The sequence below is a fragment of the Meriones unguiculatus genome, chromosome 3 (assembly GCF_030254825.1).
Source record: "Meriones unguiculatus strain TT.TT164.6M chromosome 3, Bangor_MerUng_6.1, whole genome shotgun sequence".
Taxonomy (NCBI): Eukaryota; Metazoa; Chordata; class Mammalia; order Rodentia; family Muridae; genus Meriones; species Meriones unguiculatus.
In genome coordinates this window covers 18,733,986-18,855,881 of record NC_083351.1, presented here as the reverse complement: position 1 = coordinate 18,855,881, position 121,896 = coordinate 18,733,986, and the positions used below count along the sequence as shown (strand labels likewise).

The 121,896-nt window shown below is 51.3% G+C and overlaps 2 protein-coding genes, 1 long non-coding RNA gene and 1 other non-coding gene across 9 annotated transcripts; 3 read left to right on the top strand and 1 right to left on the bottom strand.

Annotated features, from left to right (window-relative positions):
* Positions 1–4,940: 4,940 nt before the first annotated feature.
* Fam76a (family with sequence similarity 76 member A) lies at positions 4,941–30,426 on the bottom strand. Of its 2 annotated transcripts, XM_021643974.2 has the most exons (9): positions 30,254–30,425; positions 28,931–28,995; positions 25,642–25,696; positions 24,602–24,754; positions 21,000–21,157; positions 18,009–18,095; positions 11,599–11,734; positions 7,686–7,787; positions 4,941–6,994 (listed from the first exon to the last, which is right to left on the bottom strand). In XM_021643974.2, the coding sequence occupies exons 1-9, from the start codon at positions 30,332–30,334 to the stop codon at positions 6,908–6,910; spliced, it is 924 nt and encodes a 307-aa protein (XP_021499649.1). In that variant the 5' UTR covers positions 30,335–30,425; the 3' UTR covers positions 4,941–6,907. The 2 variants fall into 2 exon arrangements, with proteins under 2 accessions (XP_021499649.1, XP_021499657.1); XM_021643982.2 differs by lacking the exon at positions 18,009–18,095 and having other exon boundaries at positions 30,254–30,426.
* LOC132653289 (U6 spliceosomal RNA) lies at positions 15,442–15,544 on the top strand. The gene has a single exon (XR_009591065.1). It is a non-coding gene; the product is annotated as a U6 spliceosomal RNA (small nuclear RNA).
* A 15,776-nt stretch (positions 30,427–46,202) lies between the features above and the next one.
* Positions 46,203–58,845, top strand: LOC132652983 (uncharacterized). 3 transcript variants are annotated; one of them, XR_009590576.1, is made up of 6 exons: positions 46,203–46,290; positions 55,421–55,593; positions 56,466–56,655; positions 56,876–57,009; positions 57,780–57,974; positions 58,671–58,845. It is a non-coding gene; the product is annotated as an uncharacterized LOC132652983 (long non-coding RNA). The 3 variants fall into 3 exon arrangements; XR_009590575.1 differs by lacking the exon at positions 46,203–46,290 and adding an exon at positions 53,604–55,128; XR_009590577.1 differs by lacking the exon at positions 46,203–46,290 and adding an exon at positions 55,192–55,277.
* A 17,725-nt stretch (positions 58,846–76,570) lies between these two features.
* On the top strand, positions 76,571–100,890 carry Fgr (FGR proto-oncogene, Src family tyrosine kinase). 3 transcript variants are annotated; one of them, XM_021643942.2, is made up of 13 exons: positions 76,571–76,721; positions 85,726–85,788; positions 86,848–87,050; positions 87,627–87,729; positions 89,238–89,336; positions 95,084–95,187; positions 95,339–95,488; positions 96,820–96,975; positions 97,067–97,246; positions 97,580–97,656; positions 97,950–98,103; positions 98,928–99,059; positions 99,187–100,890. In XM_021643942.2, the coding sequence occupies exons 3-13, from the start codon at positions 86,861–86,863 to the stop codon at positions 99,393–99,395; spliced, it is 1,554 nt and encodes a 517-aa protein (XP_021499617.1). In that variant the 5' UTR covers positions 76,571–76,721; positions 85,726–85,788; positions 86,848–86,860; the 3' UTR covers positions 99,396–100,890. The 3 variants fall into 3 exon arrangements, with proteins under 3 accessions (XP_021499617.1, XP_021499637.1, XP_021499627.1); XM_021643952.2 differs by lacking the exon at positions 76,571–76,721 and adding an exon at positions 84,886–85,017; XM_021643962.2 differs by lacking the exon at positions 85,726–85,788 and having other exon boundaries at positions 76,583–76,721.
* Positions 100,891–121,896: the final 21,006 nt, after the last annotated feature.

Here is a 121,896-nt window from a genome sequence, read left to right as displayed (position 1 = left end):
TCTGAGATGCCAGGCACTTGCCCGGTGTCCTACTGCTGTTCCAACAGCAGCAGCCAGGATTCACACATACCCTGTAGCCCGGGATTACCAGTTCCATCCGAATCATGTGCATCTGGAGGCTGGAGAGATGGCTCAGCAGTCCTGAGTTCAATTCCCAGCACCCACATGGTGGCTCATGGCCATCTATAATGAGATCTGAGGTCCTCTTCTGGCAAGCAGGTGTAGATGCAGATAGAGCACTCACATACATAAAATAAATAAATCTTAAAAGGATGTTCACACACATACACACACACACACACACGTTTGTAAACCAGTTGTGTCTCACAGCAGCATCTTCTCGGACTGAACGGTATTTCTCTAAACTTTATTGAGTTAGAACTGCTTTGCTATGAGATGCAGTAGGAATTATTTAGTTCAGTGTGTTGGTATTTGTTCACTCCCACAAGTAGCAGACAAACCGAGAGACAATCTTCATCACCCCAGAAAGTCTTAGCTAGCGCTCCTTGAAATCAATTACCCTTACCCTCCAGATGTCATGTTCTGATTTTTTTTAAGATTTAATTATTTATTATTTATACAGTATTTTGCCTGCATGTGAGCAGGAAGTCAGAAGAGGGCTTATAGATGGGTATGAGCTACCATGTAATTGCTGGGAATTGAACTCAGGACCTTTGGAAGAACAGCCAGTGCTCTTAACCTCTGAGCCATCTCTCCAGCCCATGTTCTGATTTTTTTTTTTTTTAAGCTTCATGTTGTCATTATTGTAATCCATCTGGTGGCTCACTCCAAGCAATTTTTTCTCCTGTTTTGACATTTTTGGTTTTTTTTTGTTTTTGTTTTTGAGACAGGGTGTCCCTATGCAGATGAGGCTCAAGAATGGCTCCCAACTCACAGAGATCTGCAAGCTTCTACCTCCAGGGTTGGGAGTGCCGCCACAACCCGCTCAGTTTTGACAATCTTTCATGGTTGTTTGTTGAGGAAAACCACGTGTGAGTTTATATTTGACTTGGTGAGTATCAGTTAAACTATAATAGTAACCAGAGCTAGAAGAGAGCTCAGTGGTAAAGCACGGGAGGAAGAGGAAGGGAGAGAAAGCAAGGAAGAGAGCAAACTTTTGGGAAAGATTAACTATAACGTCTTGGAGAAGAAAAACTATAAGGCTGAACGTGGTGGCACACTTAAATCCCAGCACTCATGAGGCAGAGGCAGGCGGGTCTCTGTGAGTCTGCGGCCAGCCTGGTCTTCGTAGCGGGTTCCAGGATAATCACGGTGATACAGAGAGATCTTGTCTCAATAAAGAGAGAGAGGATATACAATAGTTTTCATATGAGGGTTTTTAACACAGTTGGGTCTCCAACTGGTCCAAGGTAAAACAATTGCAATTAGTCATTTGGAAAGTTAATTGGCTCTAAAGGATTAGCTAAGTAGCTGGGTTCGGTGGTGTGCTCCTGTAATCCCAGCACTCTGGGAGGCAGAGGCAGGCAGATCTCGGTGGATCTCTGTAGGCCAGCCTGGTCTACAAAGGGAGTCCAGAACAGCCAAGATCACAGAGAATCCCTGTCTAGGAAAAAAAAAAAAGACAAAAAAAGCTTTTTTTTAAACAGTAGAACCGAACCTAGTGGTGGAAGCATGAATGAACCAGCCCCAAAAGAGACCTGGCCCCCAAATTCGTCTGCCTTGCTGTGGGCAAGGAGGAGATGCCGTCCCTGTCCCCCTGGTCTCTCACCACCTACAGAAGTTGGGAGAACTGGTCCTGTCCCTCACCAGCTTTGAGAGTGGGCGCAGCACCTTAACTGCCGCAGCGCTCGGGAGAGTAGGCCCTGTACCTTGCCTGAGCAGCAAAGTAGAGCTGGCCCAAATTGCTGGGGTTCTGGCTGAGCCAGCCCTGAGGACATGAAAGAGGGAGAGCTGGCTCTGTCCCTTGCTGGCTGCAGCATTAGGATCAGGCAGGCCTGGAGAGCTCACCCCCAGGACAGCTGGCAAGCTGACCAGCTCAGGTACCTCTCAGGCCCAGATCCAGGGCCTGAGTTGGACCATGCCAACGTCTACCCCATTGATGAACTGTTAGAGTATGTAAAGGGACGGTATTCAGGGAGAGGGGGAGAAGTGGGGAGAGGAGAAAGGAAGGGAAAGGATAAGGATCATCCTAGTTTGTCTTTTGCGCACTGTTCTGATGCTGGCCCTCAAGATCTGGTTGCTGCCTGGATACACCTATCCTTGTTGTGTAAACCTGCCTAAGACATTATACCTGATTGGTTGATTAAGCAGCCTATACCTGGGCAGGGCAGAATGGGGTAGGTGCGGCTAAGGGTCCTGGGCTTTAGGGGACAAGAGAATCATGGGAGAGAGACGGAGGGAAAGGGAGGAGGAGGACAACACCAGGATGGGTTAGCATAAAGAAACCACATGGGCCAGGAGGAAGGGCTCCAACAGTGATGTAAAAAGGCCCAGATGAAGAATACAAGCAAGCATCTTGGAATTACGGACGGAAGGCAGCCCGGATGGAAATGGTTAAGGCGGATGGCATTGGAAGGGGAGCTAGGAGGTGGATGGTGAGGTTATTGAGTTAGCCTAGGTAGAAATATCTGCCCGGCCCAAGGTAAAGAGGCAATTATAAAATCTAACAGGTGTCTGTGCCTTATTATTTGTGACGGCAGGTTAGATGATACCACTGTGATAATCATAGGGTAAATAAGAAATAACATTATATAGCCCAACTCTCAGGTTTATTTACAACATCTGTCTATCATCTTCCCTCTCAAGTAACAAAAAGAGGTGGGAGTGGAGGGCTATCTCAACTGTTAGGACCACTGGCTGCTCTTCCAGAGGACCTAGGCCCTGAGACTCAGCACCTGGGGCCTGTACCTCCAATTCTGGGGGATCTGATGCTCTCTTCTGGCCTCTGTGGCACCACACATGTGGTGCACAGATATACATGCAGGCAAAACATTCAATACACATGAAAAAGGTATCTTTAAAAAAGAAACAAGATGGGGTACAGTGTAATGGCACACCCCTTTAATTCAGTACTTGTTAAGCAGAGGTGGGGGATCTCTGGGTTGCAGAAGAGCCAGGGGTACACAGTGGGACCCTGACCGGAAAATGTCGAATCTGTAGAAGCACGAATGCTTACAGCTCAGACAACTGGACACTGTGTAGGGCATGGTCCCGAGGTTCCTGTGTGTTATTTCATCCTCTCTACAATCCTAAGACAGAGACAAGATGGAAACCCAGGCACTGTGACTTCATAGCACAGCACAATCTTAGTTTTAGTGTTGGTGGTAGTGGTGGTGTCTTTTTGAGACTAGGTCTCTGTAGCCCAGGCTGGCCTTCAACTCATGATCCTCCTCCCTTAGTGTCCTGAGGGCTGGTCTTACAAACATATGCCAAGATCAGTGTGGGAGCCAGCCATAAGGTGGACACCAGCAGTTCTCCTTTTAAATATGTGTGCGTGCCTGGGTGTTATGTGTATCATGTGTGGGCAGGAGACTGCAGAAGTCCAAAGAGGGTGTCAGATCACCCTCAGTATTCAGTTATCTGCATTCTGCCACGTCGGTGCTGGGAACTCAGCCCAGGTCCTCTGAAAGAGAATTAATTATTTTTTATTATTTTATCTTGTGCACGGCTGTTTTGCTTGCATATGTATCTGTGTACCACATGCACCGGTGTCCTCAAAGGCCAGGTGAGGCGGGCAGATCCCTTGGAACTGGAGTCACAGATGACTATGAACTACCATGTGGGTGCTGGGAACGGAACCTGGGTCCCCTGGAAGAGCCGTCAGTGCTCCTAACCAGCTCTCCAGCTCTCCAGCCACAACCTGATTCTTGCAGGAACTCGTAGGTCCCCTCTTCTCATGCTGAATAGTGTTGGTAATTTTGTCTCTGCAACCAATAGGCTATTGGAGAAGTCAGGAAAAATGTCTTGTCTGAAGAACAGGACATTGCAGCTGCTGCCGTGTCTTGGATCTGTTTTGGTTCCAGAAGGTAGTGTGGCAGACCTGATTTTCTGATCGTGTAATAGCTTCTATCCCACAAACACTTCTACCTTATCATTAAACTATCAGGAGAAACGATATGACCTCTCCCGGAGTGTGTGAGTTTCTGACTGCTTTACCAGTGAGTATATCGTATACCATAGCCATGAGGACACGTGACCTCAGAAGCATATAAGGTGGAACACAGTTAGTGCTCCATCCACTATAACACGGCAGCCTGGAGCCTTTAGGTGCTAAGTCTGGTTACCTCGAGGCCACCATGCCAGGGAAGGCTACACTGTAAAGAAGGGATGTTCCATTTCCTCCTCGGCCAGCTCGTGAGCATTTAAATTCCAGCCCCATAGACTTTCAATTTTCCTAGCTGAAAATCTAGATATGGAACAGAAAACAACTCTTGTTCTTGCTCTGCTGAAATTATCCAATATATATTAGTGGCACAAGCCTTTGATCCCAGCACTCAGGAAGCAGAGGCAGGCCGATCTCTGTGAATTCAAGACCAGCCTGGTGTACAAAGTCCAGGACATCTAAGGATACACAGAGAAACCCTGTCCTGAAACACCAAACAATAAAATAAAAAAGAAATTATCCAACAGGGTCTGTAGGCATATTAAAATTGTTTCAAGTTATTTAAATTTGAGGGTCATTTGTCTTACAGTAACTAGAACCCTTTGATAGTACTGACAGGTTTTAAATTCTGGATTAGTCCACAAACAGGATAAACTATTTTTAAGGTGCCAGCAAACAGTAGGATATGTTTATAGAGAATCAGCAAGAAAAACACATGAGGCTTGCACAGATCAGTGGTTCAATGTTTACCCAGCCTGAGCAAGGCCCTGGGTTCCACCCCAAGCACAGAAAACAAAACAGGAAGGGGAGATGGGAAGCGAAAGCAAGGGAGAGGAGACAAAGGAGAAAAACAGAACCCAGCAACTGAATCAATACATTCATGAGTCAATATGAATTTTTATTAACACACATATGTCAAAGTCTGTACAAACCAAAACATTCCTATGTTTTAAAATGTCCATTATTACAAACATACAAAGAAACGGAAGGTGTTACCAAAAGTTACTCAATTTCATGGTAAAATGCTGTCATGATTTTTTTAAAAACCAACATCTCAGGACTGAGGTTTCCTCTTTATCTTTCAGGAGCTCATGGTAGTTTAGAAAATGCATGGGTTTGCTGAATATTAAATGCTAAGACCTTAAAAAAGGTGTAGTATAAAACTAAATAAGCGTTTGTATATTGTCACACGTCACATCCACAATTTCTCAGTCTTACTTTTTGTTTAAGAAACCATGACTGTCGTTCTTTTTCTACTCTTTTCCCCACAACCAACACAAATGTATCTGAAAAATACTGTATCATCACTTATCTTTACCTAAAAGTTTCTCACTGGAAAAGTTACAAAGTGATTTAGCGAGGCATTTTTCCTGCTTAGAAGGGAAAACTGTATTCCCTACGACAGTCATACAGAGACATGGTCCTTCGCATCTTGTCAGAAAGAGCCACTCACGTCCGTGTCTCTGTCTCTTCAGAGAACGCCATCACAAACCACAGAGCAAATGAATGAGTGAACGTGACTGCTCCAATGCTGGTGGACTGTGGTGCTAATGTCACCTGCCGTCATGGTCAGCTCTAACTCCACACTTCAACAAAGGCTGAAGAGTGCGGCTCCGCATACAAATCTATCCCTTCCAACATCATGCTGGGTCAGGGTGGGAGAAGGGCACTCGGCAGGAGCACTTGTTTCCTAAACATTCCCATTAAAAAGAGGGAGCACACAGGATGGGCTGAGAGAAGGGAGGGAAGAAAAGTGAGATTTCTCCCCTTCATACAGCCCGCACCTAACCAACCCTCACCCACCCTCAAAAAACACACCAGTTCAAATCTTATCCCACTTGAATCTGTTCATGTTGAAAAACAAAAACGTATTCTAATGACAACCTGGTATGACAGCTGACATAAGCAAGAAACAGGTATGTTTTTAAAAAAGAAGTGGCAGTGTGGGGATTTAAAATCATGTAAAAGAAGGAGGGGTAGATAGAGTGGGGAAGTGTCCAGTACAACCTGGACAACCATTCCTTCTGCCCTTACTTAAAGACAGACTGGTCAAGTCTCTGCAACCGTCCTTAAGTATCTCCTCAAATGCTCTTCCACGGGATCCTCCAAAAGGCACTTAGCTCCATACTTATGCCTCCAACATTTACCTTAGCATTAAGACTCTAAGGTAACAGGAAAGAAAAGATTGGATTCTTTTAGTAAAAGCTAGCAGGACTGGAATTTTTTTTTTTCTTTTTTCAAGGAGGCATCGCTTTTACAAGAAGAACTAGCTATGCTACCATCATTCCTTTATCAAGAAAAGGTTTCCTTTTTAAAAAATAAATAAAACTCTGTCTATACATAGTACAAAGGTCATACATAATATACCTGGAAAAACCCAAGAGTATACCCTGAAGCAAAAGGTTTATTGGCGAGAGAAAGCATCTCTCACTGCGCAAAGTCTCAAGGTGGCAGTTTTCAAGGTCCCGAGGGTGGCAGTGACGCGCAGCTGATGACAGACTGCTTGCCCATGGGGACGGCAGGTGTGGGGTGGACGGAAACTCTGCACACAACACTGAGTAGTGACCACTACGGAAACAGAGTACTAAAACAGAGAGGGCGAGCACGAAGGGGGGGAGTGGAAGGAGGAGGAGGAGGAGCGGGTCTGAAACCCAAACACTCAGCATGCAGCCATAGCTCGGCACAAACCAGCTGTTTCCATTCAGCCCATGACATTCGCACAAAGAAGGGTAACGGTGAGGACACAGAGATTTTGTAAGAAAGCACAATTCCCAGAGAACAGCCAGGTTGCCAACCCTGACCCCAGAGCATGGGCTGTCGTCGCTGGGAGCCTTCTCGGGGTCTTTACGGAGACGTTATGGTGCCTGACTTCTCAGACTTCTTGCTCTTGGACAAAGCAGCTGCTTGTTTCAGAAGCTCTCGGTTTTTGGCCTAAAAATTAAAAATAAAAAAACATAAAGTCAGCACAAGGACAGGTTCCACAGAATAGTGTGTGTTTCCTTGCAGAATAAGTTTAGTGAGTTATAAGAATGGCAGCGGGTGGTGGCGCACACCTTTAATCCCAACACCCAGGCAGAGGCAGGCAGATCTCTGCGTTTGAGGCCAGCCTGGTCTCGAGTTCCAGGACAGCCAGGGCTACACAGAGAAACCCTGTATAGAAAAACAACACAACACAACAAAAAATAACACTAAGAGCTAAGAGCAGCTGTCTGTGTAGATGTAACCGGAGGAAAATGGAGAGGAGAACTAGTCCTGAGAAGGGACCAACAGGAAGTTCTGTGACTTGAAAGAAGGGTCTGGCAGAGGTCCACTTGGGGAGCCTTGATCTCTTTGGGACTACTGTTACGAAAAGATAATGTACCCAACACGGTCAAACCACAAAGTCTTAATGGGCACGACAAGCAGATCTACAATTGAGACATCTGGACGCACATCTGGTGTATTAAAGCAAAGAACACATCTGTCAAATCCAGTTTTTGAGAGAAAAAGACGAAAACACACCCAACTTAAATAAAACAATGAAAGATGTCTTAAGGAGGTTCATGTGCTCTATTTGGAAAAAAGAAATCTAAGGATGGTTATCAAACACAATTGCAAGCACACCAGGTCACCACACACTCACCTGCAGTTGCTCTGTGACCTCCTTATGGGTTTTCTCCATTTGGTTCATTTTGGCCCGCGTCTGAGACTCCTGGTACTGAAAATCAGCCTTTAGCTCTGTAATCTGGAGAAAAGTATCATAATGACTTGAAGGAACTCCTTGATAATGGTAAGGTGTCGTGGTTTCAGATCTAAATAGTCGGTCTTAAAATTCAGTGGAACCAGGGCCCTCCTGCCATCCACACTTCATCAAAGCCACACAGCACTCTTTTTCCATAAAGCTTTTCTGAAGGTTCATTAACTCCTGAGCTCACCACCTTTCTTCCTTTTTCCTTCCCTCTTTCTTCACTTCTCCCCTTCAATACCTCCTTCTTTCTTTCTTTTTTGGGTTTCATTACCCAGGCTCTTTGATCAGCTCCCCTGAAGGGGGAGCAGCCTTACCAGTCCACAGAGGAAGACAATGCAGCCAGTTCTGATGAGACATGACAGACCAGGGTCAGATGGAAGGGGAAGAGGACCTCTCCTATCGGTGGACTGGGGGAGGGGCATAGGAGAAGAAGAGGGAGAGAGGGTGGGGTTGGGAGGGGATGGGGAAGGGGGCTACAGCTGGGATACAAAGTGAATAAACTGTAATTAATAAAAATAAAATTAAGGTAAAAATATTTCCAATTCATTGTACAAAAATGTTAAGTGTACTAAATGTCATGAAACTGTGGGAACGAGAAATTGTGAAAGTAATAAATTTTATTATACAGAAAACAAACAAACAAAAGAAAGCAGAAAGGGAGAGAATCATGGGAAGGCACCCACATTCCTCCACGTTACAGCTGCACACCAGCTCCCCAACTCTGAGTAAACATTTCAGCCAGGGTCAGGATGGTGGTGAACAGGTGCAATCTAAACACTCAAGAGACCCCAGTTGGAGGGCTACCTTGAGTTCAAGGCCAGTGTAGGCGATACAGCGAGGCACTGTCAAAAACAAACACACCCAAAGCAACAAACTTTCCATACAGCAAAAAACTTTCCATACTGAAACTACCAATACCTTTAAGATTTGACAGTACCACCAACCCCTAATGCTCACTCACAAGTTGACTGGGTTTGAGGAGTTTTGAGAGTAATCACTGCTATCAGTTCCAAAAGGCTGTTTTTGTTTATTTTTTATTTAAATTTTTTTATTATTTATTACAATTTATTCACTTTGTATCCCAGCTGTAGCCCTCTCCCTCCTCTCCTCCTAATCCCTCCCTGTGTCTTCTCCCCCTAAGCTCTTTCCCTTGTCCACTGATAGGGAAGGTCCTCCTCCCCTCCTAACTGACCCTGGCTTATCAAAAGGCTGGTGTTATTACTTCATTCAATTTTCATTTATTACTTTATACAATTTTTCCTATTATTATTTGTGTATCAAATGTTTGGGCCCACAAGTAGCACAACACATACCTGGAGGTCAGAGAATAGCTAAATGGAGCTGATTCTCTCCTTTTGCCTTTATATGAGTTTCAGAAATCCAATTCTGGTTGCCAGGCTTTCAAAGCCAGCACCTTACCAACTGAGCCACCCTAGTCACCTATCACTTTATTATAAACATTTGCTAAGTTACATTTGCTTATCTACTTAGATGTGGGAGTGAGAGCAACGGTGAGCATGCAGACGGCAGAGGAGAACTCAAGAAGTCAGCTCTCTCTACCACGCACATCCTCGACATAAAACCCAGGTTGCTGGGTTTGGTGGCAAGCACCTACACCTGTTCAGCCATCTTGCTGGCATTATTATTTTTATAAATTAACTTGTACTCTGTCCAATCTTTACAATAGCCTGAGGTGTAAGAGGTTACACCACGAGGACCACAGTGTTAATACTGAGCTGACTTCCAACGTTAAACTCAAGAGAGGGAGAACCATGCAGACAGTGATTGGTGAACTGAGGGGAGATATAATAGCAACAGGCATGGAGGGGGGAAGAGAAGGGCATCCAATAAAGGGATGGACAGTATGGACAGAGTCACACAGATACGCTGCCAAGGGCTGTTATTTCAATGGCTGATGACCTCACAGCAGCCACAGATGGGGCTACAGACAGGCAGGCACAGTGCGGCAAAAATGGAGTCCTAACTGGGCAATGTGCTCTTGGTCCTGAAAGCCACGGGACATAAGCGCTATCTGCTTTTTTTCCAAGTTTTTAGTTCTTCACAGAGGACGCAAGCACTCCCTACTGTGGAGAAGTCCACCTGTGCCATTCACATTTGGTCCAAGAAATGTGGGTGACTGTCACCTGTCAGTCACACAGCAGACTGGAAAGACAGACAGGTTCTGGGGACGCAAAGTGGTTACACGCTTGCCTAACACACCCAAGGCCTTGGTTTCAGTCTCTAGGATGCCCTGAAAACTGCACGAGAGCATGGGAACTTCTACACAATTTACACCAGGCGTGGCAGTACATGCCTGTAACCCCAGAACTAGAGAAACAGAAGATCAGAAGTTCAAAGTCATCCTGAGCTGATATGAATTCAAAGCCAGCCTGATCCATATGCAGTTCTAGCATGTACTTCTAGTCCCAGCACTTGGGAGGAAAAGCAGAAGGACTGCCACAGTGCAAGACTAGCCAGGTCTACACGGCAAGTTCCAGGAAGTGAGGGCTGTACTGCAAGAACAGTACCTCAAAAAGTAGAGCAAGGGTCAGGGAAGTGGTTCAGTGGGTACAGAGGACTGCCAGGCATCTAAGCCAGGCATCGATGGCTCATGCTTTTAATCCCAGTGCCAGGGAGGAAGAGATAGGCAGATCTCTAAATTCAAGGCCAGTCTGGTCTACAGAGGGAGTTCCAGGATAGTTAGGGAAAAAAAAAAAAAATCTAAAAATAGTCAACAAGAAGGGTACTCCAAGCCAGGCATGGTGGCATATGCCTTTAATCCCAGCACTTGGGAGGCAGAGGAATCACTGTGAGTTATAGGATATCCTGGTCTACAAAGAGAGTCAAGGGTACACAGAGAAACCCTGTCTCGAAAACAAACAAACAAACAAAAGCACACTCCAGGGAGAGGTGAGACTTGGTCATCAGGTTCTTTGAGCCTGAGGGTATTAAACATTTCCATTACAACAGGATTTTCATATCCCAATTCTGTACTCACTCAGCACCTTTTCCCCTTTTCCTTCTTCTTTTTTTTTTTTTTTTTTGAGACAGGGTTTTTCAGTATATCTTTTGCTATCCTGGACTCCCTATGTAGACCAGGCTAGCCTCGAACGCACAGAGGAACTCACAGAGATTCGCCTGCTCTGCATCAGCCTCCCTGATTGCTGGGAAGAAAGGCATATGCCACCACACCTGGCTTTTCTTCTTTCTTAGACAGGGTCCAGGTAGGTCTAGAACTCATTATCTTCTGGCATAGGCTCCTAACTGCTGGGATCATAGGTTTGTGCCAGCATGCCTGGCACACAGTTAATGGAATTTCTCTACCTTGAGATGGCAACTTTCTATGACGGCTCATACGAAACAGTATGTTAGCTAGGACTGTAGTTCAGTGATACAGCATTTCCTATCACACACAAGACCCTGGGTTAATCCCCAATAACCTGGCCCCTCCTGGACACACACACGGACACCTGTTATATGCTCTCTGCTGGAGACTGAACCCTCAGCCTGACCTGGTTTTTATAATACCATGCTCGTTGGCTTCGTTAAATAATGAGAAGTGGGAGCTCCCTGGAAATGCTGAAACCCAGCTCTCTGAACCCCTAGGCTGAGGCGGACTGACCAACAGAGCGCCGTCCCATAAGTCACCTCGGCAAACAGGCACCTCTTCCCAGGGAAGCCCCACCTGACTACAGGCTTTCTTTTAAGCCACCAATGGAAGTACCCAACAGAGGGTAAGAGTCACACCCCATTCTCCAGATCTTACTCTTGTGAACGTCCGGCCTGAAGGGCATTAATGAACTCATACCTTCTTCTCTTTCTCTAAGATCATCTGATCCTTCTGATGCAACATCTTCTTCAGAGTGGCCACCTCTTCCTTCAGCTGGGCAATGATGACAAAGTGGTCGGTGCCTGGTGAATCCAGAGCTAGGTCTGGGGAAAAGCTGGATAGAGAACGAGAGGGAAATTTCATAAATTGATTGGAAAAAAACTTTTCTCTACTTAAGGTCCCAGTCCTTTACTCCAGGTCACTTGATGGTAAACTCAGGGGCTTCAGTATCAATCTGAATTGCTGCCATCAGGCACATCGCTTCATCCACATCACACTCTCTATCTGTTGGACCTGAACTGCATAGGAAAGGTGGTCAGCAGAAAATGATGCCAACCCAAACAATACACCCACCACTTCTCATGTGGGACCAAAACAGACACGGCACCCCAAGCCAAGGGAACTGCTGCCGGCTCACTACACCTCCCCAGCACATCACTGCTGACACAGCCTGTCTGTGATTACACCTGCCCAGAACCCTGGAGAGACCAGCGAGTTTAAGCACATGCTCAGCTCTAATGTCCTGTGAGAGATTCTAATGCTCCTAAGAAAATGTGGTGCCCACCCTGGAAGCCGCCAGTCTCCCCTAAGAAGATGGGGTGCAAAGGATGGAGACCGCCTCCCGTGCTGCAATGGTAGCCAGTAATCTCAATATTCAACATGCTGAGGCAGGAGGACCACCGTGAGTCTGAGGCCAGCCTGGGCTATATGGTCAGTTTCAGGACAGTCTGAGCTACAGTTGAGACCTTGTCTCCAACAACAACAAAAAGAATTCTGTGATGCTTAGTGGAGGAGACGGAGGTGGCAGATTCCAGCTACACTGCATGCTTTCTACAGCTGCATTTCATCAGAGTACTGGTGACTCCCGTGTCCTTTTAGCAGACCCTCCTAATTTCTCCCATTTCAGGGACTCTGCAAGGCTCCGAAGTTATATGCAGAATCTTTTCTGAGTCTACAATAGGAAGTTTCCTGGGTGAGGATCCAAAATTTCCAATGGTGTCAAAGGTGCTTCTGACTAAACAAGGAATCACTGCCAAATGTTGCTTCCTGTCTTCCTCCAGGGAATCCCAGGGAAGTTTTCTTTGTTTACTTCTCTCAACAGGCCTTTTTTTTTTTTCCTTCTGGTTTTTCAAGACAGGGTTTCTCTGTGTTAACAGCCCTGGCTGTCCCTGTACTTTTGCTTTGTACACCAGCCTGGCTTTGAACTCACAGAGATCCACCTGCCTCTGCCTCTCCTGCATGCTGGGATTAAAGGCCTGCACGCAGTTTCTCTCAACAATCTTTAAAGCAATACACAAAACTGGATCCTGTTGTTTGTCAACAGAACAACAGCACACAGCCCCTTGACATTTGAGCTTTCCTTAATCTCACGTGGCAGCTAGTGTGCAGCATTTCTCTAAGGAGGAAACTGCCCACAGCAAGCCTCTCACTGCACACGCTGCACAGTTAACAAGGCAAACTCTCTGGCTGGGGCTGGGGGACAACACTGCTAACAGCACGGCCCCGTCCACGAGAAGCACCTGGAATGAAGCATCCGAGAAAGACTAGACTCATGGTCTAAGTGAGGCACACGCATAAGTGCAGAATGAGCCAATGCTCTTGGAACGATAAGACCAGCATCAGGATAAGGACCATCCGTCTCCTCCAGGTTCAGAGCTACAAGTTTCCTTGTATTTGTTTCAATACCCTCCAGAACATGTCTTCCCCAACCCAACAGAGTCTATTTAAACTCCTAGCTATAGCAAGCAAGGGCACAGGGTACTTGGCTAATCTCCTGTAACTTTTCATTGTCTCCAAAGCACCAAATGCTCTGCTCTACCTGTTCCTTAGGAGAGTATTTCTGTTACTGCTGCTATTGGCAGTACTGAGGAGTGAACCTAGGGCCTCATCCACAAGAGGCAGACGCCCTTACACTGAGCTTCAGCATCAGCCATAGGAATTACTCTTGCAGAACTGACTGTTGAAAAATCCAGCCCAGTCTACTCTGTATCAGGGCCTGATCCCTCTGACTCTGGATCCTAGCTCAGTCAGTACTTGAAATGAAAAGTAACAACTGATTAGCAAGGTAGAAAGCTTGTCTTTCCAACTGCTTCCACACACAAGGATCTTATTGCTTCTCCAAGACATTTCCTGTCTTTTCTGAAAGCTTTCAATAAAAGAACAAGTTCTGTGCTAAGAGGCTGAAGCGAAGAGGCTGGAAATTCAAGGCCAGCTTGTGCTATGCAGCAAGACCTGCTCTCAAGACAGCTATTTTCCCTGGGTGAATCAAAACAGGATGCAGTGACATAGCACACTGGTCCCGAGGCCATCATCAAAGTCCGCAAAGAAGCCCAATACTGCAGGCACAGCTCAAGGGCAGAGGGAAAAAAACGAGGTTTAAAAGGTCCTTCGGAAATGACAAACTGTAGGTACCTGGCTACCCCCCACTGAGTTGGCTTTTCGACTGCCCTTAGCACTTAGCAGTCGATGAAGAGTGGCTGGTGCACTGTCTCAAGGAAGAAATACTGTCTGACTCACACTCCTCAAAACGGGACACTTTACCCAGTGAATCAGGGAGTACTGAGCAGGGGTACTGAAAGAAAAACACCGTGTAGCCAGTTGCGGTGCTGCACACCTGTAATCCCAGCACTCTGGGAAGCAAGTGGATTGCTGTGAGTTTGAGGCCAGCATGGTCTATAAAGTGAGTCCGGGCTACATAGAGAAACCCTGTCTCAAAAAAACCAAAAAAAACACCGTGTAAGTATCAAAGCATCAGAGAAAGCTAAGATAATGTGTCCTATCCACCACATGGGAAGCTACAGGACGGTGAGCAAGAGGGGAGGCTGGGCACTGTGCTACTCTTCACTGATTCTGTCACCTGGGAGGCACAGATGGAGGCAGGCAGATCCCTGAGGTCCAAGCCTGCGTCTCCACAGAAAGTTCAGGACTGCTTCTTAACTTTTTGCTTATCAATTTACTACCAGCCTGGAAATCCTGTCTCAAATGAGAAAGAGAAAAAAAGAGAATAAAATATGTCTCCATATTAAATAAGAGAATGTAGCAGTATAAAACTGACATAAAACTGTCATGAAGCAACATGAGGAAGACACAAGAAATTAAAGAGTAAAACCATAAATTAAAAAAAAAAAATTAGTCAGAGCTGGAGGGATGGCTCAGCAGGTAAGAAGGCTGGCTCCTCTTCCAGAGGACCCAGGTTCAAGTCTCAGCACCCACATGGTTGTGTATAACTCCAGTTCTAGGAATCTGACATCCCCACACAGACAAAGCACCAATGCACATGAAAATAAATAAACCATTAGCTGGTTGGGGTAGCGCGTGCCTTTGATTCCAGCACTGGGAGGTAGAGGAAGGTAGATAGATGGCTGTGAGTTCAAGGCCAACCTGGTTTAAAAAGCGAGTTCAGGACAGCCAAGGCTACACCGAGAAACCCTGTCTCAAAAAACCCAACCAACCAAAAAAACAAAAAAAGAAAATTAGTGTTGGAGACTGAAACTAAGGGCCCTCCACCTACTCAGGAAGCAAGCACTCCCTGTTAGTCTGCAGCTGCTCCCACCCCTAAAAATATGTGCGTATTTTTAGGGCTTGGAAAGCACCTTAGCTGACAGAGTGCTTGCCTAGCACACACAAGGCCCTGGGCTGGATCCTAGTACCACATAAGCCTGGCAGCGTGGCTCATGCTTGTAATTCCAAAACTCAGGAGGGAGAGATGGGACAATCATCCTGGGAAACATGAGGTCCCCTCTACATGCCTCCCCCTCCCCCCATTACACTTACACACACACACACACACACACACACACACACACACACACACTATATTAAGTGCTTCCTTTGGCAACACACACATTAAAACTTGAACAATACACAGATTAGCATGGCCCTGTCCAAGAAGGACATGCAAATTTCTGAGTCATTCCGTATTTATAAATAAAATTTTGTTTGAATATTAAAAATGAATATAAAATAAAGAAATGCCTCTTTTGTTGTTGTTTTTTTGAAACAGTGTCTCATGATCTCCTGATTTCAATTCCATATGTGCTTAGGATGACACTGAACTCTTGATCCTCCTGCCTCCACTCCTGAGTGCTGGCTGGGATTATAGGTGTGTACCTCCAGCCTGGCTTCAGAATGCTTTAAAAGTAAAGTAAAAGAGCAGGACAAACCCCACAAAAACTAAGGCCAGCAAAATGTACTTTTTGTTGTTATGAATATTTCAAAGAAATGCAAGTAAACAGACTAGGTAATTAAAAGCACTAATAACAAGGGAACATTCCAAGGGAATGTGTTTACAGATGAACACTTCTCTGGCAGCAGAAAAAAATTATCTAAAGACTCAGATTATAAGATAAACATGGTGGCATAGCCTGTACTTAGTGACCTGCCTCAAGCTTGGGGTCAGCCTGGGCTACACACCAAGCTCCAGAACCAAAAGCACACAGCGAGACTCTATCTCTAACCCCCACACACTTAGTGTGAGGCTGGAGACACAGCCTGGCGGCAGAGCACTTTCCCATCACACACACACAAAACCAGCACGGGGGGAAAATGACCTTTTGCTGTCCTCTCTGGAGGATGTAATAAAAGACCACGCAGCTGCCAGGCGCGGTGCTGCACCTGTAATCCCAGCACCTGGGAGGCAGAGGCAAGCCCATCTCTGTGAGTTCAAGGCCAGCCTGATCTACAAAGTGAGTCCAGGCCAGCCAAGGCTACATAGAGAAACCCTGTCTCAAAAAAAAAAAAAAAAAAAAAAAGAGAAGAAGAAAAAAAGGCCAAGTAGCTAAGGAAAGGACCAGCATCCCACTGAGAAAAGCCATCCTTACTTGTGGCTGGATGTGATTCAAGAATCTACACAGAGAGCCTGAGGGTTTAGCTTAGTGCATCCAAGGCAACAGTAAGACTAATGGCAACACCGAAAGAATAAATAGGCTGGGAAGAGGCAAAGCTACTGAAGACTGGGCTGGCTGAACCGGAGCTTATGAATGCGCTCTCCCAGACCACTGACACAGTCTGGGTGTAAGCAAGTGACGGACCTGAGAGCACAGGTCTGGGCTTTAGTGGCCTGATTTCTAGGGCTTCAAAAAGTTTGTTCCTTGAAGCAGTTTTGACAGGATCATCAAAGAAGATGGACACATGTGTTTTCTTCAGAACATTAAGACCAGCTGCTCAAAAGAAGAGAGGAAGGGACCAGAACATTGGTCTGCATAGTTCTTTCCCACATACAATCTGAAAAAGGTAAGCATTTCCAGAGGATTCAAGAAGTTGAAAACCAATTAAACTAGTGTCAACAAACACTACCTTGGTAGGACCTGAAATCAAGTAAATAAAGAATACGACAGGGAAGAGTAGCCTCCAGACTTTACGTTCTATGAGAGAAAGCAGCAGCCAGCCCTGCAAAGACCCTCTTGGCCACACTGGTTGGGAGGGAGTGCTGTGAAGGCCAGTTTTCAGAGTGGAGAAGAGTCCAAGGCCTTTGGGGAAGTGTGAGGTGGTCTCACTTCAGGATGCCTGGGCCTGGAGGAACAGGAGAATGGATGGCTCCAAGACTCTGCTGGAAAGCGGCCCACTGCACCACACAGATGGACTCTGAGTATTAGGACAAAGCAGCGCATGAGAGGAAGCACAGCTGAGGAGGACAGAGGAAACCCGGAAGGAAAACATGAATTTAGGCCAAAATGAAACAAAAACACCGAACGGTATCTCATCCTTGCCTGTCCCAGCATCAGTAGGAAAAGGTCCAAAGAAGCGTGGAACATTCTGACAGACATGCAGCCCTGCCTTCACCCTGCCTCTGTTCTGTCTCTAAACCAACTCTTCCCAGAGGAGGCTACAGGTACAGACCACACAGAACGTTTCAGCACCTCACTTCTTAGACTTCCTTAGTGGACTGAAGAATTTAACTGCAGTTAATGCAGTTGCTAGTTGTAAATATATGCTTTTTTTCGGAAGAGGGTCTCACTATGTAGCCCTGGCTGGCTTTGAACTCACACAGATCTATCTGCCTCTGCCTCCCTAGTGCTGGATTAAAGGAGTGTGCCATCACACTCAAATACCTTATTTATGTTTTTTTTTGAGGCAGAGCCTCAATCTCTAGTCCAGGGTGGCCTGGGACTATTTATTTACATCAGTCTGGCCTTGAACTCAAGGCTTCCCACCTGCCTCAACCTCCCAAGTTTTGAGATTACAGGCATGAGCCACCATGACACCTAAATTCTTATATCAATTGATAACCAGCTCTCAGTATCAATTCTCTCTCAACTATAAGGTGACTAGCACAGCACTTCTACCTGGCCGCTCAGGACCCTGGCTAGCTGCACGGTGCACTCTCCAGTGTGCTCAAGACCTGTGTGTGCATTCCAAATGTGCGGGCACTCACACTTCAACTGGCTCACCTGTCTCCGTTAGTTGTGATTGACTCAAACTTGGATTTTTTCTTTGGGATTTCATTTTGAATTGAAGATGTAGAAAGTGTTTTCTGGCTTTTGATGGCAAAAAGAGAGAGAGACACATTAGAAATCAAAGATTAATAAAACACTCCAAGGAAAGTCTGTCAAATGGACCAACAATTTGTTCTGTCCAACAGCTCATTATTTTTGATTAATAAAATCTACTGAGGTGGTTTGTTTGTTTTGGTTTTTGGTTTTTTTGAGATAGGGTTTCTCTGTGTAGCTAGCCCTGGCTGTCCTGGACTCACTTTGTAGACCAGGCTTGCCTTGAACTCACAGAGATCCACATGCCTCTGCCTCCCAAGTGCTGGGATTAAAGGTGTAAGCCACCATACCTGGCCTAAAAGTGAGTTTATAGGTTTGGATGCTTGGACGCACAGGTTGCCAGTTTCCCCTGGATTAAAAATCACAGGACCTCAGCCACCCTGTAGGTGCTGAGAAATGAACCCAGGACCTCTGGAAGTGCTCTTAACTGCTGGGCCACCTCCTCAGCTACTTACACTTCTTCCCTGACTCTTCAGCATGGGATCCCAGTGGCTACTCTATCATTCTTGGAACTTTTGATCACTCAGATATCCTATTTTGAGGATGGCTGCTTCCTGCTTCTAAAATACTGAATGCTTCAACATCTGTTCTCAGTTTTTGCTCTTAAGTTATACATCAAACAGCATGGTTTTTACAGGGAAGGGAAACGCTGCTTCCTGGGCTCACCTCCACTAGAATCCTGAAACCCTGGGGCCACACGCAGACTCCAGACACCCTACTGAATGAAACTTAGTGAGGCCGCACAGCTCTTGATATAAAATCATCTCCACGCCTAGTGAGGTTTTCTTTTCTTTCTTTCTCTGAGACAGGGTTTCTCTGTGTAGCCTTGTAGCCTTGGCTGTCCTGGAATTCACTCTATAGACCAGGCTGGCCTCAAACTCACAGAGATCCACCTGCCTTTGCCTCCTGAGTGCTGGCATTAAAAGCACTGTACTGCCATTGCTGGATTCTAAGTGATTTTCACTGTTACTGTTTTTAAGAGTTTCTCTGTGTGGCCTTGGCTGTCCTGGACTCCCATGCGTCAACATGCCTGGTCTAAGTGATTTTTTTAATGTACTAGTACTGACTCATGTTTGAGTCTTCGCAGTTCCCGGCTCAGCTATAAACAATTCTGCTAGAACTTCAAACAAAGCATTTCGAAAATGGAACCTCCTCCTCCCCTTCCTGGTTTTTTCTTTTAAGTTATATCTGTTCATCCACATGAGAAACCTGAGAACTATCCTTTATTGACTCAGCAACTACCAATATGTATTGATACATTTCTTATAATCTTCACTCCAAAGTACCTTCTTACTTTCTTGAGGCATGGGCTCAGGATGGCTCTTTGTATGTGTGTGGTGGGGGTAAGGGTGGGAGAAGTTGGATTATGTGAGGGCATGACAGAGGGCATCATGTAGCTGTGGCTGGCCTTGAACTCCTGAGCCTTCTGCTTCTACCTCGAGTGCTAAGGTTACCTCAACCTCCAGGCTGAGGTGAGGTTCCTGTAACATTTCTTTTTGTTTATTTGGGCTTTTGTTTTTGTTTTTTGTTTTTTTTGAGACAGGGTTTCTCTGTGCAATAGCCCTGGTTGTTCTGGACTCACTTTGTAGATCAGGCTGGCCTCGAACTCACGAAGATCCACCTGCCTCTGCCTCTGCCTCTGCCTCTGCCGGGATTAAAGGCGTGCGCCACCATGCCCGGCCTTCCTGTAACATTTCTAAGCTTACCTATAATTACACAAAAAGAACAGCCCCACCGGGAAGAGGTGTGAATCCAAGGCCTTGAGAATGTCAGGCAAGCACTACACTGGCCTCTACCCCAGTCCTCAGCCACCTTTTCTTTCAGTGCCTTCTCTACAGTCAGGGCGATTGCTGCCAACATAGGCTGGGCCCTTCCCTTGCATGGGCCCCTCAGTGGCTGCCCACTGGCCCTGATGAGGGGAGCAGGGCCCATTCCTCCTTCTACAGTTTCCAGAAACACAATGGTCTGATATTCTCAGGGGCTCTGTGTGGGTTCACATCCTCTGGTCCTCTGCAAGCACTAGTCCCTGTACGAGGATGCCTCATCCTCACTTAACAGGGCTAATGCATCTGGGATAGTCGAGGCAGGCTCTTCTCCAAGCCAGTCTTCCTGACTTCCCAGGCAGTTAATTAAAACTGTTTCCTGCCTGAACCTTGACAGGTTTTTAAAGTAGTGGCCACTACATTAGCCTGCAATGATTTGATTACAAGTCTGTCTTCTCTACCAAACGGCACACTACCGAGAGCAGCATGGCTTTTATTCGTCTCTGAATTCCCAGCAGAGTGCCTGGCCCACGAGAGTCCTTAATAATGCCTAGAGAACAAACAAACCCTTAATGACAGTAATAACAAAAAACAGCTAAAACCCATTGAATACTGTCATTAGAAAACAAACTGCTATTCATGTACTATGTAATCTGCCTTCACAATAACCCTATGAGAGGTAACACTTTTCTCTTCCTCATTGTCCATGAAAAAACTTGCTAGAGACGGGATTAAACCTAAAGCTTCAATTCTCAGTGTTACTGTACATACTCTAAAAGGAAGTTTCTGCCATCAACAAAAGGACATTTTTGACTGGCTCCCACCCTGAAAAAGTCTAGAATACCTATCAACTATTTGTCCAAAATACTGTCCCTAGCCAGAAAGCAAAATATCCAATCCTGAAGAGATTATGCAAGACAAAGTTGAATTGCACAGACCTTAAAGACATGATACAGAGACCTCCGTGGCCCTCGGAGACATGGGAACTATAAAGCAGAGCAAGCAAGAGGCTTCCTAAAGGCTGGTAACAACAGGGAAGCGTCTACGAGATGGCATCTCCTTGATGGAGTGCAGAAACGTGGTCCCTGCCCTCCCAGCTCCTATGGTCCTCTTGTGCACCTGGGGTTACCTGTTGTAGTGGCTGCCACCACTCAGGCGGCTGTACTGCTCCTTCTCCTGGTGGCTGGCCCGAGAAGAGCTGCTCAGGTGCTTCCTCTGCTCTTTGGTCTTCTGAAGGACGCGCTTGTACGACAGTGTACACAACCAGCACAGCAGCTTCCCATCTACCTGGAAGATGAGACAAATTAGGAGGAGGAGGTAAGATCAGTGCTGAGACCACGAGCATGAAGACCGTGAGCCAGGGCCGCTGGAGCCGCTGCCCCGTGCAAGCTGTGTGGGCGTGGGGCAAGTCACAGAGGACTCGGTGACGATGTACATGAGCCACACACATAAAAATTAATTTATGCCACATGCTTTTAATCCCAGCACTCAGGAGGAGATCTCTGAGTTTGAGGCCAAACTGATCTACAGAGCGAGTTCCGAGTTCCATGACAGCCAGGGCTACAGAGAGAAACTTTTTTTTTTCTTTTGAGATAGGTCTCACCAGGAACTCACTACGTAGTCCACGGAGATCCATTTGCCTCTTCCTCCTATGTGCCGGGATTAAGGACATGTGCCACCGTACCTGAACCAACACCTTTAAAACAAAAACATTTTAGATTTATCCTATTTTATGTGTGTGGGTGTTCTGTCTGCATGAGTGCCTGTGTAGCACACGCATGCCTGGTGCCTCTGGAGGTCAGAAGAGGGGCCGGAGTTACAGGTGATTAAGCGCTGTCATGAGGGAGCTGGGAACTGAATCCAGGTCCTCTGTGAGGGCAGCCAGAGCTCTTAATCCCTAAGCCCCCAGCACCTTTTCCCATTAAACTCTAACTCTGCTTGAAAAAAACAATCCAAGACAGGTATAGTGGCTAAGGCCAGCCTGTGTGACAAAGTGAGTTCCAAGTCAGGCAACTGAATTAAGACCCTGTTTCAAAAAACAAAAACAAAAAGCCAATGCTTAGGGAAGGATTGTAATTAATAAAATAGGAACATGACAAATTTGACAATGAAAATTAGCAAATTATTAAAAATTAGCAATACTAATACAAACAAGATTTTTAAATTACAGAAATCACTTACTAAGTTATGTGCCAGGCTCAAAATGAATAATTTTAGGGGCTGGGGAGATGGCTCAGAGGTTAAGAGCACCAGCTGCTCTTCCAGGGGTGCCGAGTTCAGTTCCCAGCAACTACATGGTAGCTCACAGCCATCTATAATGATATCTGGTGCCCTCTTCTGGCCGGCAGGTGTACATGCAGACAGACATTGTATTCATAATAAATAAATATTTTTTAAAAATTAGTAATTTTATCTAGACTACAGGGAACTAAGGAATGCTGAAAGCAGGAGAAATAATGTTTGCCAGGGATGAGCCCCCTAATCGTTACCCAGTACCAAGCGGTCAGTTCTGAAATAATATACACACAAATAACAGTAAATGGACTGAGCGTATTGTTATATATTTATGTGTTTATAAGTAGGTCTGTAACAGTTACAAGGAAGAGGGCCTGAAACTTGAGAGGGAGGAAGAAGGGAATATAGCCGAGGTTGAAGGGAGAGGAAAGAGAAGTGGGGAGAAGGATGTAACTGTATTTTAGCTTAAATTTGTTCTTTGTTTTTTCTGAGACAGGGATTCTCTGTGTATCCCTCGCTGTCCTGGAACTCACTGTAGACCTCACCAGGCTGGCCTCAAACTCAGATATCCACATATCTCTGCCTCCTGAGTACTGGGATTAAAGGTATACCACCACTGCCTAGCCTAACTTAAAATATTTTTAAATAAAAAATAAAATTTGAATTAAAAATTTTTTATTGGACTGGAGAAATGGCTCAGAGGTTAAGAGCACTGGCTGCTCTTCCAAAGGTCCTGAGTTCAATTCCCAGCAACCACATGGTGGCTCACAACCATCTACAATGAGATCCAGTGCCCTCTTCTGGCCTGCAGGCATGCATGCAGGCATAACATTGTATACATAATAAATAAATCTTTAAAAAAAAAATTTTTTTTTTAATTTCAGTGTGGTGACACACGCTCATAATCCAGAAGATGCAGGCAAGAGGACCAGGAATTCAGGCCACTCTTACTACAGAGAGAGTACAAGGATGTCTGGGTTACAGAAAACCGTATCTTAAAAGCATACAAAAGCCGATTGTGGCGGCTCAAACCGTAACTCAGGAGGCAGAGCAGGCAGATAGCTGTGAGTTCAAGGCCATCCAGGGCTACACAGTGAGAGCTTGTCTCAAACAAACAAAACAGAAAAGCTATTTTCTATAACTACCTCATTCAGTCTCCCTGTTTCTCTGCTGTAGCTGTTATTCCCATCAGGAAAGAAAAAGAAATGGACACATATGAGAACAACTTGCCCAAGATCATTCAGCTAGCTCTGGAACGAGACAGGACTCAACTCAGATCTAGGGTGCTACAAAGCCCAAGCAGCTCCCTTCCCTGGAAGTGGATAGAGTCCTTTTGTCCCTTTATTTTTTATCTTATATGTATTCATGTTCTGCCTCATGTATGTCTGTGTACCATGTATGTGCATGTATGTTGGATTCTCTGGGACTGGATACAGACAGCCGTGAGCATCTATGTGGGTGCTAGGAATCAAACTGGGGCCTCTGGAAGAGCAGCCAGTGCTCTCCTCCTCTGAGCCATCTCTGTAGTCCGGGGAAGAACAGCACTAAAGGTATCTACTGATTACTAACACAGCTTTTCCAGCGTCTTATTTAAGGAAGGTGCCCGGCTGGCAGGCAGAAATATGCTCATCAACGAAAGTTACATCCCTCTACTATAATTTAATAATTAGCAAGAGGAAGCCTTGAGAGCCCAAACGTTTCACTGGCATTGACAAGAGCGTCAGGACTACTAACTACATTCTTTGTTCCTAAGTATTTCCTTACCACCTCCTTACTGTGTCCAGGCCACCAGAATATCAAGAGAGAAAAAAGATGGAGAAAGAGCTCACAACCTAATGGGATGAGAAACATGGAATACAGAATGTAATTTCTATAAGGACACATTATGAAGACAATGAAGGAATGTGAGTTAGAACCGAGGAAACTACAGAATGTCTCCAGCAGGTCTTCCTCAGCTACAGAGAAAGTTCAAGGCTAGCCAAGGCTACATGAGACCTTGTCTCACCTCTTCCTTCCCACAAAAAGGTTCCTTTAAAGAGGTGTCATCCAAATTACAAGCAAAGAAACCAATCCGAACTTTCTGGAAAAGGCTGCATAAAGCGAAGCATGGCCAGCACAAAGAACCTGGGATGCCTGAAGAGTGAAAGGAAGCCCACGTGGTCACAGGTGGGCGAATACAGGAGGAAACTGAGTGCTGGGTAGGGTAAGACCTGGCAGGCGTGGAAGAGTTTTGGTTTTACTTGAGTAGAAATGAAGCCACCAGAGGGTTTCAAGCAGAGACAATAGTACAACCCAATCCTAAAACAAACAAACAACAACCACCAAAAAAACAAAGAAACAAAGCCTAACTCTTCAAGGTCAGTAACAGAAGCAGGAAAGGATCTCAGAATTATGCCCACTTGATTTGGCCCAATTTAATTTAAATATAAAATAAAATAAAACAAGACAAAAGAGGAGAAAGAGGAGGAAGAGGAAGAGGAGGAGACAGCAACTTACCTTCTTTCGATCATCTTTCCTGTCAAATGCACACTGCTGCTTGCACTGTTCACAAGAATACGGGGGTCCATACTTCTTCTCTGAATTTGTGCAGCGTTGGCATTTATTCCCAATAAATGCTGCAATTATGTTGCAATACTGACAAGGCTTAGGCTTAGAGACAAAAAAGGATCAAGTTAGGTATATCATAAACTACTGGCCTTTTTTTATAGTAATAATTCCTACTTTGTAGTTCATGTCACAGGGTAAACATGTGTTCCCAACATCATTTGCTCCTAAGTGCTCAAAAGAAGCCCAATTCTTAGCACCATAAAAAGTAACCCCCCCATAGGATTACTGATTTTTAAATAAAAAAATAACAATGAAAACCCACGAGTGTCCAGGATGAGACTTCAACAAGAATCCAATAGAACACAGTTGAGTTTGAGGCCAACTTGAGCTACATGAGACACTGTCTCAAAACAAAAACAAAAACAGGCCAGGCATGGTGATGCACACTTTCAATCCCAGCAATCAGGAGGCAGACATAGGGGGATCTCTGTGAGTTTGAGGCTAGCAGTGTACAGAGGGAGTTCCAGGACAGCCGGGGCCACATAGTGAGACCCTGACTCAAAAAAAAAAAAAAAAAAAAAACCAAAAACCAACCAAAGAGACGACTCAGCGTGCAAAGGAGCTTGCCAATCCCCAGAACTTACAAAGGAGAGAACTAACACCACAAAGCTGACCTGTGACATCAGGAAAGAAGGGAGAAAAGAGGAGAAGGGGAAGGGGAACAAAAAGGAAGGTAAAATTATATATATCTAATTTGGAAATGTTTTATTTTATACGTGTCTGTATGTACATTACATGAGTACACTGCATGCAGAAGCTAGGAGGAGGCATCAGATCCCCTGGAAGTAGAGTTGTCAGCCACCATGTGGTCCTCTGGGAACAAGTACTTTTGACCACTGAGCCATTGCTCCAGGCCCGGAAAGTTAAGTTCTAAGGAAATCTAAGCACTCACTCCTGTTAAGATTTTGGTTTAGGGAAATTCTACTTACCGTTCCATACAACTGGACATTCTGAGCACACTTCTTGCATATTGTATTGGTTTTACTGTTAAAGAAAAAATGAAACAGACTTTCATAGAACATCTGAAAATGTTCCTCTGAAATCCAAGAAGTTCGTCATTGCTAAGGTACTAGGGGTCAGCTGACAGAGTCTGGACATTTAGTCAACTAACCATGACAACTCAGTTTAGACAGACAATCAGTTACCTCAGGTAATGCCGTGTGTCTCATCCCCCGCCCCAGGATCGGCATTTTCCTCATGGGGCCCACGCTGGCCGCAAACTCACTGTGCAGCTGAGAACGGCTGTGACCTCCTGCCTCTGCCTCCTCAATGCTAGCACTACAGATGTGAGACCACATGACCGGCTTTAACTATGCCGTCTTTAAAACTATCATATATAGAGAAGGCCCTCAAAACACGGCATTAAACCAGAAGGAAATACGAGGAAAGAGACTAATTCTCTAGGCTTCAGATGAGTATACCTGCGAGGGTGTATACCTGCGACATGAATTTGAGACCGACACATTATCTTAGCCTATACTCTCTTCAGCAGGGAAGGGCATGGAAATGAGACATGGGAAATACATGCTGTGGGCAAATACTTAGTATCTGCGATTCCTCTTAGTCAGCCACTGTCCAAAATAAACACTTCCTTTGCCTTGTGAAGAGCTAAAGGTCGTGATGTTGGAGCGAAGCAACCTGCCCACGGAAAATTCATTTTCATATAAAACATAAGTTATGCAGGTTGGTAGTGGCGTGTGCCTTTGATCCCAGCACTCAGGAGGCAGAGGCAGGAGGATTTCTGAGTTCAAGGCCAGCCTGGTCTACAGAATGAGTTCCAAGATACCCAGGGCTACACAGAGAAACCCTGTCTTGAAAAAAAACAGAAAAAGAAAGAAAAGAATACAATGACAAAAAGAAAAACTAAACACGTCAGAACAGAAAACATAATTAAATAGAAACTCAGGACATGATGGTACAAGTCTGTAATCCCAGGGACTTATGTGGACGTAGTCCGGAAGGAGATCACTTGCCTACCACATGTAAGGCCCCAACTTTGACCCCAGACATTCAGGAAAAAAAAAAGTATTTGCCAAGCCAACTTTTAATTATCTGTATGTATGTGTCTCTGTGCTGTAAGTACAGCAAAGGAAGTGCCCCTAGCTGTTCTCATTCTCTGAAGCTGAGTTACAGGCTTTTTGGTTTTGGACACAGGGTCTAGGGACATAGCTTTGCTAGTTGGCCTGTAGCTCATTATGTCTACCAGGCTTGCTACTCCAGTGCCAAAATTAAGAGACTGCTGGTATTTGTGTGTGAGAGAGCTTTTTGTGTACCTGTGTGCTTTCTGTTGTTTTTATGAGACAGGATCTCTCTCGCGCTCTGAGTGCTCAACCAGCCTACTTGAGTGTTTAAAGTCGTATGTCAGCAGGGTGCAGTGGCACACGCCTGCAATCCCAGCACTCAGGAGGCAGAGGCAGGCGGATCTCTGTGAATTCCAGGCCAGCCGCGTCTACAGGGCAGCCAGGGCTGTTACACACAAACCCTGTCTTGGGGACTGGGGTGAACAACAACAAAACAAACAATAAAGCTGCCTGTCATTTACTTTTCAGATCCTTGATCATTGTACCCGTGGTTACCTTTGTTGATCTGAGTCAAGGTCTCACCAGCCCCTGCGATTACAGACCTGCACCACAGCGCTGGACTCCCCACTTCTTTTTTCAAAGTGGCAGCAAACTACACTAATAAAATAAAAATCTAAGCAAACAATCGGTAGTATATAGGAAATAATTTGCATACTATATACTCCTTAATATGCAGGAACTTCGTAATTTGTCTGTAATGTAACTGACTACATATTTGTATGTTTTAGCTGGTAATGCCTTTGATCTTAGCACTACAGAGGCAGAAGCAAGCGGATCTCTGCGCATGACACCATCCTAGGACTAGAGAGATGCCTAGTTAAGAACACTTTTTACTTTTCCAGAGAACACAAGTTCAGGTTCAGCACCCACGTTGGGTGGGTCACTATTTCACCAGCAGCTGAGCTCACTAACACACTTAACAATAAACATAAAACTTAAAAGAAAAGGACTACTCTCATCTATGTACCAAGACCTCATCCAACTGAAAAATAAACAAATGCTACAACACAATCATTACAGCCCTATGTCTATATAAAATATAAGCAGAAACTTTAAAAGGGAAAAAAAAAATCTATTCACAGTTTATTTTCTTTTAGGTTTTCGAGACAAGGTTTCTGTGTGGCCCTGGCTGTCCTGGAACTCACTATGTATTCCAGGCTGGCCTCGAACTCAGGGCTGGGGCTAAGGACATGTCCCAACAGCACCTGGCTACATTTTATTTTTAAGACATTGTCTCACTGTGTATAGCTGGCCTCGAACTTTCACTCTGAGACCAGACAGCCTATTTCTCCAGTACTGCAATTAATGGAGCAAAGGAACACTGTTGTTTTTGTTTCAGGGTTTTCAAGACCGGGTTTCTCTGTGTAGCCCTGGCTGTCCTGGACTTGCTTTGTAGACCAGGCTGGCCTCGAACTCAAGAGAATCAGCCTGAGCGCTACCCCACTGGCTCATGCTGCTATTTTTGACTTTACGTATAAAACAGGGTCAGCAGGGTGTGGTGGCGTGCACAAGAGACTACATAGAGAAACCCTGTCTCAAAAAAACAACAGAAAGGAGCTCTCCAGACAGACAGACAGACAGACAGATGGAGATATAGCCTTGGCTGTCCTGGAGCTGACTATGTTAACTAGGCTGGCCAGGAACTCAGAGATTTTCCTGCCTTTGACTCCTGAGCACGGAGATTAAATACCTGTGCCACTATGCCTGGCATATTTTTTTTTTATTTTACTGTTTTTTTAAAATGTGTGTTCTGTAGGTATATCCATGTCTACGCAGCTGCCCATAGAGGCCAGAGGAGTTGGATCCCCCTGGAACTGGATTTACGGGTTGTCAGAAATCTGATATGGGTGTCTCTAATTGTCTGGTCCTCTGGAGGAGCAGCTGCATGCCCTTAAGCACTTAGCCATCTCTCCAGCCAACAGGACTGCCGGTATTAAAGATGTGACCCACCAAAAAGATGTGATCCACCACACCCAGACCGATTTCCATTTCCCAGGGCAGCTGTGGTGGCTCACACTTTTAGCCCTGGCCCTAGGGAGGCTGAAGAGAAAGACCGGTCTCCAAACAAACCAACCTATATAACAAAACAGCAAGAAAAACAAAACCCCCCTGTCACTGGGGTCCACCAGAACTCTACCTCTCCTGCTGGTACTCTGTCCTGCAGTAGGTACACTTCACAACAGGGTGAGCAATCCGGCATTCCTGGAACAGAGGAGGAGAGCATGTGAACAGGCCCTGGGGAGCCGCAGCAGCCTTCAGGAGGAAGGCGCAGACCTGGGCACTAACACTCCTGGCGCAGCCACTAAGCTCCAGTGAGTCACTCCACTCTCTGTACCTTATTTTCCTCCTCTGTAATACCGGAGTCACTTCCCTGCTGTTGATGTGGGAGTAGGAATTTGTATGAATTACTCATAAATAGTAAAACAAATATATGCGCGACAAAGCCCTGGATTGGCGATTAGACACCCTAATGCCCAAGTCTACCATTGTGGGATACGGAGGAGGATTACTTGTGAAACGAAGGCAACAGATTAAAAGTGTTTGTTTACAAAAATTCCTTAAAAAAAATCCTACAGTCTTAGGCAGCACCCCACTTTAATCCAAGCACTTGGGAGGCAGAGGCAGTCGGATCTCTTAAGAGTTCCAGGAGCTACAAATGAGAAGACCCTGCCTCAAGAACAAACTTTTAAATCATGGTTTTTATGTCCAAAGGGGCACTCAATTATTCAGACACAGTGAACACAGTGGCTGAAGGAAAAGATATGAGCATTTGTGTGTGTGTGCTACACAGTGGACACACACTGAGAAATATCAGAATTTGTCAATGGCAACTTCCCTCGAGCTTGCTGACTTAATTGTTGCTCTGTTCACAAACAAACAAACGTTACCATTTAGGGGGTTAAAAATGGTAAGGGCAAGGCGGAAGGCTACCAACTAGGTGCTAAAAAGTCTTTTGATTTGTGCGCTCCAAGGCTACATTCGGATACTTTTTTTTTTTTTCTTCATTTTTCCGTCATGATGGCTCGCCACCTCCAACTTTGCGACTGGCTTAAAAGTGCCCATCAAGAGTGCAAGTTCGAGACACGCTCCCAGACAGCACCTGACTCCGGGGTTCAATCACAGCCGGGAGAGGGGGACCCCCGGGCCCTCCTCATTCTGCACCCAGGGCCACCGGGGCAGGGGAGAGGGCGGACCCAGTCGGGGACAGACAGGAGACTCGCCGTCCCCTCCCCGCGACCTCCCCGGGGCCCAGAAGAAACCCCCGCCGTTGCTAAGCACCGGGACACGCCGGCTGCCGGGGCCTGCGCCCGGGCCCGGGATCTCCCACGCCGCTCCCCGGGGGAGGCGGGCCGGCCACACCCGGCCCGAGGGGACCCCGGCGGGCGTCCCGGCGGGACCGAGAGTTCCGAGCCGCGCCCGGAGCGTCCCCAGCTCCCGGCCGCCGCCCCAGCCCGCGCACCTTGCACAGCTGCTGCCCCTGAGACAGCGCCTCGAAGGGGAAGCGCTGGTGGCACTTGGTGCAGGCGTAGAGCGCCGCCATGTCCGGCCCGGGCCGCGCTCGCCGCCCGCCCGCCGCTTTATCTGACAGTCTGAGGCGCAACCTGGCGGCGGCGGCCGGCCGCGGGCTGCGCAGGGCGGGCGCGCGAGGGCGGGCCGCGGGCGCGGGGGCGGGCCCTCCGGCGCCCGGAGGCCGCTGGCTGGTCCGCGCCGACGTCGATCAAGCGCGAGGGGGCGGGGCGGGGCGCTCCCGGCGGCTCTGATTCGGCCTGGCTCCGACTACGCCACCGTGACGCCCGGGGCCGCGGTTATGTAAAGCGCAGTCACGCGGGGACGCCGCCTGGAGAGAGCGTCCTCCCTCCGAGAGCGAGCGAGCGAGCGAGCGAGCAGGGGGCGAGGAAGCTTGGCGTCTGCGGCCCGGCCCTCGCTCCGCCTCTCCTGGGCCGCCGACGCGGCGGCGCTTCTCGCGATACTCGGTGGAGTTGTGATGTTTGGGGTTGCCATGGAACCTCCCGCTAGCCGGAGGAGGGCGGGATTGGGGTAACAGTGGGGCGACGTCGGATTCGAACTCCGAGGCCGCCCCGGGTTTGAGCGAGCTGGGCAGCCAAGGGGGAAACCCTGTCCTCAGAACAAGGTCTTCTACGCAGCCCTCTATAAGGGAGAAACAGGCTGAGTGTCCTCTGTGGGCTGGAGAGATGCGCTGGGGGACGGCGGCTTTTGGCTCCCGGCGCTCACGATTGGAGGCTCAGACGGCCTGTAACACCAGCTGCGGGGGTGCTCCCGAGGCCTCTGAACTCTGCAGGCATCTGCACTCACTCACCTGTACATACACACAATTACAAATAAAATGTAATTGGGGGAAAAAAAGGAAAGATTTTTTGAGTCACGTAAACATAGCCTCCATGCTTACACGGGCACCCTTCCCTGGAGCACCAGTGGTGCCTCTGTGCTCTCCTGTTTAACCGGTTCACAACTGCCCACCGTCCTCATCAGACTGTGCCTTTTAGAGTGATCCTGGCAATGCCGTTTGGGTCATCTCTGTCTCTCCCTCACTTAATACGGAGCTAACTGATGCATCCATTCAACACGGCCTAGCATGTGTGAGACTTGATCTCCGGCACTGGAGAAAGAACAAGGGGGTAGGGCATCTTGTACCCAGCTTGCGAGACCCCAAAAGGCCATCGACCACACCAGGAGTCAGAAATCATACTTTGCAAGGGGAAGGGGCTTCTAGACTTGGCTGTTACAGGATTGGGCGACGTTTAGCAAGAGCAAGCTTGTTACATAGTGATTGGTTAGATGCAAGCTGTAACCATCTGGAGTATTTTGGTAACCATAATGATAACATATAATTGTTTTAGTAACCTCAAGGACAAAGGTCATTTTGACCCGTTTTCTGATCAGCTAGTTTCAGGGTTGACACACTCTGTGGCCATTCTCAGAAATGTTGTAGTTCCTTCACTTGTTTTCTGCAAGTACAAACGTGCTTTTCTGAAGCAGGGGTAAGTTTTAGGTCACATATAGGATGGAGGCCAGTGACAAAATGGTTTCTGTTATGTTCAGGCTTTTCAGGCATAGAAAGATCGAGGAAGGAAAGGAAAAGAGAATATCCATAATAAATCTTTCTTTAAAAAGAGTTATTCTTGCTTTTAAATGTGTGTGTGTGTGTGTGTGCACATGACTGCAGTGCCTATGGAGACCAGATGGAGTGCCCTGGATCTGGAGTTACAGGCAGGGGTAAGCTGCCTGACATGGGTGCTGGGTACCTGAATGAGGTTCCTCTGCAGGAAAACCACACACTCCTAACCAGTCTCTCGTTGAATAAGCATTTATTAGTATTTCCTATGGGATGATTCTGGCGTAAGCACACAGTCAATAAAGCAGACATGATCTCTGCCATAGTTTAGCGGGTCAGCCAAAGGGGCTATGATAGATTAAGAGACACACTGTGAATCGAACACGGTAGTAACATCTGTAATCCTGGTACACGGGAATTGGAGGCAGGAGGATCAGAAGTTCAAAATTGGTGCTGGAGAGGTGGCTCAGAGGTTAAGAGCACTGAGAGGTCCTGAGTTCAATTCCCGTACCCACCTGGTGGCTCACAACCATCTATAGTGAGATCTGGTGCCCTCTTGTGGGGTGCAGGCACACATGCAGGCAGAGTGATGTATACATAATGAATAAATCAATCTTTTTTAAAAAAGAGTCTTATGATTCTCTTTAAAAAAGAAAAGAAGTTCAAAGTTATCCTTGGATACATACCAAGTTTGAGGCTAGTTTAAGCTACATGTGACCCTGGCCTTAAAACAAACAAACAAACCAGCCAGACATGGTAGCAAAGGCTTTTAATTCCAACATGGGAGGCAGAGGCAGGCAGATCTCTGTGGTAGAGGCCAGTCTGGTCTACAGAGCAAGTTTCGGGATAGCCAAGGCCACACAGAGAACAAAAGAGAGAGAGAGAGAGAGAGAGAGAGAGAGAGAGAATTCTGCAAAGATAAGGGACAGAGCCAGGATGAGGGAATAGAGAAGGTAGAATGATAAAACAAGAAAGAATTTTCTGATGATGGGCCAAGATCTGAAGGTCAACATGACCCTGAGGTGGGATGGAGTTTGATATGATGAAGAGAGAGAAAAAAAAAACACCCATCTGGGCCTCAGCAGAAAAGAGGGAGAGAAAAGATGCCTGCAGAGGCGGCAGGAGAGAGATGTGCAGCTCCACAGACCCCATATGGATTTTTTGGTTTTTCGAGACAGGGTCTCTCTGTGTAGTCTTGGCTGTCCTGGAACGCACTCTTATAATCCCAGTACTCTGGGAGGCAGACCAGGCTGGCTTCCAGCTCACAGAGATCCCCCTGCCTCTGTCTCCTGAGTGCTGGGATTAAATTCCTACACCAATGGTCCTATGTGGATTTTTTTCCCCATGTGGATTTTTATCATAGAGGAACATACAAAAGACAGTGGGAAAGAACTTATTGGCAGGCTATAAGCAAGTAGCAACATGTTTCAGCTTTGTCTTATTTGTTGTTTTTGTTTTTCAAGACAGGCTTTCTCTGTGTAGCCCTGGCTGTCCTGGACCCACTGTGTAGACCAGGCTGGCTTCAAATTCACAGAGATTGGCCCACCTCTGCCTCCCAGAGTACTGGGATTATGAGAGTGTGCCACCATGCCTGGCGAGCTTGGTTTTTGTTTTGTTATGTTTTAAGATTTGTTTATTTATTATGTACATAGTGTTCTGCCTGCATGTGTGCCTGCAGGCCAGCAGAGGGCACCAGATCTCACTATAGATGGTTATGAGCCACCATGTGGTTGCTGGGAATTGAGCTCAGGACCTCTGGAAGAGAAGACAGTGCCCTTAACCTCTGAGCCATCTCCCCAGCCCCAAGCTTGGTTTTTTTTGAAAAATTTTTCTGAGGGGCTGCATTAATGACTCAGAAGGTCGGAGCACTTGATTCCGATTCCTAGACTCTGTTCCCAGCACCCCATGCATGGTGCTGTGACCATCCGTAACGCCAGTTCCAGGGAATTCACCAGGTATACAAGTGGTGCATATACATGCATGGAAGCAAAACGTTCATCCATATAAAGTATGCCTGAGCTGGGTGTGGTGGTGCACACCTGTAACCCCAGCCCTCAGGGAGCCAGAGGCAGACCAATAGCTGTGAGCTCAAGGCCAGCCTGGTCTACAAAGAGAGTCCAGGATAGCCAAGGCTACCTACCCAAAGGGAAGGGGAGAGAGGAAAGTAAACCCGGAATTTTTTTTTTTTTTTTGAGATTTATCTGAGACAGGGGGAAATTGCTACAGCTTTGATGCCGCTCTGATCTACATAACTAGTTACAGGCCAGCGGAAGCTACGTATAAGACCAAGTTTTAAAAACAAAACAAGATGTCAGAGGTGCGTCTGTGTTGTTAAAGCACTTGCATAGCATTCAGGATGCCCTGGGTGCCATTCTACAGCAATGCATGCACTGGCACAGCGGTGCCCGCCTATAATCCCAGAACTCCAGGAGGTGGAGACTAGAGAATTAGAAATCAGAGAAGCTGAAGCCGGTTTGGCTTCTGAGAGACGCCGTCTGGCAACCAGGAAGCGGTCTACTGCCCCAGGCTGGAATAAATGCCTGGCTGTCATTTGAGGAGTCTCCTGCAGTTATCTAGGCTAGAGGTGGTGGGTTAAAGGTGACAGTGGGGGGAAAAGCGAAGGATTCAAGACATACGCAGAAGTATAATCAGAAGGACACACAATGGATTCCAACTGGGGGGGGGGGGGGTTGGGCAGAGAAGGGAAGGCAGAAATGGTCAACACGCCTGGGTCTGGTGGTACTAGTGGCAAAAGGGAAGATTAGAAAGGGTGACTTCCGGTGCCAAAACCAAAAAGGGTTGTTTTGACATGGTAAGTTCTAGGTCCGCATGGGGACATCATCTAGTAAGTTCTTTCATTTTGATCTCTATTTATTTATTTATTTATTTATTTTTGAGACAGGGTTTCTCTGCGTAGCCTGGGCTGTCCTGGAGGCTTTGTCGACCAAGCTGGCCTTGAACTCACAGCGATCCGCCTGCCTCTGCCTCCACCTCCCAGACTGCTGGGATCACAGGCATGCACCACTTGCTCCTCCACCCTTTTAAAAAAGATCTTATTTACTTTATCTGTATATGACTGCTTTGCTGGCATGTATGTCATGAGTGTGCCTGGTCCCCAAAGAGCACAGCTATAAGAGGATGTCGGCGCCCCTGGAAACAGGGGAAATGATCTGGGAACCACTGCGTGGGTTCTAGGAACTGAGCCTGGGTCCTCTAAACTGCTGAGCCATCTCTCCAGCTCCGGTCCACAGGCTCTTTATAGTTCTTAGGAGTGTGACGTGAGGACAGAAAGGGTTGTTTTTTGCTTTCTGCAGTGCTGGGGACCAAACCCAAACACAAGAGTGTTATTCTCAGCCCCGTTAGTACATCCCCACCCAAGACGACAGTGTGTGTGTGTGTGTGTGTGTGTGTGTGTGTGTGTGTGTCAGGGTCTCTTGTCTTCCAGGCTCAAACAGCCTGTTGGAGGATGGTCTTGGGCACTGTGTATTCAGATGCTCATTTCTGCCCCTGAGATCTGGCCACAGTCCTGCCATGGGCATTGTCATTTCTGTGAAGAATCTCGGGTCTCAGTGTTGTGTAAAAATTGCTCACGGAGGATTGTCTCTGATTGGTTAATAAAGAAGCTGAAGAGCCAGTTGCTGGGTAGAAGAGACAGTAGGTGGGACTTCCATTCCCAGCGTACGGGTTTCAGGCAGGGACTGAAGAGACGAGAAAGTCCTGTCCAGGGAAAGGCTACATACAGGATGGGAACAGAAACATACAGCAGGAGACCAAGACAAGGCTGATGGCAAGTGAACAGGAATATGGCTGGGAGATAGCCAGACTAGCATAATTTGGCACCAGTAGATGAATATCCGCCCAGTTATAGTGCTTTAAAGCTTATTAATAAATGCGATAGGTCTGCACGTCATTATTTGGGAACTACGGCAGGCACTAGAAAGGGCCCCCACTAATAGAAAATATTTACAGCTCTCTATGTACCCAAAGACGACCTCTGATTCTCCTGCCTCTACCTTCTAAGTACTCGGATCACAGGCCTTAGCCACTGGACTCTGTTTATATGGTGCTGGGGATCAGACCTAGTGCTTCATGCCTGTTAGGCAAGCGTTCCACCAGTCTTTGCCTTCGTTTTTAATGTGTCTGGGTTTGTTTTTTGTTTTGGTTTTTGCCTGCACGTATGCATGTCTATGCACCACGTGTTTGCCTGGAGTCCTTGGAGGTCAGAAGAGGTGTTGGCTCCGCTGAAGTTACAGACAAGCGTGAGCCACCATGTGGGTGTTAGGGATCATGCAGGAGCAATAAGTGCTCCAACCTGCTGAGCCATCTCATCAGCCCCTGAAAGAGAGGAGTTTTGAGGGGGTTTTCAATCTGCATGTGGAGTCAATGGCCTGAGCCTAGATAGGACCTAGATGATTCTATGGAATCACAGACGAAGAAAGGCCCTTTTCGAGGCAAAAGAAACTCAAAGCTAGAGAGGAGACACCCACAGAGGAGCCGTGAGGAAGAAGCTGCAGAAAGAGAGGGTAGTTGGCTTTACAGAGTGGAGGAGACGTCAGACCGTGCCGCAGAAGAACGAAGCACACGTTACATCAGAGTCCAGAGGAAGAGCAAGAGACACCAGCCAAAGGGGTTTCCGGCTGCTCAGAGGCTGAACTGAGATAGCGGCTGATGGTTCCTGAGCTAACCTCTCTCTGCTGAATGTCCAGGCTGGCCAAGCTTGGCCTTTATCCATCATGTCTTAGTGTTTTGTTTTGTCTTAAAAAACAAACAAACAAAAACAATTTTTAAGATTTATTTATTATGTATACAGTGTTCTGCCTGCATGGATGCCTGCAGGCCAGTAGAGGGCACCATATCTCATTATAGATGTTTGTGAGCCACCATGTGGGTGCTGGGAATTGAACTCAGGATCTTTGGAAGGACAGCCAGTGCTCTTAACCTCTGAGCCATCTCTCCAGCCCTTGTTTTGTCTTGAGACAGGGTCTCACTATGTTCTGGCTGTCCTGGAATGTGCTATGTAGACCAAGATGACCTAAAACTCAAAGAGATCTGCCTGCCTCCTCCAGCTGCTCCTGCATGCTGAGACTAAAGACATTCGTGTATACCCTGTGGCAACACCCACTGCCATATCCCCAGCCATCTTAAGTAAGATTATATTTATTATTTTATGTATGCGTGCTCATCTGCACTGCATGTCAGAAAAGGGCATCAGATTCAAGTAAAGATGGTTGTGAGCCACCATGTAGTTGCTGGGAATTGAACTCAGGACCTCTGGAAGAACAGTCAGTGCTCTTATCTGCTTCTGTGTGTATGTGTGTGTGTATGGCTGGTTGCTGCCTCTCTCTGTGTGGTCCCAGCCATTCCAGGCTATATCCTCCCAGGAAGGGTCTTGCTCTCACTTCCTTTAGGCCCTGGCTTAGCGTAACTGCTGTACCTTTCAGCTGAGGACTCCTTCCAACTGCCCCACAAAGGTACCTTGGGGGATGGATGTGGGCTGCCCCCGAGGGCCAACCAGTTCTCACTAGACAGCCACAGGGAAGAAGGGAAGACTCAGAAAATGGGCCAGCCTGTCAGGCAAGGGACAAAAGACATCACCCCCGACAGGCCCATACTCAGGTGACATTTTCCCTGCTCCATATCCTCCCAGCAAAGGGCCAAAGGCCAGGCACAGAAAAGCTCCTATGAAGCCTTCATGAATGGCCTCCAAGTCCCATGTGGCCTCTTGGACTTGTGACCAGGGGTCAAAGGCAGCTCTGCTGCCAGAGTCTCCAGACCTCTGTGAACCACTGATGGGTGAAATGACGCAGAATGAAGTTGGAGCTCCGGTAGAGCCCTTGCCTAGCATGCATAAAGCCGGAGGGTTAATTCCCAGGACTGCCTGCCCTCTAGATTTAAAAATAACTCTGGTGGGCTGAGGGTTCATGTGACATACGTGAAGCCCTGGGCCATTCTCAGCACACACACACACACACACACACACACACACACACAGAGCTGTGAATTCTCAGTCCACAGATTCAGCCATAAGAACTTTTTTTGTTTATTTTGTTTTGTTTTGTTTTTTGCTAGAGAAGGTTTCTTTGTGTAGCCTTGGATGACGATCACCTAAAACTCACTTTGTAGACCAGGCTGGCCTCAAATTCACCTGCCTCTGCCGGGATTAAAGCCCTGCCTCACCACCACTCAGCCAATAAAACTTCTTAAAATGCTTTTTCAGTTAAAAAGTTTTTGAGGTGGGCATGGTTGCCCGCACCTTTAATCCCAACACTTAGGAGGCAGAGAGACAAGATCTCTCTACTTAGCCCTGACTGGTCTGGAACTCTGAGATTAAAGTCATGTGCCGTGTCGCCTGGCTTGGAGATAAAAGTTATTTTTTAATTAATTTTAAGCTGGATGTGGTGGCACACCCCATAATCTCAGCACTTGAGAGGTTCAAGTGCGTTACACAGTTCTAGCTATATAGCTGTAGTGAGTTCCAGAACAGCCAGAAGTAGATAGTGTCTCAGAGATAAATTTTTTAAAGAGAAGGCATGAAAATAGAAGACCGATTTATTGGAAATCAGAAAAGCTCCAGGGTAAGGGCGGGTAGGAGAGGGTGATGTGTGTGTGCTGTGTGTATTCGTGGGAATATCAATAAAACACATACATGTATGAAACAGTTACAGCATTAATTGAAAAAGTATTAAAATCAAAATTTCCTGGTCCTATGTATCAGAATTTTAGGCCTTGGAAGTACAGCAAAGAACATGACCAAGACCCTGACCTCCAGGATTTCCTGTTTCATGGGTCAGGGCAATGAGTAAGAGCAAAGGAAACAAGCATATAATTCACTCTCCGACAATCCAAAGTACCGAGACAAAAAGTAATAATAATAGTAGCAATAAAGGGGAGGGGGAACCCGATGAGAAGTGTCCCCGCACACAGAATTGTCAGAAAGAACTTCCCGGAAGGGACAGCAGCTAAATGAAGCAGAGGCTATGGCGGGAGGCTGTCCAGATGAAGGGGGGTGCAGAGGGCCTGAGGCTGGAAGAGCTGGGTATTTTTGAGGCATGATGATGGCAATACATACGAGTAGCTGGAGTTAAGCTGCTGCCGCTGGCAGTGCTGGGAGCTGGATCCAGATCCCCTAGCAAGATCTTTCCAGTCACTTAAAATATGTTAATACATTCCCCTGTGTGTGTGTGTGTGTGTGTGTGTGTGTGTGTGTAGGGTTTCTCTGTGTAGCCCTGGCTGTCCTGGAACTCACTCTGTAGACCAGGCTGGCCTCGAACTCACAGAGATCCATCTGCCTCCGCCTCCTGAGGGCTGGGATTAATGCGTCCCCACCGCCACCCTGTTGGCAGTAGCCCATCTTAACACCGGCTCCTGTGCTGTTTGTTTCAGCGCCTGACTTTTGGAAAGAACCCATTGGACGACAGCACCCCCTTCTGGTGATTGTGAGTAATGCTGCTATGAGTGTGCTTAAGTCTCAGAACACCTTCCTGCTTGCCTCTGCCTTCTGACTGTGAGCCCCCACACCCAGTCTTCAGGATTGTTTGCTTTTTTTAAACTACAAAGATTCTTGGATTTCTGGGTCTTCCCTGTGCAAGGATCATTCGGATCTTCTCTGTATCCATTCTCGTTTAGTAAACACGCTGTTGAAGTAGGCACTTTTGTTTCCAGAGCAGGATTTCCTGAAGTAGCTAAGGTTGGCCTGCAATTTGCAATCCCCCTGCCTCACCCTGGGATTGCCTCATTAGGCCTGATTTCTGTGTGTGTGGCATTAACATTGCATTTAATTAATTGGTTATTTGTTTATGTATTTATTGAAATAGTCTCCCTACGTAGCCCTCGGTGTTCTAGAACTGTCTGTGTCTCTGTGTAGACTCCGAACTCACAGAAATCCACCTGCATCTGCCTCAGCCTCCGCCTCTGGAGTGCTGGGGTTAAAGGAATGTCCCAAAATGCCTCGCTGGTTGGTTGGTTTTCCCTCTTGGGTTGTAGGTCTCCTTCATGGGATCTGAGGGAGGTGTGTCATGTCACTAAGGGCTGACTTTGAGGATTCAAAAGCCCATGCCAACCCTTGTGTCTCTGTCTCTGCCTTGTGTCTGTGGATCAAGGTGTGGACCCCAGCACCATGCCTGCTGCCTTGATTCCTGCCTTGATGGCCGTGGGCTTGCACTCTGAAACCATAAGCCCCCCCCCCCCAAAACTCTTTTGTCTGCTAATTGCCTTTGTTCATTTTTGAGAAGAGTCTCTTCCTGGATCTGGAGCTCAGTGGTTAGCCCAGACTGGCTGGCCAGCAAGCTCATGTGTGTGTGTTTGTGTGTGTGGGATCTTCCTATTTGTCCCAACCCTCACAGTGCTGGGTTGCAGCCACCATGCCCAGCCTTCCACTCGGGCCCTGAGGATTTGAACTCATGTCCTGACCCTTGTGCACCGTGCACTCTGCTAACTGAGCCACCTCCCTGGCTCCCACTCTCCTGTCATGTTGTAAGTAAATGCCCACCTCTATGCCTAGACTAAGCTAGGCTGGGGTTGGTTGGTTGGTTTGTTGTTTGAGACTAGATATTACTATGGATTCCAGGTTGGCCTGAGTTTGCCGACGAGCCCAGGCTACCCTCAAACTCTCAGCAATCCTCTCTTAGTGTTGGGGTTATAAACGAGTACCACCCATTTGATTTCGGCTCGGTATTGCTGCCTCAGTCCAAGCCACCCGCGCCCAGTGTCACCGCCTGAGCTCTGAGCCCCCACAGGGTGCAGCACGCCTCGCTGGGGTCTTGTTATGGTTTTGCCGTGGACTCCATTAAGCCTGTGATAATGGGGACTGAAGCAGCTTTGGTCCTGGAGGTTGACCCAGCTGAACCTCCGAGGCTCTGTTTCCCCAGCAACGGTCCAGTAGAATGCGTTAGCACCATCCCAGAGTGCAGGCTTTGGCTACTTAAGGATTGCAGCTTCCAGACAGCATCCGGCTGCCCTTCCCACTCAAGGCCTGCTTCCTAGGGAACCTAGGCTGACATTTAGCATCAAAAGAGACCTTCCGGGTGTGAAAAGAGTCAACTCCAGGACAAGATTCTAAGATGTAGCCTCGCAAAGGTCTCTAAACAGACTTTATTAGCCATCTCCCATTCCCAAGCTCCGGTTTTAGCAGGGAATGAACAGGACCCCTGAGGCCAGGAATAAGGGCACTGATGTGGACAAACCTAAGTCCCGGCTTCCGGGTGGTGGAGGCAGCCCCTCCCCCACCTCGAGGGAAAAACAGTTTCCTCTTACCCGAGAGCACACAACTAACGGCCTTGTGCAGCGCAGGGACCATTTGTCTTTCTTCAGATCTATTTCTGCCGCACTCAAATGACTGGGTTCCTAGCAACTGGTGAGCGGAGCAGATGAAGACAAGAGCTGGAAAAGTGAGCTGCGGGTCAGAGGACTGGGACGAGGGGCTCGTGATCTTGGGGACTTGGACACGGCGGTGAGGGCGACAGGAGCAGTCAGGACACGTGATTAGACTGACAGGGCCTGGGTCTGCACGGACGGCTCTCCGGTGACTCGGGATCCGGTGTCCTCGCCGGTGCCTGCAGCTGGCCTCTCAGTGACACTCTCCAAAGATGGTCAAGTCCTTGTCTCTCGAGCACGTGCCGCGCTCAGTGATCCCGGCCTTGGCTAGTGTATAGGAAGTCCTAGGTTCCCTCAGTATGTCACTGCTCTGACCTCCATGTACCTAGACAAGCACACACATGAGCATGCTCGCTTGGGCGTGCACACACACACAGAGCAACGGTGGAGCCTTGATGTCTGCCTCTCCCTGTCCGTGTGTCTAGACTGGCCTTGTGACTTGCCCTCAGCAACAAAAGGCGCTAGAAAGAACACTGCTTCCAGCTCTAGCTTTTTTGTTTGCTTGTTTTTTTCTGAGACAGGCTTTCTCTGCGTGACCCTGGCTGTCCTGGAACTTGCTCTGTAGACCAGGCTGGCCTCGAACTCACAGGGCTCTCCCTCATGCTGGGATTAAAGGCTACCACTGCTCAGCTTCAGGCTAGCGTTTAGGAAGACTGACACCATGGAGGACATCCAGCCCAGCTGGGACACTACAGTGCAGGGAGGTGAGAGCTAGCCACGTGGAGAGACGCTTGGGTCTTGCGTCTGTCCAGCGGAGACAGTATTTATGCAAGGACCAGGACATCTCAGACACTTCAGCTACCACAAGCCGAGCCTCGTCCGATGGCAGACTTGGTGGGCCCAAGAGCTAAGCATGGAGGATCTTGAGGAGGGCAGGAGATCTCTTCACTGAGGCAATAAAAAGACGATTGATCTAGCTGGGTAAGGTGGTGGAGGCAGGAGGATTTCTGGGAGTTCAAGGCTAGCCCTGTCTACATAGTGAGTCTCAGATCAGTCAGAGCTATGGAGTAAGACACTGTCTTAAAAAATGGCGTGTGTGTGTGGGACGACTGTAGAGTGGACAGCAGCATCTTTGAGTGACCCTCAATGGGACCAGAAGCCAGAAATCCTCAAAAAAGTTAACATTTCAAAACTGCAGAGGCCAGGTGACCATAACTATTGTCATCACAGCATTTCTACCTGGAGGCATCTCTAGCATGTTCATGATGGGAAGTAAGTTGGTGTACTATGTGCCTTGAGGCTTACATTTTATTAAAAAAAAAAACAAATGGTAGTTTCTTTGCCTGTCTATGCAGTGCTGAGACCACAGGCACATGCCACCATACCAGCTGCATCTTATATTTGCTTCTTTGTGTGTGTGTGTGTATGTGTGTGTGTGTGTGTGTATGTGTGTGTGTATAGAGGAGTGACAGGATCTCTCTATGTAGCCCTGGCTGTCCTAGAATTCACTATGTAGACCAGGCTGGCCTGGAACACAGAGAAATCCTCCTGTCTCTGCCTCCCGAGTGCTGGAATTAAAGGTACCGGTCATCATGCTCAGCTCCAATGTTGTTTTGTTTTGTTTTTTCACCCCTAGCCTAGGCTGGCCTCGAACTTCCTACGAAGCAGAATATAACTTTGATTTCTAGCCTCTGTCCACACCTCCCAGGTGTTGAGATCATAGGCACATGTGTCACAGTTGCTTTATTTGCTGCTGGTGATCCAATCCAGGGTTTTATATAGGTAGGCAAGTACTCTGCCAGCTGAGCCACATCCTACCCCCCCCACCGCACCCCCTCTTTTTCTTACAGGCTAACCTCAAATTATGCCTCCCAAGTGCACAATGTTGCCATGCTTACAGACGATATCACTCTGTTCCCAGCGGGATGATCTGCACTGTGCGCTAGGGTCACTGTGATTGGAAAAAGAACATTCAGAACTGTCAAGGTCTGAGAAAAAAAGAGACGCTGCGGTGCTTTGAATGAGAACGGGCCACCTAGGCTCATCTGTTTGAATGCTTGGTCTCCAGTCTCCTTAAACTACTTGGGAAAGGTGGGGAGGCGTGGCTTTGTCGGAGGCGATGTCCTGGCTTTGAGGTTTCAGTCCCCAGTTAGCTAGACTATCTCTGCTCTGTGCTTGTGGGTTAAGATGTGATGTAAGCCTCCTGCCTGGCTGCCGCCATGCTCCCCAACATCGATGGACATGGGCTCTAACCCTCTGAAACCGTAAGCTCCAAATAAACTCTTTTCTAAGTTGCTTTGGCCATGGTGTCTTACCACAGCAATAGAGCAGGGACTAAGACAGAACCCGTCCTGACACAGTCGAGCACACCCGTAGTCCCAGCATTTAGGATGATGACATAGGAGGGCTTCAAGTTCAAGGCCGACCTGTGCTACATATTTAGACTCTGTCTCTAATTGGGTAAAAGACACTCATACAGCTCACACCTTTAATTCCTACACTCAGGGAGGCAGAGCCAGGCAGAGCTCTGTGAGTTCAAGGCCAGCCTGGTCTACAGAGTGAGTTCCAGGACAGCCAGAGCTACACAAAGAAACCCTGCCTCAAAAAACAAAACAAAAACAAATAAATAAGATACTCATACACATAAAATAAATAAGTCTAAAACACATTTTTTTCAAAAAAGAAAGAATTACACTCTTAGGACATCCCTTTCCAAGTTGGAGACAGAATTTTTTGGTTGGTTTTGTTGTATTTTTAAGGAAAAAAAAAAACCAAAAAAGCAAAAAACCCTACGCAGTTTCTCTGCAGAACTCAGAGATTTCCCTGCCTCTGCCTTCCAAGTGCTCATATTAAAGGCATTCAACGCCATGCCATGCCTGGCTGAAGACATGCACAGGTCTTCACAGAGATGAGAAGGGGTTGTCAGATCCCCGGGAACTAGAGTTCTAGGCAACTGTGAGCCACCTGATACGAGTGCCAGGAACTGAACTCAGGTTCTGGGCAAGAGCAGCCAGGCTCTTAACCACTGAGCCACCTCTCCAGCACAGGAGACAGAATTTTTACACATAGAAATAGTTCTCCTACATTTTATCAGGTGGCCCAGAAGGTGCCAGTGTGGGTGGCACCCAAGTCAGGAAAGGGCTGCCCAAGAGGTTCAGGTCACAAGACAAGCCAGTACACTAGGATTATAAGGCCCTTTGGGGTAACAATTCTGGGGCAAGTCTCTGAAACCCCAAGTAGGAGATCCGCCACGAAGACCCTTGGGACTCTTGGAGCTTGGCCATGTTTATTTTGGTCAATTTTGACAAAGGGGTGTGATGTGCAAGTGGGCCCCAGGAGTGCCTAAGCATCTGTGGCCACGTGCCAGCCAGGCACTGTGGTATTGCAGTGTTTGATGGAGGTTGTACATTCACAGCTGGACCAACAGGGTCCAGAAGGCGTGAGCAAAATTATATGCCGGGAAGTCAGGCTCCCTAGCTGCTGGCTCACCTTTGACTTGCCCTGACAGCCACAAGGAGGGCTCTCGGAGGGAAAGAGTTGAATCTAGTTCACAGGTAAGTCGGATGCACGTGGATCGCTCTGTGATAGACTGTGAGAGTCCCAGTGTGTGTGTGTGAAACAGTGGAAAGTATACTTCTCCATCCTCTGCATGGGAGTGAGAGGACACCGACCACTAGCCAGCAACATGTGACTTGGCTAGTCGGTCAAGGGCACTGTGTGGGTAGGCACAAACATGGGAATCCACAGAGTGGGCACAGAGCATGTGGCCCCCTGTGGCACATGAACACTGACACACACAGAGAGACCATAGGGAGCACCCCCTCCCGCCCCGCCACGGATGCTAGCTACCCTCTGCATTTCACCCCTCTGCCCTTGCAGTAGACTTTGTAGAGAGTCTCCATGGAGACAATGATGGGGCTGTGGATGAGACGAGCCGCTTAACCTCTCCGTTATGGAGGCCGAACTAGCAGCCGCCAACCGTCCAGCTGCAGGCGGCAATCTGGCCAAGTTGCCCAGAGAAGCAACAGCCTGGTGGTGGGGTGGTTACGTCAGAGCCTTTCTGCCTCGGGGTCGGTAATAATTCTGACTTTCAGGAATTGCTAGGTTCGCCAAATAAATTACCCACAGTGCTTCCGCAAGTAGCATGGTCCAAAGGCCTTCAAGAAGGCTGCCTGGACCGGAGGGAGAGCTCGGTGGGTAAAAGTATCTGCCTCCAAGCTGGTACCCTTGTGTGATCCCCAGAAGCCCCAAGATAAAACGGGGAACAGAGCACAGTGGTGCACACCTATAATCTCAACTCGGGAGAGGAGGCGGGTAGAGCAGAAGTTCAAGGTCATCCACAGCTACGAAAAGAATTTGAGGCCAACCCGGCACACATGAGACTCTGCCTTGCTGAATGAATAAGTAAACAAATCAATAATGTTTCATCCATTCATTAAAGCTAGGGCCCATTTCAGGGAAATATATATACATATATTTGTATGCATTTAAATGTGACATTGGCCATATGAACCTGGACTTAGCATTCTTACCATACGCCTATCACTCGGAAGTAACCATCCTAAGAGAACAATAGGTATGACTTCATTCCCAAAGCTTTACACTGTTTATAAACAGCCTATGGTACCTCGTATAAGACCGTGGTGGAATTGGAAAGGCCTCACATACGTACACAGAGCATTCTGTGCAGGTCCCGTCATGCAGCAAGCGCTCAATAAATGCTTTTAGTGCTAATTGGGTCAGGTTTGGAAAGGCCTTTGTGCCCTAAGGGAAGCCGGTGGTCAAGCCCACTGAGCTCAATAGGGCGGAGGCTCCCACGGTGGCGTGACAGGCTTTGAATACTCTCGGCTGTTCCCAAGGTCCCAGGCTTGAATTACAATCTTCTGCCAGCAGGCAGGGCGCAGATGCTGGGAGACAGGAGACCAGAAAACTCTGTAGAGTGCAGGAAATGGAAACTCTGATGGGGATTGGCTGCCTGGGGCAGGGTGGAGGGGATCCAACATGATTATAAAAAGCCAGCCTCCAGCCAGCCAGAAAGTAGCTTCCTCGCTGGAGCACCCATCTATCAGCAAGCTCTGGGCAGCAACTCGGCTTTTCTTCTCTCCTCCAAGGTAAAACCAGGAGGCAGGAAGTGTGGGTGCAAAGCTGCCCCCTCCTCCGCCAAGCTGCTTGCCTGGGAGCCTGGAAGCGTATTAGGGAGGCAGAGAATCCTTGGGTTCCTTTCATGCCCCGGGCTGTGACTAATAGGAAGGTAGGGGTTTTAGCAGATGGAACGGAAAGCTGTGAGAGCCACAAAATCTCACTTAGAGATGTCACTTCGGCTCTCTGTGCCCTTAGCCCTATATCGCTTCACTTCACCTTGGTTATTTCCTCCGTAAGATAGCAAAGGGCCATTAAGATGGCTCAGCCCATTAGGGTGATTGCTGCCAAGCCTGACAACCTGAGTTTGATACCCAGAGCACGCACGATGGAAAAAGAACTTGTTGCTGCAAGTTGGCCTCTGAACCCCATAAGTGTGCCATAGCAATGCTCCCCTTCACACCCCAAAATACAGACACGCCTATTTTTAAAATACTTTATTTTACCTTATGTGCATTGGTGTTTTGCCTGCGTGTGTGTCTGCGTGAGGGTGTCAGACTTGGAGTTGCAGACAGCTGTGAGCCGCCATGTGGGTGCTGGGAATTGAACCTGGGGTCCTCTGGAAGAGCAGCCAGTGCTCGTGACTGCTGAGCCATCTCTACAGCCCCCATAAATAATTTTTAAAGGAGATTGAGACACCTCTCCTAAGGTGTGTGATAGTGAGCTCAGCTTTGAGGACAGACGAAACCTTCTGAAACGGTTGTCACAGTGTGGGCGTGGGCACCGGTCAGTCGTGGGTTTGAACCCTAACTCTTGCTGGCTGGGCAGCCCTGGGACTCTCATGTAGTAACTCCAAGCTCCGGTTTTCTCCTCCGTAACGCGTGGTTGGTGACAATGGCACCTACATCGTGGGCCATTATCCATTTCATTACATTTTATAAATTTTTGTCAGATTTATTCCTTTTTTATGTGCGTCAGTGTCTTGCCACCATGCGTATGTGTGTTCCGTGTGCATGCCTGCTGTGTGAGGAGGTCAGAAGAGGGCGACGGCTCTCCTGGAGCTGGAATTACAATGGTTATGTGTAGGTGCTGAGACTTGAACCTTGGTCCTCTGCAAGGGCAGCAAGAGCTCCTAACCGCTGAACCATCTCTCCAACCGCTGTAATTTACAACGATTACTACTGCTTCTGCTTCTACGTACCGCTACTGTCGTTATTGTTATTATTATTATTATTATTATTATTCTGCCTCACTTGGTAATCTGTGCCGGCCTGGAAGTCACTATGTAACCTGAGCTGTTCCGGATCTTGCAGCAATCCTCCTGCCTGAGCCTCGTAAGTGTAGAGGTGGCAGGTGTGCGCGGACAGACCCTGCTAGCAGACATCTATTCCTGGGGACTATCCACTCATAGGCATGACCACCAGGACGGGGCAGAACTTGCCTGGGCGGAACTTGCGGAAAGGACACAGACTTGGCGAGGCTCCCAAGGAAGAGGGCTTCGGATCACGTTACAGATGGCTGTGAGCCACTGTGTGGTTGCCGGGAACTGAACTCAGGACCTCTGGAAGAGCAGCCAGTGCACTTAACCATTGCTAGCCCCAACAATAGGGTCTTAAGGCCACAAGTGTCCCCCTCGAATTTTACTTTCCGGGGGCAAGGTCCGTGAGAGGCGCCACCTTGCGGCAAAAGGCGGTGCCATTCTTGTAGCGTCTGCCTCTTGGAGGGATCCTGCAGGGATAAGGAGTGCAGGCCAGCCAGGGCCACACAGTGAGACCCCTGCTGGAGGCAGAGCTTCGGTATCCCTGTCGTAGAGACCCTGCAGGGCACGTTTCTGCGAAGGCGTGGAGGGTGGGGCTTATCTCATACAAGCTTGGCACAGTTAGCCAGGGTTCCAGGAAGGGATTTCTGCCCTCAGGTCCAGTGTGTGCACCAAGGGTTCTGTGACGGAATCACCGAGGTGGGCAGCCTCAGCAGGAGAATGGCACCTAGCAAAAGCCCCTTTCATTTCGTTAGCTGCTCCAAAGTCACAGGGTCCGACCCCAAGCTCTAGACACAAAGCAGATGACTTCTGTTCTCCTCCAGCACCCTTGCTTTCAGCGAGGAGCTACCAGCTCCCCTTCAGGCAGAAAAAGAAACTCCAGAAGCTCAGAGGACAGTGTTTGGGGTCCTGGAGCTCTGGGGTACATGGAAGAGAAGGGTTGGAGGGTGGGTGCAGAATCCGGGCACTTGGGGCTCTCCCTCATCATGTTCCTCCAGTCCGTGCTGTCCCAGGCAGGGGTGGAGACATCAGCATCCCAGCTTGGCTTAGGTTCTGGCAAGTACTCAGCACCAGGGGCAGCATTCACACCCAGTCAGCGTCATTTAGACGCCCTGCTTTCAGCCACACAGGCTAGGTGCCTCGTGGATGCCCTGGCCAATTCACAGCAAGCCTTGGTCTCCTCAACTGTCGGTGGGGGATGGTCATTCCCGACTTAGCTGGGCAACTTGGCCCACACCTGCCGTCCTAGCGAGCCCATGGAAATAGAAGCAACTGGGTTTCTGTGAGTTCAAGGCCAGCCTTGTCTTCCCAATGGGTTCCAGGCCAGCCAGGGCTCACGGGCTGAAAGGAAAGATGGAGGTGGCTTGGTCGGGACTGGATTAGACAAGGCTGGGCCTACCCTAAGCGCTGGAACAGTGACCTCTCACACACCGCACGACAAGATGAAACATCGCTGTTCTTTTGAACTGTCTAGCACCACACAGGGAGGTCTCCATTGAGGCAGCTGACAGCAGCATTAATAACAGGACGTTAGGGTTAGTAACAGCTCAGAGGGAGGACACTTGCCTGGCATGTGCCCGTCTCCATGATGTGGCAGTGGCGGCGGTGGTGGCAGTGGTGGTGGTGGTGATGGCGGTGACGGTGGTGGCGGTGGTGACATAGCATTTTTACTGCAGGCACGAAGCCAGCCAAAGAACTACCGTTTTTGTCTAGTTACCTCTTACATCGGCTCTGATTTGGCGTGGAGACCCAGAAGAAAGGGGATCTGCCTCATGGAAGCCCCTCTCCCCCCCAGCCTTGGGGACCTGCCTGGGCCGTCTGTGGCAGCAGCATCCTCTAGGGCCCACACCATCTCTCCGAGCACTGTGCACTGTGCAAACAAGGGGGGTGGTTACAAGAGAGGAGAATCGCCAGAGGCTCCCAAGAACCGTCTCTTTCGTCCTTGCCCTCCCTCTTCCAGCCGGAGCCCGGAACTTTCTCTCTCTCTCTCTCTCTCTCCCCAGTGACCTAGATGAGAAAACACTCTGTGTCCTGTGAATCAGGCATGCAATGAAGCCTGGAGGACCTGGTTGGGGCCTGCCTGAGCCACACGCCCCCACCCTCTATTTCCCCTCAAGCCAACCGCAGCTCCCGGAACAAAACCAGCCCATTTTGTTTCTGGCCCAGAGCACGGGCTGTTCTCTGCCTGAAGTGTCCTTCTAAATCGCTCACCTGCCCACAGAAAACCCTCCCTTTCTGTTCCGCCTCCCCAAGGTCCCTGCTCCCGGTCCTCCTTCCGGTAGGCGTTAGGCCGGAGTGCTCCTGTCCAGGGTCCTGGAGGCGAGGAGCGGCGCTCAGGGACTCTGCACCCACAGTAGTGTAGGTGGAGGTAGAGAAGCCGGGACTCAACAAGTGGCTTGTCCTCGCCGAGCTGCAGGGGCAGGAAAGGTTCATACGCGGAACCCACACACCTCTTGACTGATAATTGCAAGTGAAGCACTCCCCAAGCTGTGTTGGATGGATTTAATGTTTGTGCGTGTTGGGGTGCGCTCGTGGTGGGTGGGGATGCGGGGGAGGGGAGGATGCTGCTCAGGGAAATCCCGGTGCCCAGACCATTGGATGGATTTAATGTTTGTGTGTGTTGGGGTGTGTGTGGGGGGGATGACTGGGGAGCACTGTTCAGGGACATCCCAGTGCCCAGACCAAGGCAGAAGAAAGATGAAGGTCAAAAAGGCCTGATAAATCAAATGGCCACAGCAAAGCCAGGCATGGTGATGCGAGCCTGTGATCTCAGTACTGGGAAGGCTGAGGCAGGAAGAGCCAGAGTTCAAGGCCAGATCAAGCTGAACCTCCTATCAAGACTGTCTCAAAAATAACGGAAGGTGCTAGGCGTGGTATATACCTCTAACCCCAGGCAAAGGCAGGTGGATTTTTGTGAGTCGGAGGCCAGCCTGGTCTACAAAGTGAGTCCAGGACAAGCAGAGCTACACAGAGAAACCCTGTCTCAAACAAACCAAAACAAAACAAAGGTGTGTGGGGGAGGGGGCAGTTTCCATCCCCTCCAGCCCTAAAGAGGAAGAACCGTGCTGTGGTTTTCAGCTGATTGGGCAGACCATTGAGCCCGCTCGATGCTTGCCGCACACCTGGGAAAGGGCTGTCTCTGTACTGTAGAGGCTGCTTTCCAGAGAACTATGACCCCAAGCTGCCTGGAGCTGCAGGACAGCCTGAGTGAGGAGGGACCTGAGCAGGTGCCCTTAGGCTCCCTCTGCCCTGTGCCTCTCCCCATCCACGCCGTCCCTCTGCCTTGTGCCTCTCCCCATCCACGCCATCCTCCCTTCCTGCCTGCTTCCGCCTCGGTTCCAGGGCCACCCCTGCAGAAGGCAATTGTTTGTCACCGCTGGCTTGTCCCCAGAGAAGCGTGCCTGGCAGATGCACACGAGAGGCAGAGAGGCACAACACAGAAAGGCTCAAGCGTGGTACCTGGCACGCTGGCGAGCGCTCAGTAAATGTCAGCCGCTGCCGCCACGGCAAGGGAGCGTAGGAAATGAAGGAAACACCTGGGAATTAGAAAACTCTATCTGTGGAGCCAGGCTTGGCTCTCGGGGGCTGGGGTTCTTCTCCCTTTCCCCCAAAGACAGGCATCAAATTAGGGTCACTCCTTCCTGCGGCAACGTCCCCCCCATCTTCTTATCCCCTTGGACACCGTCAGAGAAAGATGGGCAGCTCTACTCCCCCAAATGTAATTTTTTTAAAAAATTACCTTTAATTAATAATTTCTTAAAAGATACATTTATTTCTATTTTATGTGTATGAGAGCTGTTGGCTGCATGTGTGTCTGTGTTCTCTGTGTGTGCCTCGTGGCCGAGGAGGCTAGAAAGAGGGTGCCTTATCCCCTGGAACTGGACTTACAGGCTGCTGTGAGTTGCCACAGGGAGGCTGGGAGCTGAACCCAGGTCCTCCGAAAGCACGGAAAGTGCTCTTAACCTCTGAGGCATCCCTCCAGCCCCATCATTAATTAGTTTTGGGGACAGGGTCTTGCTATGTATCTCGGGCTTGTCACACACTCATGACTGTCCTCCTGCCTCAGCCTCCTGAGTACTGAGGTTGCTGGTATATGTCCAGGATTCTAAAATCCCAGGCCCCAACAATCCTCCGGCTGAATTACCTTGAAAATGGCCGGCCCGTTCTTCTCCTCACGGTATGCTCCCAGAATGCAACTTAATTCTTCACCTTCATCCCACAGGCATTTACTGAGTAATCAATCTATGCCAGGCACCGTGCCAGGTGCTAAGGACCCCACAGCAGAAGGGACCCACTTCCTGCCTACTTGCATCTCACAGTCAATCCACGAGGCGTCCTATTCCTTCCTGCTCACCTCCTCCTCACCCCCATTTCTTTCGCCAACCGTCGCCCTTGTCAGTCTCCACAGACTTCAATTACTGCCCTCACGCAGCACCGGACAGCATGATGACAGCACCAGGGCCACGTGACAGCTACGTCCTCTTAGACTTCCCTCCGCAAGTGGCCTTCAGGCAGACACACAACTGAGTCCTGGCCCAGCTGCAGGGCTGTGGCCTGACAAACTACTTGCATTCTTGGAGTCCCAGTTCCCTTTTCTGTAAAGCCAGTGGGTTTCTTCTGCTAACGTGATGATGGGCTTTTATAATATTTTGTTTCTCTGGGTAGCCGGCGCTGTCTCTGTAGACCAGGCTGGCCTCAGCAGCTCATCTCTCTAGCCCCGCGGCCTTCCTCTTTTTGAGGCGTCTGTGCTGAGCCTGAAGCACAGCCCCTGCACCCCCTGGCCTTCTCAGATCCCCGTGCTCCACAGTGGAGTTTATTTTGGGGAAAAGCCACCTTGTAATGCCAACTCCGGTGACTAAAGGGGTGATGTGCTGGGCAATGCCATGTTTGGTCACAAACGGGGGTGAACAGAAACTAGCAGAGTCTGCTCTTTACCCTGAAGCCACATCTTCGAGATGAGACCCAAATTAGACTCCGGTGGCTCTGGGCTATCTCCCAAGTCTGAGAGAAAATAAAATAAATTCAGACCCCAGCTTCTGACTGCTTTGCTGTAAGACAATGCCAAGGTCACCTCTGGTCCTCGTTTCCTGGTCTGTCAAATGAGGCAAGAGAGCGTCATTCCCAAGTGCTGACATTAGAGGTGGTATCTTTGTTTTACCTTAAAGATTAAAAAAAAAAAAAAAAAAAAGTGTGTGTGCCCAAGGAGGCCTGAAGAAGGTGAGCTGCAAGTCACTGTGAGTCACTGAACGGAACTCCGTTTTCTAGAAGCGCAGCAACCTTTGAGCCAATTCTCCAGCACTTTGTTTTTCTCGGCCCCTTTGAGTCAAGTTCTTGCTGTGCCGACCAGGCTGGCCTTGAACTCCTCGGCTCAACAATTCGTCCTCAGCCTCCTCTGGCGCTGGACTGCAGGAGCTCCACGTCGGCTGTCTCAGAGGAGTCCTGACCTCTCATCAAATCCCTCAATCTAGGGCGCTTCCTTCCACGCCCTGGTACAAAAGGCTCCTACAGTTCCATGGTGCAGTGTACAGACATGACCACCAGGTGGCACTGCAGTCCCGGGCTTGACTCCTCCTCGGCCCTCATTATCCTTGAGCTGCTCCGCAATTACTAAAAGCCCTCCCTGGGGCAGGCTCCACCACAGTCTTGCGAGACTAAAACGAATGGGCTCGGCTTCTGCTCTGCAGCAGGAAGCCTGGACGCTGGAGTGATCATCCCTAGGATTTTTGAAGGGCCTCCTCCTGCTCTCCCTCAGTTCCAGGCCCTCAGTCCCACCATTCAGACCGTCTGCCATGAGGTCCAGCTTCCAAGTCCGCAGTCGATGCCCCACACAGAGCCATAAGGATTTAAAGGGGAAAAAAAAAGAGCCAAACAGGCCTCTTGGCTGGCAGTAGAGCGAGACGCTAGGAACGGGCGTCGCTAGGTCGGCCTGGAGAGGGACCTGGGCCAGCAGCAGCTGGAGGTTGCTGAAGCAGAGGCCTGTGGCTTCCTGTGAAGAACCGAGGAGCCAAGTCCTTCAAGCAGATGGCTGGGGGGAGGGGCGGAAGCCCGGGCAGCTCAGGCCCCCCCCCCCCCCCCCCCCCCCCCCCCCGGCTAGGAGAGGAAAGGGTCCCAGAAAGGCACACGAAGAGGCTGGGCAGAGCTTTCCCTTGCCTTTCAGCCTTTGCCATTTTTTTTTCAGATGGCAAAGATGGTCAGACAGGCCAGACAAACAGTGTCATTCCCGCGGAGCCTCGCGCTGTGAGTCAGGGGAGGGAACAGGTCTGTTTGCTCACACAGACAGCAGGTCCAAGCGCCTAGCCGCAAGCACCCAGGCTTCAGCGCTCAACCTCAGAAACTCAGACCGAGAAACCCGGCCCCGAGTGTTTGGCCTCAACAACCCAGCCGACTCCCATTTCGCGGCTGCAAGCACCAGCGCAGCTGCTGTAACGCCCTGTCGGGGCGGCGGGGGCGGGGAGGAGGGCCGGGCAGGACACAGGACTCGGAGGTCCTTTATCGGAACGGACACAAGCGGTCCCGGAGGAAAGCCTGGCCGCAGTCGTTCCTGCAGGATCTGTTTACTGGTCCCTGTAGCTCTCACCAAGGAAATGCCAGTCCAGCCATGCAAATAGCCACGCAGCCCAAAGCCTGGACGGCTTCACCTGCCTTTCTTTGTTCTTGAACACACACGGTTTGTTTGCCCAGGGTTGTGTCTTGCCTCATTGGCTCCTAACACACCCACGGAGAAGCTGAGGTCCCCAACAAGGACGGTGTGCTCTGCTGGAGCCTTCCCTGAGCAAAGAGCAGGGGACGGCCACTCCACATGGGAAAGTCTGTGTGTGCTTGGGCCTGTCTCCTCACTGTCTAGCTCCTGTGGGGGTCAGAGTTCAGCTGACAGAAGTTCTGGGTTTTTATTTTCCTTTCGTTTCTTTTTTTAATAATAATAATTTATTTGTTTTTATTTTATGTGCATTGGCGTTCTGCCTGCATGTACGACCGGGTGAGGGTGTCAGATCCTGGAGTTACAAAGAGTGGTGAGCTGCCATGTGGGTGCTGGGACTCGAACCTGGGTGCTCTAGAAGAGCAGTCAGTGCTCTTAACCGCTGAGCCTGAGCCACATCTCTACCCCCTCCTTCCCCACACACACACCCATTTTCTCCTTCTATTGTGTAAGGCCTGAGGATGGAACTCAGGTCATCAGTCTTGGCAACAGGTGTCCTTATCCACTGGGCCATCCTACCTGCCTCAGCAGAAACTCTTGAAGAGCCAATGGGGCTCAGCTTTCTGCACCCACAGCTGCCAGAAGCACCCCAGGTTCTGACCCACAGAAAGAGGAGAGTGTCCTCACTGAGCCGCAAGTCCATTCTCTCCAAACCTCCCGCTCCAAGCTGTGCCTCCTGCAGTCTTCTCTTAAGGTGAAGGTGTCTTGGGGCAGACAGAGGCCCAGGCCACGTACCTTTCCAAAGCCACGTTTCTCACTGCCACGGCACCCTCCACATTTTTCTGTACCTGGAATAACTTGGGAGCGTCGAAAAGAATGGTTCATGTGTCTGTCTACAGAAGTTGCTGTCTCAGTGACCTCGGGAACAGCGTGGGCTTTGGACTTTCGAGCGAGGCAAGCCAAGCAGCTCTCCAGGTGGTTATAGTGTAGGGGTAGGGATGGGCATCATGACTTCACCACGTCACTCTTTCATATATAAGGGCAGCGGGCAGCGAGGAAGCCGGGCAGTGGTGGCACACGCCTGTGACCCCGGCACTCGGGGAGGCCGAGGCAGGCGGATCTCTGTGAGTTCGAGACCAATGCCTGGCTTTCATAACTCCTTCCCTCTGACTTACCCACCCCCCTCACCAACCCATCGTCCGTTCAACCCGTCAACCCATCCACCTAGGACAGGGTCTTCTAACTACGTATTGTTGTTGTTTTGTAGTGCTGGGGAAGAACCCCAGAGAATATGAGCTTATTCTACTCATGGAGAACAGCCCCGTGTGACATCGTGGTCTGCCATTCCAGGGTGGGGAGGCAAACAGAGAAGCCCGGGGCTTGATGGCCACCCACCAGGGCTAGCCAGGTTCCGTGAGAGAGCCTGTCTCAAGCCCGAAGGTAGGGATGTTTTGCCTGTATGTGCAGCACATGTGTGTGTGGTATCCTGAGGGGCCGGGGAAAGGGCACCAGACCCCTAAGACTGGAGTTACAGATAGTTGTGAGCTAGCATGTATGTGCTAGCATGTGTGTGTTAGCATGTGGGTGCTGGGAATTGGGAATCCAGCCTGGGTCCTTTGGAAGAGCAGCCAGTGCTCTTAACCACTGAGCCATCTCTCCAGACCCCTATTTGCATTATTCTTAACTGTGCACATACTGTAAGTATGTATGTGTGCCTGTTGCGGGTGATGGGAATCGAACTCGGGTCCTTTGGAAGAGCAGTGAATGGCCGTCTCTCCAACCCAAGGCAATTATGATGTGCATGACCCACGTGGGAATTTTCACCCTTTGGGAGCCCACAGCCACAGTCCCGCCCGGTGCCCTCCTTTGGCAAGGCGTGGCTTCTGGGGCTAATGGAGTGCCATCACGGCCCTAAAGAGTTGGCTTCCTGACTGGAGGGCGTGGCACGGTTTCGAGAAGCTCGAGGCGCTGGCAGTGGACCTGGTTCGACAAAGGGTCGCCGCAGTGGGCTCCCAGGAGAAGGAACGCCCCCAGCCTCTTCAGGGGATGGGTCAAAGAATCCTGCCTCCCAGTGTGTGTGTGGGGGGGTGAGGGCGAGGCTGGAGGCAGGAAGCGGGGCAGAGTGACAGCAGAGAGGACTGGAGCTACTGTCTGACCGTTCTCTGCAGCAGGCGGGGCAGAGGGTGTGACGGAGCCTCAGCTGCTCACGGAGAACTGCTATTTCAAGGCCTCTGATCTCAGTGAGGAAAGTCCCGGAGGCAGCCACACCCATCCTCTCGTCCCCTCTTTACATGTTTCTCCTCTCTACCAAGCCCAAACTTAGGGTTAAAGTTACTGCCGGAGCAGGAGACCTTGGGCCTGGTCGCCTTCACTTTGTCACTCCGAACAAGAGTCCTGCCCTCCGGACTTGTATGCTTGTCTGTACTTGGTTGATTGACAGGATGCGTCAAGCTCCCAGAATCCCAACGACTGGAAGGCAGGAGGCTGTGGGGAGAGTTTGAGGTAAGTCTGACCTACACAGAAAGACCCTGTTTGAAAAGGCAAACAACAATAACAACAAACTAAAACTAAGAGCAAACAAACAAACAAACAAAAAAACGGGACTGAGGTTTTCGCTCAGTCAGTAGAACGCTTGCCAAATATTCATGAGATCCTCCCTGGGTCGCGCCCCCAGCAATGCATAAAACCCGGGGTACTGATGCCCGGGCACCGTTAATCTCAGACTCCAGAGGTGGAGGCAGGAGGATCAGAAGTTCAAAGTCACCCAGGGCTACACAGCAAATTCAAGGCCAGCTGGGAAACACCAGGCCCTGTCAAACAAGCAGAAAGAAAGACCCCTTCGCTCCGTTTGCATATGTGAGTTGCTAGCGTTCCCCCATGACCTTGCTCATACCGCTGATTTGCCTGTGGCTGGAGCAGTTTCACTTCAGCTCTGTGGATGGGATTAACTTTTCAGTTCCCAGGTCCTGGGAGCTGAGACCTCTTGAGTCAGGCACGGAGCCAGCCGTGGGCTGAGACCAGATCTGTGGGTGTGGTCTGGTGTGAGGACCACACACTCACTCCTTTCATGGACCTTACTCTCTTCTTTCTCCACAAGCTCCCCCAAGCCCCAGCTCTGGTCCTCTGGCCTTGCCCCTTAGTTTCTCTGTGGTTCCTCTGACAAAGGCGTTTCCCAGTCTTCCTGTGATGGCACTAATGTCTCTGTGTGCAAGAGGGCTGGGCTCCCCAACGGGCTGGTTTTGTTTTGTTTGAAGAGAGAATAGTGGGGATTGAACTTGTGCCTCACAGATACCCTACCCTTCCCGAACCCTCCTCGGAGGCCCTCCGAAGCCCTTCAGGGACCTTTAAGAACATCCTAGGGCAGGTTTTGTTCCCCATATAAAAAGCCTTCTGTGGTTCCCTATTGCTGCTCCTGATGTCACTCAGCAAGACTCGTAAGGCTGTGTGCCCTGGGTCTTCTCTCTCCCTCTCTCTCCTTTGGCTCTGTGTAGCCCTGGCTGTCCTGGAACTCCCGCTGTAGACCGGGCTGGCCTCAAACTCAGAGATCCCCCTGTCTCTGCCTCCCGAGCGCTGAGACTGAAGGAGTAAGTTACCACACCCGACTTCCCTTGGGTGTTTGGATGCAGGCTCCTCTCTTCTGGGACGCTGTTCCCTGCTCCACCCCTTTGCCTTTCTCCAAGCTCCTTTCTTACCCTGGATCGCCGCTGGGGGACAGGGTATGGCTCCCTGGTCATCTGAGGATGAGGAAGTGACTCAGCCTTCCCTGTCTTTGCATCCTTCCCTCTGGCCGCCCTGAACTTGCAGCTCCTTGAAAAGGCCTGGTAAGTTCTGGCCTCTGGGTTTCTGTCTCTTCTGTTCTTCCCACCTGAACACAGTTTCCCTCCTTTATCTCTGTGTAACTGAGTTGGCCTCAAAGATCCTCCGCAGCCACCAAGCCTGGTCTATGCCACCTGGGTGTCGGTCCCAGGGTTCCATGCACACTAGGTAAGCGCTCTGCCTGCTGAGCTGCCTTCCCAGCCCTCCCCTTCCCTGCTTCTACTTTTCCAATCTTGGCTTAGAAGTCACTTCCTCTAGGGTTTGATGTGGAGGCGCACACCTGTAACTTTGTGAGGCAGGAGGATCTCTGTGAGTTCCAGCCCAGCCAGAGCTACATAAAGAGTCCCTGCCTCAAAAACAAAAACAAAAACACACACACACACACACAAAAACCAACAAAACAAAACCAAAAAACACAGGTGTGGTGGCACACACCTGTAATCCCAGCACTCAGGAGGCAGAGTCAGTCAGGTCTTTGTGAGTTCAAGGCCAGCCTGGTCTACAAAGTGAGTCCAGAACAGCGGACACAACATAGAGAAACCCTGTCACAAACAAACAAACAAACAAACAAACAAGGGGAACACTTTCTAGAGGGAAGAGGGAGAGGTGCCATTTCCCATTCCTACCAAATGAAACACCTTTTCCTTTTTTTTTTTTTTTTTTTTCACCTTTTCCTTTTTTTTCCTCTCTCTCTGAGACAGGGTTTCCCTGTATGGCCCTGGGTATCCTGGAACTCTGTAGACCACCAGGCTGTCAGGAAATTCACAGAGATCAGCCTCTGCCTCCTGAGTGCTGGATTAATGGATGAACCCTCCTGCTGTTGTTGTTGCTTTTACATCTTTTTTTTTTTTTAATAAATAAGATTTTTTATATGTATATGAGTGTTCCATCTGCATTTACACCTGCCAGAAGAGTTCACATTATAGATGGTCAAGAGCCACCATGTGGTCGCTGGGAATTGAACTCATGACCTTTGGAAGAACAGACAGTGCTCTTAACCACTGAGCCATCTCTCCTCATCTCCTCCTCCAGAGGATGTTTCCTTTGTAGCTAAAACTCACCATGGAGACCAGAATGTCCTCTGCCTCTGTCTCTGGGGTATTGTGCCCCTATTCTCATTTTATTGGCATCCTTTAACGGTTTTCTCTTCTATTCAGATATGGATTACAGGAGGGTAAGAGTCACTATATCCTCTTGGATATAGTGCGTATAGAATCTGATTGGAATTTAGTGAAGAAATGAATGATTTCCACCCAGTATTTCTTCAGGTTAGAGAGCCCAGTACTTTTAAAATATATATTTTAAATTAAAAAAAAATTGTTTTGAGACAGGGTTTTACAAAGTACCCTTGGCTGGCCTTGAACCCACAGAGATTGATCTGCCTCTGTCTCCCGAATGCTGGAATCAAAGGTGTGTGCTGATACTATGACCCATCTTATTTTTATTATTTTTAATTATATGTATGTGTTTTCAGGTGCTATTGGAGGCCAGAGACTTTGGATCCCCTGGAGACGAACTTACAAGCCATGAGGGCTGCTTGGGTTGAGGATGTGGAACTCAGGCCCCCACAAAAACAGCCCTCCCCCACCCCCGAAAAATCATTTCTGTGCTCTTAACCACTGAGGCCTCTCTCCAGCCCTGAGCCCGCTGCTTACTCCCATTTGCCCTAGTTCCCTTCCACCCCAGCCAGGGCCCAGGAGATTCCCTGGAGCTGAGCTCCATAGGAAGCTTTCTTTGAGCCACTTTGCTAGCCGTTTTTTCTTACATTTAACTTGTGTGAATGTGTGGACATGTGTGCATGTGTGCGTACGTGATCATGTATGTGTGCACATGTCTGCACTCCTTTGTAGACAAAAGTCAACATCAGTTTGTTTCCTCCATCAGTCTCCGCTTTGCATTGTGGAGACAGGCTCTTTTGCCGAGCTCAGAGCTCACCTTTTAGGCTGGACAGGCTAGCTAATAAGATCCTCAGGGATCTGCCTGTCTCCCCTGCTACAGCACCGGTGTCTCAGGTAGCCACCAAACCTAGCTTTGTGACCTTCAACTTCTGGTCCCCCTGCTTTCCCCTCCTGCTGGGATTGGGGGCATGTACAGCCACAATGGTTTTACATGGCACTGGGGACCAAACCCAGAAAAGAACTTCATGCAAGCTAGACAAGCCCCTACACACTGAGCTACACCGCCAGCCCCTTGTAACCCAGGCTGGCCCCAACTTATCCTCCTCCTGTCTTAGCTTCCCGAGGTGACATGTTTGTACTATCTGTCCAGAATCAGATCTCTATGGCGGTCACCGCTTTCAAGTTGTCCTGGGCATCTTCTTCCCTGGTACAGGAGAGAGTCTCGGGCTCTGTTCCCTTTGCTCTCTAGAGCCTTTGCAGAGGCATTCTCCAGCCACTCTGCCTCTGTGGCTCATCCATCTTCCCTGCTCCCCTCCCCTCCTTCTTCAGCACCCCCCCCCCATGCACTGGGCTTCCAGAGCCTGATATGTGCCCAACACAGAGGCCCGAGGAAGGGAGGAGCCAAGAACAAGAAACAGGCTGCTCAGTTCCCCTTTCCCTGCAAATCCCATCTACCCCCTCCTCCCAGTTGCCAGCACGCTGGGCAGCAGCTGGCGCTATCCTCTGAAGACAGAGGTCAGAACCTGTCACCCTTCCACCAACTGTCCTCCTGGCTCCAGGTGTCAGAAGATAAGCCAGTGTCCTGGCTGTGACCTACAAGGCTGTGCACTCCTCGCTGGCCTCTGTCCCTCCCTAGGCCTTCGCTTCTGCCCTCCTCTCTCCCTCCACACCAGCTTCCCCAGGAAACCACAGGGCCCCCTTCCCACTCTGAAGCCCCCCTCAGTGGCAGAGGAGAGCTTCTCAGCCTCCTCGGCCCCTTCACCTGCTCCATTATCGCTTCTCTGCAGAGCGAAGAACGGCATGCAATTACTTGTTTTGTTCCCTGTTCCCCTACTAGACTGTAAGACCCAGGAGAGTTCAGGAGGGAAGAAGGGGAGAGAGAGGTGGAGGGGAAGAGAATATGAGTTTTGGAAAAGAAGGGAATTGGAGGGAAAAAGAAAGCAAGGGAGGGGAAGAGGGAAAGGGGAGAAACATGGATGATCGGGGCACGATGTCTGTTAGGTGTTCGAGACCAACCTGGGCCCTCCTCTAGACAGCCTGGGCTGTGAGACCCTGTCTGAGATGGGGTGGGGTGAGGGTGGCTGAGGAATGCTGTGGCTACTGAGATGTCTGATCCACACCCCCAACACCCCACCCCACCCCCTACACTTCCAAAGACAAACAAACACACAAACAAACAAACAAACAAAAAAACCCCAAAAAGTGTTGAGGTAGGAGAGGTCAGCACTGACCCTATCACCAGTAGATGATGGTGTCTGAAGCTCCCACCTCAGGTAGCTCCTGGGGGTGAGGCCTTGGGTTCAGTCCCAAGCACCAGAAACAGACGAAGACCTCGGCAACTGAAAGAGCAAGCTGGGATTCAGGGAGAGTCGAACAGGGCTCCGGACTGGACTAGAAAATCTGTAAACAGAGTGGAGAGCACACGGGAGCTCCGGGATTGATAAAGGTGGCCTGTGCAAGTGGGGACGGAGCCTCTTCACACACGGGGTTGGGATAGCCAGGCGGCCAGCTAGGGGGAGGGTAAAAATAGAACTGTGCTCCCAGGGAGCACCAGGATGAGCCCCAAAGGATCAAAGATCCAAGTGCTAGAGAAACCCAAAATAGAACCATAAAAGCATAGAGGAGACCTCTAGAGGAAGAAGTCTGAAAAGGCAATAAAAAAGAAAGAAAGGAAAAAAAAAAAGATTGATAAAGGCAACACATAAAAACCCCAAACTCCTGCGTGGGAAAAACACTATAAATGTCGTAAGATGAATGACAAACGGGGAGGGGGCTGCACTGGCAGCTCAGATCGCAAAAGGCTGTTTGTTCCGATCTGTAATGAGCTCTTGGAAATTGGTGAAAATGACCGACAGCCGAGTAGAAACCCGGGCACGGTCGGAAACCTGCCAGTTCCCAGAAGAGCAAGCTCGGCTTTACACATGGAGTGCCTGCGTCGCGCCCGCAGGGCCCAGGCTCAACCCTGAGCATCATACAGGCAGCGCGCGGTGGTGCACGCCCCTCCGCTACACAGAGAGTTCAAGACCAGCCTTGGATGTAAGAGAACCAGTCCCAACACAAAGAGAGGGGTGAAGAGCACCCACGCGGAGGCTCACTGCAGACCTCACTAACTCCGGTTCCGAGGTATCCGACGCCCTCTTCTGGCCTCTATGGGCTCTGCACGCAGTGTACTCCTGCCCGCAGGCCCTCCTCAAACCCCCAAAACTAAAATGACTAACTTTTGTTAAAAAGAGAAGAAAGCGCTGTCATTCGTGTGTACAGAAATTTGCCAAGTCACGGACTTCAAAGTCACGGACATATCCAAATATCCCTAGTTCCGGGAACTTCTATCCTTTAGATTTTCATGAATGAGTGAGAAGTTACATAAGCAGAAAGTTCTCCACTGTGCTGTCTGCAAAGGCACCGGGAAGAGACTGGGGACAGCCTGAATGTCACTCGGCAGGAGGTTGGGGATCCTATAGCACAGGCTGCCAGGCGATGGACTAGTCTGCGGTGACCAGGAAGAAGAAGACGTAGGTGGCCGTATGTGTGTAAAATCATACAACGTGAGACGCGGCAACAGCCTGGGCTCCCCAGAGAGAGACTTCCCCTTGCTCACAGAAGGGGGTTGCCTAGAATGGAGCTTAATGATAGAACACTTGCCTAGCACGTGCAAGGCCTTGGGTTCAGTCCAGACCTGTAGTTTAGTTGGTAGACTGATTGCCAAGCCCCGACAAAGCCTTGGCCTCCACGCTCAGCTCTACATAAAATTAGGGGTGGTGGCATACCCCTCTAGGCCCAACACTCCCCAGGTGGTGGTGCGAGTTTTTAATCCCAGCACTCAGGAGGCAGAGACAAGCGGATCTCTGTGAGTTCGAGGCCAGCCTGGTCTACAGAGTGAGTTCCAAGACAGCCAGGGCTACACAGAGAAACCCTGTCTCCGAACAAAAACAACAACAATAACAACAACCCTCAGGTATGAAGATCAGAAGTTCAAGGTCATCTTTCCCCTAAATACTGAATTCAAGGCCGAAACAAAATCGTAAATCGCATTACACCCCTCTCAGAAGCCCCCAATGGTTTCTTATCAATTCAAAAGAAGATCAAGTGTCTTTACTGGGGCCAGCAAGCTTCCCAGCATCAGGCCACCCGTCTCCCTCAGAAGCTGTTAGCTCATCATCCACCCCGCCCCTTCTCTCTCTCACCTAGGTACGCCCACACTCCAGGCCTCTGCACTTGGCATGGCTCCCTTGCTCACATGCATTTGCTCTCTGCTGAATCTTTTCTCTACAGGGGAGGCCTTCCTTCACCTATGTATTTGTTTCCCAAAGGGCAGGGCTTGCTGATGCTTTCCAGCCCCCCTCCCTGCTCTCCTTTCTTCTTCAAAGCTCACTCATCCTCCCCCCCTCCCCCGTCAGCCCCCACTGTGGTGTCTGTCCACTGTCTCCTCCCACAGCTGTGGTCCAGGAGGGGAGGAGCCTGGTTCACAGCCGGAGCTCTACTCCCAGCAGAACCTCACACAGTTAATCTCCTCAGCAGAGGCGCCAAGTCACCATCTGCAGAGCACTCCGAGCGGCGGTGCAGGCCCACAGGAGAGGTCCTGTGATTGTGGCTCTCCTGGGACACTGTCACCCTTTCCTCACCCCTGTTTGTCCAGAAATGCCTCTCACACGGCCACACAGGCTCCTTCTCTGAGGCGACCCCCCTTCCCTCTCCCAGCTCTACTCTCTCCTTCCGAGTGACCTTCACATTTGGCTGTTGACCTAAGGGTGTGACATGCCTCCTCCAGGAGACAATGGCTCCCCTGTGCAGGGTCTGTGGGAACTCTGCCTGTACCTCGCAGGCTCCCTCTTTTCCCAGGGCTCAGTCCGGGGAACTGTCTACGGGATCACTATGTCATTTCCTGACTCTGGTGAGGAATTCCCCTGCTGCCTAGTTCCTCTCTTGTCAGTAAGTCCCTTCTGCCATCTAACTGGAATCACTTCTGCAGCCATTAAGAACTGATTTCCTCTTTGTTTACTGAGAGCTTCTCAGAGGAACTAGGCCAGGGGTTTTCTGTAGCTGTCAAATTTTGTTGGCTGTCAGGGGCTGGGAGATGACCCCTTACCACAGAGCGTCCAATCAAGGGTCTCAGGCAGAGCCAAAGTAGCCACCTTCTGCTCTCTGCTTTCTTTATTTGCAGTGTTGGGGTGGTGGTGGGGAGGGCTTGAGGGCCTTGGACATGCTAGACAAGCTTTCTACAGTCCCTCCTCCTTCCTTCATCTGTCCATGTGGTAAGTCAAAATAGACCGGAAGAAAAGCACTCACTGACTGTGAAGCACCCACATCTCTCTCCCCCGAGTCTGGCTTTCTGTGTGTAACATGGGGATAAGAACAGTGTGTGTGTGTGTGTGTGTGTGTGTGTGTGTGTGTGTGTGTAGAGTGCAGAGGACAGTCATGACCTTTGGGACAAGGTCTTCCTTCAGCCTGGCCAGAGAGCCAGCATCCTCCTGCCTCCACCTCTCTGGTACACACCCACAGCACACAGCTTTTTTAAAAATGTGGGGGTTGGGGATTTAGCTCAGTGGTAGAGCGCTTGCCTAGCAAGCGCAAGGCCCTGGGTTCAGTCCTCAGCTCTGGAAAAAAAAAAAAAAAAAAAAAAAAAAAAAAGACAAAATAACAAAAAGACCAAAAAAAAAAAAACAAGGTAACTAAAAATGTGGATTCTAGGCACCCAGGTCTTCCTCCTTGCATAGCCAGGCTGAGCCCTCTCCCCACCCTAAGACTTCAGGCTCTTTGTTTTTTTTAATGACTTATTTATTTGTATTTTATATACATTAGTGTTTTGCATGTATGTCTGTGTGAGGGTATCAGATTCCCTGGACCAGGAGTTACAGACAGTTGTGAGCTGCTAGGTGGGAACCGGGAGTTGAACTCAGGTCCCCGGAAAAGGCAGTCCACGGGCTTAACCACTGAGCCATCTCTCCAGAACTAACGGTTCTGAAGGAAGAGCTTTGTCTCTTTCCTGAACCTGGGGCGGGGCTATGTCCCTAAGGTGCCAGTTCCAGGCTTTGATGCTATTCCATGGCCCCTCTCTCTTTCCCCTCATTTCATCCCGTAGCCCAATGCTGCCAACAGGCGCACTTCCCAGATGAGGAACCTGAGGCTGACAGACTTCCTGTGACTTGTCCAAGGTCGCACTGAGAGAAGGGAGAACGGGGACGTGTCCAAGGCCCACTTCATGGGTAGGAAAGATAAGCAGTGTTGGCTGAGGCGCAGCCACACCCTCGTGTCTCCTGAAGCTGCTGCCTCTGACCTTGCTCTTCAACCTCAGTGTCCGGTTCTCTGTAGCAAGGAGGGTGATTCCTTCTCTTTGAGAGACTGTATACCTATGCCATCTAGAGCTGGTACACAGTAGGTGCTCACTTAAGGATCGTCCCTCTTTCCTTCCTTCTTTTCCTCCTCGTGGGGCCTCCAAGCCTGGACATAAGCCAAGCCAAGCCACCTGGCTGCCTCTGAGGGACAGCACCATGTCTTCCCCTCCCGTGTGGATGAAAACAAGGGGCCTGCAGAAGGTCCCCTCTACTTCCCATGCAGCGGGGTTTCTTGACTGTCAGGGGGCCGTCATCTCTGGGGAGTAAAGGACCGGTTTCTAGGTGGGTGTAGACACAGCCATGTCAGGAGGGAGATGTTTTACTCCTGATACTGGGGCACCGTAACCCTGGGCCATTGCATCCTGTGTGGCTGGGGTGGATGAGCAAAAGCATGGGCACTCTGGCGGGGAGGTGGGCCGGGATGGAGTCCCAGCCACCGGGGAAGGGCCAAGTGCGCTTGGAACAGCACTGCAGGGGTTGGTACATTTCTACGGGCTCTCGGCAGTGGGAGAGAGTCCTGGAGGTCGCCAACTCTGCCAAGAACCTCACTGACTCCATTAACAGGAGGGACTAGCTGAGTGTGGTAATCCCAGCACCTCAGAGGCTGAGGCAGGAGAATTGCCAGTTTGAGAAGAGCCTAAGATACACAGCATGGTGCTTTCTCTTTCTTGTTTTTTTTAATATATATATATATATTAATATATATAATTTTTAGATTTATTTATTATTTATACAATGATCTGTCCGAATATACACCTGCAGGCCAGTAGAGAACACCAGATTTCATTATAGATGGTTGTGAGCCACCATGTGGTTGCTAGGAATTGAACTCAGGACCTCAGGAAGAGCAGCCAGTGCTCTTAACCTCTGAGCCATTTCTCCAGCCGGTATGGTGCTTTCTCAAGCATAAAAAGACTACACAGACTACCAGGGAACCCCAGGAAGGCTCTCTGCTTCTGTAGGAGTCCCATTTCTGGAAAAGGGCTTCTGGGGAAAGAGATTTCTGTCAACACAAAGGGCTGGACAGGTTGACCTAAAAGCCCCAGACCTCAGAGAGGATACACCTGGGACTTGAAGACAACAGCAGCTGTTGGGCCCTCAGGCCAAGGTCACAGCACATCTCCATTGCCTATGCTGAAGGACTGCTACGTCTGGACGGGTCCTAATCTATCCTGGGGGACAAGAGAAAACACACTCTCAGCCTCCCAAAGACTTCCTGAATCCCCAAATCTTGACAAGCTCGGAGTTGACAGAAGAATCTGTTTTCAGCAGCTTCTGAGGCCATACACAACGCCCACTCCCATTCTCACACCTCAAGGCTCCCTATAGAAGACTCTAACCTTTGAAGTAGTTCAGATCCCCCTGGAAGGATCCAACCTTCTTTTGTTGTTTTTTGAGACAGGGTTTCTCTGTGTAGCCTTGGCTGTTCTGGAACTCACCCTGAAGACCAGTCTGGCCTGGAACTCACAGAGATCCGCCTGCCTCTGCCTCCTGAGTGCTGGGATCACAGGCGTGCGCCACCACTGCCCGCCCGACTCAGATCCTGCCTTCCTTACGGTATTCTAGCCTCCCTCCGAAATACCCTTGGGTCCTTTTGTGCATCCCCGACTAGACTATTCTGAGATAACACAGTCTTGATGGAATTCTATGTCTGAGACACATTATTCTTGTTGATTGTGTGAGGGTATGGGTGAGTGCGTGGCTGCTTGTCACAGAGGTTGGGGGGCAACTTTCAGGAATAGGTTCTCTCCTCCCACTATTTTCGGCTGGAGCTCAGGTTGTAAGGTTCTCTTAGCAAGCGCCTTGTTACCTGCTGAAAGCCATCCCAGAGGAATTCTTTAGCCCCAGCTATGCAATGCTTCAGCCATCTTTGATGTCCTCCGGCCCCTTCCCCCCTGTTAAACTCTAGCCTCACGGGAGTGTGCCCTGATAGTTACCAGTCTGGTTCCTGCTGGAATTCACCAGTCCTCGGCCTCCTGCGCACGGCACTGAGAGAATAAACATCCTGCTGGGAGGAGTCTGGGCAGAGGCCACACAGGCTTCCTAACAACACTGCAGCCCCACAGAGCCTCTGTCCCCACGCCAAAGGCCCCAGGGACCAGAAACATGCTAGCCGGTACCCAACATAGGGGCTGCCTACTTTTGACCTGCCAGGCCAGCATGTCAGAAGCTCCATGGACTAGGTCAGCCGCCTAGAGACCGTCTCAGAGTCCCTACTGTATGGCTCTGAAACAGCATAAGTCTATTGCTAGAAGGCGGTGGTGACACACGCCTTTAATTCCAGCAGAGGCCGTCAGATCTCTGTGAGTTCGAGGCCAGCCTGATCTACAGAGAAAGTACCAGGACAGCCAGGGCTAAAAGAGAAAAACTCTGTCTCGAAAATAAACAAACAAACAAAAAAGAAAAAAGAAAAGCAGAAGGCAGCTAGAAGCCTGGTGTGCTCCCTCAGGCTAGCAATCCTAGAACTCAGGTGGCTGAGGCCGTAGGAAAGTCACAAGTTTGGGGAAAACCTAGGTTACACAATGCTAGGCTAGCCTAGGCTGCAGAGTAAGATCCTTTTTCCCCTTTCCTTTTTTGTTTGTTTGTTTTTTGTTTTTTGAGACAGGGTTTCTTTGTGTAGCCCTGGCTGGCCTGGAACTTGCTTTGTAGACTAAGCTGGCCTTGAACTCACAGAGATCTGCCAGCCTCTGCACCACTCTGCACTCAGACCCTGTCTTCAAAAATAAATAAATAAATGAATAGATAAATAACTGGGGATAGTGGTACACGCCTTTAATCCCAGCACTAGGGAGAATCTGTAAGTTCAAAGCCAACCCGGTCTACATAGTGAGTTCCGAGACAGCCAGAGCTATACAGTGAGACCCTGTCTCAAAAAACAAAAACAAAAACCTCAAAAAAAAAAAAAAAAAAAAAAAAAAAAACTCTCCAGAGAGTCAATGTACTCCTATTGGTGAAGGCAAGCAGTGGTCACAGGAGCTGGGTCTGGTGGTTCAGCCTGTAACCCCAGCACTCGAGAGGACATAAGGCCAGCATGAACTGCATAACAAGCTCCTGCCTCAGAAAATTAAAAAAAAAAAAAAAAAAAAAAAAGGTTTAGAAAAGGGAGAAAATACTACCTGCCTAGAATTGCTGAGCCTGGGCACAAAAGGACAGAGCCCAGCAGGCGGGTAAAGGCTTGATGGTAGAATCACCATGGCGACCCATCATCTGCCCATCTGTGGGGGCAGCCCCTGAGCCGCCTCACCCTGTCTCCTCCTGACACCAGCCACCCTGCTGCTAAGCTGTGCTGATGAGGGTGGATTTGCTCCCAAGATGAAAGCTGGCCCGTTCAAGCGGCTGCATCTGGTCAGAGCTCTGCAGCGTGGAGCTCCCCAAATGAGTGTCATCCCTAGCGTTAGAGCCCGCGAGAGAAGTAGCACCCTGTGGGCCGCAGGCTCTGCGTCCTTCAGCGGCCACCTAGGAGCAGCTGAGGGCGCAGCCCAGGGAGAGCATGCCGAGGCTCTGGGTGTGATCTCCAGCGCGTGGAGCTACAGCAGAAGGAATCAGCGGAGGGAGAGGGGCCTCTGCTGGGAAGGCAGGCCGCGCCCCAGCCCACCAAAATGAGTTCCTTCTTCCTCCCCGTTTTTAGCCAGCATTCTAGTGCGAGTCAGACTCTTAGAACTAAAAGGGGAGCTTAGAGTGGAGGGAGGGAGGAAAAAGGAAATCACAGCAAAGGAGGCTGAGGATACAGCTCAGTGATAGAGAGTGTGTGTGTGCCTGAATATGTGTATATGTATGTATATATGCTGTGAGCACACCTGTGTGCCCACGTGTTGTATTGCATACAGTTGTACTTATGTATATTTGTCATGTGTGTATGTGTGTGTTGTTGTTGCTGAGCTTTGGTTTGGTTTTGTTTGAGACAGGATCTCACTATGTAGCTGGCCTGGAATTAGCTATGTAGACTAAACTGGCTTCAAACCCACAGAGACCAGACTGCCTCTGCCAGCGCTAGTTTTTTTTTTTAACTTGTTTCTTGAGTTGTTGTTTTGGTTTGGTTTTGTTTGTTGGTTTGGTTTGGCTTTTAGAGACAGGGTTTCTCTGTGTAGCCTTGGCTGTCCTTGGACTTGCTTTGTAGACCAGGCTGGCCTCGAACTCACAGCAATCCACCTTCCTCTGCCTCCCTGAGTGCTGGGATTACAGGCCTGTGCCACCAGGCCCAACTAAAATGATTTATTTATCTATATTTTTAATTTTATGTGCATTGGTGTTCTGCCTGCATGTATGTCTGTGTGAGGGTGTCCAATCCCCTGCTTACAGAGTGTATGAGCTGCCATGTGGGTGCTGGGAATTGAACCCGGGTTCACTGGTAGAGTAGCCAGTGCTCCTAACCGCTGAGCTAACCCACCAGCCCTTTTTGTTTGTTGTTTGTTTGTTTTGTTTTTAAATTTTATTTATTTACTCTGCATACAGTGTTACGCCTTCATGACAGAAGAGGGCACCAGGTCTCATTATAGATGGTTGGGAGTCACCATGTGGGTGTGGGAATTGAACCCAGGTCCTCTGGAAGAGCTGACAGTGTTCTTAGCCGCTGAGCCATCTCTCCAGCCCCCTCCCCTGGTTTTGTTTTTTAATGTTTTCCCTCCACTATGTAGTTGTAGCTGACCTGGAACTCATTATGTAGCTCAGTCTGGTCGTAAACACACAGAGATCCTCCTGCCTCTGTTTTCCCCCGGCTGGGACTATGCCACACCTGGCCTTACTGGCTCTGTTTTCCAAGGTTCATATGTCATGTGTGATGGTGATGCCTCCTACACTTGAAAACCGTCACCCACGCCTGCTTCATTTTTTGACAACTACTGTTCATTTCTTCTATTTTAAAATCGGTGTGTGTGTTGAGTGTGAGTGTGTGCTCGCCTTCATGTGTGTGACTCTGTTGCATACATGCTACAGTGCACATGTAGCAGTCAGAGGATTGTCTGGGACTGTCACCTCAGGTGATAGCTTTACCGTCCACCTTGTCTAAGATAGTCTCCCAGCTGGGCACGGTGGCGCACGCCCGTATTCCCAGCACTCAGGGAGGCAGAGGCAGGAGGATCGCTGTGAGTTTGAGGCCAGCCTGGTCTACAAAGCGAGTCCAGGACAGCCAAGTCTACACAGAGAAACCCTGTCTCGAAAAACCAGGAGAAAAAAAAAGAGTCTCCTGCTGTCCCTTACCATGTCCAAGGCTGGCTGTCTCTCTCAGGTTTCTAGGGAGTCCTGTGTCCATCCTCCATCTCACCACAGGAATTCTGGGATTACAGCCAAGAGCACTTCTGCCCCTGGATCTATGTGGATTCTGGGGACTTGAACTTGGGTCTTCACGTTTGTGCCGTAAGCACTTTACCTACCAAATCGTCTCCCCTGGGGTCCACCACTATCTTTTGTTTTTGAGACAAGATCTCATCTAGCCCAGGCTAGCATAATTAGACTCCCTATGTAGCCAGAGATTGACAACTATTTTTCAGCATGATCTGGCCAGCCCCCTCCCCCCCTCCACACACACACACACACACACACACACACACACACACACACGCACACACACACACATACACACACACTGAAGACAGGTCTGGAAGCTTTCTCACAATGATGGTTATTCCTCTTCCTCTTTTGGAAATGGAAGCTGGTGTGGAGCAGAGAGTGGCAAACAGTTTCTGTAAAGGACCAGAATATAAATATTTTTGGTTTCGCTGTCCATCCGGTCTTGGTTGCAGCTACTCGGCTCTGTCATGGTAACATGAAAGCTGCCGTGCGCGACACATAAATGGAGCCTGGCTGTGTTCCCAACGTTGTTTATGCACATTGCAACTTGGTTTTAACTTAATTTTCTTAGCCCCTGAAATACTACTCTTACTTCTTTTGTCATTTTTTTTTTTTTAAATCACTTAAAAACGTGAAGAACAATTGTTAAGGGGCCTTTGAGATGCTCAGCAGGTCTAGAGACACGTGACTTTAGGACCCAAGTTCCATGCCTTGGACTCACATGGCAAAAGGGGAACTGACCCCTCCAGCTATCCTCTGACCATACTCACCCCTCCAACAAATTAATTAACTGATGTAATGCAAACTTTTAATATATTGTTTCAGCTAGGAGTGGTGGGTTGTTCCCTGAACTTTCCAGCTCTTCAGGGAGTCGACCCAGGAGAATTGCTTTGTTTTGTTTTTGAGACAGGGTTTCTTTTGTGTAGCCTTGGCTGTCCTGGACTCAATTTGTAGACCAGGCTGGCCTGGAACTCACAAAGATCCACCTGCCTCTGCTTCCCCGAGTGCTGGGATCACAGGCCTGCACCACCACGCGGGGCGGGAGAATCTTTTGAACCCAGAAATTTGAAGCCAGCATGAGCTTCGTAGCAAAAACTTGTTTCTTAACTTATTTCTCTTAGCTCTCTGGCTACCCAGAACCAGGCAGAGGGCCGTATTTGGCTTACTGGACTAGATTTTTGTCCAGCATCTGTGGAAGGGTGCTTTCCAGTGACGTATGTCCTTTACAGTGACCCCGAGAGGAAATGCTGGCCACCAGTTCAGCACCGTGGTTGGCCAGATCCACAGTGGGAAGAGGGCATCACTCATGGCCAGTGCCGGGTGGGGGGCATCCTCTGTGAACAGGCTGCTCTTTAAACTTGGTACCACCCACACTGGTGGTTTTAGCACCTTCCCCCATTCATTTGCTGAAGACTTCCTCTCTCCTCCACATGACAATATTACAGAAGGTAACCTTCCCAGGCACAATTTATGTTTAAATGAAGTCATCAGGGTAGGTAGGACCTTAACCTAAAGAATTTAGGACTAGGGTATTTACCAGGTGAGATCTCAGAGGGTGCCAGAGGTCAAGGGGGAGAGCAGTTAGGTGCAATTCAGGCAGTGCGCCCTCACCAGAAACTACCCCTGCTGAGTCCTGATCTGGGACTTGGAGACTCCAGAACTGTAAAAAAGTGCATTTGTATTGTTTAAACTATGTAGTCTGTGTTGTTCTGCTGCCATCCAAAATGACTAAGACAGCATCATTGGCAATTCTTTCTGTATGTTCCTTTGTTCTCTGCTTTTGTTTGTTTGGGTTTTTTGTTGTTGTTGTTTCTGTTTTTTGAGACAGGGTCTTTCTGTGTAGCCCTTGCACTGTCCAGGCTGGCCTCGAACTCATGGGGATCTGCCTGCCTCTGCCTCCCAAGTGCTGGGATTAAAGGCATGTGCCACCAACAGCCCAGATTTTTTGCTATATATATTTTTAAAGTTTGTATTTGTTGTGCATGTGTGTGTGCCTACTTGTGTGTGTGTGTGTACAAGCTGCTGTAGTCAGGTCTCTCCTTCCTCTGTGTGTATTCCGGGGATCGATCTCAAGTCATCAGACTTGGTGACAGGCACCTGTATCCACTGAGCATCTCAACAATCCGGGTTGTTCTGTTTCGTTTTGTTGTTGTTGTTATTTTTTGAGAAGGGACTCACATAGACTCACAATCATTCCATCTCAGGGACCCACTTGCTAGAAGGAGAGAAATGACTCTCCAAAGGCCCTCTGCTGGCCCTGCAGATCCAAAGCTGCAGGATCTCCATGACACAGGGCAACAACAGGACATCGGAGAAGAGTCCTGGTGAGGATCCAGTATTGACAGTGTAGCAGAAACCAGAGTCTTCAAAGCATACCAATGACTCATCGCAATCAACAGTTGCAAGCAAAGGTGTGGGATAAGAGTATGCTGTGTGATACACTGATACACTGCAGCTTCCATGACAAGGTTTTTTGTTTGTTTTTATTCCTTTTATTTTTATTTTCTTTCGGGGAGGGGTGGTTGCAAGGGCAGAGGGTGGAAATGAGTGGACAGGGAGACAGTGGGATTCAGGTGCATGGAAATTCACAAAGAATTAAAAATTAAAAAAAAAGAAAGTTGCTCTCTGGCTGGGTGGTGGTGATATATGCCTTTAATTCCTTCCAGCACTCAGGAAGCAGAGGCAGGTGGATCTCTGTGAGTTCTGGGCCTGCCTGGTCTACAGAGGAGTTCCAGGACAGCCAGGGCTACACAGAGAAACTCTATATTAAAAAAAAACCCAAAATAATAATAAATGCCCTCTGATCTCCATACTCACACACCCTCCCCTGCTGCAAATAAATAAAAAGCAGGGGCCCAAGAAGTGGTGCAGTGGGCAAATGCATTTGAGCCAAGCCTGGCAACTCAAGTCCAATCCCTGGGACCCATACCATGGAAGGAAAGAGATGACTCTTTAAAGTTGGCCTCAGACCGCCACACATATATATACACATTTGTGCACATATATATTGATATATATATATATAATGTAATAAAAAAAAGCGGCTCTGGGAGGCAGAGACAGGAGGGTCGCTGTGAGTTTGAGGCCAGCCTGGTCTACAAAGCAAGTCTAGGACAGCCAAGTCTACACAAAGACACCCTGTCTCAAAAAAAAAAAAAACAAAAAACAAAAAACAAAAAAAAAAAACAGAAAAGAAAAGAAAAAGAAAAAGAAACAATAAAAAAAATAAGTATGCCTTTGGGTTTATCTTTTGAAGCAGATTCTAGAACATGTTTCTAGGCAGAGAGGTTAAATCTGTGACAGGGAGAAATGGTTGGTGCTGGAGAAGAGTTCGCAGAAGGTATCAGTCCCTCGAAAGGCTGAGAGCTAGGAGGCAGAGTCATGTTTACAGTGTCTGGCTGGCCGGGCCCTGATGGCTTCCTCCTGAAGCTCTGCAGTCCTGGCCCTGACCGCATAGTCAGTGGCTCCCCCACCTCCTCCCCCTCCCTTTACCCTCCCCTTCTCCTACAGGTCCTCTTGCTCCTCGGGAAGGTGCAGCTGTTTGGATTCTTGCAGGCGAGGCTTCCAGCAAGCCAGGGAGGAGGACTAGAGGACCAAGGGCAGGAGGACCCAAGCTGGCTGAAAAAGGACGCCATGGGAGATGGAGGACATGAGGTGGGCAGGCTGGCTTTTGAGTTTTGCTCTCAGCTCTTGGAATTGTCTTAAAGGAAGAGGAACACGGAGCAGTGAGAGAACCAGACTTGGGGAGAGAAGAGGCCAGAGTCATCCTGTGGCTTTTGGCCCTGTGATCTGTTCTGTGCTAAAAGGCTGTGATAGAATTCCTACCAGAGCCCCGACATCCAGTCCAGCACTGATGGTGACTCAAAATTTTGAAGTTTGATTGCAGGAACAAGTGAATGAATGACAGCAAACACATAGCATTTACCATGTGGCAGGCTCTTTCTCCCAAGGCTTCTGTGAAGTGGGGTTTACTGCAGCCCTCGTTGTGTGGACGAAGAAGTGAGTTGCAGAAAGCAAACACAGTAACTTGTCCAAGGGAAAAGGAACTAGGGAGAATCTGTTTGCACCAGGTAACGTGGGCCGTGGGCCGGAAGTCTGAGGTCAGGAAGGCTTCTCTGAGTGCATAACCAACCAGAAGGAACCAGTTCCAGATCAGCAGAAGGAAGAGTGCTCTAGGCAAGAGTTTTGAGTGGGGAGAGGGTGAGCATCAAGGAAGGCCCCTAAGGAGAAGCCCAGGAGCCAGATTTGGAAGAATTACAGAATAATCTTGAGAGTTGAAAGATTCCCCCAAGATCAGTGTGTGTCTCTTCCTGTCTCTCTCCCTTATATCCTCTCTCTTTCTGTCTCCTCTCCCTCCTATCTTTCCCTCTCCTCTCTCCCCTTTTCTTGTTTCCCTTTTCCGGTCTTCTGTCTCCTCTCACCTCTCCTCTCTTGTCTTCTCTTCCCCTGTGTCACCTACCCTCTGCCTTCTCCTATCCTGTGACCCCTGCCCACCTCTGCCTCCCCCTCCTCTGTCTCTCCCTCCTCCTGCTCTCCCTCCTCTTGAGGTAGAGAGTCACTGCTTTGCTCTGACTGACCTCCAGTCCACAGGGCTCAAGCAATCCTCTTGAGTAGCTGGTGCATCTGGTGTGACAGTCCCTTTTGTATTCAGTCTCCCTGTGGCTGGGATCCCATGGACCACGATAAACATTTGTTGGTTAATTGAACACTCAGACCAGTGGCCAAGGCCAGTTTAGAGGGTGCTCCGTCCTGGTGGAAATGCTACCACCAGTAGCAGGGTGAAGCCACCCTCCCAAAGCCCCTGAGCCTCCCCTACCCCCCTTTCTTCCTCCTCACCCCCACTTCCTATTTGCCTAAGAGAAAAGCAGTTTTGTTTTGTCGTTTTTCAAGACAGGAACTCACGGAGATCCCTCTGCTTCTGCCTACTGGGATTAACGGCACCAAGAAGAGAAGCTTCTTCTCTGCATCTGCCACTTTGGCTCCACACAGCCCCACCCCCCACCCCGGTCCCTGCCAATACGATGCATAAACACACCCGACTGCATACTGTGTCCTAGTTGTCGATTCTAAAACTGGTCATGGTGTCATTGCCTATAATCAACCTAGCCCCCACATCCTTCTGAGCACCCCCTGCCTCACAGCTTCACCCTCCCCACATGGACTCCCAACCTTCCCTCGCATATCTCTCCCCAGACAGAGGGGTTTCCTGGGTTTCCCAGGACCTTGGTTTTGAAGGTAATGGGGGCAGGGGTGAGGAACCTCAGATTGGGGAGGGTTTAGGGAGGATCCCTAAGAGACACTGTGGTTAAGGACTTTACTCAGCTTCTTTAAAATGCGTGTGTGTGGCTGTGGCCTGATTCGAGCTGATTGTTCTGAAAAGAATTACTCAAAGGCAAGGTCCTTATAGCCACCACCTGTGACTAGTCCACAGGAGACAACAAGTTACCTGCAAATCTGGTGACAGCAATGGAAGGGCAACAGACTATGTAAACTTGGACCAGACTCTCCTGACCTGGCTCTGGGTTTCCCACCTGGTAGATGGCGGCGGGGTGGGGGTGAGGCTGGGGGTGGAGATGGGGGGGGAGGGGGGAGGGGCGCTCAGTGACGGCCAAAATCCCTCTGTATCCCATTCTAGTGACTAAAGGGGCAGGTCCCTTCAGAGGGGACCTCTGGGAAGGAGCTGGGGTGCAGAGACAGCGCTGGGAAAGCCCATCCGAGGTAACCTTGAAAGGCAGGAAGTGGGAGCCTTCGGACCTGGAATCTGGGGCCCCCTCCGGGCTTTGGGCAGCTGGCTTGGGGCTGAGGCGTGACTGCAAATTCTCCTGCCGCCTCCTCCTCCGCAGCCACCAAAATAAGAGAAGTCCGAGGCGGCTTCCTCCTCCCTACCCAGAGTAGGTGATAGGGACAGAGGCGGGCAGCACCCCACTGCTCCCCCACATCGCCTCTGCGGGCTGCTGAAAGCTAGGGCTGGCTCGCCCCAGAACGGGTCGTCGGCAGCTGGCTCCCCTGGGACCAGGTAGGCGGCCAAACCAGGTGGGGGCTGGCGGGGCAGATGTGGCCCCGCCTCCGCCCTGGAGGGCTGAACTTGAACGCTGAGAGCTGAGCAAGCTGAGTGAGAGCGGGGACCCCAGCCAGAAAGGGAATGAAGGAGGAAAACTATGGAAACCTGGAAAAGACTGATTAAAACCTGGGGAGAAGGCTGAGGGAAAGTTTTCCCCGAGGGCCTCACGGGGGAAATGGAGGGAAGCAGCGGGGGAAACTGATGGAATTTGGGAGGAGGGTTGAAAGGAGCGGTGGGCTCCCCTCGAAGGGTCTGGGGAGAGCGCTGAGGGGGTTTGAGAGGGAGAATATGGGGAGCAGCTGAGGGGTCTGGGAGAGGGGTAGTTAGTTGTAGGTGGGGAAGCTGGAAGGATCAAGAGGGGGTGCTGAGGCCATTCGGGGTTGGAGTCCCTGAGAAGAGAGTCAAGGAGAGTGATTTCTGCAGAATGCGGAGTCCGGACTGCAGTTCTGGGGTCTTAGAGGCCCGCTCTCCGGCTCAGGGCAAGGGGGGCGCCTGCAGCCCCCAGGCCCTCTTGCTGCATCCCTGGGCAGCGGTTCGCGACGCTCTGGGGATGGCTTCCAGGCGCTGGGGGCCTGGATCCTGGTTTCCTGGGGAAGTCCTCGCTCCGGGCACCGGCAGACCTCCCTGGGTGCCTCTCCCTACTCTACTCTTGGTGGCGGTCTGGGTCCGCGTCCCCGTCGGGATCCGGGAATTGCTGGCAGCCCCGACGGAAATCCTGCTTTTGACCGCGAATGCCCGCAGGGGCTGTTTCCATGGCAACACAGGGCAAGGAGGCCAGTTGGTTCTGCGCTGCTGCGGGCTCTGTAGCTGGAAGCCACGGTCCCCGCCTTCATCCCCATTTTTGGTCCTTGGTCCGAGTGTATTGTGCAACGCGGAGGGAGATGGTGTGGTTTGGTGTTCAGGGATCGGCTGGCTCAGAGACCTGGGCTCTTGACAAGAACAGGCCCTTAATTGCTATGTAGACCACAGGAGAGTTAGGCTTCTCTGGATCCTGGCTTTCGTCATTGGAACTCTGGGGAGAAACTAGCCCTTCCCGGTGATGCCAAAGCTATGCCCACTGGCACATGCCTATAATAATCCCGGCACTCAGAAAACCGGGGTAGGAAGATTGTCACTAGTTTGAGGCCAGCTTGAGCTACGTGAGCAGAAGAAAGGCACAGGCAGGGTGGGACTGGGGGATAGAGACAGAACAGGGACAGGGGAGGGGAGAGGAGAGGCTGGAGGCAGAGGCAGGTCGGTGACTCTCTGAGAGATCAGGCCAGCCTGCTCTACACAGTGAGGTCTTCTCACAGCTTCACAGACAGGGCCTTTGGGGACCAGAATACCGCACGAGCCTCCTAAATGTCTCGGGATCTGTGGAGTGCCCATTCTGAGGGGGTCAGCAGGGCTCAGCTCTGTCCCGGATTCTCCACACCCGCTGGTCACGCTAGGAACGCGCTGGAGTCGAGAGCTGTGAGCATCCTCCCTCTATCCTTCCATCGGTGGTGGGAAGGAGGATGGGTTAGCTTAGCAGGAAGGGGTAGAGTCCAGAGCGTCTAGACATGACAAAGGAGGTAGCCAAGCTGAGAGCCTGAGCCTACCGCCCCTAGTCAAGCTTGTGTGGACCCGGAGTGGGGGGCGTGGGGGTGGGGTGCGGTAGGGTGAGGCTCCTGGCTGCACCGCCAGCTACTGCTCCCGCCGTGGCCTTGCAGTGAATGCAGTCAAGCCCGGGTGATTTTGTGTGGGTACTCCCTATCTGCTCTGCTCTTCATCCTGAGGATGAAGTGTCAAGGGAGGTGACCAACCGGGGCAGGCTGGGTGAGGGGCTACGGAGCTGAAGAAGGAAGGAGGAGACATGTTGCATCCACACAGCACACTGGGCTGGTCCTCGCTGGAACAAGGCAGGATGCCCCATTCCACTCCGGCAAGACTGGGAGATCACATTGTGGAATCTATACTCTTAGCGCCTCAGCGCCTACTCCTGGTGGGAAGCCCAAGTCCCAGGCTAGGTAACCCGAAGATTCTTGCTGTAGAGGCTGATGGGAAATTTCCTAAGACACCGCTTTTTCTTTTTTCTTTTTCTTTCTTTTTTTTTTTTTTTTGAAACAGGGTCTCACTATGTGGTCTTGAGTTCACAGAGGCTCTCCTCAGCCTTGGCCTCCTGAGTGCTGAGATCAAAGGCTTGGGCCACCATCAGTTCTCTCTCTCTTTCAAATTTTCTGAGACAGGGTTTCTCTGTGTAGCCCTGGCTGTCTTGGAACTCACTCTGTAGACCAGGCTTTCTCGAACCCACAGAGTTCCACCTACCTCTGCCTCCTGAGTGCTGGCATTAAAGGTTCATATGGTGTGTGTGTCGGGGGGGGGGATTGTTCATACAGCTATGTGAGTCAGCTAGAACCACTTTTACCAGTAACAAGTAGGGAAACCTCAGTCGATGCCTAAAGGACCAGGTGGAAGGATGAGCTAGGATCATGCAAGACGGTGTCAGAATTGGACCGGGTAGTCTCAGAAAAAGGCGGTTTGAAAGGATAGGGAATCAGTGAGAAGCGAGGGCCTCTGTGAAGGAGGCCGTGGCCTGGCCCTGAGGATAGTATCCGTGCTCAGCGAGAGGACTGTGGGACAGCATGGCGGCGCTCCGTCAGGGCTCCAGGTGTGGCGAGGGATGGCGGTGCCTCCACACCTCAGACTCCTAGTTGACCCTCCAGCCCAGGTCCGTCCCTGCCCCAAGCTCTGAGAAACCGGAACTCTTGCAGGATGCGGTTTCCTGCCGCTGCCGGAACTCCTAGTTCCTTTTTAGTGAAGCCCTCGGGGTTTACTGGGCTTGCCTCCCACCTTGTCTGGGAACTTCTCTTTCTTCTCTGCCCTGCCCAGCTCCGCACCTCTGCCCGCCTCCCCCATCCTCAGAGAGACCTTTGCAAAGAGAGAAGGAAAGGAAAGCTCACTGGTACCCACCCAGCTGTTGCACCTAACCCTGACCCAGGTTTTCCCTCATACTTGGAGGTCAGGCTGGGGAGAGTCTTACATCATCACTTTGATGTGATTTGGGGAAAAATGGCCCTTGGGAAAGGATGAGAAGGTTGGGGCTCTTGTGTCCAGGAACACAGGTGTGTGGGAGGCAGGCTCCCTGCCGGCTGTTCAGCTGCCATAAGACAGATTTAGTTGGCCATTGGCCATGTGGGAAGAATGACACTTACCAGTCAGGGACAGCATAACCCTGCCCAGGCTTTGGAGAACCCGGTCACCATGCCAGGAACAGAAAACTGTGGACTGGATTTCACACTCCTCTGAATCTCCCGTCGGCCTGTGTGACTTCAGGGAAGCTGCTTTTCTGGTATATTTTAGAGGCGGGTGGACCAGGTGCCCTGGGGGCCTCTTTGCAGCTGCTGCTCTCAGCCTGCTTGGCCACTGCACGCTGAGCTAGAGCCTCTTTTTCATGAAATCCTCACAGCTGCTCTGCCCAGAGGGTGCAGGTGAGAAACCGGAAGCTCATGTGCCTTGTCCTTCATCCAAGGCTACAGCCTCCCTGAGAACAGGGGTGGGGGGTGGGGAAGTTGAGCATTCAATCCCTGTGGCACAAAGATCACAAGTTCAAGGGGAGAGAAGGAGAGAGGGAGGGAAGGGAAAAGGACAAGACAAGAGAGAGAGGGTGAGGAAGAGAGAGAGAGGAAGAGGGAGCATGCTTACCACACAGGGGCAGATACTGAAGCAGGCAGAGTTGTGGTCCGGGGTTAGACCTTAGCTGTGACATCTGATTTCAACCTTGATAGAGGCTCCTGAATTGATTCCTTTCTTTTTTCTTTATTTCCTTTTTGTTTGTTTTGAGATAGGGTTTCCCTGCGTAGTCCCTGGCTATCCCGGAACTCATTCTGCAGACCAGGCTGGCCTCAAATTCAGGGATCCACTTTCTTCTGTCTCCTCCTGAGTGCTGGGATTAAAGGTGTGCACCCCCACCCCTCGGTTGAAGTGATTCCTGTCCCTCAGACTCATTTGGGGCTGGAGAGCAGAGAGTGTAGCGTGAATGTCCACCCTATTCATAAACAAACCTAAGCATCCGAGTTGCCCTGAACTCTGGCGGCCACGTCTTGTGTCTTGCGTCACTCCCTTTCGCATGTTACAGGAAGCCGAAGTTCACTGCCAGCTAGGAGAGAAAAAACAGGAGGGATGAGAGATGTGCTGTCTCTCATCCAAGATGGCTCAGCAGCTAATGCCAAGTCTGACAACCTGAGTTTGATCCCTGGGACACATATGGTGGAAAGAGAGAATCAGCTCCCACAGGTTGTTCTGGGACACCCCCCCCACATACACACACACACACAAACATACATATACACATAGACACATACATACATATACATACACATATGTACATATACACACAAGCACACATATACACACATCCATATACAAATACACACACCAATATAGAAACAAGAGGAAAAAGGAGAGAGGAGAGGTCACTTTCGCTCTGTGCCTTAACTAGGCTCTAGACACATCTTGGAAGGGCCAGCACACAGCGGGCCCTCAAAGAGGTACGCAGTCACGCTCCTGCGGAGATTGCAAAGTAGAACAGTGCGCAGGGTGCCCAAACTGCGTGGATTGTTTCACTTCCCAAGTTACTTAACGTCCCTGTGCCTCCGTGTCCTCATCCGGTAAGGGTTGAGAATAAAACTTGCCTCAGGAGGTCACTAAAGAGATCGCGTGTAGACGTTTCTTGGCGAGGTGCCAGTCACTGTGTAAATGTTTAATAAATTAGCACATTTTCCCTAATAGTTACTGCCACCCAGACTTCTGCAGAGTGCAAAGACTCCCAAGAGAGTCAGTGCTTGATAGGGGGGCTCAGAGGAAGAGGGGAGAGGCCTCTGGCTGTTTCCAGGCAGGTGTTTGGACATATCCGGCTCCCTCTACCCGTCTCTGACTTTCTTCATCTCTGCCTTTCTCTGTCTCTGTCTCTCTCTCTGGTTTTTGATGTGTGTGTGTGTGTGTGTGGACGTGTGGATATGAGTGTGACTCTACATGTGTGTGGAGCCCGAGGGGCAATGCAGATGTCTTCTTAAATTGCTCTCCTTCTATGTAAAAATTTTTAATAAAAAAAAAGTTTATGGTGTATGGGGCTGGGGAGATGGCTCGGCAGTTAAGAGCACTGGGTGCTTTTCCAGAGGACTCAGGTTCCATTCCCAGCACCCACTCGGCAGCTCACAACTGTCTGTAACCCTAGTTCCAGGTGACCTGACACCCTCACACAGACATACATTCAGGCAAAATACCAATGCACACTAAAAGATAAGTAAATAAATAAATCATTTATTAAAAATGGTAAAGGAAAAGTCATAGTATGTACCAGTTGGTGGTGGCACACACCTTTAATCCCAGGACTCAGGAGGCAGAGGCAAAGTTCCAGGACAGCTAGGTCTACACAGAAAAACCCTGCCTCAAAAAATAAAATAAAATAAAATAAAAAAAAATATATATAGAATGTGTATGCATGTATGTGCCTGGTGTCCTGGTGCCTACAAACCAGAAGATGCTGGATGTCCCAGAGCTGGATTCACAGATATTGTGAGTCACCATGTGGTGCTGAGAATCAAACCGAGGTCCTCTGGAGGAGCAGACAGACCATCTCTCCAGCCGCTCCTGTTTGGAGACAGAATTTCCCGTGAACCTAGCAGTATACCAACAGGCCAGGGAACCCCAGGAGCCACCCTGTCTCGCTTGTCCTCACCGTGTACCCCACTTAAGGTTCACAGCACCAGCTTTTTTCACATGGGTGCTAAGGCTAGAACCCCAGCCCTCAGCGCTTCTGTGGCAATCCCTTGCCTAACTGAGCCATCTCCCTTATCTCCCCAGTCCCCGAGCCCTTGATTCTGCAGCGCAGTCTTGCCATGTTCCCACAGCAGCCTCAAACTTGCTGTCCTCCTGCCCGTCTTCTTGAATACTGGGATTACGGAGGCGCACTGCTATGTCGGTCTTCCGGTAGTCAGTCTTTATCTGGAATTTGAGTCTCTTTGCCTCTGGCCGGGCTCCTCTCTGGCAGCCATGTGTTGGCTCACTGACACGGACTCAGGGGAACTCATTCTCTTCCAGGGCCCAGCCCTCGGGAAGTTGCTCCAGTAGCTCTAAATCAGCCACAGAGGGAATATTTACACCATGGAAATTAGCACATGCTACAAATCAGGACGTGGGGGTTTTGTTGCTGTGTTGCTGTTTACCTTTTTTTTTTTTTATCCCCCTTGAAAATCAGTTTGTGAGGATACCACGCTGTTTTTTTTTTTTTTGTTGCTGTTGTTGTTTTGTTTTGTTTTTGTTTTTTTGCTTCATCACTGTCTCTCCCGATCTCTCAGTCTCTGCCTCTCTTTCTTCCCATCCTTCCACTGGTGCCTGCAGTCACATTCAATGTGGCTCCTCTCTGCACTGGGCCTCAAATACACCCTGTGTCACCGTGCCCGAGTCCTTCAGGATACTCACACCAGAAAGCCAGGTCCACATGAGACCACAGTGCCCTCCGAGTCTGCAGGTGACATTGCTCTGAGGGCTAATTCTGCTCGATGGTTACACTGTCAACCCTGCCAGGACTCCTGCTCAGCCCCTAGGGCTTCTATTTGAACCTCCCTCCCTATAGGGCAGGCAGAATATGGGAGCTCCCTTGTGGGGGGTATGACCCAGCAATATCAACATTTATGCCTATGGAGGTCCCCTGGGCTGTTTAAGTTCGAATCCCATAGAGGAGCCTCTGGGTAGGGCTGGCTTTCCAGGAGAGGGCTGTGTACACCCCAGCCAGTCCTACCCAAGCATTGCATTTGCATACGATTTCAGGAATGGCTACAGCTCTTTCTCTGTAACAAGCAAACAAGGAAAATGGCTCAGATTCTAGTCCCAAATGACGGGATTCAGCCTGTGTGTGACCTTAAGCAAATATCTAAGCATGCTTCAGTTGCTTCCTCAAAAATAATAATATTTAAAACTGGGTTTGTGGCGAGGGTCAAATGAGGTGGTACAGGCAAAGTGTTTGAAGCAGTAGACACACCAGTAAGGGCTATAATTTTTTGTTTGTTTTCTGAGACAGGGTTTCTCTGTGTAGCCTGCGCTCTCCTGGGCTCACTTTGTAGACCAGGCTGGCCTCAAACTTGAAGTACAGTGCCTGCCTCTGCCTCCCAGAGTGCTGGGATTACAGGCATGTGTCACTGCGCCCAGCTAGGGCTATAATTTTTAACTTACTTTTTTTGTATGTGTATGTAGACATGTAGTGTGTGCGCACACATGTGTGCAATGGATGAGGGCTGTAGGTTGGTGTTTGTGAGTGTGATACAGTCACGGATGCAGGTGTCTGGAGATCAGTATGGATGAATTTAGAGCCTTTATGGCCTGTGTGCTGCACAGAAAATGCCTATGTCTGAGGCTGTCCACACAAGATCTGTGTAGCTCGGTACAGGGTTTGCCAAGTGTGTTTGTGGTTTTGTGAGAAGAGCTTGGCCTTTGCTTTCATGTCACCCCACGTCTGGTCTCCTCTCCTCTGAAACCCCTTCAGCTAGGCCCTGGGGGACACACCATCCCACCACCTAACTGATCTACCTCCCATACCTGATCAGCCTGGAATGCTGATCAGACCCTTTCAGACCTACTGGCCCCTCACTCTATTGTGGGGGCGTCCTGAAGTGAAGGGCTCTTTAAGGCTGAGTGAGTAGAGGCTGTTTTCGGACTGGCCTCTCGCCACAACCTACCTCACAGCTCGTCCCCTCATTTGTGTTAACTCTTCACCTCAACACACCTAGGAGAATGGTTTTGGTGAAGCGTGAGGGGAGCCAGTTGTTAGTTTAGGACTCTGAGGTAACAGAACCAGATGGCCACTAGACCTATTAGATGCTGGGAGACAGGCTTCCTGGGAGCGGTGAGTATGCCGGTGAGAGACAGCTAGAGGGAGGACCTCATGGGAGCTGTGATCTTCAGGCCCCCAGGGGGGACCTTAGCTGTCCATGGGCTAGCCCCACCCCCACAGTGCTATGCCCCATCTTTGCAAACCAGCCTTCTCCCCTCGAAGTTCCTCTCTGAGTGTTGCAATGGTGGAGTTTTTCAGCAAGGGGCAGGGCGGGGGATGGAGAGGGGTGAGGACCCCTTGCTCAATAACCTTCTTGTGGAATTGCTCCAAGGACTTACTGCTGGGGAAAGTTTGGCTAGTTCAGGCAGCTCTTCAAGAGCCTGTGCTGGCCCCCACTTCTGACTTGGGCCTCCTCCTAATTCTGGTCTCGAGAAAACTGTCACTTTCCTCCTGGCACCAGAGGTGAGCATCCGTCTGCTGGGATTTGCCCAGGAGGAGGACAGAGGCAGGGTTCTAGGACAAGACTTGTTTTTATTTGTTTTGTTTTTCAAAGACGGGGTTTCTCTGTGTAGACCAGGCTGGCCTCGAGCTCACAGAGGTCCACCTGCCTCTGCCTCCCGAGTGCTGGGATTAAGGGCGTGCGCCACCGCTGCCTGACGGAGAAGCTTCATTTTCAGGGTGCGTTGACTGAGTTGAGGTCTGGTGAGCTTAGCACAGCTTGATAGTGCTCCAGGTTGAAAGAGGAGCCTGAGCACAACATAGGAGTGAGAAGCGTCCAAATGCACGTGTACACATATGTATAGGCACAGGTGTGTGTGTGCGCTTAGGCACCAGAGCTCATCCAAGAGCTGTGATGGCGTGCGGCCATGTTGGCAAGGGCACTCCCTCCGGCGTGTGCTGGGAGGCTGCAGGGCTGTGCTGGTGTGCGTCTTCCTGCCCTGTCTCAGGTGGGACTGAATGTGCAAGAGTTGGCACGGGGGTGTGTGCCCTGTGTGGGGATGGATATGTAAGTATTCCAAGAGTGGTGGGAGAGAAAACGAAGGCAGAAGTCACGGTGGGACAGAGCTCAGGCCTCCTGGCTTTCTGGAGAGGGTAGGATCTGGGCAGCTGGCTGGCAGGGATACTGGCGAGGCCTTCTTCATCTTGCACGCCGTTCTGTCTCACCCGCAGGTCTCCTGTGCCTTCCGGGGACTATGCAGCGGTCCTACTGACCCAGGAGTAGGGGCCTGCGGGGTGAGTAGGGCGGGAAGTACGCCGAGGCTTTTAGGCTCAGGAGACTGGGTGGGGTCGCCTTGCTGGGCCCCACAATGCCTGCCTCGCTGCCCCCTCCTCCTACAAGGGCCCTGTTGCTAGGAAACGGATAGAGGAGCCAGAATGAGGCAGCTTGAGAGGCTGGAGGCTGGACTCATGACAGGAAATGGCCTTGATCCCCCTCTGCGGGGAATCTCCAGGTGCGGGCACACTGCCCTCACTGTTCACCAACTCGCCACTCTGCAGAGGTGTGTTACGAAACACACACATGCACACAGAGATAGGTACATGCACGGCCACGCAGGGCGGTGTGCAATCGTGGTCACACAGGCCTGCATGCACACACGTGCGCACACGCACACCGGACACACACAGGCAGACCCACACACAATCACTTGCTCCACCATAGTCATACAGACAAGCGTACACACAGCCCAAATACGTTTACAGACAAGAACGCATTTCCGTGTTTGAGATGAGGTCTTACGGATCTTAGGCTCGCCTGAAACTTGATAGGTAGCTAAGACTGGCCTCGAGTTTCTCATTTCCCCGCTTCCTTCTCCTAAACGCTGGGATTTGCAGGACCACACCACCAGGCTGAGTTCATACAGTACTGGGGATGAGTTCAATTCCCAGCAACCACATGGTGGCTTACAACCATCTGTAATGGGATCTGATGCTCTGTTCCGTCATGTCATGCACATGCACATGCAGATAAAGCTGTCATATATATATATATATATTTAAAAAAAAAATAATACAAAGCCAAACACAGCAACTTCCTGATGCGAAAAAACCCCCTGAGCTGACCTAGCACAAATGAGAAGCACGGAGAAGCCACACACTCTCTCTAAGCACAGGAATGCAGCTCCGAGGCAGGCCATAGGTGGCCCTTACTTAGGAAGACCTCCAGCTGGGTCCGTAGAGTAGAAGCTCCATGCCTGTGCGAGAGTGTGCATGCGCGCGTGTGTGCACAGACCCCTGTGCGTAGGGTGCCACTCCAGGCAGGGACCCTGAGTGAGGCCTGTCCCCCTTCTGCAGCAGGGTACCTGGAATGGGCTGTTCATTCTGCAAAAAGCTCGAGCCTGCATCCAAGGAGGATGGTGGCCTGGAAGGGGACTTCAGGAGCCAGGAGCTGGAAGAACGCTACTACCCTGACCCCACTCAAGGCCGGTCCGCGTCCTTCTCCCCTCAGCCCACCAGCCCTACTTTCCTTAATTCTGGCAACACCAGAAGCATCTCAGGTGGGTCGCTAGGGCTAAGAGAGCTGCTGCCTGGTCTCTGGGGAAACTAAGGACGGGGAGATGCAGGCTTGTCTTTAGAAGTCTCTGGAATGATACAGGAGACACAGCTCCATACCCTAGCTCACAACAGCTAGGTCAGTGTATGTAAGTCTACCCTAGAGTCTGGTTTGGGTCTTTTTCTGTCCAGAGACCCCAGTAACAACTGCAAGTAGCAAGTTGGAAGAATGAGGCAGGAGCTTCATGAATTTCAGGGGCTTTCTCTCACCTACACACACACATACAAACTCACACTTCTATCCTCTTAAGTGTCACTTTAAAAGGTGAGACATCTTCTTGGTGGGAAAGCAAGTCAGGGACTTTCCAGGGTAAGAGGAGCTTGAGGCTGTTTGTCCTGGACCTAGCAGGGCAAGCTGTGAAACCCAATTGGTTTCAAAAGCCCCGCTGGTCCCTGAACTCCTTCAGGAACGTAGGCATTGTAATGATAGACAGGCACAGCGCCCAGCTCCGGGAGGGCACTGGTATCCAGGGATGCAGTCTCCTTGGTTCCCACTCTGCTGAGCGTCTCTGCCTCTGCAGGGGCCGGAGTGACCACATTCGTTGCCCTGTATGACTACGAGGCCAGGACGGAGGATGACCTCACCTTCACCAAAGGCGAGAAGTTCCACATCCTGAACAACACGTAAGTGAGTGGTCTACCTCACTGGGGGTGTGGCCTGGGCCAGGAGCAAGCCCCTAAGGGGACAAAACGGATCCCTGTCTAGAAAGTGTACATATACGTGCCAATAAAAGGCATGGATGAGGACTGGGGTGTGACTCAGGGGTACAGATGTGGGCCTTGGGTTTCATCTAAAGCATTGAAAACAAAAGACGCTAGTGAGGGCTGGAGAGATGGCTCAGAGGTTAAGAGCCCTGACTGCTCTTCTAGATGGTCCTGAGTTCGATTCCCAGCAACTACATGGAGGCTCACAACCATCTATAGTGGGATCTGGTGCTCTCTTCTGGCCTGCAGGTGTACCTGCAGGCAGGATACTGTATACATAACAGATAAATAAACTTTTTTTGAAATGTCATTGAGAGGAAGCCCTAAGTGGATGCTCCCCGCCACAGGGAGAGGATAGGTGAAGGACTTGGGACGCCAACAGAATACTAAGCTGGGTACTTAGGGTGGTGGTGATCGAGAAAGGCTTCCTAGAGAAGAGACTTTTTTGGTTTTGTTTTTTTCGAGACAGGGTTTCCCTGTGTAGCCTTGGCTGCCCTGGACTCACTCTGTAGACCAGGCTGGCCTTGAACTCACAGAGATCTGCCTGCCTCTGCCTCCTGGGTGCTGAGACTAAAGGTGTGTGTGGCCCCTTTCCAGCTTCCTAGAGATTTTAAAACTAAGACTAGAAAAATAAGTAGATAATGAAGGAGGAGGTGAGAAAGGAGAGAGCAAGACTAAACAAGGAGTTCTAGAAAGCTCTGTGTGGTTGCGTGTGGGTAAATCACAATGGATGAGGGGCAGGGCTGGGAAGAGGACCCGATGGGTAGAGTACCAATCACCAAGCCTAGCCATATGAGTCTGACCTTTAGACCCCCACATGGTGGAAAGGAGAAAACTGGCTCTTGCACCTTGTCTTTTGACCTCCGCACACATAACTACACACACCCTATAAAAAACAAAAACATTAAAACTAAAAATTGGGCCAGGCATGGTTGGTGCCCACCTTTAGTCCCAACACTCGGGAGGCAGAGGCGGGCGGATCTCTGTGAGTTTGAGGCCAGCCTGGTCTACAAAGTGAGTTCCAGGACAGCCAGCGCTACGCAGGGAAACCCTGTCTTGGAAGAAAAAAAAAAAAAGAATAGAAAGCAGAAGTTGGAGATGTAGGCAGGTTAGTATCCATAGGCTTTTAAAGCTGTGTTGTCAAGCCTGAATTTTATCCAGAAGGAAACCTGTAGCCACTGGGAGCTTCCAGTGGGGAGGGAACCTAGCCAGCATCTACCATATCTGTTCAGTGGAAACACAAGAGGAAGAAGGAATCCCCAAACATACTCCCTTTTCAGGTGACATCATTTAGGGCAGATAGACAGATTAAAGCTCTTGGAGTGGGGAGGGGATCGAGGGTGAGGTTTGGCAGAGTTACTCTCCAGCTAATGTGGGCCTGCCTGGACCCTGAGTGCTGCTGACACCCCTGCGTTCTGTGTCCACAGGGAAAGTGACTGGTGGCAGGCTCGGTCCCTGAGCTCTGGACACACTGGCTATGTTCCCAGCAACTACGTGGCTCCTGCGGATTCCATCCAGGCTGAAGAGTGAGTGGGGTTGGGGCTGGCCCTGTGGAGAAATTCCTAGTGTCTAATTCCCAAGGCCATCTCTTGGGAAATGACTGCCTCGCTCTGAGCCTGCCTCCTCCGCATCTGCAATGTTATAAGGTTGCTGCAGAGCCAAAAGAAGATGGCCATGGTGGCAGTAACAGCACAGAGCGCCTTACAGCCGGTGCTGTGGTCTGTAACTGAGCAGCTTCTGTGTGGTCTCGAATAGAAACTCTACTCTTCTGTTTTACAAATGAGGAAGCTGGCCAACAGTGGAGGTGTACATCTTTAATCCTAGCACTTGCTAGGGAGAGGTGGGTGGCTCTCTCTGAGCTTGAGGTTAGCCTAGTCTACATAGTGAGTCCCAGGCCGGCTGGAACATTGTCAAAAAAAAAAAAAAAAAAAAGAGCCAAGCTGTGTGGTGGCAGTGAATGCCTTTAATCCCAGCACGAGGCAGGCAGATCTTTGTGATTTCAAGGCCGGCCTGGTCTACAGAGTGAGTTCCAGGACAGAAAGGGCTGCACAGAGAGACCCTGCCTATAAATAAATAAATCGAAACAAATGAGGAAGCTGAAGCACAGAGAAAGTGAATATTCTGCCCAAGTTCTCCTAGTTAGCAGTGTGTGGAGCTGGTGTGGGAATTCAGCTAGACACATCATGTGCTGGCCGGCATATACATTGCCTGTCTGCATTAACATTAACATTAGGACAAAACCTATCTATGTGTTATCCATGTCTGTGTGTGTGTATGCATGCATCTATGTATCTCTCTATCCATGTAGCTATGTATCTATCTCAACAGAGAGAATGTAGATTTATAGGGAAAAGGTGTGAAGAACTCCAGAGAGTGGGAGGGGTGCCCAGGGAATACTGCCCATGCGCTTGCTTTCAAATATGTAGTGGAGGTGGCCCAGCGGTCAGCAGTGCTTGCTGTCCTTCCAAGGTAGTTTGGAGTTTGGTTCCCAGCACCCAAGGTAGGTAGCCACAACCATCTGTAACTCCAGCTGTAGGGGAACTGATGCCCTCTTCCGGCTTCTGCAGGCATGTGCGCGGAAACCACACACACACACACACACACACACACACACACACACACACACAGCAAACACTCACACAGACATACACACATAAATAGTATAATAATAATAATAAACCTTTTTGTTTGTTTTGTTTTTGAGACAGTTTCTCTGTGCAGCCCTGGCTGTCCTGGAACTCACTCTGGAGACCAGGCTGGCCTCGAACCCACAGAGATCCACCAGTCTCTGCCTCCCGAGTGCTGAGTTTAAAGGCGTGCGCCCCTACTGTCCAGCCATATAAATTTTTTAAAACCTAAAAAGTATTGGGCTGGGAAGAGCATTGGCTTCTTTTCCAGAGGTCCTGAGTTCCATTCCCAGCAACCATCTGATGGCTCACAGCTACCTTTAAGATAGGATCTGACCCCCTTTTCTGGGGTACAGGTGTACAGACATAATACTCATCAACATAAACAAATCTGTTTTAAGAAAGATATCTCATCTTTTTTAAAGGCACCGGGGTGTGGCTCACATGATAGGGTTGAGTGTGGAGGAGGCACGAGGCCTTGGGTCTGATTCCCTAGACCATACAAAATCAACCATGGTGGCCCTTGTCTATGATCCCAGAATGTGGGTTCAATGTGACGTAGTGAGTTTTAGGCCAGCCTGCCGAAAGATGAGATCCCGTCTCAAACAAAGCAAAACAAAACAAATATCCCAGGAAAACAAAGCAAAGCAGGGCCGGAGAGATGGCAAGGCTGCCGGACCCAGATTCAGTCTCCAGAGCCAGCGTGTGGTTCCCACCAGTAACTCAGTCCCAGGGGATCCGACACCCTCTTTTGGCCTCTGCAAGCACCAGCCATGCGTGTGGTGTGGACATACATGCAAGCCAAACACTCATATGCATAAAATTAAATTAAATCTAAAAATAAGCTAATGGCACCGAGGGTGGGTGTTTTGTATGAGAATGGCTTGCAAGGGGATAATATTTAAAGTGAATTTTCTTAGGCGGACAGAGAGGCCGGAGTGTAGCCTAACCTGTGCGAGGCCCTACATTTCATTCATCTTCACACCCTCCTCCCCAAAATGGAAGAGACTTTGAAGAACTGGACTGGGCATGTGTCTTAGGGTTTCTATTGCTGCAGTGGAACACCATGACCTCAAAGCAAGCTGGGGAGGAGAGAGTTTATTCAGCTCACACTTCCACATTGGGTTCATCAGCACAGGAAGTCAGGACAGGAACTCAGCAGGGCAGGAACGTGGAAGCAGGAGCTGATGCAGAGGCCATAGGGGCTCTGCTCACTGGCTTGCTTCCTCTGGCTTGCTCATCCTGCTTTCTCATAGAACCTGGAACCGCCAATCCAAGGTTGGCACCCGCCACAGTGGGCTGGCCCTCCCCCACTGATCACTCGCTGGGAAAATGCGTAACGGCTGGATCTCATGGAGGCATTTCCTCAACTGAGGTTCCTTCCTCTCTGATGACTGACTCTAGCTTCTGTCGAGTTGACATAAAACCAGCACATTCAGCACAGTTTTGTAATCATGTGACTGTAATCCCAGCATCTGTAGTGAACTTGAGGATAGCCCAGGCTACATGTGACTCTATCTCCCCAAACACAATCCAAAATCAGAATGAGAATCCTCCGGACTTGGAGTCTGGTTTGTTGTTGGGCTGTGGGAGGCGAGAGGAATTGAGGCTGAGCCAGTCTCTTTTGAAGAAGCAAGTTAGGTGTGGTGCCGGTGGCTAAAACGGGGGGGACACGGGAGCAGGTGGAGGTACATGGTTCTGGAGGGATTGCTTTGAGGTCTGTGGAGCTTTCTACAGGTGAGGGAAGCTGCCAGAAGCTAGACCAGAAGCTAGACCAGGCTGTGCTGTGTATGAGAGGTGGCTGGCCGTGTCACTCCATTATCCCAGAGGAAGGGACAACCTGTTCCTAGTTGTCATGGAGACACTGCCATTTGCTCTGTGTAGCCCTGGCAGATGGCACACTGGTGCTGGTGGGAACGGAAACTCCGTCTGAGTAGAGACGTCAAAGCTGCCCAGTAGGAAGAGAGTGAGACACAGAGTGGTCCTAGGACCTGACTCTGAGGTTGACCTTGGAGAAGAAAGAGACCTGGGAGAAGTGAGAAAAGCAGGCCATGTGGAACAACCAGGGCTGGAGGAGAAATTTCTGAAGACAGGAGAGGGGGTGTCTGAGGCTCCCTTGTCTCTGGCAATGGGGTGATCTTCATAAGGCATCTTTGTTGCATGGGCAGTAAAAGCCGGGCAGGCAGCAGAGTCCAGGAAGAAGGGAGACAGTGAAAGGGGAGGAAGTGTTGACCCAAGAGAGAAAAATGTGTGTCTAAGTGAAGGCAAGGTGAGAAGCCCAGGGCCAAGCATGCCGCGATGGCTTAGCAGGTAAAGGCCCTGGCTATCAAGCCTGATGATCTTTTACTCTCCAGATTTTGATCTCCAGAACCCACTCAGTGAAAGCAGAAGGCCAACATGCAGAGGTTATCTGCTGACTTTCACTCCTTTGTCATAGCACAAATGCACGCATGTTCACATGCACACACAAAATAAACACATAAAGTGCAATGATTTTCTGTTTAAATTTTCTGTTTTGATTCCCAGCACCCACGTGGTGACTCATAACCCTCATTAACTCCAGTTTCAGGGACTCTGATGCCCTCTTCTGGCCTCCATAGACCCTTGCACTCACGTGCGTGTGTGTGCGTAGTAAAACAAAACAACAACAACAAAAACCTTTTAAAGTATAGCAGTGTAGGACTCAGAATTTCCCTCCAGGAAGGAAGAAGGTATGTGTTTAGAGGTTGACGCATGGACAGTTTCAGGGGCTGTTCGTGGGGTGAGATGGGGTTTCTTGAGCAGAGGGTCATGGGCAAGTCCAGAGCATAAGTGGAGTGAGGCCAGATTGTGGAGAGCGGAAGGAAGTGTGAAGGACGGGGGAGGGGAGTGATGCCAGAACATCAGGCGGTTGGGGCTCATGTGTGTCCACAGCCCGGGCAGCGTGGTGATGCCTAGATCGCCAGTGATGTCTAAAGTGCCTGATGCTGAGGCCTGGTTAAGGCCACAGGCCTGAGAGTAGACAACTCCGGTTCCCGTTTTGGCGTCTCGGTAGGGCCTCAGGGAAGTTGCTTAACCACGAGGTAGCTGGTTCAGTTTCCTCATCTGTCTTGCAAGTTTGAGCGCGACACCTCCCTCTGAACACTATTAGCGGGTACATTTAGGTTCAGGGCTGGCACTGACCGCAAAGGAAGTGCCCAGCCTGTCAGGGCGTGGTTTTTATTGGAAGCGAGGCCTCGCTCTGTAGCATAGGGTGTCTCACACTTGGGGTCTCATGCCCCTAGGAGCTGAGTTACTTGCTGATCTTTAGGGACGTCACTAATGTCCTGGCTGTGGGAGGAGGAGAGCTTTGACAAACTTCGGCAGTGGTGCAGAGGCCTTCAGTCATTTCTCCTTTTCAGGGGAGGAGGGGAGGGCGGCTTTTTTGAGACAGGGTTTCCTCTGTGTAGCCCTGGCTGTGCTAGAACTAGCTCTGTAGACCAGACTGGCCTTCAATCACAGAGACCCACCTGCCTCTGCCTCCCTGAGTGCTGGGATCACAGGTGTGCGCCTCCGTCCCTGGCTCATCTCCCTTGATTTCAAGACCGAGTTTCTTTCTGTTGAGCTCAGATGGCAAGGGTCGCTCTACCGATCAGATAAGGCAGCAGCAGCGGGCTCTTCACAGCCTCCGTGGTCATTTCAGCCCTGCCCCCCTTACAGGCACAGTTAGCTTGAGGCTACAGGTTTCTCAGAAAGCATCAAGCGGGGAAAGAATTTGGGGTTAGGGTGCAGTAGAGGTCTGGATGATCACCTGGGTGGTGAGAAAGAGCTAGGGCGAGAGAGGGCTTTAGGCTGTCCACATCAGCTAGCCCGGTGGGCCAGTCAGTTCTCCTCTGATCCCTGAGTTCAGAACGGGTCATGGAGAGTCCTCGTGAGATGAGTTAAGGGCCCTGTGGTACCTGAAAAGGTCGTCAATGACTTGGGTCTACCGCTTTTTGCTTGTTGTTCGTTAGAGACAAGGTCTTACTAGGTAGCCTGGACTGGTTTGGGACGTCTGCCTGCCTGTGCTGGGATTAAAGGCATGCACCACCATGGCCCGGCTCTTTTTTGTTTTTTTTTTTTTGAGGTAGGGTCTCACCATGTAGCCCTGGCTTGCCTTAGAACTTGCTATGTAGACCAGGGTGGCCTCATACTAAGAGCTGTGGCTGCCTCTACCTCCTGATTGCTGGGACTACACTACCACACCAGGAAGATTCTAACCATTTGGGGGTTTGTTTTGGTCTGTTTTTTTTTTTTTTTTTTCGAGACTGGGTTTCTCCGTATTCCGTTGGCTGTCCTGGACTGGCTCTGTAGACCAGGCTGGCCTCGAACTCACGGCGATCTGCCTGCCTCCGCCTCCCTGAGCACTGGGATGAAAGGCATGCATGCGCCATGACTCCTGGCAAATTCTAACAATTTTAAGAGGTAGTGGGTAGAAAGAATCCTGGTCTTTCTTACACATCTATTCTGCGTGCCTGGCACTTTTCCATCTCCCTTCTCTGTGATCCTTTTACTCAGGCCATGAAGCCGATTAGAACAGCCCATTTCTCAGGTGAGGAAACTGAGGCTTGGCTTGTGAGGTGACTTCCTGGGAAGACGAACTGGGGTTTGCAGAGAATGTGCCTGACTCTGTCTGCTTTTCCTAACAGGTGGTACTTTGGGAAGATCAGCAGAAAGGATGCAGAGAGGCAGCTTCTCTCGGCTGGCAACCCTCAGGGGGCCTTTCTCATTCGGGAAAGCGAGACCACCAAAGGTGGGTTAGCACGCCATGCCACCAGCCGTTAAGGTCAGCGGGGGAGTGCTTGGGTCAGGGCCAAGCGGAGGGGCAGAGCTAAGATGGAGTCTGGGATTTGCCTTTGGGGCCTGCTCTTGGAGAGATGGACTAAGGGACCCTTCCCACACAGGTGCCTACTCCCTATCCATCCGTGACTGGGACCAGAACAGAGGCGATCACGTGAAGCATTACAAGATCCGGAAGCTGGACACGGGGGGCTACTACATCACCACGCGGGCCCAGTTCGAATCTGTGCAGAACCTGGTCCGGCACTACATGGGTGAGTGGCTCAGAGGGACCATGAGTCAGCCAGGCTGGCTCGGCAGCACACACCTGTAATCCCAGCACTGCGAGTTCGGGGCCAACTTGGACAACAAAATGTTCTCCCAGAGAAGTAGTGGCCAGGATCCTGCTCTGTGTTGGATTCTAAGGAAACTGAGGCCCAAAGCGGCCATGATGAAGCAATGCCTTCCAGACCTAAGCCTGTGCGAACTTTAAAAACATACACACACACACACACACACACACACACACACACACACATTTTATTTATCTGGGGGGGAGGGACTCATGTGTGCCTGACCATGGGTGTGCAAGTCAGAGGACAATTCGTGAAAATTGACTCTCTCCTTCAGCCAAGTGGGTCCTGGGAATGACACTCACGTCATCAGGGTTGACGGCGGACACGCTTGCCTGCTGAGCCATCCGGCTCTGGTCTATGGAAACTTTGTGGGGCCTTTGTTGTTGTTGTTGGTGTGTGTGTGTGTGTGTGTGTGTGTGTGCGCCTTGCTGGCTGTCCCTGTGGTACTTCTGAGACAGTCACCATCCTAGGCTCTAAGCCAGTGGTCTTCACCCTTCCCAATGCTGCGACCCTTTAATCCAGTTCCTCACGTTGGGGCGACCCTCTCCCAGCCATAGAATTAGTTTTGTTGCTACTTCCTAGCTGTAATTTTGCTGTTGTTTTGAATCATAATGTAAATATCTGTTACGGGAACGATGCTCTCAGCGGCAGGCTGCAGAAGCCAGTCTGAACTCTGAAAAGACTCTCTGGCTGTTAAGTACTACTTGGATGACAGGGACATGGAGGAAGGAGAAGTTGCTTGGGCAGCTGCGGCTTGCTTGCCACTGCCCAGGCATTAATAGTGGCCAGGCAGAATCAGCGACCGCAAGCAAGCAGAAGCCAGTGATTTGGAAGCTCAGCAGAAGGCGGCATGGACCTGACCAACGGAGGCCTGGTTGTGGGGTTAAGCCATAGTGATCCATCCAGGACCAAAACCCAAGTGTGGAACCCAGGCAACAGCATTGCCTAGGATGAGGCCCATAGCAGGAACGGGCCCAACTCCACAGTTTTGCCTCAGAAACTTATCTTCCTTTTCACCTGTTGCAACCGGTCCTTCTCCTTAAAGGCCTGGCTGGAGGCCACCTCCGTAACGTTCCCACAGGGATCATCTCCCTTTCTTTGCTGGCTGCGACCTCACGTATGAGCTAGTTACTTTTTGAGACGCTTTGTCTATGGCAGCCAAGCTTTCGCTCTGATGCCGGGCTGTGGTAAAATTTCAGAGTCTTCATGGCCTCTACTTGTGACCTCCCCCCTCTCCGTCCATCCTCCAGAAATGAACGACGGTCTGTGCTACTTGCTCACGGCGCCCTGTGCCACCATGAAGCCCCAAACGCTCGGCCTGGCCAAGGATGCCTGGGAGATCAACCGGAGCTCCATAACGCTTGAACGCAGGCTGGGCACCGGCTGCTTTGGAGACGTATGGCTGGGTACGAAGATGTCAGGAGCCAGACGGGGGTTGGGGGAGGGAGTGCTGGGGTCTAGGGAGAGGGTCTTGACGAGCACGCGGCCACCGAGCAGGCACTTGGAACTACAGCACGAAGGTGGCGGTGAAGACGCTGAAACCGGGCACCATGTCCCCGAAGGCCTTCCTGGAGGAGGCGCAGATCATGAAGCTGCTGAGGCATGACAAGCTGGTGCAGCTGTACGCGGTGGTGTCTGACGAACCCATCTACATCGTGACGGAGTTCATGTGCCACGGTGAGGGGGCGGGGCGTGGGGCGGGGCCAGGCTAGGAGGCGGGGCCATTTCAGGTGCGGGGCCTCCTCTGGAGGGAAGGTGGTTGGTTAGCCGACCAGTGGATCCGTTTGAGCAAACCAGAGCAGGGTCCCGGCTGAGACGGGGCACAGGGAGGAGTCTAGGTGGGGCGTGTCCAGGGTTCACGGGTGGAGACGGAGCAGGAAGGTTGATCTCGGTGAGAGAGCTGGGATGGAGGCGAGCGAGGCTAGATTAGCCCGGCAGGTGCAAGGCCAATACAGAGAAGAACTGGGCGAGTAGGGGCTTGCTGCTGATCTTCCGGCTGCTTCTCCCTAGGTAGCTTGCTGGATTTCCTAAAGGGTCGAGAGGGCCAGAACTTAAGGCTGCCCCATCTAGTGGACATGGCCGCCCAGGTAGGCTGGGCCAGCAGGCTCCCCCTCCCGGACCACCCTCTTATTATCCTCTCATGAACCCATGTGCCTTCAATACACCTAGAACTGCAGCCCAGCCCACCTCAGGAGCTCAGAGACCCGAGGCGGGAAGATGCTGTGGAGTCTCCGCATGCGCCCTGGGCTGCGGTGCTGGGAGGAGAGGGGGTGTCCGCGGGACGGTGGGGTTTTCAGGTGACGCACACCCCCCTCAGGTGGAGTTATGCTACCGGAAGTCCACGTTGACCCCTGCCTCCCGCTCCCTCTCCGCCTCCTAGGTGGCTGAAGGCATGGCCTACATGGAGCGCATGAACTACATCCACCGCGACCTGCGAGCTGCCAACATCCTTGTGGGGGAGCAGCTGGTGTGCAAGGTCGCCGACTTCGGGCTAGCACGCCTCATAGAGGATAACGAGTACAACCCCCGCCAAGGTGACAGGCCTCGCCCTGCCTCCCTAGAATCCAAAAGCTCTAAGGGGCTGCCAGGCACCCCCCTCAGTCAGAAACCCTTCCCCATCCCTGCTGACCCCAGACGCCCCCATCCTGACGTGCATCAAATGCGGTTCTGGGTTCAAGGCCCCCCTCAGACAGTGGCTACCCACAGGTCTTGAGTTACCTGACTTCCGTGAGTTGCCATTGCTGACGTATAAAATGAAAATATCCAGACCACCGTCGGCCAATACGCGTTTACTAGGCATGGCTCAGTCTCCCCAAACAGACAGCAGAGCATTACAGCACCCGGGCCATAGCCGGAAGGCCTCGTGCGGATCCCAGCCGCTTGCTGGCTGTGCTAGCTGGGCAAAGAACTTACCCAGCATCTTCTCCTCACTAGTGAGATGAGGCCAGCGACGGTCCGGGCTCAATGTGTTAACAATGCAGATGTTAGCAGCACCAAAAGCGCTACCCGGGCCTGAGGGATATGACTCCGGGGGAGAATGCTTGCTTAGGGGAAGGGGGACCGACCCTGCCCTCAGCCCCACAAACCCAAACCAAGACAAATGAAACTGTGACCAGCGTTTAGAGACATCCTAATATCTTGTCACGAGACGCACAACCACGCGTGGAAAGAGCCCGGCATGGTACCAGACACACAGTAGGTGCTGACCACATAGACAGCGGGTCTTTCTGCCACGCACAGAGACGTCTATGCTCAGGGTCCCCTAGATGCCCACCCCTGAAGTCCTCATTCTCGTGATCTGGCAGTTTCCAGGACCCTCCCCATCATTAACCCGACCTTTCCCCCCCAATATCTCCAGGAACTAAGTTCCCCATCAAGTGGACAGCCCCAGAGGCTGCCCTCTTTGGCAGATTCAGTGTCAAGTCCGACGTGTGGTCTTTCGGGGTTCTGCTCACTGAGCTGATCACCAAGGGCAGAGTGCCTTACCCGGGTGAGCTGGGGGCTGGGGGTGTGGCCACGAGGGGAGGGAGGGCCTTCTCTTACACACAACACCACACCACACCACACACACACACACACCTGCCCCTTGCCCTGGCTCACAGAGCTCCACCCCTCAGGCATGAACAACCGGGAAGTGCTGGAGCAGGTGGAGCATGGCTACCACATGCCATGCCCCCCGGGCTGCCCGGCGTCCCTGTATGACGTCATGGAGCAGACCTGGCGCCTGGATGCCGAGGAGAGGCCCACCTTCGAGTACCTGCAGTCTTTCCTGGAAGACTATTTCACCTCCACAGAACCACAGTACCAGCCGGGAGACCAGACGTAGCCTGGCTGGGCGCCGACCACCCTCTGGGAGTATCTGCCTGCCCTTGCCAACCCTCAGGGCTCTCTGGTCCCAGTGCTCCCGGACTTGGAGTCCTGTGGAATCCTCGCACATCAGAAGAAGGCCAGAGGCTCTGAACCATTTTATAGATGGGGCGAACAGAGGCCAGGAACTCATCTCTTACCTTCTCTGACCCAAGCACTCTTTCTTCCCTTCCCCCCACGCCCCATCCAAATATCTGTTGCACCTTGCTCATTCTACAGATGAAGTCAGTGGGTGCTCAGAGCTCCTCTCTGGCACACTCTGACCCCAAGCACCATTTTTCCTGTCCCACTAGGCTCCTGCATACTGTTGGTCCCTCTCTTCCATCTCCTAAAAATACTCCTACTACTCTGTCCAGCTATTTATGAAATTCTGTGTCGCTTCCTTCCCTTCCCTCTTCCCGGTGCTTCCCTACCCCTGTCAGCCTGCTCCAGTCCTGGCCCTAAGAATTCAATTACAGCTCTCGGTTCTCTTGGGTTTCTCTGAGTTTCAAGGACAGGGAACATCTTTGCTTGATACCCTTTCCTGCAGTCGGGACGCTGTGGTCCAGGCCCAGGTCTGAGGGAGGGAGCTGGGGAAGGCTCAGCACCTTTCTGGGTAACGTGTACCTGTCTATTCATTATGTGAGGAAGAACAACGAGATGTGAACACGGAGCCATGGAAATTCCCTGCGCCATCCTTGGGGAGGGGCGGTAGGCCTCAGGAGGTGAACAGGGCAGCTTTGGCTATTGGGGGGAGGGCAGGGCAGGGCGGTGAACAGTTCCCTCTTGCCTGCTAACCACGAGGTACCCACTGTGTGGAGCTTCAGAAGGCTCCTAGGTCCACAAGTCAGTTCACCACGAGTTGAGAGACACGGAACAGGCCATCGGAAACAGACGGATAGGGCTTTGAATCTGCGGACAGCTAATTCCGCACCTGAGTTCAGCTAATCTTCCCCTCAAGCTGGGACAGTCTTAGGCCTCCCACAGAGGCACGGAGAAGAACGCAACAGACCCTCTGCTGCTGTCGGGTTCCCCAGAACAGGGCAGGGGGAGGAGGAAGGGAAGAGGCCTGGCTCACGGGACCTCACCACGGGAGGTCCTCTCTACCCCAGCGGGCTTTGGGGACTTTGGAAGTATCTTTACTTATTACAGCGTCTGGCAGACCTACTAGCTGGGTCCTCCTCAGAGAAGCTGGGAGCTGGCAGGCCTCGATTTGGAAACCAGGAGAGCGGGAAGTATGGATTCCTGTCTCTGCTCTCAGGAAACACTGATCGGCCCTCTGACTTATTGATGGGGGAGGAGGAGAGCCTGGGAGTTGGGAGTCGCTGGTGCACTAGGCAATTACTAAGAATCCACTCTGATGGGCTCTTCTCTGAGCAGGACCCTGGCCACGTAAAAATGAGCAAGATTATTCCTGTCCTGGAAGAGTTCCCTTGGGTGAAGAAATAATAAATAAATACACCTTAAAAAAAAAATCGGGATTACAGATGTGTATCACCGTGCCCAGTTTAATCTGCTAACCTGGCTGGGGCATGGCTGCCCACACCTTTAGTCACTAGGGAGGCAGAGGCAAGCACACGGCTGCATGTTTGAGGCCAGCCTAGTCTACGAAGCGAGCCCCAGGACGGCTAGGGATAACCATGAGAAGCAAGCATGGCTGCTGAACGTTGGGTGTTTCCCTCCTCTCCTCCCGTGTAATCTAATGCTGAGAATGTTTTCTCTGATTAGTTCCACTGGATAAGAAAAGCGAGGCCCAGGGGTTACACGATAGGCCTGGGTCACCTCGATGAGTGTGGCAGAGCTGATCCTACACAAAGCCCAAGGTCTCTTTGCTAGGCTTCACTGCCTCTGGGTGTGTACTGTGGGGTGTGTGTGTGTGTGTGTGTACATGTGAGTGCCTGTGTGTGCATGTGTATGTGTGTGTGTGTGTTTCTACTTATTGGCAGAAGGGTTCCCTAGGAGTCCCCCGCCCCACTCCTCCCCCACCAAACTGAGGGGTCTGAAGGAAAGGGGGCAAGGTGAGCGTTCCCCGTAACCAGGTCTGTGCTGGAATCTGTTGAATGGAATCAAGAGATGGCAAGACTCCAGGTGTCACAGGGCTGTCGGTGGCCTTAGCTCTGCAGACAAACTCTTGGACACCGAGGCTCTGAGGCCACCGGTCGGTCTCCTAACAACCAAATCCACGAGAGCCTGATGTTCAAGCCAGAAGGCAGTGTTTCTTTCTTCCTGCCGGGGAGCAAATAGTTCGGCGCGCGAGCTCCGGGCCGTAGACCCTGCTGTTAAGTATCCCTGCCTCTACCACTCGCCGGCTCTGCGGGCCTATGCACGGTTTTAATTTCGTCAGGCTCCAGTTCGCTCATCTGTGAAGTAGCACTAAATGTTTAACACACGTCAGCTGCCTGTCACTGTCATCTTTACAGGGTGTTGACTCTGGGCCCAGTGTCCTGCTAAGGGCAAGCTGCCGTTTCAACCTCACATAAGCTAGGAAAACAGGCGGCTGTTCTGATAAACTGAGGCACCGTGAGGAAAATCATACCTCCCCCTCATTTTGAGGAAGGCTCTCTCTATGCTGCTCCGGTTCCCCTGATACTGGGATCATAGCCATGTACCCCCGTGGCCAGCCTAAGTCAGGGTTTTGAAGGTGGTCAGCACAGTAAGGGCTGGATCGGATCGGGGGTGCTGAGACAGTCTCTGGCCCCGGATTTAGCACTCAGCCTCCACAGCCCTTTCCTGGAACCGGGATATTCTCGTCTGCCTCCTGGGGCTCTGCCTGCTGCCCGCGGCCCATGTGGTTTCCGTGAAGGCCCAGCAGTGCCCCGAACCATCTGGAGCTCTCCAGGCCCCTTGCTGCTCTTCAGCCCACCAGAACATTCCCCGTGTCTCCAGGTTTCCCCATCATTCCCTCCAGAGCAGCTGGATGAACCTCGCTGGCACCCCCCGGTTTCAGTCCCGGCCTTCTGTTCCCTCCAGATAGAGCACAATGCAATTGATTAAGCCGCAGCTCTCTCCATTTCAATCACATCCTCTCGTCCTGCCTCCCCGAGATTACAGGCCGGTCACCTTGATTGCAGCTTGCTGCCGCTGCTCGCAGAACTCTTCAGTCGTTTTCAGAGCCATCTCCCTCCTGCCTCATTCACTCCTCCCACCTGGCTCTTCCCCTCCATGATGTGTAGATTTTACTGGCTTAAGACTCAGAGGGCAATTTTATTCCGAGGTTGATGCGGGAGGGGGGCGGGGGAGGCACCTAATTGCAAGGTGTTTCACTTGCACGGGCTAATTTGATCCTCGCCACGAGGCAATGTGAGGTTAGAACCATTTACAAAAAAGAAAGAAAGAAATGAAGGCTCTGACCCTCACCCAAGGTCATACAGTGAGATGATGGAGTCTGGGTTTGAACACTAAGACTCATGCCTTCCACTGTCATGCCCCTTGGATCGCGCTGTGTGGCAAAATGTAATACCAACCCTGGGAGGATATGGATGGAGATACGGGCCCAGAGAATCCCCATGCATGCTGCTGATTGCACTGAATTGGGACCAGAGAGATGGGTCAGTGTTTAAGAGGGCTTCCTGCTCTTGCAGAGGACCTGGGTTCAGGTCCTAGCATCCATCCCTGGAGGCTCACAGCTGCCTGGAACTACAGTTCCAGGGGATTCCATGCTCTCTGGCCTCAGGGCACCCACACTCACATGTGCAGGCACTCTCTCTCTCTCTCTCTCTCTCTCTCTCTCTCTCTCTCTCATCAAAATAAATAAAACCCCAGCCTAATGACTTGTTAATTTTATATACACCTGTTTTTGCATTGTTTTTCTTGTAGTTTTTGATGGACTCAGCTCTCTCTTTTTCTTTGTTGTTGTTGTTTCTGTTTTGAGACGGACCTGGTCTGTGTGGTCCAGGCTGGCCTCAAACTCAAAATTCTCCAGTTGCTGTTTCCCAAGAGCCAGGGTTACAGGCATCTGCCATGTGTTTAGCTATCTTTCGTGTGTTTATTGTTGTCTCCATTAGGTTGGTCTTGTCTGGGAAACAATGACAGCAAACAATCCCAACACACAGTCAGGGCCAGTCAAGGAGCCCGGGGAGATTTCTTGGAGAATGTGAAATAAATTGGCCTGATGAAACAGCAGGAGAATGAGGTAATCCTGGTGGAAAGAAGAACGTGTGCAAAGGCCCAGAGGTGTAGCAGAGGGAGGCTCATTTAGGCAAAGGCAGGCAGCTACATAGAAGGTGGCCGAGAATACAGATGGTGGAATAAGGACAGGAGGTGAGAAGACAGAAGCAGGAAGCCAAGGGTGATGGCCCCTGAGAGCCAGAAAGAAATCATCTAGGAGTCCAGGACACATCAGAGGAGACTTTCCTGCGTCCCGCTGCGTCAAAACTGAGCGGGATGAATTCTCCGTCCACTCCTGCGGGTGTTTTCCTGGCACAGTTGAAGCCTCCCTCCAGCCTGCCCACCCTAACACGCACATGGCCTGGATGGACGGGCAGTGATGCTCGCCTGCCACCTAGTGGCTGCCACCTAGCCTCCAAAAATAAAGTAAAGTTTTCTTTGCTGGGTGGGATGGTGGGGCGTCAGGTCCCAGTTCCCCTTTCTCAACGTACACAAAGTTTAAAGTAATAGGGTTCAGGGTTCAGAGAGGGAAAATGACAGCTTGGGTGTCCTGGAGAACAGGAGAGGATCCAAACTTACTGGGCGAGAATTTTTCTTTTTCTTTTTTTCCAAGACAGGGTTTCACTCTATAGGACCGACTGTCCCAGAACTCACAATGAGGACCAGGCTGGCCTCGAACTCACAGACATCCATCTGCCTCTCCTTCCCAAGTGCTGAAATTAAAGGCATGAGCCACTATAATAGGCTTGGGTGGGAACTTTTTATAGGAAACAAGAAACACACACACACACACACACACACACACACACACAAAAGCCAAGTGGAGTGCTCTAATTCCAGCAAGCTGGGAGACAGAGAGGCAGGTGGCTCTCTGTGAGTTCCAGGCCAGACTGGTCTACATTCTAAGTTCCAGGCCAGCTTGGCCTACATAAGCTACACAATAAGACTGTCTAAAGACACTAACAAAACAAGAACCCAAGACAAACAGCTGGGGCTGGAGAGGCGGCTCAGCAGTTAAGAGCATTAGCTGCTCTTCCAGAGGACCTGGGTTCAAATCCCAGAACCCAAATGCTGGCTTACAAGCATATGTTATTCTAGCTCCAGGGGAACCAGTGCTCTCTTCTGAGCTTACCAGGCATGCACGTGATATGCACGTACGCACACATGTATATGCATATATATGTGTGTGTATGTGCACACTCACACATATATGCAAAACATCCGTACACATAGGTTTTTATGCAGATTAAAAAGGAGGGGATTGGGCATGGTGGCACATGCTAGCGCATCTGAGGTTTACGAATTCAAGGTGAGAATGGGCCCGTATTTGGAGAGAAATATATTTCAAAAAAGAGAGAGAGAAAGGAAGAAAAGGAGTGTGGAGAAGCGCCTGCTGCAGCCTGAGATCCCAGCACTCGGGAGGTGGAGGCAGGAGAATCAAGAATTCAAGGACATCCTCAGCTACAGTGATTTCAGGCTAGCCTGAGCTATTTGAAACCTGTATCAAAGTGCCACACTTAATTTAAGAAGGGGCAGGAGAGATGGTTCAGCGGTTAAGAGCACTGGCTGCTCTTCCAGAGGTCCTGAGTTCAATTCCCAGCAACCATGTGGTGGCTCACAGCCATCTATCACGAGATCTGGTGCCCTCTTCTGGCGTGCAGGCGCACATGCAGGCAGAACACTGTATACATAATAAATAAATCTGAGCAAGAAAAAGAAGAAGAAGGAGACAGAATTAAGTGAACCCAGAGGCAGGAAATGGAACTGCTGGGAAGTACGATTAGGTAGGGATGAGCTCACTAAACTCACCAGCGGATTATTGCCTAAAAATGAAGACGCTGAGTTAGGTAGGGTTCTGGGCAGCCATACACTTGGCTAAGATTCTAACCCTTTGGCAACAGGGTCAGAAAACAAAGTAGAGTTTTGTGGGGTTTTTTGAAGTCTCCGTGTGTGTATGTGTGTGTACACATACATGAAGTGCCTGTGGATGCCAAAAGCTGCCAGCTCCTGGAGCTAGTCACCCTTGGTGACAGGCTGCCTGATGTGGATGCTGGGAATGGAACCCTGGCCCTCCAGAAGAACAGCCTTGAGCCGTGAGCTAGCCTCCAGCTTCTGTTTAGTTTTGCTTCTGAGGCAGGGTCAGGCTGCTCCAGGCCGGCTTGGAACCGTGCAGTCTAGGTTAGCCTCCAACTCACTTCCAGCCTCCTGAGTGCCGGTGCCTACAGGCCTGAGTCGCCACGTTCAGCCGCTGTAGGGTTCTGAGTGCGGGCGTAAACAAGGCCAAATTGACTTTTCAGAAGAAAACCCCTGGTGGCCAGCGTGGAGGAAGGATGACAGAAACACACTAGGTCACAGGCCTAGGACGCATCGCTTGACCCGGCCTGTGAACCAGGCCCATCAGTACACTTGATAACACCTACAGACTCATCTGTGGTGTCCCAGGTTAAGCCCTCACAGACAGACAACAGTCAGAGATAACCGAAGGCAAACCAACGACACACATTTACCCCAAGATGGGGGTTGAGAGCAGGGACCCTGCACATCCTGGTGAGCACAGGAATTCACACACATGCAGCGTGCCTGTCAAGGGCCCTACCCTGCCCCCTCAGTCTTCTCCAGGTCCCTCACCACCTCTGGCAGGAACAAAGCTGACCTTTGCCCCGTGGCCTCTGGCCTCTCCTCCCACACCCCCTGCCCCAGAGGGAGGAGCTGTTTGAAGTCTGGGCTGCAGCTGGGGTTTCCTGTTGCCTGGAGGAATGTGGGAGGGCTTGCCTAGGGGAGGGGAGAGGGGCTGGGCTCAGAAGGAGGGCTAATGGGGGCCCGGGGGGCCTGAGTCTTCACTTGGAGGGGGGCTTCCTGCTTCCCTGATCTCCTGGGCCCCAGCTCCAGCTGGTCCATCCGAAGGAGGAGTGAAGCCGGGACCTAAATGGCTCCAGTCCAATGGGCCTCTTGTTCTTGGATCTGCAGCTCAGAGTCTCAGAAAAGTTCAGGAGAGCTCGTTAGGTCTCAGTTTCTTCTTGCATGGCCTAGACTGAATTACTCTCTAGCAATCCAGACCTCCCCTCAAGAAGCCCCAGAGCCTCTGTATTCAGAGAGGGAGCACCCCTCTCCCTTTCCACAAATCCCAGGAACTTGTCATTCTTTTTATGACTTGATAATCTCTCCCGTACCTTGCCAGTTTTCAAAGCTTTTTTTTTTTTTTTTTAATTCTAGAGAGGCTGTCATGTAGCCCAGGCTGGCCTTGTGTACCTGCATAACTGCAGATGATCTTGAATTTCTGATCCTCTTGCTTCCACGTCCCCTGTGCTGGGATTATAAGTCCAGCGTAGTTTTCAAATCACTTTACTTCTGTATGTTAAGTTGATCTCGACCTGAGTCTATTTTACTCGTGGGAACCTGAACCTCTGACAAGTTAACGCACAAGAAATAAAAAGCAAGATAAGATGTGTCTGGGTCCCAGGTTACATGGCCTCTAAAACCATAGGTACCCACAGCTTTATCTGGAATTTCAGCAGTATGTCCTGGGGTCGGAATATACCAGGTTTTGCTTCCACTGAAACAAAAGTGGGGAAGCTGGGCCCAGAGAGATGGAGACCCTAGTCTAGTCAGTTCAAGTTGCTAATGCAGATACAAAGACTGAACACTAGATGGCAGCAGCATCCCACAAAATATTGCACTTGTGTTTTTTTGGGGGAAACCCCCCACGTACTTTGGAAAGACTCCATAAGAAAAACCTGTCCCCAAATTCCAGGAACCTCTGCTGTGCTTTGTTCCCAGGACTCTGCAACACTCTGGGGCAACTCACTACCTCTGCAGAGAGGTTGAAAAATTCTACCTAACTTGCCTTTCACCACGGAACTTCAACTGGTCCCATCTTCTCTGGGCTCTCTGCCTCCTCCCTACCCCATCCTCTCCCTAAATTGAATTCAAACAGTAAGGGTCTTCCTATCCTGTGTTAGAGCCTCAGGGTGGCAAGGATGAGTGAGGAATTAAACACGGGGTGGGGTGGGGTGAGGACCTCAGCGTCTCTTTGGTCTGCACTGGGGGAGACAGCCTTGGCAAGGCACTAAAAAGATTGGGATTTGAAGCTGCAGAGGGCCTCTAAAGTACCTACTGCTTTCATTAATACCTGACGGTAGCCACAACCAATTCCCGGGGTTACTTTGTCTGCAAGAGAAGCTGCCCCTAAACAGAGCCCCTCCCACCCCCCAGGTGGACACACAGACATGACTGGGTATAGTTTTTAGATCCTTTCACCTCTCCTGGAGAAATTCCAGTCGTTCTGTGGGAGAGGTTTGGGAGGAATGGCGGGCTGTCTGGAGAAGGTATTGAGAACGTTCTGCAGCTAGCCTAATGTCACCACCTACTTTTGACACATGTTGACTAGCCATTACCCTCTGCAAGACCAAAGAAGGCACCGGAAACCGGTGGACGGCAGAGTAAAAGCATTGCTAGAGAAGCTTCCCACACGGAGCAAGGTGGACGAAGCCAGCAGACACTGGGCGAAGGAGCGTCAGACACAGCCATGAAGCCGCCATCAGCTCAGGGCCAGCCAGTAGCCATGAAACCAGCAGGGCAGTGGCCATGCATTCATCTGTTTCCCCTGCAAACCTCAGCCAACCCTTGACTCCCGAAGTGCTAAGGGAGGACACACAGGCAGAGGGAAAGGTCAGCCATAAAGGGTGTGGGAGGACTCAGGGGGGTCGCCACTCTCTGTTACCGCCCAAGGGTGAGCTTTGGAATTAGCCAGGTCCCGGCTTCACCGCTTTCTAATCGGGACACCCGGGCTTCAGAACTCTTCCATCTAAAATAGCAAAAAGGTCTCGTAGAGGGCTGTGGGAGACTCAAGCTGTGGTGCCCGGGCGCTCAGTAAATGGCAGCCGCGGCAATTCTCCTTTCAGGGCTGTCCAGCCACCTCCCCGGGGTAACAAAGCCTTCCTCAGAGACGCACATTCCCATCTGTGGGATAGGCAAGGCAGGGGGCCCGGAGCCAGGGGCTGGAGAACAGATGTGACCTGGAGAGGAGCTAGGTGAAAGTGCTGAGCCCAGCCCCCACGCCGCAGCGGGAACTGGAGAACTGTTGAATTCGGCTTACAAACAATCGTTCAGATCCGAGAGGAGGCATGGCATTTGTGGATTCTCCAGGATTTCTGCGCCCTCGCCGCCCGTGGACGGCAGCAGAAAGTAGGCGCTGGAAGAACTAAGTCCAGGGCTGAGTTTGAGGCGAAGGGTCACCGAGCGCGGAAGAGGCTTTGGCGTTTCCAGGGAGGCTTTCTCGCCAGAAGCCTCTTCCGAAAGGGGAAAACGTCCCCACATTTAGAGTGTCGGTCCACTCTTCTCCCCACGGCCCCTCTCAGCGTGCTTGGGACACCCCAGAAAGTCGCAGCCCTTTGGCTCATCCCCCTGATGCCCTATTCCACTCATTCCATTCTCAGACCCCGCCCCTGCGCTACCACCCGCAACCTTGGCGCGGCTAGAGCCCCGAGTAGGGGCCTCGGAACGCCGGGAATGTTGCTAACCCTTAAGGAGGATCGGCAGTCCTAGAGGAAACGGGACTCATCCCGGACGGGGAGACTCAGGCGCGGGGTCCGCTCCGGGCCGCGCCGTCGGAGCAGCGAAAGCGGCCCCGCCCGCACAGCGCGCGGAGCGGTGGAACGGAGACTACAAGTCCCGGCGTGCTCTGCGCGCGCTCCCCCCTGGGGTTCCGGATGGTGAGCAGCGAAGGTAAGGCGAGCTCGCAGAGGCAGCGGCGGCGGCGGCGGAGACGGAGAGCGGCAGGCAGGCAGGCAGGGCGAGGGCGAGAGACGGAGGGAGGGAGCGAGCGAGGCAGACCAGACAGACAGACAGGCGGGCGGGCGGGCAGAGCGAGCCACCCGCCAGGCTGCGCTCAGCCCCGCTCGCAGCGGAGAGAGCAGAAGGCAGGAGGAGGGAGGGGAGGAGGGAGGAGGGAGGGAGAGAGGGAATCCAGCTACCACCACCCAAAGCCAGCGTCTGCTTTCTGTCCTCATTTCCTTTTCCCACCCAGCTCGGAGAGCAGAGAAAGGCAGAGAGAGCGAGAAATAGAGACAGGCAGACAAACAGACAGACAGACAGAGCGGGAGGGAGGAGGGCGGCGGAGGAGGAGCAGGAGGACTACGCGGGGCGCCTTCCCTCCCAGGTTTGCAATTGGGGGGGTTGGGGGCGGGGGTGTCCAGGGCTGTGAGAGTGTGTGCGCGGCTGGGGAAGCGAGTGGGGCGCAGATAGCGAAGGAGTGATCGTGGTGGGGGGGCGCCGCGGGAGCGGGGGGCCGTGTCCAGCGGAGTTAGCGGCGGAGAATGTGAGCCGAGGCGCGAGCCATGCTGTCAGCGACGGCAGGCGGCTCAGGGCTCCTCTACGACTCCTCTTCCCAACAGCCGGGCGCCCGCGTCGCTGCCGCCGGCGGAAGATAGACGCCCCCCGAAACCCCTCGCCTGGCTCGGACCCACGGAGCCGGCAGCCCAGCACTCCGGTAAGTAGCGCCTCCTGCCCAGCTCTAGACGCCGCTGGGGACCGGCCGGCTAGGCTCTTTTGTGCAGCGCACCGAGGGGGGGGGGCCCGTGCCCCCAGTCCGGTCCGCCGGACCCCGTGGCTGCGGTGCCCGCGGTGCGATCGGTCTTTGTTTCCACCGGGGCCCGCGGCTCGGCTGGGCTCGGCTCGAAGCCTGGCAGGCAGCGCCGGGAAGGGGGAGGGGGAGGTGGACGGGGAGGGGGGGCGGGGAGGGGGGGTTCTCGGGTTTCCTGGCCGCCCCGCGGCTCCCCCGGCTCGGGGGCGAGGTGCGCGCCCAGCGCTGCCGCGCACCCCCTCCTCCTTCCCCCTCCCTCCGCCTTTGGATTTAAAACTGCAATTTGCTCTCCAGCTTGCTGAGAATGTGGGGGGGTGGGATGTAGGGGGACCGTGGGAGCGGAGAACAAGGCTGGATTTTAGGATAGGCGCTGGGAAGAGGGGAGACTGCGGAGGGAGGAGCCCCTCCCCTCCAGCCCCCAAATCCCAAGGTTCCGCTGGCGCTCTGGGAGTTGAGGGGCGGGGACCTAATGACCCGGAGGGGGTGTGGGGCCGAGGAGGGATTTGGGGCGGCCTGGCCAGAGGGGTTGGGCCGCGTGCCCGGTTACCTGGCGAACAAAGTCAGCTCACTTTTGCATAAATAAATAAATAATCGCCTATCAATACGTTTCCTCTAGGGCTCTGATTGAATCGGGTCCCCTCTTCCCCAGGGGGTGCGGTGCTGAGTGACAGCTGTCAGCCCCCTAGGTCGGGAGCTGGGGTGAGCTGCCCAATCTCTGCTTTCTGGCTGAGGGCGCCTTCTCCGGTTGGGTCTGGGTCCCTGGGCAGAGCCAGAGGGGCAGGGGGCTGGCTCTGAGACTAGGAAATAACCTTGTTTCCTGTTCTACAGGAAAAGGGACAGCAACCTAGAGTTTGGGGGCTGGGGACAGGACTGATGGGAGCTGGGGGGAGGGTTCCCCAGCAGTCTGACCCCCCAGCCTCCTGCCAGGCAAAGGGGCCAGCTGAGGGAGGAAGGATGTGGGCCTTGCTGGCCGGAGGCGGGAGCTGGGGCTGTCCCTGAGGCGGCCAGCGGGCACAGATCGCACAGAGCAGGAGGAGGGAGAGAAGCGGGGGCGGGAATTCTCTACCGCAGACCCTAGGGGCCAGGGCCAGATGTGGAGGGGTGGGGAGTCTCCCCTCCCTCCCAGCTTGGGGGCCCTGGGGCTGGGCTGGGAGGGGCTGAGCCTGGTGCCCTCGGTTCTGCACCAGTGCTTGACTGGCAGGGCCAGCTGAATTTGGGCCCAGGCGTCACCCTGGGAGGCAGGGCTGGGCTGCACCAGCCTGGTCCCTGAGCACAAGGAGGGACCCTTGGGGGGCCTGTGCCTGTCTGGCCGGGCAGGCGTTTCCCGCTGGACCAGTTGGCGTCAGGCGGGACTTGGCCCCAGCTCCCTGGGCTGAGCTCAGGGTGTGAGGACAAGCTTTGCCTCCAGGTCAGGGTGGCCACATTCTGTCGGCTCTTGCTGTTGCCGCTGGCAGGGCAGAAGCATGAGCCCAGGCCTGGGCAGAGTCCTGCCAGGGGCGTTTAGGGTGTTTCTATTGTTGACTTGTTCCTGTTCAGTGTGGCCCGGTGTGTGTGGCTGTGTGAGCCAGGGCTGTAAGTGAAGGATTACCAGTGTGTCCACCCCCCTCCCAGCACGGGAGGAGCAGGCTGGCTCGCTGTGGTGTTCAGCTGTGGAGGGACCCTCGAGGTAGCACATGCAGGCCACTTGTTATCTGCTTCCTTTGAGCAGATGTATATTTATGTTTATTGTAACGGAAAATCAAGCTGGGTAGTAAGTTGAATTTGTTTCCCCTGTGTCAGAAGTTGGAGTAAACCCCAGGGACTGGTGAACTTCTGGCCCCTGAGCGCCCACCCTTCAGAGGTGGCGGTGACTAGTGAGGGTATGAGCTTTAGGAGGCCGTGGGCATCAACCCAACCCTGTGACTCATCCCCCGCCTGGTCTGGCATTGGAGCAGGTGCCCAGGTAGGGCAGAGATTGCCCCCTCCCCAGTTGTCCCCAGGGTGCAGTTTGACCATTCAGCCACCTCCCTGGCCAGTGCCTAAGTTGTGCCTGAGGCCCTCAGGGACATCCCCCTGGTGGGCTTTCTTCTCCGCCTGGGCTCCAGGCCCACGTGCTGATATTTATTTTCTGTACTAAAATCCATTTTTAATGCCGTTACTTTTGAAATAATATAGAGAGAAACAAATGTGATGTGTTTAAGTTGCCCTCTGTGAGTTTTTAATGTGATCTATGGCTGAGGTAGTGACGGAACAAGCTGTTGGGCTTGGAGAGATCTGTTGTCATACAGAAAGAGTTTGCTGTTTATTATGGTTGTTGGGCTGGGGGGGCTCTGAAACAAGGTCACGGGGTCAGGGAGCCCCTGGCGCCCCCAGCTAATGCGGGTGAACGGTTTAGTTTCTCAGTTTCAGTGTGTGAGGCTTCCAGGGTTATTTCATACTGTTCCCCAGCCCAAGCGACAGGGCCTTCGGTGATGGGGGGGGCAGCCCCCCCACCAGGTGCTGTTGGCAGGGAGAGGTCTCCTGTTTGCTGCGTTAGAAAGAGGTTAGACTTGGATTCTGAAGGGTGTTAAGGGGTGGGGGGTCCAACTGGCTGATTGTGACTGGGGCAGACTGTTCCCGGCAGAAGACTGTTTGCTGGGGGCATTGGTAGAACCCCGGAGGGATGCCAGCCTGAAGCATGCTTCTGTTCCCCATTGGACAGGGCTTTTTTCCAAGCAACCCTGGATTTGGTCATTTCCCCTCCTTGCTCTGTACCACCCCCCAGGGGTACTTGTGTGTCGGGGGGGGGGCAGCATGAGAGAGCTCCATGTCTTCTGCCAGCCTCCTAAGACCAGGGGGTGCCATGCCTGTGTACCAGATGCCCTGGCCCTTCTGGTCTGGCTGGGTGAGGTCAAGCAGATGCACTATTATGGGATGGAGCCAAGCTCTGTCTCTGGTGGCTGGGATCTCCTGGGACAGAGAGAAGGGGCAAAGCCTAGGTGTGGTGGAGCTGGGAACTGCTAGATGAACCGAGGATAATATTGTTGCTAATGCCAGCAGATCCCTCCGACCCCCCAGGGAGAAAGAGTGCAGTGGGGAGGGGAGGAGACCCAGACAGCCACATGCTGCTGAAGAGAGGGAAAGACAGAGCCTGAAGCCGTTTTAGAGAGTGAGAGAGAAAACAGGCAAGGAATGCCAGGATCTGGGGGCTCAGTGGTGGGCCCCAGGAACCTCAGAGAGCCTGGGCACACCCCACTGCTCTATCCTGTTGCCGGCCAGACTCGAGGATGCAGGCCTCGCTGCCAGGATTGCATGCTAGGATTGGTTTTTGGTGAAAAGATAAATACAACTGTCTCAGGGAAGTAGGGAGGACAGGTGGGAGAGAGAAGAGGGAAGAATCCCACAGGATTGGGGGGAGATTCTGGGGGTCTTGACTGATGCTTCCAGCCTCAGAGCAGTGGTCCCTGTCCGTCCTTCTCAGGTGTCTGGGAGCTAAGCTGCGTTCTTGGGACCTGTGGGCGGGGCCTGGACTAGGTAGAACACTCCACAGGTTGGCAGGTACCCTGTGTTAGGAGACACCCATGTAATAAAAGTGGGGGACTTTAGCACCCCAAAGATGGCTGTCATCTTCCACTGGGAACCACCCCCAAAACCTCATGCTTAACAGAAGAAATCCAAATCTAGGAGGGGAGCCACCAGCCCAGAGTCACAGTGTGGGAAAGCTAGCCTGGGACACAGGCTCTTGTATCCTACCTCTCTGTAGCTAGAGAGCTAGATCAGCTGCAGGGGGCCTTCTGGGCACAGTGGGGGCCTGGAGCCTGAGGAGAAGAGCAGGCAAGCACCCTTGTGGCCAGAGCCCCCTCAGGGGAGGGGGAGGCACTGCTGCCAGGAGAGTGAGGGAGGGAGGGGAGAGAGGAGGGGAAACAGTGAGTCAGGCTTCCAAGAGCTGAGGATGTGAGAGCCAGAGCTCGGAGGGAGAGGGCAGGGAGGGCTGCTCTGAAGGGGGAGAGGGGGAGAGAGAGAGCCCAGCCAGGGGCAAGGAGAGCTGGGGAGGGAGGCAGCCAGCCCCTGGCCCCAGCCCAGTGGCACTGCAGGGTGCAGCCAATATGGACTTTGCCTGAGGTGGGTCAGGAAGGAGCCATCTTCTGTCCCTTCTGCAACTCCTCTGATGAGCCTCATTGCTCATCTGACCCCAGGGTCTCAGGAGGATGATAGTGTCCTCCCCATGCCTTCCTCTTCCGCCTTGTTTTTTTTTTTTTTTTTCTTTTTCCCCTCTGTCAATGTGGGACTTGAACTGTGAGCTACTGGAGAGGGGGTGGAGTGAACACAGCAGCCTGGAAGAATGTTGGGAGGCCTCAAGATGGTGATGGCTGGGTGCTGGGGCACTGTTGGAGCCTGCTGGGAATGCAAGGTAGGCAGCCGGTCTCTGGGTGTGTGCCACTGCAGTAGGGACTCTCAAGTGGGCAGTGGCACTGGGAAACGTGTGTGTGTGTGTGTGTGTGTGTGTATGGAGGGGTAGGTGTGGGTCTAGCACCGGTGGATACATGGCTTTGTGCCCTCAGGATGGTCAGTGCCTAGACTGGACCAGTGCCACACATGGCCCAAACCAACCTCTGCTCTTTCTGGGGAGACACTGGTGTGATTCCTCACACCCCTATCCCTACAGGTAGTTCGGAGATAGACATGGCCTCATGGAACTGTCAGTATAGCCCCTAGTGCCTGGAGCTGGGACCAGAGAAGGAGGGGGTCCCCAGAGACTGCCTGGAAAGGAGGAGGGAAAGAGCCCCTCCTGCCCAGCTGACAGGAAGCCCTGGCTCCCAGCCCCTCCTTCCCTTAAGGCCTAGCCTTTCTCCCAGGATCCTTGTGTCTCTCCCATTGGCGAGGGCATAAGGGAGGTAGACCTAGGGGAGGACAATGAAGCCAGGGCAAAGTGAGACCCCTGGTCATATGGCCTCAGCTGCAAATACAGCCTTGCTTCCACTAGTTTCTGCTCTGGGGTCTGTGGTCTAGGAGCCCAGGGGAAGGGCTGCTTCTGCAGCTGGTGGGGCCTCAGCTCCCCATTTAGCCCAGATGCTACTGAAGCCAGGATACCCCTTCCCACCTTCTGAGCCAGGAGAGGCCTTTGCTGACCTGGAGGACTTAAGAGAGAGAGGGAGAGCGAGCACATACCTTTAGAAGGTCTAACACAGACAGATGGGTAGCAGAACAGATGGACAGAGACACCCACGCACAGACAGACCGAGAGAGACGGACAGATGGACTGGGACAGGGAGAGACGGACAGACAGAGGTGCTGGCAAGAGAGAGGAGTCAGAAAAATGGAAAAGGCTGAGGAGAGACAGGTTAAAGGAAGAGAAAGATGGGGAGAGACTGAGAAACAGGAAGAGATAAAGAAAGGGGGAAACCCAGGGGGGGAAGAGAATGAGAGAGAGAGAGAGAGAAAAAGAGAGAGGCTGAGACTGACTGGAGGCTACAAACCACAAACAGGAATTTGATGAGAATCTGGAGGGTGTTTTCTGCCTCGTCCCTCCCCAAACCCCCAGGCCAGCCAAGTCTCCATTCCTTCCACCCCCAGCTCAGTTTCCAGCTGCTAAAAGAGGTCAGGGAGAGAGGGAGAGAGCAAAGCCTTGTGGAGCCCCTTCCTCTCTGCTCTTCTGTGGAAGGGAGACTGCTGAGAGGGCCCTCCTGAAGAGGGCCCCTCTTCTACAGAGAAATGTATGGCTCTCTTGTCTCTCAGGAAAGGTCCCTTCCTGCTCGTCACTCACTGGAGGATGTCTCCTTTGTGTAAATGTACCCCTTAGACCGCCACCTGTACACAGAGACACACTTTGTGACTTGGTGCTTTGAGCCTTACAGCCATTCTTTTTCTTAACCATGTAACGCTTGTACTCCTTAGCTATCCAGGTGGTGAGGTCTCAGGATGTGCTGTCACAACTCAAACTGGTGACACCTATGGCGAGAGTCCTACCTGAGCAGAGAGGGCCCCCACTCTAACCCGGCTGGTAGGGGTAAGGCAGGAGATAGCCTGAACACCAAGATGGTCTGGAGGACTGGGGAGTGGGAAAAAGTTACCTGGTGAAGGGTGTGTGTATACAAATATGAACATGCATGAGTCTGTCTGTCATGGAGTAGGTGAGAAAGACTGGGCACGTGTGAGATGATGGGGTATGTGTGTGTGTGTGTGTGTGTGTGATAACGGCTGGGCAGGTATCAATGTGGATGCATGTTTATAAGGGAGGGTGTGTAAAGAGGGGCTGGGGCTGTGGTGGGACATTGTCCTGGCATGCACGAGACCTCAGGTTCAGTTTCTAATAGTACCAGTTCTAATAGTCCTCTGGTAATAATAGTACCAGAGGAAGAAGAAGAAACCTTGACTTCAGGTTGTCTTCACAAGACGGTGTGTGGCTGGACTGGGTTTTACAAAGTAGCTTGAGGCGGTGTGGCTATCTGTAAAGGTTCAGGGGCATGAGGATGAGCTACATGGTATGAGTGCGCAGTGGAACTGTGTGGGGGTTTGTCTGAACTTTGGGGGTGTGCATAGGTGAGGTTATAGCGGCAGGTACCAGGCTGTGCCTGCCTTCCTGGCTCGGATGGGTGTTTTCAAGGCCTTTGGTGCTACCTGGATAGGGACCCTCAGCATAAAGGACATGAGAGGGGCCACCAGGGAGCTTGCAGCTGGGCACTGACCCACGCAGACAGCCCAGGGACAGACATGCCTGCCCCTGGCTTCCTCCTTCCTCTTGCCTGGCGGCAGTGGTTTTCAAAGAGGCCTCCATAAGGACTGCTTCTGTGTAGCTCGTGGCTCTCCCCACCCCCAGCGCCTCTTCAAACACAGTGACGCCCTCCAGGCAGCTTTGTGGAGGCTTCTGCTTGGACCATCTGAAGGCAGACGGGTGGGCTGAGATTCATTGCTGGCCCCCGGGGATGGAGGAGGTAGCTGTGCCTCTGGAGCCTAGGTGGAAGTGGAGACAGATGGACCTGCCTAGCTCAGCAGTGTGGTCCCAGGAAGGGTACCCAAAGCAGAGGATGTGGGGGGCCAGTCCTCTGAGGCTAGGACTCTCCCTTCCTCCTACCATACAGTTCCCAAATAGCTCTCTGAGCACAGGGCCCCTAACTGAAGCCCCCAGTACCTCCAAAATATGCAAGTGCCCCACTTGTATGCTCAGAGCTCCGACAGCACCACATAACTGCTGAGCATACCTACAAACGCGGCCCCCAAACTACACACAGCCACTCAACACCTCCTTGATAGCCAACTGTCTCACATGTCCACAGCCAGCACACCCCCAAATACAGATACCACACAGCTATGCTTGCAGTTGCAACACCTCCCCAAATGCTGCCAGCCTGTTTATGCTCCTGGGGCCCTCCCACTCCGGCGCTCTATAGACCCAGCACCTCTGATCCCAGGGACCCGTGCTTGCCCTCCCGGAGCCTAGTTCTAAGGCTACTGGCACCACCCCAGATACAACTTTCCTTACCCCAATACAGTAGCTCCTGCACAACCACCCAACCCACTGCCCCTCTTTAGCCCCTACACCTGCCTCTTCATCCATTTCCTGTTCCATTCACCGCAACCTGTCCAGAGATACTGCTATGTCTTCTTTCCAAGCACAGCAAACTTCCAGCACGCAACCAAACCTTAATTCTTAAGACTCCTAGACACCCCAACACACACAGCCTCTACCACGCTCTCAAGCGCGTCGGAACCTTCTCTAAGCCCAACACCTCACCAGCTAACACCCAAGACCTGCTTATAGCCTGCATACCTGTACGCGTGCACAGATTTCACAGCCAGCATCTCCCCTCAAACAGACGTCTACCCCCAGCTAAAGCCTGGCAGTCTACAGACAGGCAGGGACCCCTTCTCCTTTTCACGAGCACACGCAACGCACACATGCAGTCGAGGCTCCTTGTGTCCACATTTATCTCAGATTCACAGACAAAGCTTCAGCTCTTGTGGACCTCCAGAGGTCCTCACAGCTTCTCATCCCCTCCCCAGCGTGCGTGTGCATGTATTCACACTCCTCCTAGGCTCTCACACTCCCACAAGCAAGCCTGCTTTTGCCCTGGCAGCCCCCTAGACTTAGCCCAGCTCTGATTCTAGCCTCAACCCTGGAAAGGCACAAGGACACTCCTACACCTTTCTCCAAACACACTCTGCTTGCCTACAACATGCACAGCCTTGCCTAGTCACCGCCCTGACCCATTCGCCCCTTCGTGCTCACATGGAGCTTTTCAGCTTCCCCAGCACCCCATGACACCCTGTCACACACCCCACCTCAGCCTCATTTCTTCTGCAGCCCTCACTCCCACCAGCCACACATTCCAGCACGCCCTCCCCCACTCAGCTCCTTAACCACAGACAGCCTCGCCTTTTCACACGCACTGCTCCCTGTCTACTGCCCTAAGCCTCCTCCACTTCCCAGAGCCTCCCCTGCTTGGGGAGCCATCTCCAGCCCTCACTGCCCCAGGCCTTTTCATTCCTGGACAGTGAGGCTGCCCCCCAGGTCCTGGGCTATGGACACTCTGGCCTAAGCGTTGGGGTGTTGAGCCTCTTTGGGGACTAGGCAGAGCCATTTGGCACCTGGTCACCCTGGACTCTCAGCCAAGAACTCTTTGAGTACCTAGCTTTGCCTGGGCTCTGGTATGCAAGTCGGGGTGGGAGTGGGGGGTTGGAGAAGTTACTCCCGCATCTGAACCCTGCCAGGTTCCCCTCCATACCTGAGAGGGTCAGGGCTTTGGGAAAAGGGATGGGGAGAGTGGTGAGCCCCCACAGATCTAGGCTGTGGGGCTTGGTCTCCCTGGGAGTCAGTTCCGACAGTGAAGGTTACTTTACTGGATGCATGATTTTAAACAGGGATCTCCACCATCTGTTCCACCCCCTAATTACAGATGCACAGAATCCGCCTCAGAGGGCAGCGTGAGGGGAGTGATTTAGAGCCGGAGCTGCTTCTGCCTGCTTAGGGAAGGGGAGACTGGGGGTGGGGGGGACCGAGTATGAGTATTACAGCCCCCCCCACGCACTTCTCTCCTGAGGGTCCCTGGTAGCTCTTGCTGAGAGAAGGCTCATAGAGGACTTCCCTGACCCCCAAGTCCTAAAAGGAAGCAGCTGTATTGCTGTGGGAGGGATCCCCAAAACATCGCTCAGGTCTTAGTTAACAAGTCCATGGGTTGCTGGCTCCATTGGGGCCTTAGAATCTTCAGAGGATCCACCGCTCGCTTTTGTGCCCTTGGGAGTCACAGACACTAACTTGACCTAGCCACCTGGCCACCCTGTGGGTATCAGGGACTGGTGAGCGAGGGAAGGGAGTCGTAGCTGAGATGGAGCAGCCAGGTTGTGCTACTCCAGGTGCCACCAGGTGTGTTCTGTACATAGTGCCCATACGCCTTGGTACAGCTGGCATGCCTGACCCCAGCAGGAACTGTGGGGGGGGGGGATCGGGTCAGTACCAGGCGGGGAGGGGCTGAGGGAGGGCTGTGGGGCTGCACCATGAGGACGGGCCCATCTTGGTCTTTGGACACAAGGGACCTGGGCACAGGCGAGCCCCCCGGCAGCTTGGTGCTGGTGCTGGTGGTGGCGGCAGCACGGCGGCAGCCGTAGGTACACTGCGGTAGACTCCAGAGCATTCACTGCGGGGAGAAAGGGAGAGAGGTTGGGCTGGAGGAATTTTAAAGATTGCTGCAGGCAGGAGGGTCTCGGAACCCTGTGGAGTGGGCAGTCATGCAGAAGTAATCCTATCGCCGCCTGCCTAGAGGAGTGGAGAGGAGTTGGGTGGGGTGGCGGTGAGGTGAGTTTGGGAGGGAGGGCAGGCTATTGCCCCTCTGCCACTGCAGCCCCTGCCCCAGCCAGCCCTGAAGGGAATCAGGGCCTCCCGAGTCCTCTCCTGAGGAGGCACCTTGTCCTCACCACCCCACCATGGCATGAGCCCCTAGAGGGCCAGTGTCACAGCTGCTGCTCCACTCCCATAAATAATGCAGCTCAGTGGTGGGAGCCAAGCCTGCCCCTTAGTCACCTTGGGCCGCACAGTGTGGTACCTCTAGCTAGCAGTCCTGTGGCGGAGCCCCTCTCCCTTCCTGACTGCTTCTTTGCTGCTGTGTGAGCCTGAGTCAGAGGCCTAGCCACTCTGGGCTGAGACCTTGGCAAGGGAGTGTGGAAGAGCCCAGAACCCCCCCCCCCCGTCCCTTTGTCCCACCTCCCAGCTTTCACAGGCTAACTGGCAGTCAGCTCAGCCAATCCAGGCCGGAGAAGGGATGGCCTGCTCTCCAAAGGCCTCACCTTCTGGCCCCTCCATTTTGCAGATGGAGTAACCGAGTCCAAAGGCAGAAAGGATGGTCAAGGCCAGCCAGCAGATGAACCCCCTCCTTCCTGCCCCATTCTGCTGTCACTCAGGCTCTTCTCAGCCTCAGCTCAGCTAAGAGCAGGGCCTGGGGGGGGGCTAGGCGGGGGATGTTTGGGAAAGTGGTTGCGGCTGAGAGGTTGCCATGGCGATACTGCAGGATGCCGAGCAGAAGTGGGGGTCCCACAGGGTCTCTGGGGCCCCCAGCTCTACACCTCTGTGGGCTTCTCTTCCCATCTCCTGTCCCCCACCCAGATGCCTGTCAGGCGGCTTCAGTGACAGGCTGGGTGGGTGACAGGTGGTGCAGGTGATGGGCTAGGTGGGTGACAAGCCTGGGTGGGTGACAGGTGGTGCGGGTGTGAGGCAGGCAGGTGACAGGCTGGGTGGTGACGGGCCCTGTGGATGACAGGCAGGGGGTGTGGTTGGCGGGGATGCTGTCTCCTGGCTGGTGGCCTGTTGCAGCCCCCTACCCTCATGCGTGTGCACACATACAGACTCTGGGCTCAGAGCTTGGGGCTAAGATACTAATGAGGCTTATTACGCATGGAGAGGCAGGTGCCCGGGCTCACTAATGAGAGGCCTTTAACGAACAGGGGAGACAGCTGGGGGGCTTCCAGGAATTTGGCTGGCCCTCCTGGACTGAGACACTGGGGGGTCCCAACCTGGCTCAAGGAGAAGGTTGGTTTCATCCTCCTCACCCTCACCTCTGGCCCTTGGGTTTATGTTACTATAGTATTAAATACAGTTATGAGAGCAGCGCGCGCGCTGTGTCAGGCACGGTGCCAGGCCGTTTGCCTGCATTGACTCGGCTGGACTCAGCCGCCCAGTGAGGGAGGCTCTGCAAGCCCATTTTACAGATGCAGAGTCTGAGACCGAGAGAAGGTGTGGGAGTTCACACAGCAAGTGAGTGGTGGAGCTGGGGGGGCCTTAACTCAGGTCCCCAGAGCTTGTCCTCGTAACCACTCTGTAAAATTCAAGCCTTCCGAGGGCGGACTCTGCATGTCTCCCGGAGTCCCAGTTTCACTGATCCGCAGGATGGATAGAGGAGGGGAAATAGTCATAGGGTTTTTTAGCACCCAAGTCAGGGTGACTTCAGTCTCTTCAGCAGGTGCCTGAGCCAGCTCACCCCATGTGGCCCAGATTCTATTGACTCCCTTGTACTGGGAGGAGAGGGGCAGGCAGGGCTTAGTGTCGAAGGGGCTGAGCTGAATGGAGAATACCTGGTCTGTCAGAACCACTTCCTGTAGTGTGTGGTGGGGCCCAGAGAGGAAAGAAGCCACCCAAGGTCACACACCCCAGTGAGCGGGTAGGGCCTCTCAGGATCCCAGGCCTTCGGGGCTGTTGAAAGGGTGGGGCTTAAAGTGGCAATGGGCCCGGGAGGCACCTCCTCTTGGGCCCCACCCAGCAGCCTAGTTTCTTCCCAAGAGGTTTGGAGCCCCCCAACTCTTGGGAGGGTACAGGGGGGTTGTTGGCTGACTCTTTAGGGCCATGCCCCCT

Bases quoted from the DNA above. Each gene is read 5' to 3' on its own strand.
- Fam76a (XM_021643974.2), bottom strand. From the start codon at position 30,334: ATGGCGGCGCTCTACGCCTGCACCAAGTGCCACCAGCGCTTCCCCTTC. The intron at 28,996-30,253 runs GTGCGCGGGCTG...CCTCTGTTCCAG, and splicing joins AGGGGCAGCAGCTGTGCAAG to GAATGCCGGATTGCTCACCC. The intron at 7,788-11,598 runs GTATGAGTTCAT...ACTTTTCTCCAG, and splicing joins TCTTAGAGAAAGAGAAGAAG to ATTACAGAGCTAAAGGCTGA.
- Fgr (XM_021643942.2), top strand. From the start codon at position 86,861: ATGGGCTGTTCATTCTGCAAAAAGCTCGAGCCTGCATCCAAGGAGGAT. The intron at 89,337-95,083 runs GTGAGTGGGGTT...TTTTCCTAACAG, and splicing joins GATTCCATCCAGGCTGAAGA to GTGGTACTTTGGGAAGATCA. The intron at 95,489-96,819 runs GTGAGTGGCTCA...TCCATCCTCCAG, and splicing joins CCTGGTCCGGCACTACATGG to AAATGAACGACGGTCTGTGC.